Genomic DNA, 144,179 nt, shown 5'->3' with positions numbered 1-144,179 from the left:
AGAGTAGCATAGGAGCAACATGGCGGAGTGCTCCCCAAGCAGATCAAAATGCTCTCTTGCCAACAGCATTATAACGTTATGAGTTTCTTACTTCTTGTTTTTCTTTTGTAGATCCCAGCTTTCGCGTGGAAAGTGACTCACACAAGTTTCAGGTGCTGTTTTGTGCGTACACAAACTTTATAAATGAGACCCCAGAACAGCACGTCTGTTAATCAGAGTGCAAGCTAGCTAACCATATATAGATAATTGTTACTGTTGGTCAGTGAGGAGCAAAACAGCAAGAAGCAATGGCAATACTTCTGCTACATTCATTGTTTTCATTAGTCTTCAGCCAGTTAAAAAAAAAAAATGACATATGTCGGCCCTGTGATGGACCGGAAACACTTCACGAATAAGCGGGTAGAGACAATAAACAGTATGGATGGATGGATGACTGTTTTAGCTGATATGGAATACCTCAGTCACTACTTGTGACTGAGGTATTCAGTCACAAGTAGTGACTGAATACCAGTCACTACTTGTGACTGAAGTATAGTTTAATTCTTTATTATCACTGGCACAATTAATTAACCCTGAATACAACACTCACACAAGGAAATGTGGTGTTGGTTGCAGCATCTATGGATGCTTTTATAAGAACCGGAAAGTTGGTCAAAGTTGATTGGAAGATCGATGGAGCTCAACACAGGGCAGTTCTGGAAGAAAACCTGTTAGAAGCCGAAAAAGACTTAATAGACTGTGGTTTGTGGTTGCAATGTGCCATAATGTGAAAAGTTCATTGAGTATGAATACTTTTTCAAGCCACAGTTAATTTGCATGCAATGCTGGGTCAATAGCTTACCTTAAGGAGAAGTGGTTTCCAATATAACAAAACACTTTAGCTGTTGATCACCAATAGTACACTGAGTGTGTGTTTGTGTCAGTGAGTGGGTGTGCAAATGCCAGATCATACACTATGCTAAGTGTTTTAACACGGTCATGATGTGCGGCGTTTTGTGTTGTCAAGTAGGAGGAATGGCTTTCACGTCTACACAGACACAAACATGATAATGTTTGCTCACACACATAACACACACGCACGTCCTAGTTTCAAAAACTTACTAAGGACAGCGCCATTTTACATCAAAGCTTTCTATGGCCTAACCCTAAACTAATCTTATTTGACACCTTAGTCCTAATCCTAACCCCTAGCCCAAAAAAGTGACCAGAAAAAGCTCCTCACGTTACATCAAAGTCCTCACTTTACTAGTAAAATGTACAATAAATGTTGTCACTAAGCTACAAGCACAGACACACACACACACACACACACACACACACACACACACACACACACACACACACACACACACACACACACACACACACACACACACACACACACACACACAACATAACGGTGCTTGTAACAGGGAGAGTTTTGACACTAAATTTATGAGGACACAGCTGACGCTCTCATGCTCGTACACGTACCAGTTAAGCAGTCACCTCTCGTTCCCGTGTGTTAATCCCCCCCTCCCTCCAGATGTGCAATCATAATTTAAAGGTGTTGTCTGTATAATTTCTATGGATTATGTGATTAGGAAGCTATTGTGGCAGATTAATTTATGATTGAGGTTAACTCGTGATGAAATGGCTTTTGTCAGCCTCTGCCCTTGGCAGCCTATTGTACCGCTGTGTCCTTGTACTTTTGTCTGTCTCCGTGTGTCTGTGGAGGGGGGAGGACAAGGTGGAGGGCCTAAACCCTCAATAATCTTTAAGCTGCCATATTTATTTATAGTCATATGTCATGATTTATTTCATTGATGTGGCTGGTGTTGGTCTGTTTTAAACCTCACCCCACCTAAACCGTCTCCTTTCATCTCTTTTCTTCCAATTTGTTTTGCTGGGAATGGAAACGTTTCTTTGGCTGTGATACATTACACTTTTGTCACATTTAGAGGTCAGTTAAATTACTTAAAGGAGCACCATGTACGTTTTGACCCAAGTATTAGCTTAATTTCAGATATATTAAATAGTTTTTCAGATACATATACAGAACTTTGTTCATATAGATGCTCCATGTTGGGCTGCCCTTCTGAAAAACACACCAAATGTGGGATCAGGGCTGAAGGTTTTTTTTTTATGAACATGCAAAGTCAGGAAGATGGTAAGATAAATTCATTTATTCTTTTTAAAAACTTCCTCCTGCACTAACTTTGTGAGATTTTTTGGATTGATTTTATAACACCATATCTGATATTCCTCTTGGAATAAAACAACTAAACTTAAATCACTAAACACTTTTGTACTTTAAGGCATTCATCTAAGAGAAAGGAGACCAAAAATATGGATTGCCAAAAGCTTGACAATACTTGAAACCTTTTCAGCATTGAAATTTACTTACTGACTCAAAATAAGAAACTTTATATTTTACGTTGGGTGTGTGGTATCTATTCCACCCTGGACTGTTATTGACACCCCTGGTGTGTGTACGAAAACCTTGAAATAAGTTGCTATTTTGAAGAATTAGCAGTTTACTGAGGGTGAGGCTAGGATCTGTTTTGTACATCCTTTAGCATCCCTTCATCAGCAGTGGTGACTAAACTTTGATCTAGACACAGATCCAGTTGTTTTAAACCCTTAATTTGTCTTGTATCGGCACGTTGAGATCAGAAGTTATTTTTATGCAGCCATTTACTGACCGAGGAAGACCAGGACACATCTACCTTACTGGTTTGGATATGTTCTCTTGTCTTGTACCATGTTGAAGAATGTCTGGGAAACCTCTGTTTCACAGTATTCACAATTCCACATATCCTAGTCATACTGATCTATTTATCTATAGGAATAGGATTGTTTATTTTTTAAGAATGTTTAGCGTAATTACTGCAGTGATAATTTTGTGAAAATGAAGCAATTATTTGTGAATTTATCTTAAGGCTTTCTACACATCCTTTCAATTGTTGCAGATTTTTAAGAAAGTCAATATTAAGAATTAAGTATTTAAATAGAATCACGGCAATCAGTTCATATCTTTGAGTTTAATAAAAATTTTATAAAGATTAATTGAAATCCAAAAAACTACTGCACATTTAGTTCTCATTTAAGTAGCATACACCTTAGAAAAAAAATCTGAATCTGTCCAAATCAGAATTGGCCAGGAAAAAACAGATCAGTGCATCTTTTCATGAGCTGGCTTTAGAAGGACGTTCATCTAATTAGGGAATTATAAAACTTACTTTCCATTGTCCCTTACCAGAAACTGAATGTAAAGGTCAATCTTGTTATATCGGCCTGTGGACTCTGTTTTGACTTACAAAGTAAAATGATTGTCCACTAAGAGCAACACATGTCAGTTGAACACAGAAATGACAAAGTATCTGAATTTCACAGATTTTACTGTTGAAATAAAAGTTTTTCTTTTTCCTCTGACCCGAGGCAAACTCTCTGTGTCATGCTATGCAAATAATAAATAAAAGAACTAGCATTAAACTCTTCCACCAAACTTGCACCTTCCTCACTTTTTCCATCAGAGGAAATTTGTTGTAATTTCTGTTCTCTCCGCTTCTCTCCCTCTCTTGTCCACTCTTAACCTAAACACAGCGCGTAGATGCTTGATCACCTTTTGACCGGCAGAAGTAGCAGAGCCTTCTAATGTCAGCATCATATTTATTTATAATCATATGTCATTAATGTGCTTCACCTCACTCGAACTCTCTCTTCATCACTTTTCTCCATCCTTTACCTCTGCTCCCAGTCTCTGTGTTTTTTTTTTATTGTATTTATCTTTTGCTGCCTCCTACATTAACTCTATAGAGAGAAACCGGGTGACACGTACACAGCTGAGAGCGAGCGCTGTTGTTGGATCTGGATGGAGCTCTGAGGAGAGGCACTGCTGTGGCACAGCCCGGAGCCAGCTGTCACAAATAGAACATTTAATAGTGTCTCTCTTTCTCTCAGCCGCTCTGGAGCTGGTCCGCTGTCGGCTCAGGTCATTCCAGATAGGACTCTATCTTGGGATGATCTCACTGACAGCACCCACTTTAGACTAATCACTCCATTTAGACTGGAGTGGCCCCGAGGTGGGAGGGAGAGAGATGGGAAGAGAAATGAAAAGAGATGAGATGACAGAGATGAACAGTTAGTACGCCGCAGGAGGAGAAGGGAAATGAGGAAAGACACACGTTAGGGCCACGGATGCTTAGAGAGACGGGAAGCCGCACAAACCGAAGGAAAACCAAAGGACGAGTTTATTTTTAGGGGCAGTTTATGCTGTGATAAACTTGTTAACTAAAGCTGGGAGGGTTTTGCAGAACTTGAAGTGTTTGTGCGACTATAAAGTATAGATCTGACTCTGTTTATTGTTTTTGTCTCTTAATGTCAGGGCCCCATATTTGGTTTTACAGTGCACATTACTTCTGTTTTTTTCACACTCACAGTGGTAAAGTAAGTATTAAACATGCTAATGTTTTTCTTAGTTTAAATATTTCTAAGGGAGCCATTGCCATACAATTCACATAGGATGTTGTCAACAAATCAAGTAATCAACACATACAATAAAATCTAAGCTTATTACTCCACAACTGAAGTTATGGCTAACATATTAGAGTAACACAGGGAATAAGTATTGAACACTTGACAAAAATGATGTGCAAAAATGCTTAAAAAGCCAATAAATCTGGTGAAGAAAGAAAGCATTCCTGCTGCTATGTGCAAATCAATATCAGCTTGTTTAACCGGTGGCTTATTAAAATGGTTTCTCGTTAAAAATAGACTGCCACGAAACATCTTACTGTTGTGAAAGATACTAATGACGATGGTTACAGCTGTATTCCTAAATCTCTTGTTCTGGAGAGTCATAATCTGGAAGTGGTGAGAACACAATTTCCCCACACACCATCCATGGTCAGGTGGCCCTCATAATATTTCTGACGGATGAGTCAAAAGTAGTCTAGTAGTGCTAGACCTCATACAATTGAAGAAAACATGAATGAAGTAATTTACCGGTACATTTTTTAAAAATAATCTGAAGATGAAACAAGTGTGAATTTCCTAGCAAGATAGTAAAGGAAACTCTAAGTTGGTTCCAAAGGAAGAAAGTAAAATGACCTGTACCCAGCTAGGAATCTGTTGTCATCACCAAAAAAGACTTTCCCCCAAAGTGTTTTTGTAAGCGCGTTCAATACATGGGTCATTTGGCGTTTTTACGCGTAACTTCATTTCTGGATTAATTTTAGCTCAGAGTTTTCAGTATGTGGGCAGTACTTGTGTTGTTAATGCCTTGTGGTTAAAATGTATTTATGCCTGATTAGAAATATATTTTAATATATACTTATTTTATCCTCACTAAATGTTTTAGAACATCAAATTTGAATAGCAGACGCAGATAACATGTTTAAAAGGGTTTTCAGTCCAATTTTCAAATCATTTTAGTTTTTAAGGAGACTAATCTTTTTGAACCAGCCTGGCCCTGTGTCAATAAAGGTATTGCTCCTGTACCTGATAACAAGATAAGTGTTATCAGGTACAGGAATATTGGCCAATCAGTCTACTACATTACCAGGGAGAAATCCAGGCCCACTTTTTGCGGCAAAATTATTTTAATCCAGTCACTTTAAGGTGTTTTCGAGAAGAATAGCCTGGATGCCACAGCATCTTAATTGGATTTAAGTCTAGACTTTGACTTGGCCACTAGTCAAGACTTGCTGGATTAATTCAGATCAGTGCCCTACTGCTTAACCCTAGAGCACCTACCGTATTTTCCAGAACATAAGGTGCACTGGATTATAAGGCGCATTATTATATAAGTGTATAATATCACTCCGCCCCTCCGCATAAACACATACTACCTGAGAGGGAGACTATCTGGCTCTGTCGGGCGGACAGAGTAGTTGGACTACACTGTCCTGTTTCTAACATAAGGCCAAAATAAACCTAACTTTTATATTGAATTAACTTACTAGGTTTATTGTTGTTAGCGTGTACTCTGGGCGCAGGCTGCCTTACATGAATGCACTTCTAGTGTCGACATTACAGTCAGGCAGTCTTGTAGACAACTCAGGGGTCCGATCAGGTAGTGACACAGTGTACCGTAATGCTCCAAATATCCATTGAGCAGAGCAGCTTTGTTGCTAACTAAAGTTGTACTTACACATTTTAACAGATTTTTGAGTGCATTGTACCACATAAAATCGGTCAGTAAGCACAAGTACGATAATCATATATCAGGCGCACCAGATTATAAGGCACACTATACATTTTTGAGAAAATGTAAGGACTTTAAGTGCGCCTTTTAGTCTGAAAAATACGGCAAGCTAAAAGCCATGAACTGATGGCTGGACATTCTCCATCAGGATCTTCAGGCAGAGAGAAGAATTTATGGTCGCCTGGGTCACGGAAATGTTTTTTCCCCCTGACTTTGGCTCTTTTAAAAAAGTGAAAATATCAAAAACTCCTGAAGTTTAAAGAGGTCTGTCTTTTAAAATGTCAAGATTCCAAGAGTGTGCTTTGCTTTTACTCAAAGTGGAAAACAGAAATGCAGAAAAGGTTATTTTTCTTGTCTATGAAAAAGTAAAGACTATTCCCGTAAATATATAGCTCCAAAATGACACAAAGTAGCGTCTGAATACTTGGACATGATGGAGTTATGTGTTCATTGAGGCTCAGTTTGTTTGTACAGGTCCTTTTCTGTATGGCAGTCAATAATATTCAATAGCTCCCTGTCTGTCGAACGCGGCTCCCAGCTTCCCTTTCTGCAGCCAGATAACCTCCACCTGTCACTCTTCGACGTCTGCCTCTCCTCTCCCATTCCTCCAACTCTTTTTCCCATCCATTCATCCCTCGCCGTTCTTATTCATCCAGAGTGATGGAGTTGGTCCGACTCGCCGCTGGCTTTCAGTGTGGGTGAACACACACACTCACATGAACCCATACATACAGACTAGGTGCCTGCCACTCATTTACCTGACTCAATGCCTCTATTCTCTGGCTCCAAATTGACCGTTGGCTGGACAGATGGACAGATGACCCATGGCGTTCCCACTCTCTTCGTTTCCTTTCTCCCCCAGAAACACATTCGGTTACAGGAGCGCACAATAGAGGTGTGACCACACGGCTTGAGGAACACAAATATGTCTGCAGAATGTTTTATTATTTTTTCTTTAAAGCTGCCACAATGTTCGTTTCCTCCACTTTGGCAGATTTCATTTTGTTCGAATAATTGATTAATTTGCACTTCAGTCAGGAGCGATCATTTCAGTAATTTTATTGAGTTTCATTTCTCATGTCTTTTACTGATTAATTATTTGATTGAATACTGACTATAACGCAGTAGTTGGTCCAACAGCCATTAAGATTTTTGTCCTGTTATAATTGACAACCTGTGTGCATTTAGGCTCTCTGCATACCAGCGTAAAACAACACTACAAATCAAATGTATCGTTATCCAGCATACTGCTGTAGGAGCGTTCCCTAAGGATTTTGTTAAGCAGAAAATCGTTGGCGTGGTAGCAGCATTGGCTAATAATCCCTGAGGTTTGTTCAGCGGGCCCTAGCTTGCCTTGGTCATTCGGAGATTTGAAGCAATGGTCAAGCTAGCCTCCTGCGAAAGCTACATCCTGAACTAGCCCAAGCCAGACCGAGATGTTTTGTAACAGCTTTGCTAACACGGTCCCTCAAAGAAGCTCATATAGAACAGTCTACACCCTCCATGTCCCAACCAAAGGGCAAACTAACACAAGAAATGCGCTACGCTCAGGCCTCGTGCACATATAGCTCAGCACGCGCTGTACTACTCATGAAATATCGCATCTGGGAAAAAGTGCAGATACTTCCAAATGGCTCAGTGGAGGCTGAGATAAGTCTGTACATGAAATTTTAAATGAATTGTTTTTATCTTTAATTTTTTCACAAAACAAATACAAAATCCTAAATATCTTTTATAGGGATAACAATGTGAAAAAAGAAAGTGGCAGGTCATAGGATTTATAATAATAACAGAATAGTTGTTGCATGATATATATAATAAATAACCTCAGCCTTCAGATCCCTTTGAGATTAATCAAATGAGCCCATGATAGAAAAAAAATGAAACGGATTTTATGTACACAATTCCTTCTGAATGCAAACTATATATGCAGAGGGCTGCAAGAGGTTAAAATCATTGAGCAAAGCAGCGATGTTGGCAGTGTGCAGTGTGTTCTCATGCTGCTGATTACCTAATGAGAATAGTAACTTTCCAGTTTCAGCCTCCACAGTACGGCTGAAACTGGCTGTCTGGGAGCAGAAAACCTTCCATATGTATAGGGAAACTCTGCAGATTGTCAGGCAACATCCTATTGTAGATGTAAAACGTGTCAATGAAACGTTGTCGTCGTTTCACAGCTAAAATTGTGACTGCGCAAATACATGCTCATGTTGGGAATTAGAATATACCGTCACACATTGGCGCGGCTTCAGAGTGCAACATATCCCGAACGATTGTCAAAAAAGAAGATCTATCTGCCATTTCCTGTACTTCAATGACAGATGGAGCGTCAACGTGGCGTGTGTTTGCTGATCCTCTGTATCACGCATAACTGTGCAACTTGTCAGGAGTCTGCAGGGTAGATCTCTTCCATCTGAGGTTAATCCAACAGAAAGAGAGCGATCCCAAACCGGAATATTACGGCGGCTCAAATCTCCTCTCAGTCAGACGCCACTACTCGCATCTCGCAACTTCACACAGAGGGCTTTGCATGACAAGATAAGTGGAAAAGGTAAAGGGAGACAAACACGATCTGTCCCAGTATGCTGAATGGCGAATGCACACATGCATGCATAGTACATATTTGGATAAAATCATACCCATGCAAAGGGACAACGCACACACACAACATGAACAGACACAGATGCCTGTACCCACACTCAGCTTTAGACACACACTGGCAGTGGAGCTCATCTGTGTGCTATCTGCTCTCTTCTCTCTGCAGTAGGCAGATAGGGTAAGTGCTATATCCTACCAGCAAGGAGGAAACACTGTAGTGGATACGTCTCGTGCCTCCTCTCTGTGTGGCCCACAGCTGCTGTTTGAGCGTTGGTGTTTGTTGCAAAACCTGGTTTTAAATGAGAGAGATTCTTCTTCAACTCCACAACTGAAACCAAATGTTGGATATACACTGAAAAAAAAAACACTTTTTATGTTATCATGTGTTTCTCTAATTTTACACTTTTAGCTTTGGTCACAACCTTATGAAATATTTTGTAAGGTTGCAGCAACCCCTCTCTTTGAAGTCTGCATTTAGGGGCCGTTACCAGTGCAATAAACTAGAATATCTCCTAAAAGTAGATAGGGTCAGAAAGTCATCTTATTAACATTGTGCATTTCTTTCGATTCAGCGCACACAGAGTTATATTTCTATTACGTTTGTTAAATAGGGTTTACTGTTAATGAAAACCAAAAATTCTGTTCCTTGGAAAAGTTTGATGTCACATAAGACTTATTAACAAAAAGTATTTTAAAAGCCGAAATGTTAAACACGGCGTTAAAAGTATGTCCACATATTGTACAAGTACAGACACGGCATGTTCAACGCTTCTTTTGTATGAATCACTGCATAAATGCAGCACGGCATTGAGGCCATCAGTGTGTGGTTCTGTTTTAACAAAACCCAGGTTGCTTTAACAGTTGCCTTCAGCTTTCCTGCCTTGTTGGCTCTGGTTTCTCTATTCTCTGTGGACCGTAACTTGGTCATAACATTTCTCTACTACAAATATATAATATTCAAATTTTATGATAAACCTAATTAGGATTGTCATTGGGCCTCATTTAAGATAAGCTTTATTGATCTCACAGTGGAGAAATTCACTTGTCCCATCGGCTCAATAGTCAAAAGTCAGAAGAAGGTGTCAAAGTAGGTAAGTAGAATCAGTTAGATACAGTTATACAGCTATATACAATATACAATTCTGTACACTCCTATGTATAAATATGTTATTGCACATATGTTATTATACAGTTTATACAGGACTATTGCACAGGCTTATTGCACCGTTTATACAGTTTATACAGGATTATTGCACAGGCTTAATGCACGGATTGTAGCACCTTGTTTAAATAGCTTATTGCACATAAGTTATTACAGTTATTGTTGCAGCTATGGTGCGTGGTTGCAGTCGTTACTCTAATAGTTACACTTATAAAGCTATGATCAGGTAGCAGCAGGAATGAGTGACCTTTATAACATAATAATATAACACCATAATAATAATAATAATAATAATAATAATAATAATAATAATAATAATAATAATAATAAACACAGCACATTATTGCACGTAGTTACTGCAAAACACTTGTTACAGTAATTGTAACTGTTATACAGTTATATGTATAGTCCAGAGATTAAATTTACATGAGTTGCATATTATTGTACATTAGTTATTGCATATTACTAATAACGGTTATGGTCACAGTTACAGTGCAGCATTGTATAATCTGGTTGCAGCAGGGATGAATGACCTACGGTAGCGCTCCTTTTTACAGACAGGGTGTTTTAGTCTGGCACTAAAGGTGCTGCTCAGCTCCTCTACAGTCTGGTGCAGGGGGTGAAAGGTGTTGTCCATGATGGATGTGAACTTGGACAACACCCTCCTCTCAGCCACTTCCTCCACTGAGTCCAGAGTGCAGCCCAGGACAGAAGTGGCCTTCCTCACCAGCTTGTTCAGTCTCTTTCTGTCCCGCTCTGCGCTGCCAGGAGCCCAGCAGACAACAGCGTAGAGGAGGGCTGAGGCCACCACAGAGTCATAAAAAGTTTTTAGCAGAGGCCGGCTCACTCCAAAGGACCTCAGCCTTCTCAGGAGGTGGAGCCGGCTCTGGCCCTTCTTATACAGAGCGTTGGTGTTATGTGTCCAGTCCAGCTTATTGTTGACGTGAACACCCAGGTATTTGAAACTCTCCACAGTTTCTATGTCCTGCCCCTGGATGTTCACAGGTGAGTGAGGTGGGGGTCTTCTCCTGAAGTCGATCACCATCTCCTTGGTCTTACTGGTGTTTAAACACAGATGGTTTTTCTCACACCAGTCCACAAAGTCCATGATGACCGACCGGTACTCCACCTCGTTCCCCTCAGACACACAGCCCACAATGGCCGAGTCGTCAGAGAACTTCTGAAGGTGGCAGCTGTCCGTGTTGTAGGTGAAGTCCGAGGTGTAGAGAGTAAAGAGAAACGGAGATAGAACGGTGCCCTGGGGGGCCCCGGTGCTGCAGAGTGCCACCTCTGACTGACAGCCGTGCAGCCGCACGTACTGAGGGCGGTTTGTGAGGTAGTCCATGGTCCAGTCAGCCAGATGTTTGTCCACCCCAGCGTCCTCCAGCTTCCCCCTCAGTAGCACCGGTCTGATGGTGTTGAAAGCGCTGGAGAAGTCAAAGAACATGACTCTCACAGCGCTCCCGGTGGTCTCCAGGTGGGTGAGCGCCCGCTGCAGCAGGTAGATGATGGCGTCCTCTACTCCGATGTTGGGCCGGTAGGCAAACTGCAGCGGGTCCAGGGTGGGGCTCACCATGGTGCGAAGGTGAGCTAGGATGAGGCGCTCCATGGTCTTCATCAGGTGGGAGGTCAGGGTGACTGGTCTGAAGTCGGCCGGTTCCCTGGCGTGCGGCGTTTTGGGAACCGGTACCACACAGGAGGTCTTCCACAGGGTGGGCACCACCCCCAGGCTGAGGCTCAGGTTGTAGATGTAGCTGAGGACCTCACAGATCTCATCTGCACAGGTCCTCAGCAGCCTGGGGGGGATGCCGTCCGGTCCTGAGGCTTTCCTTTGTTTCAGCCTCGTCAGCTGTCCTCTCACCTGCATTGGTGTGACTGTGAGGGGGGAGGAAGGTAGGGCTGAAGGTGTGGATGGCTCTGGTGTTGGTGATGGTGGCAGCAGGGGGGAGGGTAGGTCTCTGGATGGCTGGTCGTTGGAGTCGTGTGGAGAGTTTAGGGCAGGGAGGGGTCCGGTGTTAGGGGACTCGAAACGGGTGAAGAACCTGTTAAGTTCATCTGCAGACTTGGTGTCACCGTCTGCAGCCCTGCTGGTCTTCTGCCCAAAGCCAGACATGTTCTTCAGGCCTCTCCACACATCTCTGACGTATACTATGCAACCCACTGAGCTATATAATACACTGGAGTGCTAATCACCGTCTGTTTGAACGAGTCGCTTTGAAGCCACTAGCCGCCATATTGGTACTCTCTATTTCCCCCCAGTAACCAGGGAATATGTGCTCTACAGCATCGAATAACGAGGATTTTCTCATGTTCAGGGGGGGCTTAAGACTTTTAAAATGTCAAATGCCATATAGTTTTATGTTATGTTCTAAAAATATCAAGTACTGAGAAAGTCATGTGCTGAAATATTTTGCATTTTATTCATTTAAATATATATGTTTAACATTTATAAATATATAAATAACAATATACAAAAACATATATTTACATATGTGTATAGATATATATACATATATAGATATACACATACTTATATATACATATATATATATTTAATATGAATAACATGTAAAATATTTCAGCACCTAATTTCCTAGTAGTTGATAGTGTTAGTACATCCACTGACTGTAGAATTACCTGTGAAACGTTTTCACACAGCCAGAAAACTGCTTGTTGTTGCAACCAAATCCTGTGGGATTCTGTGAGAGTAGGGAGTAGCAAGATGGCGGCCAGTGACTTCAGTTTTTCGGCAAAATCAGCACTCCAGTGTATTATATAGCTCAGTGATGCAACCGGGGTTGATTTTCCAGCGAGGCTCCCCCCAGAGGGCGAAAGTAAAAGTGCACTGTCATAAAGATGCTCAGCTGTTCTGGTTTCTCCGTCAAGCCAGGCGCGGTTGTTTTGAGCTTAGCAGAGGCCGCCGCCGCCGCCTCGCCAGTTTTATTATTATTATTATTTTTTTTTATGTTGGCGAGACGCTACCGCCACCGCCTCGCCAAGCCCCGGCCGTCGCCTCGCCTCGCCTCGCCAAGCAGCAGCCGCCGCGGCCGCCTCGCCATAAAAAAAAAAAAAAAAAAAAATAATAATAATAATAATAATAAAACTCAATATGCTTGCATGTTTTATTTGACGTTAACACGCGGTTCTTTGTTGTTGCTTTCGCACATGCATATAGTGAATGGCAGGGCAAAAACACATGGAGTTCTCGCCGTAAAGCAAGACTTCTGTGTGTGCGGGCCGTGAACTCTTGCTCTTGCAAGTGCGGTATTTCCCCCACAGACCCCCAGGGCGGCCTAGAAAACCTTTGTTCGACCTGAAATGACTCATTTAATCAAACAATACGGTATGGAACACATTAATTAACTGAAAAATGTTGCATAGTATGTCTTTAAGCCATAATGGTACAAATGAAAAGAAAGTTTAACTTTTTTTAATATAATTAAAGGATTTACTTTTCAATGCTATTCTAATTTACTGAGATGGTTGTACCCTTTTGTCAAAGTTCAACCATAACAAAGGGTCTGACGACGAAGTGATCCTCAGGTTCATGTTGATAGAGAGACAATAAGTGGCGAGGTAACATCAAATTGAGGTTTAATTTGAAGTAAAAGGTAGATATTATTCAAGGGTAGCTTGTGACTGCTCTCTGAATTGCACCTACTGATATCTATTTTAAAAAAATCATCCATCTTGTCTTTTAAACTGTTTCATTTGTCTCTTTCTGAATTACTTCAGCAGTGTTTGGAAATCTGACAAACAGTAGAAGTCAAACCTTTTAATTTGATCTGATGTCTGAATAGCAGAACTTAAGAGCAGCATTATTATTGTATTTCACCTTGAACCATCTGATGTTATTCCACCACCATCTGTGTAAGAAAACACGTTAAGACTCAAATTGCTACTCGGGAGCCGACAATGAGGGCGTCAAGTGGTGTCGTTGTTCTTTGTCGCTCTGCAGTTTTAAGCATTTCAGAATCAATCCCTCAGATGACTTTGTATCCTTGAATCTTTCAAATTTACTGCTGTATCTTATTAAGTTTTTCAAGAATGGGGGTTGTTTTCCATGTATCAATAACCTATTTTTTTTTTTTTTGTAAATTAAATGCTTTTTTTGCAGCTTAATTTTATTAAGTACTCATTTAGCTTCCGTTTGTGATCTACTTTGTTTTGTCCTTCTCTCTGGAAGCCATCTGCCTTTCATTGCGCACCAGACTTGTCATATTTTGCGGAATCATGCGTTTATTGTTTTCATGGGGAAAAACAAAACAACGTTAGAATGCTATCAGCCAATAATGAAATGGATCTTAGTAATAGCCCATAATAGGCTTTAACCACCTCGCTCAGGTTTCACCTCTCTTTAGCCTGTGATCTACATTGCCATTTAGTGGCATAGTTCATTGACCACACTTCTTCCTTTCCTTGTCTCTGTCTCTGTCTCTGCATGCTTTCTTGACCCTGTAGTGCAGTGCTGCTCCCAAGAGCTCCCTTGGTCCATTCACAGACCACCAGACCTGTACCTGTACCCACCCGTGTCACATGGTGTATGTGTGTGTCTGCGTCTCAGGGGTCTTGGTGCGTTTGTATTCTTTCTACCTCCCAGGATAAAAGCCTTTCAGCTGTGACTGTCGCCAGATCAGCCGCTGCCACTGCAGCTCCGCTCCCTCACTAGTTAACCATCAGACTGCCATCATTGGTGACTGGGAGTCGGGGCTGGATGGCTCAGACTGAGGCATAGATGTGGAAGATGAGGGAGTGCTATACTCAAATATTTCAGTACCCTAGATTCAGACGACTTGGAACCAGTGATGGGTTTTGGATCGGTTCCGCTACTTGAAACATGCTAAACCCAACTGTTGCCAGATTTCTGTGTTTGCTTGTTGGGGGATTTCTCTCTGGTAATCGTTTCCGAGTACTGTCAGAGTATCGGGTATCTCCCGTTTTACCTCGAGAACACCTCCTGTTTTAACGCTTCTAGCACCCTAACACGGCAGACTCACACATACTTTACACTTTTTACCTGTCCCCCTTGAACTATGTCCTTCAAATAAATTTGTTTACTTGACGCTTACGCCACTTCTTTTCCCCCGACCAAAGCCTCCACCTTCCCATTTATCACGGTTTGGATGAAAGTCTCTGATAAATGTTTACACTTTGTGTTTTTCCCCCGTTTCCATTAAATACCAGTGAATATTTTTTTTAAACTAAAGGGTATATGTTAACAACCTGAGTTTTAATATAATAATTATAATAAGATGGGAGAAGAATTCTTGTTGCAGCAGCCAGCAGAAGACAAAGCTAGAGGCGAATATAAAGGAAAAATAATCCCTGCCGAATATCATCAAACATTGGGCCTTTTCACATGTTCTGTTAAAATCACAAAAGTCAATGCATTTTATGGGGATTATACATGATGGGAACATGACAGAAGCATTTCTTTCATTGGGTTGTGGAACATCTTTAGCTTTTCCTGCCCTGCTTCTACATGTATATCCAATTATTACTAACATAAAAAGATTAAGGGAATAATTCTTCATATTCAACTTCCTTGTGGCATATAGCTGCATGCCTCATTAAGCAATCCTCATTAAAGTGGTTTGTAACTGATGGTCAGACCTAAACAAATCACACTTACAGTACACTCCTGACCTCTCCTACTAACAAGCTCATAATCCAGACAGCTTGCACGTTGACATTTGTGTATCAGAAACCCTAAGTGGCTTTACACAAGTAATTCCCTTAGCAGATCAGAGAGCTCTTATATATGTCTGCCACCGTGAGCTGCATGTAGGTCTCTGATACAGAGCTACTTGACCTTAGGGGAGGAGGGCAGTGGTAACATTAATACAGCAAATAATGACAAATTTATTTTTGGGTTTACTTTTTCACACTGGAACGCTGAAAACTAATCACTCAGACTGGATCGGGGCGCCATCAGAGTTCTCTTACCATTTTACGACCCCAGGAGGGCCCCTCTGACAAAAAAAAGTGAGATTAATTGTATTTACTTTGACTTATATTTAATGTCAAAGATAAAAACTAATAATAATTGGTTTATTTACCTACATAAAAGATAATGAAGCCGTTTTATAAAGCAATGATAATTCATACATGCGAGTTGAAGGCCATTTTGATGGCCTATTTGACTTAATTAGGCACTTAGGTCTAAATACATGTACGGCATTTTGTTTTGTCATTATTTTTCTGTGTTTGTATGCTGAAACTTTAAAATCCACATGCTTGTTATTGCACACAGTTGATCCGTTGTTTCACTTGTGATTTTGTTAATGATCACCTGTAGCTGTTTGCAATGCAACGAGGGTTCACACGGTGGTCATGGTGTACCAGCAGTTGAAAAGTTCATGAGACCTTTCCTCTGACTCGGCCTCTTTGTAACCCAGATTAGCCTTAGCCGATCAGGGCACGTATATCCTTATTATAGGTTTTTCAAATTTAACCTCTAAAAACGTCACTCTCAACTTAAAGAACCCAGAGTAGTAACATAAACGTGTAAGTCATTATGTTACTTTCTCTGGTTCACTAACCTTACGCTCCATTGAGGTTTCATCCTGGCTGATAGCAGTACAATAACCCAATACATCCTCTACCACACATCCACCGTCCTCCATGGTGGATGTTATAAAAGCTGTTAAGATAACCAGTTTTATTTTCTTTATGGATTAAGTTCAAGTTTAACTCAATACATCTTTTGCTATCCATACTTGTTACTTGTATGCGTTTCTCAAACTTCTGCTGCCGAACTTTGAAGTCAGTTTAATTTTATTTATGTTTTTATTCCCAAATGTTTTTTGGGCATAAATACAGTATTACCTTCCTGCTTGAACTTTCCCCTTGAAATACAAACCTAGTCAGTAATTTAGCTACAAACTGTTTTGGGAAGTTAGGTAAATGTGGGGACTAACTCGTAAACCGTTGAGATTATTTTAAGAAAATAATGTGACAAATGTGACGATCAAAACTTGTGTCTACGATCCTTCTTCCCCATAAATAGCTGGGATGATCAATCAGGTTTCTCTTTAATGTAAGAATTGGTTATTATTTGTTTTTGTAGGCACGTGTCCTTTCCAAACATCAAGAAGTTGCAGCCATCACACAAGCTGTATTGCCTTGCAGACGCATTCTTTAGCTCCCACCTCTGAACATCCGCTCAATCCATAATCTGAAAATGGGAAGAGTATGGCACAGCTACAAACCTATTAAGACATCGCTATCCACCTAAACTCACTGGGTTGGCAAGGAGAGCATTAATGTTTGGAGAAGCCAAGAGAGTAGTTGTAACTTTGGAGGAGCGGCAGAGATCCACAGCTCAGGTAAGATGGTCTTTTGAAAGGAGAATCCTTATTTGTACACATGACAAATCTGGCATTTATTGAAGGATGGCAAGAGGACAGTCATTATTGAAGAATAAGCCAGACAATTTGCAGTTTGGCAAAAAAGCCATGTAGAGACACAGCAAACATGTGGAAGATGTTGCTCAGATCAGATGAGATCAAAATGTAACTTTTTGGCTTACATGCAAAATCTTACTAGGGAGAAAAAAAGAAATGGAAGTTGAACCTGAACTCATCATCACTGCAGTTACACATAGTGGTGGCACCCTCCTACTGTGGGGATGTTTTGGTTAAGCAGCTGGTTAGAGCATATGGAAAGATGTGCAGAGCTTAGTACAAAGATAGAAAGAAAATGTGTTAGAGGCTGCAAAAGCCTCGAGGCCGAGGTGGGGGCTCCCCTTCCAGCAGAAAGCACACAGCCAAAGGAACTGCTTTATGGGATGGTTTAGAACAAAGCACATTCATCTGTTGGAGGGGTCCAGTTAAAGTCCAGGTGGTGGGTTTAAATCCTGGCCTGGGGTGTTTCTGCGTGGAGTTTGCATGTTCTCCCTGTGCATGTCGCATGGGTTGTCTCCGGGTACTCCGGCTTCCTCCCACAGTCCAAAAAACACAACTGTGTATTTGGTCTCTCTAAACTGCCATTAGGTGTGAGTTTGTGGCTGCGTTGTTGCTTGTTCTGTGTATCTCTGTGTTGCCCTGTGATGGCATGGCGACCTGTCCAGGCTTTACCCCACCTCTCATCCAGCGCTGCCCTCCACCAGCCTTCATGGATAAGCAGGTGTAGACGGATGGACGATTCGATGATGGATGGAAGAGCTCCTGAAGATTTGCTCGTGCATCCGCAGTGAAAGGTGGTTCTGGTCAGTGAGGAGAAATCCTTTACGTCTCAACTGACTTCATTGAGCTTATTTAGCCTTTACCCTAAAGCAAATAAATTAGAAACAGAATATTCGTTTTTGTTTGTTTCTTATTAAAAAAGCCGTAGGCGATATTATGTAGCATCCATTTTTTGTCTGGGTTTCCTTTTACACGTAACATATCAGATCTCTGAAACCAAAGCGGAGGAAATGTAGCAATCTATTTTCGTCCATTAGTAAGAGCGCTAATCTATGGCACACCTGTATGTGTTTAGTGAGCTGTGGAGCTGTTAGTTCATCGGGAGGTCAGTGCCTGAAACGGTTGAAAAGTTCAGGCAATGTTTTCTTTCTCTTTGCCTCTTTTTAACCCAGATTAAACCTGGGTGGGGAATGTCATGGTCAACCATCCTGTGGATGGACTCTGCACCCTTTGAAGTATCAGTGAAGATAGTTTCTGAATAGTATGATGCATTGAGAATGCAATCAGAAATGTACATGTGTTTTTTGTTTGCTTTAAGTTTTCACAGGTCATGTCTGAGTTTTTAGTCAAATAGAAAATAATTCTGCCTTGCATACAGAGGTTGAAAAACCAAATATTGCAAGTATGTGTGAATCCCTGCCACCTCAAGCTGACATTCTTTTGCACTATTTTGCTATGAATAAAGGGTATAAGTTGCAAACTGATCAATAATATAAAATAGGCAGTGGGTGTTAAAAAATGGCAATCGATCAAGAAATAAATCAATTAAGTATTTAATATTTATATAGCACCTTTTCTATAGTAGAACGTAACACAACGTGCTTTACAGAGGGTGAAAACAGAAGTACAAGCATACAAAGTTTGACAATAGCGACAGAAAAAGCACAACGTAGTAAATAAAATAATAATCATTTGACAAATAGGTCAAAACTCAGGAGCTGCAGCCATACTTGGAATCAGCAAACTCCAGGAAGCAGCGGTGTGACGATACTTCCAGCTCATGACACGAAACGGCACAAGATATTAGGATGGGTGACCAAACGTCTTCTTTGTCCCGAACATGTCGGCATTTCATCTCCTGTCCAGGATATCTGGGAGGATTTATACTGTAATGAAAATGTCTGAATGCAATAGTTTTTCATTCTTTTACTTAAACCGACTGGTGCGACGCATGGAATAGGACAGCTTATCTTTTATGTGACGTCATCCCCGAGCTGCTGCGCTAAGGGTGGTTCTCCTCCGCACACAGATGCAACAGGGCTGCACTGGTAGCGCTGCTACTGCTGTTTACAAGAAGAAGTGTAGCTTTACAGACGCACCTCAAAAGAAATTTCTCTTATAGTGTCCTAGTTGGGAAATTGGGGGTTTGGGGTGGAGTGCACCGTGTGCAAATCTGGCATACGTGTTTTCATGTATGGCAAATTGTTACACAAAGGCTGTTGTGAAACAGTATTTATGATTAGGCTATGAATAACAATAGGCCCGTCTCCATTAGCCCTCTAAAGCCCATGGCTTTTAAAAAGCCCACCTAGCGTTTTCCACTTGTGGGATTTCACTTTTCCCAGGCTTCACTTTCACAGGAAAAAGACCCTACATGAGGGTCAGGACTTTTTAAAAAAGCCCAGAGCTTTGCTCAGTTGCCGAGGTTGTGTGCTGCAAGTCTAAACAGTCTGCCTTAAGGGGGAGTAAGGAACAGTAAGGAGATGACTAGTTGACAAACCTATCGATTTTATAACCATAGTTTAGCACAAAAAGTAGTTTTAAAATGTTTTTAGGCGAGAAAGTACACCTCCAAACTTGATTTGTGCAGTCAGTTCATCAGTATCATGAACGGGACGGCAGAGACCTGCTGACAGGCTGGTCTCTCCAGGGGGAAACCCCCGTTGCTGCAGCATCACAGACCGTCTGTGATTTCCCGCAGACTGAATCTGTTCGTTACAGCTGATGTTTGTGGGGAATATCTGCTTTTTTCCCTGATATCAAATGGAAAAATCTTTGCCTCGTGTTTTCCGCATGTTAATTATAAACTTTTTTGCCACTGTTCTGTAATTAGACTGATATTTTAGTACTAATGATCAAACGAAGCCCTTTCATTTTTCTTGTGCACAGAAAAAACACATTTCCCTAAGACTGACACTACATGTAAACCAAAATTGGTGGAGTGTGCACTCTTTTACTATTTACAAACCACAGATGGGCGCGCTGCATTTCATTACTAAATCAGATCGGAACAGGCTGGCTCTGTTTCTCTTCCGCAGCAGGTGTAGAGAAATCTTATATGCATATGTCCTATAACGTATAAAGATTATTTAGCTCCAATCAAAAGTCCGCAGCATTGTACTGAACCTTATTATTGAGAAGTTATTTTGAAAATGAAGAGAAACACACTGATAAATCCTTTATCGTTGTTCATTTACACCTGGGGGCACCACATGTCTTTTGTGCTAAGAGCCCCAAATTTCTAGCACCGCCATGATCTTACCCAGGTGTTCCCTGTTGGATGTGCCAATGCCAGCTGAGTCCGTTTTTTTTGTGTAGTGAAGGACTGTTCAGAGTTATCATTCAGCTCTGCTCCAGTCAAAGTCCTCTTTGAGCCATCTTGGAGCCAGGTAAACATCACTGCCGCTGAGGGAGAAAATTCAAGTGCCGGTACTGTGTCCGTACCAGCCCACTTAAAGGTATACTATGCAACCGGGGTTGATTTTTCAGCGAGGCTCCCCCCAGAGGGCGAAAGTAAAAGTGCACTGTCGTAAAGATGCTCAGCTGTTCTGGTTCCTCCGTCAAGCCAGGCGCGGTTGTTTTGAGCTTAGCAGACAGGCGAACGCAACGAATACAAAAGTGACTAACACAGTGAAAGTATGAACATGCACACAGAGAGAGAGAAACCATTCCAATGCAGTGTTTCCCCTAAGAATTTGGATTTGGGACGACCGGCGGAGCGGGGGGAAGACAAACTTTGCACCGCTGACCGGCGGAGCGGAGCGGGGGGGAGACAAACTTTGCACCGCTGACCGGCTGAGCGGAGCGGGGCGGGGCGGAGACAAACTTTGCACCGCTGACCGGCTGAGCGGGGCGGGGCGGAGACAAACTTTGCACCGCTGACCGGCGGAGCGGAGACAAACTTTGCACCGCTGACCGGCTGAGCGGAGCGGGGCGGAGACAAACTTTGCACCGCTGACCGGCGGAGCGGAGACAAACTTTGCACCGCTGACCGGCGGAGCGGGGGGGAGTCAAACTTTGCACCGCTGACCGGCTGAGCGGAGCGGGGCGGAGACAAACTTTGCACCGCTGACCGGCGGAGCGGAGCGGGGGGGAGTCAAACTTTGCACCGCTGACCGGCTGAGCGGAGCGGGGCGGAGACAAACTTTGCACCGCTGACCGGCGGAGCGGAGCGGGGGGGAGTCAAACTTTGCACCGCTGACCGGCGGAGCGGAGCGGGGGGGAGTCAAACTTTGCACCGCTGACCGGCTGAGCGGAGCGGGGCGGAGACAAACTTTGCACCGCTGACCGGCGGAGCGGAGCGGGGGGGAGTCAAACTTTGCACCGCTGACCGGCTGAGCGGAGCGGGGCGGAGACAAACTTTGCACCGCTGACCGGCGGAGCGGAGCGGGGGGGAGTCAAACTTTGCACCGCTGACCGGCGGAGCGGAGCGGGGGGGAGTCAAACTTTGCACCGCTGACCGGCTGAGCGGAGCGGGGCGGAGACAAACTTTGCACCGCTGACCGGCGGAGCGGAGCGGGGGGGAGTCAAACTTTGCACCGCTGACCGGCTGAGCGGAGCGGGGCGGAGACAAACTTTGCACCGCTGACCGGCGGAGCGGAGCGGGGCGGAGACAAACTTTGCACCGCTGACCGGCTGTGCGGAGCGGGGGGGGGAGAGACAAACTTTGCACCGCTGACCGGCTGAGCGGAGCGGCGCGCATATCGAGTTAGTTTTATTTTTTTATTATTATTTTTTTGGAATGTCGGCGAGGCGGTAGCGTGAGGGAAACCCTACAATGTTACTTACAATCGCATCAGCAGAAACGCGAGGTCCGCGTCAGCCTTGCAGCCTTCTATGTTCACCCGTGTACGACTCCTCTCTCTGTCCAGAACCCTTTTCCTCTTTCTTGCCTGCTCCAACATGGGCTTTCGCTGTTTTCTCGCTGGTTCCGCCATGATAACTGCACAAATATCGCCACTGCGCTACCAACGAGCACACCTTTCACTGCGGGCGTGTAGCAGTTCTCGCCGTAAAGCAAGACCGACTCTCGCGATGCACACGAGACTTCTGAGCCTGTGAATGCGGGCCGACTGCTCCTGCAATTGCAAGTGCGGTATTTCCCCCACAGACCACCAGGGCGGCCGAGAAAACCTTAGTTCAACCTGAAATGACTCATTTAATCATCCAAAACGGTATGGAACATATTAATTAACTGAAAAATGTTGCATAGTATGCCTTTAAAGCACTGCTGGTGATGCTATAAAAGCAGCTGAGTTCTGGACCATTTGGAGTTTATGGATGGACTTTGGAGGGAGATCAAAATGAAGAGAGTTCCAAGAATCAACACAGGAGAAGGACGGAGACAAATAATGTCGCGCAGATGATAATATGCAGGCCGGGTGTTGTTAACTGGCGCGGATTCAGGCGGGGGGCGCGCACACCCCCCTTTTGGAGACCAAAAGTATTTTTTTTAGAGACCGAAATTTTAAACATCCTTCAAAGAATTAAGATTAATTCATCACTCTCTGCCGCACCGGTCGTCGCCATCTTGGATTCTTCTTCTTCTTGTTCTTCTTCTCTTTTTTTTATGGTGGTTGGCAAACAACTTTTAGGTGCATTACCGCCGCCTTCCAGATTGGAGTATGGATCAACCTTAATTATATTCTCCCCACACTGGAAAACCACTTCAGAACCTTAAAACTCCTATATTGATCTCAATTTTTTTGAGAACTAATGCCTCATTGTTGTTTTTTTATTTTATTTTATTTATGTGTTTGTTATTTGTCTTTTCTCTTTGCTTTTGTTATTTCTGATTTATTGTTATCTTCTATTATGTCTGCCTTAAGATTGTAAGACCTCATTTCTTTATATTTGTACATGCCATGTGATATTGTACATTTGTTCAAATCTTTAATAAAAAAATAAATAAAAAATATTCTTCCCACAGAAAAAAGGTATGATGATCGCTAGAAGATGTTGATAATGAGAAAACATGGGGTTCTCACAAGTTGTGTAAAGTTGTAAAGTAATGCAATTTTAGGTAAACTATGAAAATTAAATTTTTGTTGCACAGTTTTTGAAAAATAATGAAAAAAGAGTGTAAAATAAAAAAAAAATAGTGGACATTGACATGCATACAATAGTTATTGTGTAGTGTGTATTGTCTGGTCTAAACCTGTTGGTGCCACATGTGTTTTATTGTTAAAACTAAGAATGGTCTCCTTTATGAAAACATACTAGGCTTAAAACTATTGCATCCTGGTGTCCTCTGAAGTGCTAATAAGTTTTTCTACCTCTGTGGTTCTCTTTTCAAGTTCGGTAATTTCTCCTTTGAGTTCTTGTATGGAGGATTCAAGTTTAGTCAGCGACTGCCTTGTCTGCTTGTGTCTTTTCTTCCCAATTCAGCTAGTATTTTAGACTCTTGGTTGCTAGGGCTATCACTTGCTCACTCAAGGTCTGCCTTAAAGTTAGTTGCCTCAAGTTTTTGTTTTTGTCGCCCGAGAGATCCTGTTTTGAGCCTTTGCCTCTCGAAGAACTTGCCATATTGAGTTTGTATACATTTGCTGAGTTTTAAGTAGTTTTGTTAGGAAATTAGCAATTAGCCGGCGGAGCCTTGTTATATGCTACTGTCTGCAGCAGGACGTCACCGGAAGTCCCTTCCCTGAAAATCTAAGGATAACAAATATGAAGTGCTACCCAAACATTTCTATGATTCTTTACCTTCTGTCAGTTTTTTTTCTCTCTACATTGTTTATCTTGTTAAAATATATTCCAAAATCCTTTATCGCTTGAACCATACCAAACTGTTCTTAAGTCCTTGGGTCTTTTTATCTCATTTTCCGTATAAATATAATTTCTGGAAATAAAGAAAATCTTTGTTTGATTATTTGTTGATAAGGCTAATTTTTTTCTTCAAACTACTTTTTAACCTTGTGCATGCTGTAAAAACCAAGAAATTTTGGCTTAAAAATCCTTTTTCAATTACAATAATGTAATCTTGCTAATTCCATTTATTTTCATCCATTAAAGTGATTGTCAATTTAACAAACCCTTAGATGAATATTTAGGGTAGTGTGAAAGAGTAAAGATGGCATTCTTTGGTCATTTAGCCTTACATTGTCTTGACATGACCCTTGCGTGCGCACCCCCTTTTGAAAAATCCTGGATCCGCCCCTGGTTAATGTGAGAGTTGAAAGATATGGATCTATCTGTTTGGGATTATACTAGTGTATTTCCTATAAGAAGAAGCTTAGTTTTATCACTGTTTAATTTTAGAAAGTTTGAAGTGAACCAAGATGTAATTTTAGACAAGCATCTGTCTACAAACAACCACTACAGCACACAAAATTTAGTTGGGGATCTTTTTCCCTGGATTACTGCAACAATGCAGCCTGGCATGGAGTCCATCAGTCTGTGGCACTGCTCAGGTGTCATCAGAGCCCAGGTTGCTCAGATAGTGGCCTTCTGCTCTTCTGCATTGTTAGGTCTGGCGTATTGCATCTTCCTCTTCACAATAGCCCATAGATTTTCTATGGGGTTAAGGTCAGGGCGAGTTTGCTGGCCAATAAAGAACAGGGACACCATGGTCCTTAAACCAGGTACTGGTAGCTTTGGCACTGAGAGCAGGTGCCAAGTCCTGTTGGAAAATGAAACCTGCTTCTCCATAAAGCTGGTCAGCAACAGGGAGCATGAAGTGCACTAAAACTTCCTGGTAGACGGACCACGCAGAGGTCTGCTTTAAATGAAATCCGTACTTATTAAAATGCACCAAACAAGCCTTTTAGTTTTGTGCTAGTAAGAAGCTACAAAGCAGATGCTAACTTTAGCTACATTAGTCACTAACATTAGCCATTTGGAGTTTCTTACAGCAATTGCAACTCATTAGCACCTTGTTTTTCACGCTGTTTCTTTTTTACTACCAAGTATTCAGACCATTGCCACACAAAGGGTTTAAAGGTTTGTATGGAGGCCTTTTTGTTGTTTTTCTAGTTGTATTTTTGGCTTCACAACTTCTGTGTTAACCATACCTCTCAACTTTTGACGATTGTTGAGAGTGAGATTGTTGACGGGGGGGGGGGGGGGGGGGTGTGCTGTTGGTCGACTTACCATTTAATTCGCACACAACACGGACCGTAGAAGTGTTTCTCTTTGGATGAGGGAACCTTGTTTGCGCGGCGCCGGTCCTTGCAGCTGTGTTACCGCTACTACTGGACGTGCGGAAACCATTGCACCGCAAATTGGTTCCGCCATGACGTGAAGCGTCCGTACGCGTGCGTTTCAAGAGTGAGATTTTCATTGTAAGATTGAGATTTTCAAAGTAATGCGTGTGAGCGTGTGCAATTGATGAAATGCGTGTGTCACACGGTCAATGCGTGAGAGTTGAGAGCTATGGTGTTAACCAACTCCGTCAACACAATGTGACAGCTGTAAACAACTACTGCCTTTTATATGTCAAAATAAAAATCTCTAACATAGCATCAACTTTACATAAAGGGCTCAAAATAATCACTAACACATACTTTACCAGGTAAGGTCATGCTGAAAGCAGCGTGATTACATTTTTCAGAAGACAGACTTGATGAGCAACATCATAGTTTTACTATCGCTCTCATAACACCCCTATACCAGAGAAAGGTATAAACAACACAAAAACTACCAAATAATAGACAATATCTCACACAAGGTTTAATCAGAGAGTACTAAAAGCTGTTTTGAATTATGAACAGTAGCTATACATAGTTCCAGGAATTCAATAAAAATTGCAAGAGACCTACATATTAACAATATGGATTTGGAACCGGATAGGCCTTTAAATACCATTTGGGAAAAAATATGTTATTTTTTCATATGTTAAATGCTCAGGTCAATGAGACAGGAACCAGGAGGGAAAAAACATCAAAGGGTAAACAGAAAGGGTAGACAGAAATCTCATTTCTGCAAACAGAAAGATGCATGTGGGTTTATAAATACAAACAGAAAGAGTCAGCTATCCAGCCTGGCAATCAGCTAGTCAATAAGTCAGAAAGGGAGGCAATTGGAGATTTGCTCCTGTTATCTGCCATCAGTCGGGGCTGGGAGAACACTGTTGGCCTCAATCACAGAGCTGAGCAGGATTGTCTTCGGGGTTGTTTATAATGCTTGTGTGTCCATGTGTTTTGATGAGATGCACTTTTTTTTGCTCTTTTTTGCCAAGAAAAGCATCACATCTGAATTTCTTTTAAAGTAATTAGACAAGTAGGATCTTTCTCCCTTCATTGTACCTGCTATTCTGTCTCTGCCCTCCTCTTTTTTGTGAGTTTGTTGAAAGCACAGCAAAGCCCTCTGTTCTGCAGTCAGATACAAGAATAACCTTGGAAGACAATGCTGAGCATCCGTCAGCTAAAGCGATGAGGGCTGACGAAAGTCGACGCATTAATGGAATAGAAAATAAGGGAGATGGGAGGAGCGCTTTTTGACAGCAGGGGTGAAGGGTCAGATGTAATCAGCACCTCTGTAATTCTTCTCAGCAAGTCAATTCTCTGTTTGTTTGTTTTTAATATTCCTCTCCCCCCCCTCCTTTCTGGTTGTGTGTCTGTTGGAGTTGGGAGGGAAGAGGGATAAGGAGATGAGAAGCTGACTATCAGATGGCATATGATTGTGTGGTTAGTCTCTATACGGGTCCTGTTTTTTGGTCTTTGATTATTTTTAGGCTGTACTCTAGGGTAAAAGAAGTCACATTTTTAATCTTTGTGAATTAATTTGGTGGGCAGAGAGGTCAGAATTATGTTCTTAGAAGGAAAAAATGTAAACACTTATTTTCTGTGTCTTTCCAGCCCTATCTAACCTCCTCTGTCCTGTCAATCACTTTTTGCTGCCATGGTGGGGAGGAGAATTGCATTAACATGGAAATAACACATTAGGTATGCTTCAGTTTGTATGGCCGCCATGTGGCATATGTTACGTCTCTAACGTCGGGTACATCGGGTGTTTGCTAATTCTTGGCCATCTTTCTCCCATGTGTGCAGTTTGGGGTGACCCAGATGAGCGGACCCTCTCTGTCAAACATCTGTCATTAAACCAGAACTGATTCCAAGCATGCCATATGACCCTGATGCTCACAAGCATCCCACTGAACACTAACCAGCTTGTTCCCTCATTAAGCACAGCTGGCCTTTGAGGAAACGTGTGTCCGGTGGTTTGAGTCCGCTTGTTGAGTCGTCAAAAAGTGTTGTTGAACACACGGCGTGGTTGGTAATTGGAAATGTCCCTCGAATGTGTCCTTTCCCCTCCCCACAGAGGAGCTATAAACATGGAAATGAGAGCGTTTGCTCCTTTCTCGTCGTCAACCCCCCCCCCCCCTTTCATTCCATCACTCATCACTACAGCCGCGCCGCAATCAGCGTGTGTGGGATAAACGCAACATATTGTCTGCCGGAGTCTGCCGGGGGGATGCTGGCTGAATATGAAGGCAGGGTGCACTGCGCGGTGATTAAGGTGTCTGGCAGGGGGACAGCGGGTGTTTTAAAGGAAGCGGAGTGGACGACTGACTGTTGGAACTCAAACAAACGAGAACCTTTCCTGACATTTTTCTTGTACATAGTTAAAAATGGTTCAATTCTTTCATGCTCAGATATTGTGATTAGTTATCACTCCTGAACCATGTTGTTCAATGATAGAAAAACCTGATGACTGGTTTTGGGTCATGTGATGTGTACGTTCTGCCATTTCTGTGTTGTTTATTTGGTTAATTTTTAATCTAGCGTAATTATTTGACCTATTCGAGGACAGTGAGATCTGTTTAGGAATTGTAAATGGATGAAATGTACATAGCCGTTGTTGTTTGAAGCTGCAGCTAACACCAATGCTAACACCAGTGTTAGCATGTATAATTTTTATAGTCCCTTCTTTCAATCTTATTATTCTGCGAGGAAACAATGCAAAGCAAAGGTCATTCTCAACCCATTCGCCCTTTACCCCCAAAGGAGCACGTTAGAAATACCATCATTGTGCTCAGGTGTAGTGTTCATGAGTCTCACATCTTCTGAAAAGCAAGCTGTGCTTCAGCCTTGTTGTTTTGGCCCTGATGCTGCAGAGTCTCTTCCCTGAGGGGAGAAGCCCGAACAGTCGGTGCGCTCTCCTCCTGCATCGGCTGGTGTAGATGTCCTCTATGGACAGCAGGCTGCAGCGGGTTGTTGTCGGCGCTATTCACACCTACCTCTGCAGAGCCTTTCTAGTCCACAGCCGAGCAGAGTTCCCTTAGTAGGAGGTGATGGAGGGGGTCAGTGTGCTCTTGTTAAGGATTATGTGATCACATAGCCTGAAGCTGGAGAAAGCAGTTAACCGGGAAACAACAGATAACTCACGGACGCCAAGGACTTCACAGATGTGGCCTGCATAAACAAATGGACAGTTATCTCGGGGCAGAATGGACGCGTGGATATCCCTGGAGCCAGGCTAACAGTGACTCGTATCCCAAACACAACATAAGAAGAATCGACCAATCCTGGAGCAGGTCTTTGCTGATCCATATAAGCTGACGTAAGAGAGAGGTTTGCCACTCTCGCTTCCAGATGGTAACCTGTTTGCATGGTTTTATGTATGAGAGTCCAGTACTGAAGCTGTAACATTCCTATTACTTCTTAGAAACTATACTGTAACATATTTAATCTGTCTCAAGAGTCGTTTTGTTACTAAGAGCCTGCAGTGAAGAAGACCACTTTTTTCTGGTTAAAGAACCTGGGGGGACTGAAACAGGGTACGGTAATTCTTAACTCTCTCCACCACACACCTGTAGAAAATCATGAGGAAGGCATCAGTTTTGTTGCTCAGGTGGAGCTTCCTCTGTATGGTTCAGCTGATATTCAGATAGCAGATTAAATTCTCTTTGTTGTGGTACACCTCTGTGCCACCTATCCATCTCAATGCCAGAAACTAAAAAAACATCAAAAAGAGGTGCTTACTGGTGAGATGAGGCTCTTAGCCCAAGGGCACATTGGCATGTGGGAAGCTTGAATCAAATTCACAACCTTGCAGTTACTAGACAACTACTCTTCTGATTGAGCCACCCCAGGTTTTATTGACAACAGACCTTGACGTTTGAATCCCAGTTGGGTTTTCAACGTTTCAGTGAGTTGGCTGGGCTAGTGGTCGTGTAGTAACCCACTCAACTCTCACTTCTTTGGGGGTCATGTTATCTGTCTCCCACTTTATCCTACAGCAGCTGCATGCATGAAGATGTCATCATTAAGACTTCAGCTTAATATAATCAGTTATTCTCTGTTTTTGATCCATCTTTCATACACCTTTGTGGTAAATAAAATGCACAAAGACATTTAGTTGCAGCATAGTTGCACTTTGTTCGGCTTTGTGTGGATGTGGCCTTAAACTCAAAGTAAAAGCATTCTCTAGACTTCTTACCAAAAGTGATGAACCATAAAAAGAAAACAAAGGCCTTGTCAAATGGCTTTCTTCTGACATTTGATATTATTAAAGTCTCTGGAACTTTTTCGGACAAGTATTAGGGAACGGTCACTTCTTCTGAGCTGAATAAAGGTGTGCTGCCCCCTTCAGGTTGGGGGTCAGTATCTGTGAATCTCGGTGTTATGTTCACTAGTGATAGGAAGATGGAGGAGGAGATGGATAGATGGATTGGGGCTTTGTCTACAATAGTGAGCATAAAGGTAAGCATATAGGCTCATATATCTTCCAGCCCTGACCAATGATCATAAGATCATGGATCATAACTGAAACAATGATACAAGTGATTGAATTAAGCTTTTTCTTTAGACAGGTGAGGCACTTCATCATCTCCTCTAATTTAATTGCACTACAATCTATGTTTAAACAAAGACAACATGAAAGTGACTAAAACTGTTCCAGATCTATGATTTGGGGAAAAAAAGGCTTTAGTTTGTCCTGACAGAAGGGTAGAAATTCTTGTAATGCTTTGGATCCAAACATAGTACCTTCTAGCTCAATAACAAAATATTTGGCGAGTCCACTTTCTTTTTTCCATCTCTCTGTTACTTAGCAGTCTTTCATTTAGCCAAGTAGTGTGTCATTCGACGTTTCAGTAAATCTAGACTCATTTATCTTCCTGCTCCTGTATAATAGGCTGTATTAGACTAAGTAGTGTTGTCTTGTGCCGGCAGCGGCGTTGCATTTGCACAGAAAAGCTTCCATCAGTATCCATACAACAGTAGCAATTGGAGCATCTGGGGGGCCACAGCAAAGGTAATTTGAGCAAAAGAAAATGATACCTTGAGAAAAAAGGCAGATCGAACATTGAAAGGGAGAAAGTAAAAAGAAAGAGGAGAAAAATACATGGTGATTTACGCAAAAGTCCAAATGACAGGGAATTGGCTACAGACACCTGACTGTGTTATTATATCACCATCAACAACGGCCTGCTCCTCTGCCAGAGGGAAAGAAAAACCGAAATTGTAAAGAAAAAGAAAAACAACTGAAAATCTCTGCAACACAAACAAAAACCCCGAAACAAGTGTTATTTTTTTTTTTCGTCTTTTGCTGCTTGCAGTGAGTGCAAGGCTATCAATTCATCCTCCCTGTGGGTTTTTTTTTTTTAAATGGCACCATTGCTTGGCTCTCATTGTTGTTGTATTGTTTGTTGGTGTCCAGGCGGGGCCTGGCGGAGGAGTTGGTATCAAGACGAAGAAGGGACAATTTGATGGATGTTTGTTGATATCTAGACCACTATGGCTCTGATTGCCTAACATTAAACCAGCAATAACAGGCCAATCATCCCACTCACACCTCCACACGCCAAGCAGCCGAATTGGATCAAACTGGCTTATTCCCTCTGTCACTTTCTTACCCATCCTCTCTCTGTCTGCGTCTCTCTCTGTCTCCCAGTCGATTTCTTGCTCTTTTCTCCTCTCTCCTGACATGCTTATTAGCTGCTATTGATCCAGGCTGGTCAATTGTCAGCTCCTCTCATCCGCACAGTATTGACGGCATAATCAGTTAGAGAGAGGAATGGAGGTAGAGACAGTGGGAGGGAGGGTGGCTGAGGATGATAGGCAGATGAAATTTTTCTGTCAGTGGGTAAATTATTGGCTGCTAGCTTGTTGACCCACAAAACCGACTCGGACCTCCTGGACAAACACAGATGCACAAAATTACATAGCATAACTTAATTTTTGGGCGCATTTATATGTGTTTGCGTGGACTTTACTCTCGCTGCAAAAATGTCGTCCGCAAAGTTACGCTCCAATATGAGGATGTTTACACTTACCGTTTTTACCTGGCAAATCATTACTCCTTTGATGTAAAAGTGTGTGTCTGTGAGCATAATCAGAGAGTAAAATCTAATTTGATAAGTTGAGTGTCGCATCACATATGCCACTTGCGCTTGTGACTGTGCCATGGCCTGTTGGAGGCTCCCCCGACTCCGCTTGCCTCACTGCCCAGCTTCAGGGCTCCATCTCTTGGGGGAGTAGCAGCTGGCAGTGCCTCTCTGTCGCTGGAGGGCTGGGGTTCATCTCATATTCTCTCAACGCTGTGCACACACACACACACACACACTTGTGTACGGCTTGTTCTGTACATTAAGGTTTAATCAGGCACTTAGCTGGGCATCTGTTACGGCTCTGTCCGCGCGGCGTGTTAAGGACCTGTCGCCGCAGGTTACGAGCCCAACAGATCCAGTGACTGGAGAGGCCGCTGTCCCACTTACTGGATAAAGCCTCAGCCTTCTCTGCTCAGTTTCATGTTGAACTGCCGAGCTGACCGCTATAGAAGAAGGAGTTTTATAAGTTGATGAGTCGAGATTAAAAGAAGGAAGCGAGACGCATCTGTCCCGTTCCATCACAGTGGGGATGACTACTAGAGCTGTTGTAATTTGAGCTCGCAGAAGATGCTGCTGTTTTTTTCCATAGTGAATAAAGGAAGAAGTGGTTAGCACTAGAGCTGCAAAATGTATTCAATCACAATCATCATTGCAATCTCAATTTGTGCAATCACAAATGTCTGCTTTGATGCAATCTAACATCATACGACTTGCATTCATGCTCTGAATGCGATGATATACTTTGAGAGATTTCAGTGCTCTTTATAGGCAAACCTGATACAGTTTAGACCATGTATTAATATAAGATGTCTAAAAAGGTGAACCATTTTTCCCTCTGTCATTTCACTAGACTATTATTTGACTGTTAGGATCACCATTTTTCTAATTTGCTAATTGCCATTTTAGTTTTTCATTTCTGTGTCCTTTAGTCAAAGGTTTATATACACTAAAATTACTGGATCCGCAAACAAACTCGGAACACCCTGATGCTGACGTCACAGTTTTAAAGCTATTATTTAGTAAAATTCACTGCATATGAGTTCATTTGAAGCACACCTATGGATTTTTATATGATACATCAAAACACAATGCCTCCTTGTGACAACCTGGAGGCATTGGGAAAATCCAAAACAAAAAGAAATTCTGCAAGATATTCGGAAGAGTCTGGTTCATACTTGGATACAATTTTGAGATGGCTGAAGGGGAAGAAGCTTTAGTGTTTTTAGTGTGAAGAGTGTGTATCAGCTACAGATAAAATGCAAAATAATTTGGGAAGATGTTGGCGGAAGCTGGTAAGCTGCTCAGAGAGGAAGAAGCTGTTACTCCAAAAGCTACAAAGAAAAAAAGCAAGAAGAAAAAAAGCCAGATTACAATTTCCAAATGCACACAAGCACAAAGACCACAATTTTTGGAAACTTGTGGTCTGATGAAACTAAATTTGGAGAGTTTGTACATAGAACACCATCCAAACTATGAAGGACATGGGCGGCAGCATCATGTTGTCTGTTTGGCTGCAGGAGGGACAGATGCGCTGCACCATAAAGATGACATCATATGCAAAGAGCATTATGTGGAAATACTGAAGCAGCGTCTCAAGACTTCAGGAAGTTAAAGCTTGGGACAAGTGGGTTGTCCAGAAGGGCAATGGCACTAAACACACCAGTCAGTTACAATGTGGCCTAAAGACAAAAAGAGTAAATGTTGAGGGGAATCCATCACAAAGCCTAGTTTTCAATCCTGTTGAAATTGGCAGAGCTTATAAGGCGTGTGTGAGCTAGGAGGCCTATAAATCTGGCTCTGTTCTGTCAAAAGGAATCAGCCATAATCCAAGAAAATAGTTGAGAGACGATTGTGGAAGGATAGCCAAACATTTGACTGAAGCTATGGAGTAAAGGCAATTCTATCAAATACCAGGAAACATATTAAGCTATGGCATTTAAGAATTAACCAAACTTCTCTCTACTATTCTGACATCTATTAAATAGAAATAATTTTGGCAATCCTGCCCGGCCTAAGATTGAAAATTTTCGTCTGAGTAAATGACTTTTATGAGAGTGTATGTAAATATCTGGTTTCAACTGTGCAACTGTGCAACATAATTGCTGAGACGCTAAAACTCATAAAGCGTGATGGGGCTACTGCGTTGACAGAGAATGTAGATTGATTGCCGCCAAAAAAGTTCTGCCAAACTTCATCAGCGTTCTCATTATAATTGCATATTTTCGGTTGAGTTAAACTCCTGGCTTTTGATGCAAAATTTTCACAAGTCCTTGCTTAAAGGGTAGCGGCCACAAAAAACATTGGTAATAACTGGAAGTTGTCAATTATATGACCCTCACAGTTAAAATAAACAAGCTCTGGTTCTTTCCTCATGGCTCCCTATAAGTAGAACTTTGTATCCAATATTTTTAAAATTTGTATTGGTCTATCTGTCTGTCTTTGAGTTTAGCATGGTCTGTATTTAGGCACACCAGTTCAATTGCTTGGTAACATAAACAATGACTCAGCCAATCAGATGGCAGCACTTGCCAATTAGGTTTCTCAATGAGTAAAGACAACTTTGGCCCTGTCCACATTAAGATGAATACAGAAAATCTTCATGAGCTAGTAGGGAAAATTGTGCTTCCAGAGGAGAGGACGCAGCACAGGTATGGCAGGCCCATTGGTGACACTGAAACAGTACCACCAAAACGTGCAAAAACACTGGGCATGCTCAGACAACTCGTGAAGTAAACACAGCATCATGGCTGGAGATCAGACACAAACATTTCCACATGTTCAATGTGATGTTTATGTGGGTTGGCAGGGACACGCCATGTAGAGCAGGCTTGTTAGAAAGGAAGAGTCCGAGGACGCCACTAACAGCCATAAGAAAGCCAATAGTTGCCTTAGCGTGAACACAACACCAGACTGGACCATCTTGGTTGTTATTTATGAGAGTGAAGTGCATGCGGGCTGGGCAGAAAGGCGAGGCTACGATGTCACTGGCTGCTGATCCAGTGGCATTTTCATGCACAATCATCTCACAGCTTTGCAAAGAATGATCCGATAAGTGGAAAAGTTTCAACTTAAGTAGTAGAGTAATGCTTAAGCATCAATGAACACATCAACTTATTTTTTTGCATGAGGACCTCAAGTTTTCTGAGATGGTTTGAAGTCAGTGTTTGCAGTTGCTTCACTTTTATGAAATTGTGGAAGGTACACAAACCTGCATATGAATACTGCAAATTATCAAGTGGTCAATAGGCAGGGTTTCTCATCATTTCCTCTGCTCCATTGTCAAGCGAGCGGCCAGCCTCGGCGGCCCTTGGTCCCGGACTTATCTTGACACCGGAGCAGCAAATCACTGGCCGGGAGATTGAGCGCTGTTTATTTTGCGTCGGTGTGTTCACCGCGACCCTGAGGCCAGGATGCAAACACAAGCACATCCCAGCACACTCTCGGATACATCCATAGCCACGCTCACTCCGTCACAACCCGGCCCTGTTTAAATGAATGGATCCTATCTCGCCTTTCACTATTCACATCTCTTTTGCTCTCTCTCCACAACACGAAGCTTAATCTCAGTGTTGCTCTGTTTTTGTCTGATACAGGGCAACACCAATGCATTATTTATTTTCTATCTTGTATTGCTTTTTTTTTTATTCAGAGCCTGTTTTCATGGTCTCTTTTTTTATTATGAACGTCTGGTTCTATGGGGTTCATGTTTGGCAAATGTAGACTTGAGTTGTCAGACGGTGTGTACAGCTTATTGTATGTCTATGTGCAAACTGGAGTTCGCTCCCTACCTAAAGAGTTAACGGTCTCAGCAACCGAGCAGCGGCATCTGTAAATACTGCTAGGGACTAAACACCAATGACAGGACACGCCCGCTTTGACTGACAGCTGACATTGTCCCTGCCCCTGCTGGGAACAAATTGGTCATGCTGGAGGATGATGGGGTGACTGGTGTGTTGCTTTGCGTGCGTGTGTGTATGTGTATGTGTGTGCGTGTGTGCGTGGGCTCTTCCTCCATCCTGCGCATCCCTCTGACAGTTGGCTATTGTCAGTATGCCTCTGTCAAAGATGTCATTTATCAACACTACACTCAGTCAAACCTTAATCATCACTTTATGGGCGCGAGACAGAAGCAACACAACACCAACAGAAAACTATTTTTTATCCCTTTGTTTGAAGATTTGAAATCTCAAGAGTGTTTGACATTTATGGTGGCCTGTAAGCCTCAAATCTGTTTTTTTTTTCTCCCCTCTTTTGTAGCCAGTTCACATGTATGTTTTATTGTCACTAGCATCTTAAAGATGCAAGATTTCCTTTTATTTCTGATGCCCAATGATCTGCTCTGTGTGGAAGAGCTGACTCAGAACTGACTGCCTGGTAGAAAAATGTGAATAAAAGTGACCAAGACAGACATTGCAGCGTGCTGCTTGGATTAATTAAAGCAGAGCAAACTGTGGTGCTATTGATCAACTGCTGTCACCTGATGAGCTGAATCAGAGAACCACATGCAGCTCACACTGGGCCTCATTTGTATAATGTGTGTACGGGAGAAAAATGGGTGTATGGACGTTTTTGTGCACTTTTATCAGTTTTGAGTTGGACATGAGATACATTTAAATCCCACAACAGGTCTCACGTTGGGCAGGCAACGCTCATGCAAGTTTAGCCTGGTAAAGCAGCGGCAGAAATTACATTTGATCTGATATTAGTGTAAAATTAGATTTAGCAGTACAGAATGATTATTGCAGTTTATATTTGAATTTTGTTATTATTATTATTCATATTATTGTTATTATTAAACCTTTATTTATACAGGGAATCACATTGAGATAAGAGTTCTCATTTACTGGAGAAACCTGATACCACATATGTAAAAACCCACACAATAAAAGTACAAGACTTAGTTAAATACAGTTTCACAATGTTTAAAATAAAATTTTAAGAAGAAATAATAACAAAAGCAATAACTTTTTGACATCTTTTCAATATTTTAAGATTTAAACAAGTTATAAAATAACTTTGACCCAACCGTTTCTGTTGGGGAGGGTTTCAGATTGAAGGTGCAGAGTAAGAGAAAGCCGTTTTTCCTATCTCTGTACGGACTGAAGGAACACAGAGCGTAATGACATACATCATACTGCGAAAATATTCGCAATATGATGTATCTTACCTTCATTGAACTTATTTGGTCATCAGTCACCCCATCCAACCAGTCAAAACCTGGTTTTCCAGTCACTTCCACGATCACAGCTGTATAAAATCCAGACCATGCATGCAGACTGCTTCTACAAACATCTGTGAAAGAATGGGTCGCCTCAGGCGCTCAGTGAACTCCAGTGTGGTTCTGTGATAGGGCGCCACCTGTGCAACAGGTCCAGTCGTGAAATTTCCTTTCACTTATGTGAACGACCAACAACACAAAGGGGTAAACAGTTGTGAAGTGGAAAGAAAATTATACATGATTTGAAAATTTTTTGCAAATATAAAAACTGAAAAGGGTTATGTGCAAAAATATTCAGTCCCCTTTTCTCTGAGTGCAACCAATTGCCTTCGGAAGTTGCCTGATGATGGCTGATTCCTGAATTACCTGTGTGTAGTCTGATCTCGGCATAAATACAGCTGCTCTGTGATGCCTTAGAGGTTTGTTTAGAGAATGTTGGAGAACAAACAGCATCATGATCCATTTTCCGGAAATGGAAAGAGTATAGCCCAACTGTAAACCTACCAAGACAAGGTCGTCCACCTTAACTTACACGCCAAACAAGGAGAGCACTGATCAGAGATGATGCCAAGTGGCCCATGGAGACTCTGGATGAACAGCAGAGATCCACAGCTCAGGTGGGGACCAACTATTTGACATGCACTGCACAAATAAGGTCTTTATGGAAGAGGGGCAAGAAGAAAAGCATTGTTAAAAGAAAACCATAGGAAGCCCTGTTTGCATTTTTCCAGAAGCCATGTTGGTGACACAGCAAACACACGTGGAAGAAGGTGCTTCGGTCAGACGAGACCAAAGTCAAACTTTTTGGCCAAAATGTAAAACTTTATGTGTGACAGAGAGCTATCTCTGAACATCCCTGAACACACCATCCCCACTGTCAGATATGGTGGTGGCAGCATCATGCTCTGGGGGCGCTTCTCTTCAGCAGGGACAGAGAAGCTTGTCAAAGTTGATGGGAAGATGGACGGAGCCAAATACAGGGACATCTTGGAAGAAATCCTGTCGGAGTCTGTAAAAGACATGAGACTGGGGCGGAGGTTCGCCTTCCAGCAGGACAACGACCGTAAGCATAAAGCTGCAGAATCTGTGGCAAGATCTGAAAACTGCTGTTTACAAGCCCTCTCCGTTTAATCTGTTTTGCAAAGAAGAATGGACATGTTGTCTAATCCCTTACAAGGCCTTTGTTGGGCAGTAGTATAAAGCTTGAAACTCCACATTACTCCAGACTTTTTAAATTCACAAAGCTTCCGGGATAGAAAGTGAAACATCTTCAAACTTCGGAAAAAAGTCCAGTTGTTTGTTTTGTACGTTTTTTTACTTTTTTTTGTAATGACCATGACCTGGATGACTGAGAATCTTCACCAGCAAGAATAGACAAAAACTTCAGTCTCTAGATGTGCAAAGCTGGTAGAGACACACCCAAAAGGATTTGCAGCTGTAATTGTAGCAAAAGGTGGTTCCACTCAGGGGGGCTGAATACTTTTGTGTAATGCCCTTTTCAGCTTTTTATTAGTAAAAAAAAAATAATTATTTTCTTCTTGATGATTGTTTGCCACTCTGTGTTTGTCTTTCACATAAAATTCCAATAAAATCTATTTGTTTGTGGCTGTAATGTGACAATATGTGGAAAAATTCAAGAGGCATGAACATTTTTGCAAGCCACTTTGTCATATGTATATTTATTTATTCTTTTAAACCTGTACAGAACTTTGTGACTGAATATTTTGTTCTTTGGTCAAAAACACATAAAAGGTCGAAAAAATGTCCATAGTGGTGAGATTAACACTTTAAGGCTTTACTAGGACTGCCAAAAAGTTAGATGGTCACTGTAAGCCATAAGTCCAAAATGTCCAGTACCAAAAATAATTTGAAAATAGGGAAATGGAAATAACGATATCTTCTTAACAAAAATTGGTATTAAGTTATGAGCTGCTTAGAAAACAGTCTTTAGGTTTACTTTGTATACCAGATTGAAAAAAAAGATGCATCAATTAAAAACACCCAGTGCAGTGTGACATATTTGTCACATGCACCTGATTATCTGTGATGTTTTGTTCCAAAAAGACTTGATGATAGAAGTTATTTTTTCTTCTCCCCTTCCCTCGATTACCTGGCTACTTTGAAAGTGCCGAGTTGAACATTTTGCTTCAAGTAAGCAATTTCAATGACTGGAGACAGTTCTGCCATGGTACAATGGCGGACCAAGGGGCCACATCCATTATGTTCCAGCACGTCTGTGTGAGGGCTCCTTTGTCCCTTTGCACAAAAGACACACTCAAAAGGGTGCACAAGCAACTTTAGGGGTATATTCTGCATCACCTTCTGGAGATATTTTAGTTCTTTTTTCACATCAGTGTTCTGAATAATGATTTTATTCCACTGATTGTGTGTATTTGAGTGTCCGTCATTGTGATTTTTTCTGTATTTGACTTCGTGCTCGCAGAATCCCCAGTTTTAGGGTCAAAGTTAGTGGCTCCCCATCGCCGCAGTAAAGGCCCACCCCACTTGTACGTTTGAAAGGAGGCATTGGGGAAATGAGGAAATGACCTATGCTTATCCACACTACATGCTAGCTGTGCTCAAACAATCAGCATAGCATTAGTAGGGCCGCTGAATAGAGCCATCATGGCTGCCTAACACTGGGGAGCCAGTGATCTGCCTATGGGCTTTATGGAAAGTGGAGTTCCTGCAGAGCTGGCGAGAGCCAAGAGTAGAGGCCAAGAATGGACGCTCTTAGAAAATCGGCACAAATATCTTTGTGGGACGCTTCTTTTCTTTCGGTGTGCTCCTTTCCTTCTTTGCTGCATCTCTAATTCCTGCCCATTCATATATAGCATTCATGAAATATTTAGGTGTTTCTCTTAAAGCTAACCCTGCTTCAATTTACGCCAAGAAGAACATAGCCATTCCATGCTAAGGGAGATCCAGAGAGGGCTAAGCGTTCATCCATTGTCCCCAGGGTGTGCTCCTTTTGGCGTCCATGGGTGCTCTTTGTCCAGGGCTTTCACTGTGATTAGAGCATTTGAGTCAACGATTCACTTAAGACCTTCATTCTTTCTCCTTCCTGCTCTGTTTTTTTACTCACAAGATGCTCTCCTTCTTCCGTCCACTATCCCCTTACTCTCACACACTCTTTCAGGGTATATTACCTGCTCGTGTAATGCAGTTAAGCTCAGCAAGAAGCCTTTCCTTGGAATACCACTTAATTGCCCAAGTGGCAGGTGAGGTAAATGCACGACAGCCAGCGGAGGGCAGCGACCACAGACGGAGGCAGAGGAGGAGGGGGAGACAGAAAGTGAACAAGGAGAGGATGAGGAAGATGAGAGAGCAGGGGTGGGGGAACGTACCACCACCGACACTCCGGCTTGCCAGGGTTTATTCGTCCTCCTAGAGTGATCCTGACTTAGACTGTTGAGGACCATTGTGTCCTTAGTTAAGTGATTCATACAAAATAAGTAATTAATCAAAAGTAAAAAACATAAATTAAAAAAAAGAAGTAAAACATTTATAAGGGTCGGTGTTCTGTTTGAACAAGTTACAACCATCTAGCCTTTGGTTTGAAATAAGGTTTTAGAATCTGGAGCTGCTCCTCCTTTATTTACAATTGGTGTTTGATCTAAACCACTCCTTTGTAGCTCTGGCTGTATGTTTAAGGTCATTGTCCTGAAGATGAACCTCCATCCCGGTTCTAAGTCTGTCTGCCACCTCTTACAGGTTTTCCTCAAGGATTTCTGTGTATTTAGCTAGGTTCATGTTCCTATCAATGCTGACCAGCTTTCTGTTCCTAATGGGCAGGAAAAAAATCTCCACAGCATGATGCTGCCACCACCATGCAGTGTTAGTTTTCCTCTACACATAGAATTTTGCATCTAAAAAAAAATTACAGTGCAAATTGGACTTCTTATGGTTTAATATTTTCTTCCTTTTTCCCTTTCTGATGAGTTAATTCTCTTCTGCTTAAAACTTAACTTTAAATTAGCTTTTTTATTCATATTACTTAATCTAGTGTGTAAGTCGGGTGTAGGCCTGGGTGATGAACAAAAAATGTACTTATACCGAAATTCATGACAATGACCGACGTCATTTTGCCCATGTTGGTATTTTCGGTATTTTAAAAAAATGGAAAGAAAAGTTACTTTTGTCTTTTTGTGGCGGCGTACTGTTAGGCTAAGCTCATGTCCCTTTAAGACGCTGCGCTACGTGTACAGTCTGTAGTCATGTGACTGCTCCCCATCCTATCTGAGAGAAGAAGTGAAAAAGGAAAGCGAGGTTGAAAAAATTGGAGGAACATTCAAATGTTGAAGCGGCGGCAGTGGTAGAGCTGGTCAAGAAGGAAATGGAGCAGCTGTGAACAACGTTTCAGCCACAACTGGGGGCGGGGGCTTGTGTTATCGTACATTTATCGTTACCAACTGCTCAATATATTGTGATATTGATTTTAGGCCATATCGCTCAGCCATACTAGCCATGCTCAGGTAAATCCTGTATATGTGTTTTTGCCACTGTCACAGCCGAATTTCCCCTCTGTTGGACAATAAAGGCACTTCTTTTCTATATTTTTTTCCTTTTTGCTAACTTTTCCCTAATCATTAGGGCCTAATGAATAGATTTTTGGAGTACATGAGTAGTAGTGGTCTTGTTAGTAGATTATCCCACCTGAGCTATGGAGCTCTGTAGCTCCTCCAAAGTTCCCATGGGTCTCTTGGCTGCTTGTTCATAAATGTTCTCCAACAAAAAAAGGGGATTCAGATCAAAGTGGAGTGATTACCATGTCAAACCTATTGGATTTTTATTTGTAATTTTTTCACAACTTTATTTTAATTTATGATTTCATAACTCTGTTCTTCTGCTTTAAAAATTTATATCAAAATGAATTTACTGTTTGTTTTGCAACGTGAGAAAAAGTGAAAAAGGGGCCTGACTATCCCAGCCACTGCAACTTGCAAAGGATGGGGGGGGGGGGGGGGGTACTAAGAAAAGAGGGCAGAGAGGAGGAAAGGCAGAAGAAGGAGTTGACATTGCTCCTGGGTTAGTGCTCCAAAATGGAGTGCTAAAATCATTTCAGCTCAGATAAAGCTCTGGCAACTGCTGGGCTGCCTCAGGACGTCTCCTCTGCTCATCTGCCTCTCCAATGAAACGGCTGCACACGGCAAGCCTCAGGGCAGCCCGTCGCTCGCACGTAAACATGCAAAAGCTCATACGGAAACAGATGCAAATAAACAGACGCTTACTTGAATACAACACAGGCAGTGCTTTGCCACATGTGCAGACATCCACTGGCCTCTCAGAGTGAATTTGTCGCTCTGTAGTTTATTGCAGTTTAAGTGAATAAAGCGAAGCCAGAGGGGAATTCTTCCACTTCTGAACCTTTTGAATTAGCACTCTGCCACCATTACTCCACCTTCTTACCATTACTGCTCACATGCTTTAAGATCATCCATGTCTCGTGCTCAAAACTCACCAAATCCATTTTTTTTCTTCTGGTCTAAACTTTCCTGCTCAAATCTCTTTATAACCCGGGTTCCTCATCTCCAAAGACTAGACTCAAACGTTTTACCCTTGTCGTTTTATGTCTGACTGTAAAAAATATTTTACAGTCAAGGTTATGCATCGGGTTTGACTTTGCCTGTCATTATCACCACAAAATGAAAGGCTTTCTGATTTAGGAGGGGATCGATAAAAAAAAAAGTCAAATCAAACTAAGTAAAAGTATTGATTGGTTTGGAGCCAATGATGTGAATGAAGTGGGAATATAAGGTAAAAATCCTCAAATTTAAATGCAAAGATGTAGGATTTCCAATGTTAAATATTATTTAATTTATCAGAAAAATATTTTATTATTTATTATTGTTAGGGTATTACTACTTGATATAATTATTAAGAAATAATAGCCAAACGACTCTCAGTCTTTTTCATACATTTTTATAAATACCTGCCTGGTGAGGTTTAATATTGTAGAACAACAGATGGAGGGAATGTGCACTCTTTTGTTCTCAAACAGCAACTCTTGCACATATAAAATAATTACAATTTCTCCCCAAAATACAAGAATTTATTAACTGAGTACATCAACTTCAAGTTAAACAGCTTAATTTAACAAACTCTTTAGCTAGACTAGTAACGTTCAACTAAACTACTATGTAAAAATGAAATGACAGAGAAATGAAACACTATTTCAATAACATGTTTCAAAAATGGTTAACTGAATTGGTAATCAATAACATTTTTGAAACTTGATTCCTAATGCTGTGTTACCTAGCCATCACAGTGGGTGGCATTCTAGGGCCGATCGCAGCTCGGATAACGGAGGCACTGTTTAGCACATTTATGAGGACTTTGCTGACTTATTTTATGCAGGCTAATGAGATGAGAGGAAGGGAATTCACCGTTAAAATGGAGCAACCTCTCATTACCGTACGGTCAGTGTTTCAACCACTCATTAAAATAAAGTTTGTTGCAACTTTAAACCACAATGCAAAAGCAAAGGTTGTAGCATTAGGCCCAGTGGTTTGTTAGCACTCAAGCAGCTGGCCCCATAAACAAAGCAAAACACAATAAAATAAACAATATTTAGATGGTTTTACCCTCAACTGGTTTTCTCAGAAGCCGCCTTTTACAGTGAACCATTCAGATGGACAGGAGAGCACGTTGAGTGCAGCAGGTCCGGTGTGGAGGTGCGGTTTCCATGCCGTCTTCTCTCAGCGTAATTATAGACACCGCCTGTTCTTGGGGAATCTGTAATTCTTTTAGATTCTTTCTGCCGGAGCACAGATAGATCATTTCAGGCGGCTAGACTTATTTCCGCCTGGGGTGCAGTCATCGGCTTCTCAAACAGTAAACCTACTTTATTTTGGATCTGAGGTTTTCTTGAAGATCTAGTCTTTTACTTGGTCAGCAATTTGAGGACGTTCCCATGCTGGTCCTCCACAATGCAGCCTGTGGAGAGCTGTGGGCAAAGAGAGAGAGAGAGAGATGCTGTGGCTCCTTCCTGTGCATTCTGGAGTTCTTTATCAGTCTCTTTTGAGACAATTTGACCCAAACCGTCGAAAGAATTTGGTTTGAATGGTCAATACCTAAATTCCTGTCACTTCCCACAGTCAAGCAAGTTTCACATTCTTTTGGACTGAGATGTTGTCGACAAGGAACAAATACCTCTGCTCCACAACCTTCTAGCTTAGCTTGCTTCTCTACTCATAGACAAGCCTTTGGGGAAATATTTGAAAGTGAGGTGAAACAAAGATGGAGCTTTCTGGACTCAGTAAGAACAAATGGAGGCTTTCTAACCTAGGGGAACGCATTACCACCTGTCAAGCAGAGCAGCTTCATGCAATGGAGTTGTTTTACTTTCTGGGGTACAGGTATTGCCTTTTATTCAATTCAATACTATTTGATTTCACATAGTGCTAACTTACAACACATCATCTCAAGGAAGTCAGTTCTATTGAATCATCCACACAGATTGGTTAAATTGTTTTCTATCTGAAGGAAATCCAGCCGACTGCACTGAGTCATTGACTTGCAGCATTCACTCCTCCTGGATGAGCACGTAGCGGCAGTGGAAAGTCGCTTGCATTGTGTCATTTATTTTGGAGCGATCCCTCATACTGAGTATGCATGTAGCGACAGTGGGGAGGAAAACTCTAGCCTGACCAGCCAGACCGACTTATGCAATATCTGTTGTACACAACTTGTCGGTCAGGACAGGCTCAGACTCTCTGGACCAATCACAACGCGGGAGGCCGGAGTTTACGATCCGTCATTCTTTACCCATAATGCAGCAGCGCTTTTCGGTAACCATAACAGTGAAAATGGCAGCCCCAATGGTGTGATGTTTTTATGATTATTGTGTCCTGAAAGAGCTGGATATATCTTTAAAAACTCAACAACCAGCTGCTCTAAGGGCTAAAGCAGAGTGTGTTGCTAGGAGCTTTCTGCATCATATCCATAGTTATCTGATTGGTTCTAACCTGTTTCCGCTGACCCTGTTAGACCCACCTTTGAAATCGGCTTTCCAGACTGATATGCCATGTTTACGGCTTAAGTCAGTCTGGCTGGCCAGGCTCGGAAAAATCCCTTTTAACTTGAAGAAACCTCCAGTAGAACTAAGCTAAATCGAGTAGTAAAGGAGGAGTACAGCTTCTAAATGTTCAACTTTACCTAAATTAATCAGCTAGATGTTTGAAACTTGGACATAATTCAGTGTTTAAACAGAATAAAAACAAGTAAAATTGTGTTAGGTTTTGGTATTTTGAAAGCCCGGGTCTCATCTTTACTGAAGATGTGCAGACTAAACTTAAAAGCCAGGTCTTCAATTCTGTCATGAAGAGAGGTCCGATTTCCTGTCAGAGTTATAGCCGAACCTTGCTGAAGGCTACAAAAATAATCAAATAGTTGTCACTGTGACAAATAGTGTCGAACCAAACCGCAAACTTGTGATCATCAGTTGAGGGAACTATTCAAATAAAGCTTTAAATTCAGGTGCCTTGTTTTCAAGCCTATGGTTGAATCTGTGTAACAGTGTCCTGCTCTTCATTTTCCTATATAATGGGATGCAGAAGAAAAATGCCTCTGGATCATGATACACCCATAAAACCTTCATGGACATATTGCTGTTCACTCTTGTCGGAGCATAGTAAACTCCAATTATTTTAAGTGACCTGTAAGATTTTCTGCCAGAGCAAATTATACGTAAGCTGTCAATAATGTCTGAGTCAAACAACCTGCACAGCTACGGAGGCTAACAACGTTCACAACTGATTAGCAAAGTCTGACTGTAGCTATAATTTTCCTTATTAATCATTCAAAACCATTGGACATGGTGTAATTATTTGTAATAATATAGTTTTAGATGTTTCTTGTAGGTCATTGATGGAAGGCCGCATATGGATGTATGAAATATTGTTCATACATCCGTAAAATGTAAATGTAAACTGTGAGGTTAAACAGTTTAAATAAATCCACACCTGACAGTCCCACCCTCAACACCACTCTTTTCCAACCAAAACAAATCTGCCTCCCTTAAATTCTACTCTTTATTCTTCTCTTTGCTCCCTCTAATCTCTCCTCCTGATTCTTTTCTATTCTCTTTTTTTTTTTTCTGCCAGCATCTCCTCGCTGAGATAGAAAATCTGACTCTCATGTTTAAAGCATCAGTGCAGTCTCTGGGCAGACTTCTGGATTAACCACACTCTCCCTTTCTCACATGGTTCTCTTTGAATCGCCTCGTCTTTACTGTGTATATTTAGCTTTCTGTCGAACTCTGTGAGCTTACCAAAGTCCAGGCTTAAGGTACAAATAATTTTATTCAAATATTATTATTACAAATTATTAGTGAACTTGTACATGTTTTTGAAATAATCTCTTAAAATCCTGTTCTGGCCGTCCAAATCGATGCACCAAAGAAGCCAGCCACTGCTTTTTAAAGATGTGTAACATTTTGAAACAGTTTGATTAAACTATGAAGTGAATAATCACAGGTGTTACTGCTCTTAGAGAGATGCACAGAGAACCTGGTTGGCTGAACCAGATGATCTTCATCTTGACCGGCCGTTTGGATTTATAAATATCAGATCTATTTTTGATCATCGAACTCATGCGTCAGCGTTACCAGGGTGCGCTGAAAACGACGCTCTTCGGTGTGGAAGTTGCTGCTGCAAGAAACTATTTTCAGTGACGTCAGAAATGAAGCCAGACGAAAGCTAAAAGCTATTTAAATGGAATATTAGACAGGGGTGGAAGGTAATTAGTTACATTTACTCAAGTTACTGTAATTAAGTACAGTTTTGATATACTTTGTACTTTTTAAAGTAGTTTACAAAAGCTGAACTTTTATGTGTGCTTGACTATGATTTGATTCAAGTATTTTACTCAGTTACATTTAAAATCACATCGGTTACTATATACTAAATAAAGAAATAAACGATTTAATAAAACAACAACACTGAAAGCAGTGGCAGTGATCCATCAGCTGGGTTTAAGCTCAGAGTCATTAGATCCCAACATAGAGGCACATTTTACTGGCGCTAGCAAAAACACAGCAACAACAGATGAAGTTGACCACCGAAAGAAAGAGGAAAGCCCACGATCACGCTTAAGGGAACAGTTTAATATTAAGTACAAAAAGACAACAGCTTTATAATGCGATGTAGACTCTGTTTTTCTCGGTGCCTAATGAGATTGAGTCTTTGTTTTTAAAATCTCAACATCAAGCCTACGCAGGCATGTGGAGGGTAGTATACATGGTTTTAGAGTTTTGTGAAAAACATTTTCTAATTTCTCTTGGACAGTGGTGCATAACATGCTAATGTTTTTTTTTTCCTTTTTTTTTTATTTACCGGAGTAATCAAAAGCTAAAAATAGCATCATTATCACTAAACAGCATCTAATTGCTACATATAGGACTCAATAGGTGGAGAGTGTCTGGTTTATTTTTAAGAATTCGACCATGTAAACATGCTAAGTTAGCATTGCTAACTAATATTTTTACTTTTTTTTTGTTCAAAGAGTGAATGGGCCTCTCAGGCAGCCACTGTGAACGAGCCATACTTGTTCTTCCTTTTTCCTCTCATGAACCAGAACAGCGGCAAATACTATCTGAGGCCCGTTGCATCTAAACCATAGCAGCGTGTCTTTTGCATTGCACAATCTGACCTGAGAAGGAGTTTGCTGGGATGAACTTCATCAAGGCTTCTTTGTTTGATGCAGCAAATCAGGGCGCCTTATAGGGGACAAAGTTGGGACACCAGGGCCCCTGAATGATAGGGGCCCCAAAAAAGAAAATGTTATATATGTATGAGCTTTCGGGATTATTTAGATTTTTTTGTCACGTGGCCCAAAACTCGTTGCGGCAACCCTGCAGCAAATTGCTCTGTGAATGATACTGTAAAAATGCCAGAGAGGGAATTAGTGGCAGCTGACACATTTTCTCATATTTTTTCATTCTTTCCTTTAAAAGCCAAGAAACAAGAGGAAAAAAGTAAATCACACTCAGATTTTCATTGATATCATCGCATTCTTTCCTCATTTTCAGTCACCCCTTTTTTTTTTTTGCTTGGTTTTCACGTCTGCTTTCATAATTATTTGCATGCATCGTCGTTCATGAAAGCATGTCGCTTCTTTAAGGTGACAGCCTATAATCTGACAAGCTTCCATCGATCCCCAACCATACGGGCCTCAGCCGCTCGCTTTGAGGCAATCAGCGAGTGGAGCTCTGCAAAGCTTCTCGGCCAGCTATTCCCAAACCTGTGTGCTCATGTGTTTATTAGTGATACAATCTTTGCTCCTTGCTTTTGTCTCTTCCCATCTCTTCCCACACCTTCCTCCATCTCTCATTTGATTTTTCCTACTCTCTGTAATTGTGTGCCTGCTGTGTTTTTCTGCCACTTCTCTGGGTCCATACTTCAGGAACCCCTCACTTCCCTGTATTTCCCTTTGCTCAGAAAGCTCACTTTGGGCTGACAACAGTTGCACATCAGATGTAATTTCATCAAGTGTGTACTCTCTACTCTTATTTGTTGTCCGCAAGGACTGCAGGGCTTGATGGGATGGGTGTTAAAGAAAGGCAGTTTAGGATGTGGTGGCCGAGCTCGGTGCATCCGCGTTGGCTGGAGTGCAGTCTGATTTTGGTTTATCCTCACTTCATCCGAACTATGTGTCTTTTTCCGCAACCAGAGTGGGGCTTTAGAAAACAGAACACATTTTTATTGGTGAGCGTCCATTTTATTGGGTTTTGATAACTGTATGTATGTTATGTTAACGTTCACAACAAGATACTTATCCGCCATTTACGTCACTGTCTTGGTTCGTAATACACATCCACACAGACTTCTCCACAACAGTAAGAGTCATTGCTCCACAAAAAAAAAAAAAAACATTGTAAATTACGGTGCCGTTTACGTCTTACCTTTCTTCTTGTTATGATGTGGTCGGCAAAACCGAGACGCCAGTATCCGCATTTTTGTCTGTGCTGTGTAACACTGGCACTTCATGAGGTGGAAGAGACTGGACTTGGTGCTGGGCTTTTGGGTCACGGCATGGCTCAGCGGGACCCTTTCTTTTCCCAAACACTTCCTGCAAAACACTGGATGGCTGTTCTATGGCAATCCACGAGGGACATTTAACCAATATGTATAAAACAGCAATAAGGAAACCAGTTAGCTTCCTCAAATGTTCTTATACATCTTCTCTTTAACAGCTGCAAAGCTAATATATGTTAGCTAACTTTTTGGTTAGCTCTGCCCGCCACTCAGTGACGGTTCTACACCAAATTTAGCAGGGGGACCAGGGTGGGACCAGTGTTTTTTCATGTGGGCACAGAACAAAAGATTGGGGGGGGACTAAACAAGTCAATATTTCATAATTTCATATAATAAATGAGCCAAAGAGCCAGTTGTGGCTCTGGAACTGCAGGTGGTAGACCCCTGATCCTATCTCAGTACGACTGGAGCTCAGCGTGAAACAGTTTAATTTTAAAATTATTGTTAGAGTAAAACCGTAAAGGTAAAAAACACAATTGGTCCAAGTGATCAATCAGTTACGGTATCTTTGTCAGCATATATCGTTCTAAGAAATGTATTAAAAGTCATGTCTTTAGTACAGGGGCCAGGACCAGTTCGACAGGGGCACTGGCCCTTGCTGGCCCCCGTCTAGAACCGCCCCTGCCGCCACTGGTTATGATGATGTTATCTATAACATTTATTTATTGTAACTTTGATTTTATTATTTAAACTAAACAAAATATGAAAAGAAAATTTACAAAATTAAAATTTGATGTTTATTGTGCAGATTATTTAATGTTTTTGTTGTTCTGCTTTATAAAGTAACAGAAGTGCTACAAGCTGATACCAGCTGGTTTTCTTGTCGGGCTATTCGATCTGGCAGTGAGCAGCAACAGGTGGTGGAGGGGCAGCGCTGCTTTACTCTACGCTGATACACATGGTTCTCAAACTGTGGCGCTGGGATCGCTGGTGGTGTTTGAGTTCCCTTTGAAGTACTTTGGAAAAATCGTATCAATTGTTTGCGAGGTAAATATCAACAAACTATAATGCAGCAAAACACAAACTAAACTAAACTATATCCCACATTAAATCTTTGAAACCAATTGGATTTATTGACTTCTGTTAGCAATACAACCTAATAATAATGTTTTTATCTGCAATTTGTATGAATGCTGCTGAAACAAGTTTACGAAAAGTGGTTATTTATAATTGTATGTTGAAGCATTTAAGAAGATTCAAATTGTCAGACGTGTAAATGAAATGTTTTTTTTTTCTTTCCTGCGGCTCACACTGCAGTTTAGATGCAAGGCAGCAATACTGGACTTTTAAAGTTTTGTGCCAGCGGCAAACCTCCGACTTTCCCACAAATGATACCTGTTTCCAGGGAGCTTAAAGTTAACTTTTTATACTTCAAACTTTAAAAATTCAACTTGTGAGTGAAAACTGAACCCCTACTTGCACTACAAACTTCAGCCAATGAAGTGGAGCCAACAATTAAATGAGCTTTAAGTAAGATATTTACTTTAAAATCAACCTAAATCATTCTCATTTGTCACCTGGGATGAATGTAACATTCCCTATAAACAATCGCTCCTCTCCATCAACAATGTTGGAGTCACATTTTTCTCCTTTTTAACCTAAAGGTATGATCCAGAACTACTTCAGTTCAGAGTTTGACCCGTGGCAGCACTTCAGGAAGCTTCTGGAGATGATGTGATGAATCTTTGTAAATTATTCAGAGACTCTGAAACAGATCCTTGATAGGTAGCAGAGACACTCCAATGACCTCTCTCAGTTCCCCTCACTTTCCTCTGCAGGGCTGTCTTTTAACACAGTGATCCAGCACAGAGTGTTAAATCACTGGGTATAAAAAAAAGTCCACAACTAAGATGGCAAAACTTGGGAAAACTGATGTTTTGCATGAAATGAAACGACAATTCTGCACTTTAAGCTCGCCTTGACAGTCGTAACAGCCAGATTAGATTCACGAAGAGAGACGCGCCGACAGACAAGTGAAAACAGATAAAATGAGAACCAGATGTGTATTTTATCTTATTGCTTTTCAAGCTTTATGACAAAACTCAGTAAGACGGGGAGACAGGCGGTCGGAGAAACAAGCAGACAGTTACAGGGGCAGTTAGACAGGCAGTCAGCCCTGGCATTTGTAGCAGATAAGTAAGCTATCAGAGGAGGGGGATAAATAGCAGAGTAAAGATTGGTCCTAGCCCCCTCTGAGAGGTGTGGGGGGCCACGATGCAGGCGTGGTGGGCAGATAGCCCCCTGCTCTCATTATACTCTGCCTAATCCAAAACGATGTTTACTCAGAGAGAGAGAGAGAGAGAGAGGCAGAGACGGGGCCACGCTTATCGAAGCCCTGCACAGTCTTCGGAGCGTGCGCGCGAGTGCCTGTTTGTGGGCGTGTGTGGGTGCGCGGAGGTGAGTGTGCGTTAAAATGAGCCTATTCCAATGGAAAAAAGGATCAGGAATGTCTCCAAGGCGGGCGCTGTTGGCTAGAATGTCGATGCTTATCACACACTGCCGGGCTCTTCTGGTGAAAGGCGAAAAGGCTATCTAAACTGCTTATTCACAGCTTGTGTATTTACCATTTCAGCAAGGCAGAGTCATCAATCTGTAATTGCTATTAATATTAACATGTTGCTGTTAGTAGTTCGGGCTTTTATACAGCCTTGCCTAATCTGATTTGCCAGGGGATAAAGGTCCTTTAAACCTAACAATAGTTTTGACTTTCTGATGTTGAAATGCTAAAATATAACTAATAGTTATTGTTTTTGTTCTTTACCCTGTTGACTTTTAGCTATTTTGCAGCAAAACACTTGACTGCGGTTAGAACCCACTTTATAGACTCCTGGATGTTCTAAAAAAAAAAAAGCTACAGAACCTCTTTCATTTTGGAGGTTTTGCATTGATTGTCTAATACATGTGTAAATACTTCCATTTTCTTACACGACAATCTTTAAACAGTTAGCTTAAAGGCTGTCCAAATTACAAGTACATGTTAGTAGATGTGAAATTTTCGGAAAACTATATTGTAACTCAATTCAAAAAGTCAAACTCATCTACAGCTGAAACAAAATGTTTACAAGCTGCATAAAAGACGAGAAACATTTTTTTCTTCCTGTCTGACATCAATTCAGACCAGACTTTTTATGTTTTAGGTCAGTTGGAATAACCACAATTAATCAATTTTTTTTAATCACTAGAAAAGTGAGAGGAATGAATTTCTTTCTCTCAACTGCATGAGTGGAGCGACATCCTTTGGCTGAAATCTTTGAATGCTAAGGAAATGTTGAAAAAAAAGCTAATAAAAATAATTTTTTGCAGCCCTAATAGGCCTAAAACGGCAAAGGTTTAGTCTGGTTTGATGCCAGATTTTGATGAATGTAAATATATAGTTTCAAATTTAGATTAAATACAGTGATATATTTCAAGTGTTTATTTCAGCTTATTCTAAAAAGCCAAATGTAGCTTTTCTTAAAACTACTGAAGTTCATGTCTATTCCACTGCACAGTACATGCACTTAATTATTGGTTGAGGCTGCCTTTGCATGAACTGCTGCATCAGTGCAGCTTTGTTTTAATAGCAGCTTTCTGCCTCTATTGCAAGAAGGAAATGCATGAAGTATATGAGTCTTTGTGTATTATATCTATATAATGCGTGAATTTCGCTTTGGACCTGGTTCATTAAATAAATCAAAGATATTCATATTTACTGGGAAGTTATTCTAAATCACGAGCAGTCTTTATTTTGCAAATATTCCAAAAGAATCATAATCTTTTTTTTCCTTTGAAAAGACCATTTAAGGGACTTTAAAACGTATTTTAAAAAACATTACTGCAATCAGAAATTCAATCCAGTATGAACCTTGTGATTCTTCTGCAATTCTTTATGTTTGATAAATTTGATTTTTTTTTTCTCTTTAAGTTCAATTTGTTTTGTGATGGCATTCATGATCTGTGATGTTTTCTCTATCTGTCCTTAAAGACGAAAGCCTTTCAGTAAAAATGATTACAAAAATGCTATTTCTGCTCTCTTATAAAACAAATGACTCCCTCTTTAAGAAGCAATTGCTTAGGATTCATAGTATTATCGTGTCCTTGTTGATGTTCAGGTGTTTTAAAGCTCCCACATCTTAAAGTGAACAGTTTTTTTTTCTTTTTTCATTTCACCTGTGCAGAACACACACTTGCAGGCACCGAGGTGGTCTTATGAACTGTGCGTGCACTGTGTCTAGGCTGGCCGGGGTAATCCTGGCCTCCACTAAAGTAGCCGTGTGAGCGAACAGATTGTCAGTTGATCATGGCCAGCAGAGAGCCTTATCCCTTATTGGATCGGCCATGGAGGAGGCTTAGGAATTATCTGAGGCCTCACTTAATGTGGAGACGGATCACCACAAGCGAGCCACAGAGCCTGAAAACCACGCTGAGCCCGAGGGGAGGGAGAGCAGGACCGCCGTGTGCATCACAGGGATGTGTGTTTGCGTGCCACATAGTGGCGTTGGTGTGTGCTCGCAGCAACGCCACGGCCCACTTAACCCCATCTTGACATATCTTGCCCACTTCCCCTCTGTGATATTTGTCTTATATCGTTGCTATCCCATCCTTCTTCCTCCTACCTGCTTCCATTGTGACACCCCCCGCATAGGAAAGGAAGACATAAAAACAGCATTTCAAATATTATTTTCTACCCTTCCTGCTGTGAGCAGTCTTTATTTAGGAGCAGTAACTGTAAAGCACAGTTTTACAAATAACTTAACATAAAGATTAAATTATTACAAAGGTGATCAGCTGTGTGTATTTATGTAGGATTTTAATCCTTACCAAAACTTTAAGGTTTCCAAACTGCTATTTCCAAATCCAACATGTTTTTGAGCCAACAGAGGTTGGAAGCTAAAAATGTTTCCTCCACTCCATTCAGCCTTCCCTCCTATCTGCTTTAAATTGGGTTCTCTCTCACTCTCTTGCAGTCTAAATAAACTACTGAAATGATTTGAAATGTCATAAAAATGGTTTCCTTCAGAAAAAAAAATATTTTTATGTGATATATACACCACTTAATTTTTGAATATCCATCTGATGCTGAAAATAGCAATATTACAGTTATTTATTTAATCACCGTGAAAATGTTCTTGCTGAAGAGTATTGCTGCCTGCAGGACCTGGTTGTGCTTTAGATATGGTGTGTTCAGTGACACCATAAAAGATCAGATTTTTGTCTTTCGAACTGCTAATAAGTCAGGTTCTCTGTGGATCTTTACTCCTATGCCTTCTTTGCATTGTTTTTCTTTTTCCATTTTGTATTTTTTTTTCTGATTTGTTTGACTTTCTCATTTTCTGTCTATTTCTCTGTCAACATCTGCATTATCTATTCCTATGTATAACAATAAAAATCTTTTTTTTTTACCCACCTACATACAGCTATGAGAGTCTCATTCACGGTCCACATTTTTATAGCTTTGTCTCTATTGCCTTTTACGTGTTTTTCCCTTCATTTTCATAGTTGACCAAATGGTGAAAACCAAACTTTTTATCCAAGACAAAGGAGGCAAAGCCAGGTTTCTGTTGTTGAAAACAACTGTTTTTAGGATTTAGTATTTTATTCGTACTAATAAAACGTACTAATAAAATACGTTTTATTAGTAGCAAAAGCAGAACTTGCTCGCACAAAACTAATATCTGACCTTCAGGAGACTTCAAGAAGAGTCCATAGATTTAAAAATAAAAAACTTGAGTTAAACATTATGCTATCTTTTAGATGAAAGTTGTTGGGCTCTTTTTAATTAAGTCATGGTCCAGAGAACAGAGTAACAGCCTAATCTCAATCACTTTTAGCTTAGCTTGGCTTAGCTAGTGAGATAGGGTAATATTGCCCGTCTGGATTCCCGTTCAGGCTCTCAAAATAGCCCTTTAGCTAATTCCTTCCCTGCTTTTAGCTACCTGGCCTTTAAAGGCTTTGGCATTTCCCAGAAAGATCAGGAAGAGGTGCTTCAGATGAAGTAGCTGGGTTTCCATGTTATCTTTTTTTAGTGCATAACCCAAAAGTGGATATGGAGAAGGACAAAACAGAAAGGGTGATGGATAATCTGTCCCGTGCGTCTAATTACTGACAGCTAGAGAAGCCAGATTAGTGTCTCGTTAAGTCAAGGTTGTACAAGAGGCCAGCAGCAGGTCGTTGGGATCAGGAGGGATGACATTAAGGACACTACAACTTAACAGTAGATTTAGTTGACAGGGTCAGTGCCTGCTGTTTTTTAAACACTTTAAAAACAGCAGGCACTGACCAAAGTGCTGAACGAAAAGAATGATTTAAAATAAACAAATAAAACATTAGAATTTAAAGCAAATAAAATCCAAGTAAAGGTTGCAACATGAAAATACAACATAGACATAACTAACAACCCCTGGTGGGTCAAGGGCAAAAGAGAAGAGGAGGGTTTATTTATTTTATTAATTTGAGCAACAGATCTTTTACAGAGTTTGGCAAATAGCCGACAAAACATTGTCCATGATGATGAGGGTTTTAAGAGAAGAATTTTGATAATGACTAGTGATGAGGCATTTCTAATTTGCAGCTGCAAAACATTCCCTAATTTGGGAGCTGCAACGGCAAACGCCCGTCGCCAACCTTCTGCAGAGTCCACCGCTACAAACCTCCAGAACCTCACATGGCCTTCAGGTTAGCTAGAGAACAGTCAGCAACCATCATGGAATGAAGTGCAATGCAAAGCGTCTGATGCATTGGTGTAAAACATGCAGCCACTGGACTCCAGAGCAGCAGAGGTGCGTTCTGTGAAGTGACTAATCTGGTGATCTGACGGACAAGCAGAACAGTACTCGTCTGATTGGACTGGGCCGAGTGTAAGTTTGGTGGAGTGGAGGATTCTGGTGTGGGGCTATCTTTCAGGAGCGGTACTTGGAACCATAGTTCCAGTAAAAGGATCTCTGAATGTTTCAGCAGACCAAGAGATTTTGGACAACTCCTTACTCCCAACTTTGTGGGAACAGTTTGGGGCTAGCCCCTTTCTCTTCCAACATGATTGTGCACCAGAGCACAAACCAGGGTCCAGAAAGATATGATGGATGAGAAGGTTTGGTGTGGCTGACCTTGACTGTTCTGGTAAAAGGTTCCCATAAAAACACTCCAGAACCTTGTGGACAGCCTTCCTGAAGAGTTGAAATCTGTTACAGTTGCAAAGGTTGGACCAACGCCATATTGAACCCTATGGACTAAGAATGGGACGTCACTTAAGTTCATATGTGAGTCAAGGAAGGCTAGTCACTACTTTTAGCTATAAGGTGTACATCTGAATTCACACTTACTTGGCTCCGTTAAAATACAGAGTTCTACTTGGAGATGTTTTCTCTACAGTCTCAAATAGGCACTAATGGGCTGGTTTATCAACTCACTACACAGAGGGAAAAATGAGAAAAGAAAAGAAACTCAAAAGTAAGGAAGTAAACAAGATACATCTTCAAAATGATTAACACAGAAAATCTACTCGTACTCCTTACAAACAAGCATTCTCAAGATTTACTTCTCATGATGATGAGTGTGGTGGCACCATTTGAATGGAAGGGGTGTTATCGCAGTTCTCCGTCTGTAAGGAGGACCATGAGAAATACTGTCAACTTTTTCACATGACAGTAAAGTATTAGACCGACTTAAAGGTTTTAATCCAAACATGCGTTAAAGTAAGTTTACTTTGTGGCGTTACAAAAGTAAAGATTAGCATAAAAATGGTTACCTTTAAGATGTACTGATGGATTAATTCATAACATGTTTATTTCATGGATAACTTTCCAAAAAGTCCTTTTCAATCAACAAAGAACATAACAAAACTCCTGAATGAATGGATGACTTGAAAGGTTTTACACTCAGAGAAAAATAAAATAAATAGAAATGTGACTCACTATACTATATTTCCCAACACAACATTAGTGGTTCCCCTTTTGTGGGAACCACTTATAATTTATACCATATATTTATACACACCACTATATTAAAAAATGACACATAACCACTTTTTTTCCTCACTGTTGGACATTTTGACATATTTGTTTTTCATTTTTGAGGGTCAGTTAGCATTACCAGAGGTATTTATATTTGCTAAACGCCAGAATAATGGTAGAGAATATTTTTTTCAAATTTTCTTGAAATTCTTAAGTTGGCATATACACTTCCTTAATATTTGGTAGTACTGCTCTAGAAACGGTATGACTTGGGTCAATCATTTTGGACGTCCTTTCATAAAATTTTAACAGTAGTTTGCTGAGATTTTTGCATTTCCTCCTTTGAGATTAAGGCTTTTCTTTACGGCCACTTTTAAACATTTACTTTTTTTATGGTATGATTAGCCTCGTTAACAGTTTAGCAGACCCAACCCAAGCTTTAACCTCCTGAATGAGGAATTAGGATGTTGCTTCCATATTTCCCTACATAATGTTCTTTCCCCAGGATCCTGTCAATTCCCCATTTCTTTGTATGTTGTGGTTTAACATCTTCTTCCTCCCTGAACAGCCTTTCAGCCCATGCTGAAAGTTTTACGGTGGATAACGCTGCTCTCTGACACCCAGTCGCCGTCTTTGCAAGGGGTTTTGCTTTTGTTCTGAGGTTGATATGCACATTGCACAACAAAACACGTTCATTACCGTCGTAACAGATTACCCTGTTGACAAGGGGTGGTTCCTGAGACCAATAACTGTATTGACCAGAGACTCGCACACATAACACTGAAACGCAAAACTATTTCCTCTCCCTCATCAGGTAATTGAAGGTGAGAAATAATTTCATTATCCTCAGGAAGAGTAATCTGTTCTCTGTTCCTGATCCCTTCATTTCCTACAGTGCTTCTTGACCTGGGACGCTCTCTCTTTCTCACTCACACACAAACACACACATACACACACACTCACTCACAAACACCCATGGACCGCATACTTATCCCACATGCAGCCCCACACTCGTGCACACAGCACACACAGTTTTTTTTTTTTTATCACCCTAGGCTATTAATGTTATTGGAGATGTGGATTAACCACCAGGTTCACATATGCTTTACAAAGCCCCATTACTTTGAGTTGTCTTGCTCTCTCACACATACGTGTGGGTTCGCACACTTTCTTACAATCTCACACCAACACACACAGATTTCAGACAAGACAAAGCAATCTGAGAGTATTGCTTTGCTTTTGGAGAGCAGACGCAGGCCTTTAGAAGATTATCAGGGTCCAATGCGACTGCTTTTTTTTCATCTTCTTCACACCCCAACCCCAGCTGGTCTCTCTGTTTCACATGAGCAGATGTAGAAATGCCCTGACGGATCCCTCAGATAACTCTACAATAATGTCTTCAGCAAAATTAGAACCTTAAGAGAAAAAAAAAAACTTTCATATTGGCCCCTGCCTCTGAGTGGTGCATTACACCCAGTTTAATGTTACATTACCACCCTCTACTGTTCAGCTGCCCTAGATGTTTGGGGGGGGGGGGGGGGGGTCCCCCTCATGTCAAGCGTCATGTGCTGACTTGCAGAGGAGGAGCTGAACTGTCATTTCATAGGCCAAAGATGTCTGTTCACATGCAATTATGTTACATGTGAGCACATAATCAGGAGAAAAGGGGTCAAAGTTCAAATCAGATGACACTGAGGGGGTTCAACACACATACCAGCACGGCTTATTTTAAGCGTCAAACAATATTGATGAATTTCTTCAGTTTGTGAGCACCGGATATCTTATACAGCCACAATGTGTGCCATATATATATATATATATATATATATATATATATATATATATATATATATATATGTATATGTATATATGTATATATATATATGTATATGTATATATGTATATGTATGTATATATATATGTGTGTATATATATATGTGTGTGTATATATATATGTGTGTATATATGCAATATTCAATAAGATTTTATTTATATAGTGCCAATTCACAACACGTCATCTCAAGGAACTTCATCATACACACAATATTTCCCATGTAATAGAAGATTGAAGAGTCACCCACACTGATAAGATATTAAAGAGACATTCATACTATTTTTTGTTCTCCTTCTAAAACCCCCAAAATATTTGGTTTGTGATTGAGGCATAAACCACAAATCTGTTCTAAGAGACAGCAGGGTCAACCTTTTCTCTTACAGCCCTTGCTAAGATGTGTAAGTTTCACTGGTTGACTATTGTGCAAATAAAAAAAAATATTGCTTTTTAAATAATCCCCAAAGATAACTGCATCCATTAAAGACATTATTTTGCTTTTGAATATTTTTATTTTTACACCTTGACTCTGTTGATTTGTGTAAAACTCTAACTGCAGGCATTTCAGACTAGTTTATACAGTTTCAGAGCAACAATCTTTCATGCTATTTAAAATGCCGAAATCGTAATAAAGTTTTCAAATACTTTTTCAGCAGTCAGGTGGAAACCTCTGGAAGACCCATGCTAAGACATCATTGGCAACGAATCCATCAGTGTTAAAAAGCTCAGCGTGATAACAAGCAGGACTTCAGTGGGGTACGCCCTGGACTGGATAGAAACCTGAAGTCTTTGGTCTAATGAAAAAACTGTCTGAACCACAAGTCTTAAGATGGATCCTAGCATGTATTGAATTGGTTTATGCATTCATATTACAACCCATTTGAACATACAATATCTCCTTCCTTTTTGTGCTTTGTGGGGTCTTTTCCAAACACAAATCACCCAGAACCAGGACTTGGAGATGATAAAAAAAATTAAGGGGTGCTGAAATATTTTTGGAACCATTCATGGAAGCACACATTTTCTATGTTTTCCCATTTTGTCGCATATGTGGCCTTTATTTTACAGTAGGCTGACAGGAAATGGGGTTGTGAGAGAGAGGGGAAGACGTGCTACAGAGGCCCACAGGCCGGGACGGCCGTGTCGAGGACTGAGGCCTCCGTACACGGGTTGTATTCCTTACTGCTGCAGCGCCCCTGCATGCTGAGCACATAGTTTCTACCTGATTACAAAGAGAAGAGGATGTTTGTCTTCATGTGTGTAATTGCAACTCAGTTTGAGGGTGTGGGACTGTTGAGTGAAAAAATATTTCCCCGCTTACAGATTTGTTCTATTTTTGCTTTTTTTTCTATCGCACCGGAAAGGTTTCAGATAATCAGGTTTTAATATCAGACAGAGATATCTTGATTAAATACAAAATCAGGTTTCAAGTGGCGATCTCATTTCTTGAGGGAAAAGAAAAAAAACAAAGTAAAAAACAACAAAGTAACTGGACTTGTTTTCCGAAGTTTGAAGACGTTTCGCTTCCTATCCAGGAAGCTTTCTCAATTCAAAAAGTCTGGAGTAATGTGGAGTATCAAGCTTTATACTACTGCCCAACAAAGGCCTTGTAATGGCTTAGATAACATGCAAATTCAACAGAAACTGGTCTAAGCCATCACAAGGCCTTTGTTGGGCTTGTAATGGCTTTGTTGTTTTTTTTACTTTTTTTGGAATGACCATGACCTGGATGACTGAGAATCTTCACCAGCAAAAGAAAAAACACAATCCAATCCTGGCTGGCCCTATATGAAAATGTAAACACGTGCTTAACCTGATAGGTGGTTGTTGTGCCAACCTGTCACTAAGCGTTTATGATAACAAAGAATTAATTTGTGGGAGAATATGGGTTCTCCTTTCTTTGCAGAAATGATTTTAATTCAGCCACATTGGACATTTTTGAGCTTGCATCTTTCAACCTAATACAACCAGTAATGGCCTAGTCAAAGTCCCATGCCAATTCCTAAATACAGATTTCTTTTTTCTTTTAAAAGTCATGCAGAAGTGGATCATTGCCCTGCTACATAAACCAAGTGTGCTTGAGCTTAAGGTCACAGATTGATTGATGTCATTTTCCTTCAGGACGTCCTGGTAGAAATCAGAGTTCTTGCTGTCAGTTGCAGTGATTTAACCAGGTCCTGAAGAAGCAAAATAGCCCAATAACCATCAAACCACTACCACCACGTTTCGCTCTAGGTATAATGCTAATTTCTGAAATGCTGGGTTAGTTTTCCTAAATGAAACAGGATGTAAACTTTAAACTTTCAACTCATCGGTCTAAAGAATATTTTACTTAAAATCTTGTGGATCAGCAAGATGTTTTATATTTTTTTATACTAAATGGGAGACATGGGCCTTTGTGTTAATTTTGATCAGTAGTGGTTTCTACCTTTGAACTTTCCCATAGATGTCCTTTTTCCCCCAGTCTCTTTTTGTTAATGAATCATGAACACTGAGCTCAACTGAGGCAGGTGAGGTTTGCAGAGCTTCAGATGTTGTCCCATTGGTGGATAATGGTTTTTCCCAGGGTTTTCTGGAACCACGAAGCCATAGAAATGGCTTTGCAACTGTTTCTAGACTGTCAGTGACATTGTTTCCCATGTGGTCATGAACCTTTTTCAGTTTTTCTGGGCTCAATGTACTGCTTTGTGAACTCTTTCTGCCTACTTCACGTTGTCAGATAGGTTCTCTTTGAGTATTTGTTTCTAACCTTCAGGTCTCACAGTAATCAGGTTGGGATATAGAATGGGCCTAATCACAGTTAATTCATCATTTAACATAGAGCCAGGTTGGTTTGGTATCTACTCAGGACGTCTGTTTTTGACGATCTGAAGCATTTAAGTATGACAAAAAGGTGAAGAAATATTTTAGGGGCAAATACCTCTTAATAGAAATGCAGGACTTAAGAAGCGTTACTCATAATCTGCAATTGTGGGCTTGGAGACACAGATGGTGTAGGAAATCCTCGAAATATAAACAGACACAGTTACGCTGGGAAAAAAATGCTGCAGAAAAATGAACATTTTCAGTGTATTTACAGCGTATAGCGAAAGTTGTGATTAGCTCTGCTCTCCGTGAACTATACAGCTGCTAAACTGGCTCGTGCAACACTTGACATTGTGAGTTTTTCCGCGCTGCGTGACAAGCTCCTGGCTGAGTACAAATGAGAAGATGAAATATAAAATGTCACCGTGGTTCATGTCTTGATGCTATTTACCACTTTACTACTACTGTGTGTGTGTATGTGTGTGTGTGTGTGTGCTGTCACACCACACTTGAAAGAGTTTTTTTTTTTTTCTAATGGGGAAAAGGAATATTTGGACATTTTATCAATAGGCATTATTAAATCCTGCTTGCTTGAGCTAATCTTGGTGGACCGGAGCGAGGGTAGCGGGAGAGTTAGAGAAATGGTGAATAGGGGAGAAGGAGAGAGCAGGGATGTCTGCCCCATGAGGTGATGAGAGACCGCCTGTAAGCCGCTTATTATATCGACTACCACCTTTTCTTTCTCCTCCACCAGCTCCTCTTAGTCGTTTCTCCAACTTATTCTATATCCTCCCAGTCTTTCTCCTTTTCAGAAACTTTGCCGCGCAAACACACGCGGAGCCGCGGACGCACACACACACACACACACACACTTCTACACACAGGCAGCGCCAAGGCGAACCTTCTTGTTCAAAGCCAGAAGCTGAAGTTTTATTCAAATGAATGTTTACTTCTTTCGCTGCCAAGATGTGCATATTTGTCTCTGGTTGTGTTTGTGTGTGCAATAAAAAGCAGGGAGGAAATAGTTCGGAGGGAGTGTGTGTGCGTGCGCGCCCGTGCCTTAGTGTGTGTTACATGCACGGCAGAAGGAGAAGGGCTGACTGTAGGTGATAAGCCAGGCAGGCCTGCACACTGTGATTATCACACACCGGACGCCCTGTCTCACACACGCTCGCTCCTACACACTTGCATACACAATGGCCAACGAGGGAGTGTGTTGCAGGGATTTAGGATAGACGGACGGAGAGACAGACGTGCAGACAGAGAAGCCTTGGATCACAGGCAAGGTGGAAGCCACAACAGAAGCAAATGAACACAGACTGGAAAACACAATGCCTCCCTTTATGTTCGACGGAACTGCCATTGTGTTTATTTGGGTGTTATATCAATGGTGATGTGCTGTGATGTGGAGACACAGCGATCCAAGTCTGTTTCCACACCAGAGATGCTTCGTTCGTGTCGCTGGGACATGACATCTGTCTGGCATTTCGATTTGCTGATTTCCTTTTTTGCTCTCTTTGCTTCAGGTGTGTGGCCCTCTGAGGAGGTGATGGCACATTACTGTCTGCAGAAACGACACATTTTCAAGTGAGTTTTTCCTTTTCCCTCCAAGTCTCTTTTCTAAATCCTCAGTCAGTCAAATTATTAACAGGTGTAGTAGGTGTGCGTCGGAACCAAGGTTTGCTCAGGTTTAAAAAAAAAATGCACAGTTTCAAAACTGCTGACGTTTTCAGGTTCAGCAGTTTAAAGTGGTTTCAATGAGATGCAGGGAAAAGTAACCAGTTTCTCTGGCTGTATAGACCCATTTACAGCACAGCACCGGCGAAATGGCGGCTAGCCTGGTGTCATCAAGGTACAATGAGTACGTTATTCGTGAATGATCGTGAAGCTTACTGTAAAAATAAACTAACTTTAACAAATAGAAACCAGCATTCAGATCCGTGGACAGTTACTGACTTGGAGAAGTGGCCTGATATTTACACAGACATGTCCAGGAAGTGACATACCATGATTTTGACTCTGGGTTTTGTGTGCCAACGTCTTTTCTACTGAGAAGTATGTCAAAGCCAGCACTAAAGCATATTACATATCATGGCAATGGAAGAGGCGATAAATTTAAAAACAATAAGCGAGACCAAAGCTACTTTTCCATCTTTGCCTCAGGTCTCTGGCTTTGTTAAGTGTACACAAACACAGAAGCTACGTGAGCAGGACTCTGCCAGTCGAGCGACGTCTCCCCCGTTAATAATGCATACACAAAGGCGTTTATTCATTAGCCATGAGCTAATGCTACGTATCCAGATTTAACTGCACGAAACTGTGTATTTATGCATTGCAAACAGTGGTTTACAAAAACCAGGGTTTCTAGTGAAATCAAAGAGGAGACTGATAACCTTAGCTGATGTGAAATAATTTTTTAATAGTGTCCTTGGTCCAATCCAACTGCTAGCTCAGTGGAAGCCAAAGCCAGCTTCAGCAGCTCTCAAATGATCGATCACCCCTTGGATAAGCGGTAAAACTTAAGTCCTTCCCCAGAATATTGCACCATGCAACCATAAACACAACAATCTGACATATTGATGCAGTGGTAATAATTGTTTGGTGTTTGATTTAGTCCCTCTTCCTCCTATGTTGGATACATAATGGGTATCCACTGCCTTAAGGCTAGTCCTACAGGCGCACAACTTCCTGATGACGTAGGCTCTAACTGGGTCTTAGCAGCACAGAGTTATAAAGAATTAACCATTCCCCACCCGTTGCCAGTGGGGGAGGCCAGTGAGAAACAAAAAGCAAAAAAAAAAATATTCTAAACTTTGTCCTTGCTTGTAAGAAAGACACATTTAGCTGTTTGGAAGTATTTGCAGTTGTGAAATACCAAATAATCTTGCAGTCTAAGAAAAGTAAACCCTTTAACTGCTTATCAGCTGATATCTCACCTAACTTGGTGATAAATTATGTATGTTTGCAACATTTAAACATTTTTTTATAATTCTGTTGTGTCAATCCATAGATGTCAGTGCTGCGTTTGAACAGTTGATCATAACATCCTGAAAGATTGGAAGAGTGGGCAGGATTGTCTGGTACTGTGGTAAAGTGGTTCAGGTTTTATGTGACAGACCAGGACTACTTTGTGTCATTTGGTAAACACAAACCCATGTGGTTCCTCAAGGTTCAGTTGTCAGGCCACTTTTATTTAACATCTCCCAATAGCTCAGATTGACAATTCCTACAATGTCTCTCACAATAACTACGCCGATAACAAACACTTTGCATTTCCGAGTCACTGCTTGTCCAAAATCCACTGCAGTCACTGAATCAGGCAGTCCAGAGCATCTATGAATGGATTTCACAGAATTTCCCCCAGCTTAATGAAGAAATATCCTGAAGCCAATGTTTTGGTCCTAACAATGCGAGTTTGGAGATAAGATCTGGTTTCATTATAGACCTAACCTTTATTTTCCACTACCAAATAACATTTATTAATAAATTGCCTATTCTTCCATCTTAAAAAACATTGCCAGAATAAAGAGTTTTCTATCAAAATTAGAGCCATAAACTGTTCAGTCATTATAATGCAAGGACGAGGAAAAGTTGGTCATATATCCCATCAGTCTCCTAAGTCCCTGGTTGTTAAAGAATATAATGTATTATCGTTTTGACAGTCTGTAGCAGAGTTGTCAAAGTGGGGGTCAGGACTCCCCGGTGATCACGAGAGGATTTGATGCTGATATGCTAAAAATATTCTGTGTTCTTTTATTTGTAAAACCTGTACCAAAGTATAACTTTAGAAGGTGCTCAACATTCCTCATTTTGACACACGGGGAAGACCCTGGTCTATAGAGCAGTGAATAGTTTTGGGCCTAAATACATTTCAGGTTTTCTGGTCAGCTATAAGCGATGTGGAGCCCTCAGGTCTTCAGCGGTTCCAGGACCAGAAGTAAACTGGGATAGGCATCATTTAGTTTCTGTGCTCTTCAGCTCTAGAACCGGCTATTGTTGTTTTCTTTAAATCAGGACCAAACACATCACCGTTTACTGAAGCTTAATCCACAGAGGTCAAAGATGACCTCATCACTTTATTTCAGGCAGGTCTAAGCTTTTTATTTGTTTAAATTAGAATCTTCAGTTTTTCTTCTTGATATGATGTGTAAATCTTTTTACTAATGTTTCGGTGTGTTTGCGGTTTTTAATGCGTTCCTCTGTTTTCCTGTAAAGCACTTTGAATCCCACTTTATGTGGAAGGGGAGATGCAAATTTAATTGCATTGCTTTTAGCTGTAGGAATAATTGTCGCTTTCCTTTTTTAAAACAAAAACAATGAAATTATGTTTTCCATTTTTCTGCAAATGCCACAAAACCATGATATTTTTACACAAGGTTATCACACTGTGAGAATCTGACACAGGCCTACTCAGGAGATGTTTGCTCTGTATATTCTCTATATATCGTGGGAAATCAGCTTTTATTTCACGTAAACATTTAGCACTCTGACACGGGAGCATTTTCTGCGCCTCCTGCTCTTTTTCCCGTCGCGTTGTCTGCCGAGCATCGGGCTGCCCTGTGGCACACGGCTAAAAAGCGCCCAGGCACTTTTTGATTTCCACTCAAGGTGGAACGTCACCCTTTGATTTCCTGTTTTAACATTCAAGAGGCGGGAGGCGAGGAAGAGAGGGTTATTGATCAGAGCAGCGCAGTGAAGGTCAGCAGGAAAGGGAGGGAGGCGGGGAGGGGGATGAAAGAGGACAGGGGCAGGAGATGGAGGGGCTGGGGAGATGAAAGGAGGAAGAGGATGAGGAGAGGGGTTGAATGAGCATACAAGCTGCACGACTCTGTGTGTGTGTCGCTACTCAGATATCCTGCTGATTGAGCTTGTGCTTCTCAGTGTTCAGCATTCAGCTTTCAAGTTGATGGTTGAATTGATATTTCTCACCCCGCTGTGTTTACTGTTTGTGTATCTGCCTGTGCTCGTAGGGCAGTATGCCGGGGCGTCTCTCTGTATCTGCGCAGATCTACTGTACAGCACGTGTGCGTTAGTACTAAACCGCTGTTTTTTTTTTGTTTTTTTTTTGCCTCGCTGAAGTGAATCTCGCCCCAACTCGCCTCTCTTTTTCCTCTTCTCTGTTTCCCAGGGGTGCAGTGTGTGAGTTAGGAGGAGGTATGACTTGTCTTGGTGGGCTCATGGTAAGTAACCCCCACACAAACGAGCCGACTTCTGCAAGCAAAAGCGTCTTGGTCTTTCCTAATACAGCTAATCATCAGCAATCATAATACACACACTATGGGGACGCAGGGACCTTATCTATTCAGACAGCATCATTCACGTCCTCCTTGCAGGAATGCTTATTTAGATTTGCCAACCTTCAGGAGAATTTGTATGCAAATGCTTCACTCACATCAGTTTAATAAAGCTACTCACTTGTGTTCAGGGTTTACCGTTAGATTCACAGAGTACCAGATCATGACTGAGTTAAGCTCCATATTGGCTGAATTTTCCCCCGGATTCTGCATGTAGTGTATGATGGTAAATTTTTTAACATTAAATGATTTAAAAGAGAAAGAAAATAGTATTTTTTGGAATGGTTTGTGGTGAAAAAAAGCCACAAACCATAGACCCCTCACACACACCTTCCTAAAGTAGCACACCAAAAGTGTGTAAGAAAAACATTCATTATAAATGCAACACATTTTAGTAGCAAGGTGTCTTCCTGTGAAATGTTTAGTTTCAGTACCATGAATGCAGTTCCCAGTGGTATTGAAAAATTAGGACAGTCCATTTATTTCAGTTATTTATTCAGAAACGTTTAGATATGGCTGTCTAATTATTTAGTTATCTCTGAAAAAGTTACTAAATAATATATCAGTTAAAACTTGCTTTCATTGTTAAACAAAAGATATAAATGAGAACATCTTCCAAATGAGGAACAGGTTAAGACATCCTACCACCTAATAGCTATTGTTACCCACCATGGCTGACATAAACCTATTGTAGAACATCTATCTGTCCGTGCCATCATTGTGAGGAAGGTTTGCCCCACTCCTCACTTCAGCTCTGAATTGAGGAGTTTATTGCTTCGTCAGCTGTTTTAAATCCCCCCGCAGCAACATATAGAGATCAAGATCCTGGATATGTCCTGTTGCTGCGTCCAGTTTGGCTTTAACTTGAAGCTTTATACAGGTTGTCTGAAATTGCCTTTAAAGGGGACATATCATGCTTTTCGGTTCTTCCTTTCCACACTGAAATCGTTCTGCAATGTTTTGGTCTAAATTCCTCGTTAATCTATCCCCAGTTTCCCTATTTTTACCCCTGTTCTGAGGTGCGTCTCAGAGCAACTCCTTTTGGTACGACCTCTTTAAGTATAGAGGAAGCACTTCACAAACCACCCCCCTCCAGTTCGCAGACTGATCCACTCCACCCCTTTCGGCCATTTCTGGAGTATGCTGGGGAACCGTGTAATAGACAACCAAACATTTTGACGTATTCCCTTGCAGCTTCTGCATCCTTCGGCTTGGACTACAAAATCGCTCCATGAAATAAATAAGTTGGATTGGCAAAATTGGTAAGCTTGAAGTCCATGACCTTGTTCAGCAGCTCCACAGAAACATTGTGAAGTAATTGTTAAAAACAATCTAATAGAGAACAGAGAAAACTGAATGGGTCGAAAAAGGTGTCCCGAAAAGAGTATAAAGATATCTACGCAGCTCCTGGACAGACTACATTAGAGTTTTATGCACTCCTAGAGACTCCAAGCACACAACAAAATATATTTAAGTTTGCATGATATGTCCTCTTTAAGTACAGTAAAACACTATATTATTTATGATGCTTGTTGCTGTAAAGCATCCCCAAACCATGACACTTCCACCCCCATGCTTCACAGTTAGTATTTGGTTTATGCCAAAAGCACGTCCTCTGTTCTGGTGTTCATATAATTTAGTTTTAGACTCATCTGTATAAGAAGAACATGGTTCCAATAGTCCTGGTTGTTGTTATGTTCTCCCTGGCAAACTTTAATTTGCCCTTCTCCTTAAAGAGCAAATGTTTCTTCCTTGCTCATCTTCCATTGAAGATAAAGGTGTGCGGTCTCGTCCTGGTTGCACAGGCCTGCACTTTTATATATGAGCATGAAAGAACCGGCTGTAGGGCTTGCAATGACATTTTAGCGTTTTTGGAAACCTCTCTCAGCATCTTGCGGTCTGATTTCTAGATGAACTTGCTTGGACAGTGAGACCGGAGGTTGTTAGAAATTTTACTGTTTTTCTCTTGTAAAGTATTATCTATACATTAAAATGGCTGATTTCAAGTTCTTTAAAGACTTGCATACATCTCTTGTGATTTACTTCTCACCAGCAATGTTGTTTTCATTTATTTTACAGAAAAGTTTAAAAAAGAATTTTCTGCCATTTTTATTGTTTATTTATACCACTTTAATTTTTCAGAACTTTTAAAATTTGAATTAGATATCTCTGTGTATGTACGCTGGGGAAAAACATACAGACGGTTTTAGGTTGTCCTAGAACCGTCTGTATGTTTATGTCTTGCCAAAGTTTATCGTGACGGCTAAAATTATTCATAGAATTTGAGATATGCACATGAACAACTGTCTTTTCTCCAAAGCAGTGAATCTTAAATAAACACACCTGCTATCTTAAAAGCTGTCAACGATGCGGTTGCCTAACGCACTCTTCCACACACATGTGGAGACACCCTGCAGTCTGTCAGCTATAGGGTTTATTAGTCAGAGTCTTAAGGGGCCCTCCACATAGCAGGCTCCGCTGTCCCATCGATCTGTTAGATGCCAATGAGTGTGTGTGTGTAAAACGGCGAGGTTTATCTCTTAGCGGTCAATACACCATGTTTTGACATTGGTGGTCTGAGATGGAATCCTTCCTTCACACCTCTTCCTCCCCTCTTCCCTCCTTCATCCGTCACTGACACCACTTTCCCCACATTTCTTGGTTTTTCTTAAAGTTTAGTGCCAAATATCATCAAGTGTTTGGCTGCTAATTCTCAGGGTTATTGTAGAAGTAAAAATCAGTATAAAGATGTGATGATATTATCTTTTTCGGAAACACAAACCTTTGCTTTCATTATAGACTAACACCTCAGCGCCCTAATAGGTTCTTGTCCACCAATGAAACTTGTAATCCAATAAAACATCTTTTGGGCAGTTTTTGATTCTGTATTACCTTTTTAACACTTTCCTAGTAGAAAGGCAGAGAGAAAACACTTCTCACCTCTGAAAGAAAGTAAATGAGTCCATATAAAAGGAATAGTTCTCTTGGCTTTTTTTTTAAAGATAGTGGTAGTCAGTATCTTTTCTGCAGTAGACTGCTGTTAGAATGATCTCGATCTAGAAAGTAAGGGACAGTAGCCTGTTTCAAAATGGATTTTTTATTAATATAAAACAACTCCAATAGTTGAGTTGGGTGTAGTAACTAATTTTTCTGATTTCAAGAAGTCGGACATGTTCTTTGAATTGATTTACCTAATCTAACTGTTCTTCTAATTCAGTCTGAAATGGAAACCTATCTCTGAAACCGTAGCTACATTTCCATGGACAAAAGTAATTGGGATAAAGGGCTGATCAGAATAAAAATACGTCATGTAGTAAACAAGCCAATTGTAATATGCCGACCGACATGCATGTAAACGCTTGTCAGGACCAAGTTATTCTGAATGTGGCATGTGCATGTGCACCAGACATAAACGTGACGTATTTCCGTGCTGAGTGGTGGAAATATGTCAGGAAGCAATACTGTCTGTGCTCACGATCCAACATTTCTATTGAAAACATTAAATGTGTTCAAAGTTATTGTTTATTTAGTAACCTTTCAACCATAATTAGAATCTGGTGCAAGTCCAGCCTGGGAGCTCAGAAGACAAACTGTTTATTATTTTTTGTTGCTCAGCAAAGACGGAAGTTCTTCTTCTTCTGTGTTTTTTAGGGAAATCTGATAACTGCGCATGTCGGAGTTGTTCTGTTCTGAATAAAGCCAGGAGCATATAAATGTAATATAAATCAAATTGTGAACTTTGTCCATGTAAACATAGCTCTCGACATCTAAAACTGGACTATTTTTAACGTGATTCAAACATTAAGATAATTTCAAAGATTGATTAAGTTGATGCTTGGAGAAGTATTAGACACAATCTATGTCTCATTAGCTATGTTTACATGCACAACATTTCACGATCGGATTGAAATGTATTCAGCTATGAAACAGAAAGTTATACAGTTTATATGGGCACACAATCAATTAATACGATCATAATGTGCGTGTATGTGCACTTGGTTTTATTAGAATAGACCCACTGTGACGTGCAAAGTTATCAAATTTCCCTCTAAAACTACAGAAGTATTTCCGTCTTTGCTGAGCAACTCCAGTATTGCAACTCCAGGCTGGACTTGCACCAGGTTCTAATTATGGTTGAAGCATGACTGAATACGTGATGTTGACGTGGGATGCACATGCACACTCAGGTCAGTTTGCCACATCCAGAATAATTTGATCCTTACAAGCGTTTACATGGATGCCGATCGCATTGTCAATCAGAATAAACCACCTGTCTCATTTGGATTACAATTTCGATCTGATTGACCTTAATCCGACCACAATATTCTGATTGGTGTGTTTGCATGACACATTTTTATTTCGATCGGCCCTTTATTCAAATTACATTTGTTCATGTAAACATAACTAATGAAGCAAAGGTTCGTAAACTCGTCTCGCTGTTACTTCACAATATCAGATTGGCAGATTTTGTTAGGTTAGTAAAAGATTTATATGGCTTTGCCATCTAACATTGGTTATTCTCACAGATTTCTGACCTCTGACGATGAAATTAGCTGAGCTCAGATTGCTGCTCATGCATTGACCAGCTGGACTCCTGCTCTCTCAGCTGTGTGCCCTGGTTCTGCCTGAAGGTGTCATCCTTTATTTTAGCAGATGGTGGGACGTCCGGCACCTCTCTCTGTGACCCCCCCCCTCAAACACCCTTCAGGGTTTCAACATGCGTATCTGTGCATATATTTCTGTGGACAAATGCATGTGTGCGTTATGCTGGTTTCAGAAGAGGTTGTGCTCTTTTGTTTATACTATTTAAGCCTAACCGGAAGTGGAGACATTTGTTGGCTCCTCTGCTAAGCATGTGTTGCAGTGGCATAATCCCACCTTTGATTTCAGCACATTTATTCAACGAGGCGGAAGAAGATAATGTTTTATAACAAAATCATGGGTGACACAGTTGTTTTTATTGCTTACAATCAAGAAATGTAATTAAAGCCATTTTTACTTTACCATTGTAAATTGATCACATTTCTCATTTTCCATTTATTCTATTATATTCCACCGAGCTGTTAGTAGTATGAGGCCTGTGATGGCATGGATACGTACTATGCAGCACTTTCTCCTTACTTGTGGTTGGAAAACCTAATTTGAGAATGATTTTGTGCGCTAGGCCTTTAGTCATAATACTTTGAATTTTCTAAGATTCTTAATAACTTATTGTTTGGAGAAGAATGTAGTTAAATACAGTGACATGCATTTGGTCACTAGATAATTAAGCGAGACGTGCTAGGATTCAGGAAAAGAACAGTGGTCGTGTGACTTACATGTGTTATACAATTATTGGCTAGATCTTATTATGTTACTGGCTTATACAGTTTTTTATATTATCTGCAGGTTAATATGTCATTGGCTTTATTATATTTAAAATGGCCAAAATTACTGCATCATCGGATGCTCCACTGTGAAAGTAGAGTAGTTGAAGATCCCTCTTTCTGGAGAAATTCTGGATTTATTTTCCTATGGCTAATAATAATATAGTACTGGCAGTAAGGACAGTGATAATTGGACCACTGATGATTTTATTAAATAACAATTATTTCTTAAGGAGGAGGAACGGTATTTCTGTATTTTCAAGTGTTAGATTATGTTACTGTAATACAAGAGGAATTTCCTATAAGTCATTTTGCACGTCTTTACAACAAATTTGACCTACCGTGAGACGCAGACGCACTCTTTAACAAAAGCCAGCAGCCTGACATACACTTGCCGATATAAAAAAAAAAAAGAAGGCATTTGTATAGAGGGAAATGTCAAAAGCTGAGTTTATACCAGAGCACACATCCCTCCCTATCTACATCTCCCTCACACACATCGAAACGCTGGAGCTCTCCATTCTCTCAACTCCCTCCGTCTCTTTCGCCTCGTCTTTTTGCAGTCTGCTCTGCAAAGTTATATGAAGGGCATCAGGCAGGCCTGGCGAGCCGAGTGCAGAGTGACAGCGGCGAACGGAGTGATGGCTCGGCCTGATAAACACCCAGCGTCAAATGAAAAGGCTCTGCGCTTGCCATCATCCCCTGTCACAATGCAATTACCGAACAGAGTGATAGCAAGATAGCAGGCCCCCACCGCTAGCCACAATGATAAAAGTATTGACTGATTTGATTGAATGATTAAAATAATGCAGACATAAAAATGGGGTGAAGATAGAGAGGAAAATGGCAGGGAGAAATGGAGAGACGGAGGGTGGCGTGGGCCGGGCTGCCAGGAGTGAAGCTTTGTAGATATGGTTATGTCATTATTGTGTGCGTGCGTTCAGATGTTTGCTTCATCTAAGAGTGCTTTTTGGTTTTGTTCTTTTGTTCCGTGTTGTTTAATTTCTCCGTCTCTTTCCTGTCTCCCTGGCTCTCAGGTTGCCATTTCTGCTGACGTGAAGGAAGTTCTGCTATCAGATGGGAATGAGAAGTCCATTCAGAGTATCCTTTTATCGTCCTCTCTCCTCTCTCTCTGTCGCTCCGTCTCCGCTTTGCTCCATTAGCTCACATTTATTCACGTCTGATCATACAAGTTTGTTTCTGCAAAAGCCCTTGCTTTTCTTTTGTCCTTCAGTGAGATAGTTTAGCGTTTGATTATGTGGCCTTTAGATACTAATCGAATAAGTCTATTATGTGCAGGAATGTTTTTTCTTCTGTCATTAAAATGCACAAATTCTAAAGGGGAAAATATTTTTTTATTCTTGTCTACATGAAAAATATCATAGCAAACAAAGTTCCAGTTAAATATTTACTGTCCTTCCTATCAGTATAAAAAACTTATTGCAGCTGATCTCATCTCACGGGTTTTATTGATCTGTGGTCCCCACCGACCACGAGAGGCTTTGCAGCCAAAACAATAAACTATCCAATCCAAGGTCCTGCATCTTTGGTAGGAACGGTGGCTTTTCCGTTTCTGGGTCTGGATGGTGTGTTGCCTTCGCCGGTGTTTGTCAAATATTATAGGAGCACAATGGAGCAGGTGATTATCAGCCAGATCAGTGGAATATTTTTGCTGCCTTTGATTAATTGTAACTAAGAATGCAATTGGGAAAGGAATGTTTTTTTTCACTGCCTGATGTTATTCAGATGAAAACTTTTTATCCTTTTGGTCAGCTAGAATGACTAAAATTATTTCTATTAGCTGAGGGTCAAAATAAACAGACTTTTTTATTTATAACTTTTGTCAAATTTAGAAGTTTGCTTACATGTCCTTAGTGTCCTTTAAACGCTATGACTTAAATATAGCATTTGAATTTTCTTTAATAGGTTTCTCACAATAGGTCACTGTAGTTAAATTTTTTTGGGGAGGAGGAGTGGAATGAAAGATTTTGGGCAGTCTGGTTTTCTGCATTTGAAGCTGCAGAACCTCTTGTCAGAAGGCAGCAGGCTGGACAGTCCATGATGGGGATGGGAGGGCTCTTTTCTGGTTGTCTGAGCCCTGGTCATGCAGTGTCTGCCAGCGGTGTCATGGATGGAGGGAAGAGCTGTCCAGATGATTCTCTCCGCTGTCCTCACCACTCTCTCTACACATTTCCAGTCTGAGGCATCGCGGGTCCCAAATCAGACAGTGATGCAGTGATTACTTGCGCCCATTTTAGCGACTCCATCGGCCTGTAAAGGCCTGGAAAACAAGGAGACGCATCCGAGGTGTTGCTTTAGTATTGCTGCAGGTTCCCAGGGCAAATGCTCCTTCTTCAGGCTGTTTTCAGTGATAGAGTTAAAGCAAGGAGAACACGTTGATAGCTTTAAAGATTTTAACCGCAGTCATATTTTTACAGCTTTGATTGCATGCTTACTAACGGCTTCGAGCATCTCTGTCAGTGGAGGGAGGGTGAGGCTTGATCGTGTTTGAGCTCTTTTGCACTGCCACCTCTGTGAAGGCACCTCGCTTATGATTTATTTGTCATCAATACTAATCCAGTTATTTTATGAAAGTCCATTTGCATTAAACCTAAAGCAATGGATAAGCAGAAAAATAACAACACAATTAGTACTATGAATTGCCCGTTTTATCTTACTCACCAATGACAGTGCAGGCTCTGCAGTCTGCCTTTTCTCAACAGAAACTAATATTTTGTCACAACGCAAGTTTCTGCAGGATACTTTTGCTTCTACATATATCTAACCTCACAAATACAGCCAAAGTCTTCAATTAGCTCACCACTTGCTCCTCAAGTTGTTTTTATCTTGGACATTTTGCAGAATCGCAATACCTACGCTATGCCTTTGTTTTGATTATTTGGCTCAGAAAGTTTTGTATTGCAGTGCCTAACAATTATGCTCTGGCAAAATTTAAAGAAAAAGCTATTTTTTGGCTGCATAAACTTGGTTCCTTGGATTTGAATGTTATAAACAGTCTAATTTGTTTTTCAGCTGACACCCCCCCCCCCCCCCCCCCATGCTGATAGCTCTCTGAACAGTGACTTACTCTGCACAGTGTGCAGAGTAAGTCACAAGACACAGACGTACTGGGAGCTGTAGCATAGCCTAGCAATTACATACACTTTTTCAAGGAAGACTCAGATTCATTAGATTCATTAGATCATTAAAATAATGTGGTCGGAAAGTCTATGACACAATTTTACAAACCACACACATGAAAATCTGCCGTGGTTTTCAAATAGTGTGCAGCTGATATACAGTGGCGTGCAAAAGTGACCATGCCTCTTGAACCTTTCCACATATTGTCACATTACAGCCACAAACATGAACATAGTTTTATTTTTTACTACTAAAAAACTCAATTGCATTGTGCAATAGTATTCAGCCCCCCTGAGTCAATACTTTGTGGAACCACCCTTTGCTGCAATTACAGCTGCAGGTCTTTTAGGGTGTCTCTCCATCAGCTTTGCACATCTAGTGACTGAAGTTCTTTGCAAAACGGCTCAAGCTCAGTCAGATTAAGTGGAGAGGGTTTGTAAACAGCAGTTTTTACATATAGCCACAGATTCTGGATTGGGTTCAGGTCTGGACTTTGACTGGGCCATTCTAACACATGGGTGTGTGTGTTTTTTTTTAAACCATCCCATTATAGCCCTGGCTTTATGCTTAAGGTCGATTGTCCTGCTGGAAGGCGAACCTCCGCCCCAGTCTCATGTCTTTTACAGACTCCAACAGGATTTCTTCCAAGATGTCTCTGTGTTTGGCTCCGTCCATCTTCCCATCAACTCTGACAAGCTTCCCTGTCCCTGCTGAAGAGAAGTGCCCCCAGAGCATGATGCTGCCACCACCATATCTGACAGTGGGGATGGTGTGTTTAGTGATGTGCAGAGATAGCTCTCCGCCACACATAAAGTTTTACATTTTGGCCAAAAAGTTTGACTTTGGTCTCGTCTGACCGAATCACCTTCTTCCACGTGTGTTTGCTGTGTCACCAACATTGTCTTGGTAGGGTTACAACTGGGCCATACTCTTTCCATTTACAGATGATGGATTGAATAGTGCTCCGTGAGATGTTGAATGCTTGGGAAATCTTTTTATCACCTAAGCCTGCTTTAAACTTCTCCACACCTTTATCCCTTCCTTGGACTTCATGATGCCGTTTGCTCCCCAATATTCGCTTAACCGACCTCTGAGGCCGTCACAGAGCAGCTGTATTTGTACTGAGATTCGCATGGATTTTTAAATCAAGCACGTTCTGTGATCGAAAGAGACTGAAAGCTCAGAATAATAAAACAGATGTACTCAATTTAGCTTTATTTTTATCTGCTGAATATGTTTTTCTCCCTAAGTCTGAATGAATAATTCTCCACACCTAAGAGGGCTGTTTTAACAGTAACCAAAGGTATGGAGCATTCACTGATCGGCAAACGGTAGGATTTTTCTCTTTCCTGTCTTCTGGTTATTAGTCAGGGCCGATCAAGCCAAAATTGGCCAATGTCCTCTGCCTTAATAATCCTTACTCATCGTTGTCATATAGAAATTGAGAAATAATGCATCCCGGTAGGATGTCCACAGTCTGTCTTATTAACACGTTTTTTTCCTGAGTGAGAGATTTTGTTTTTCACCAAACTTCCAGTCCGTGACAGACTTAAACGTTTCGGCCCTGCAGTCAGAGCTTGTGTTGAAGTGCAGAAGCATAGCAGGGCCACCTCTTTCATCTTGGGGTAGAATCAGAGGAGGGGGCACCTACCAATCCGGGCTGCCACACAGCCAAGTTAAGAGCAAAGTAATTGCCATGCTGTCAGATTTAGTTTGAGAGTTTATCTAATGCCGAGGTTAGGGCGAGAGCTTGATGCGTTCTTTACAAGTGCGAACAATCAAGGTTTGTTTAAAATACTGTTCTTCTTGTACTTCAAGTTTGGACCTATAATTATGTTTTTAGGAGAAATTTTTAGGGGAGATTTTCGACAACATCTATTCTTCAAGCAGGGTATTGATAATTTTTTTTCTGCTTGATAAAAAAAAAAAAACATGCTTCTCTTTTTATCCACAGTTCATATTTAAAATCCTCTGTTTTTTCATCCCTCATTTCATTTCATTTCAATTTCTTTTTTTTCCCCGCAATCCGTTTAGATCTTGCATTAATCAATGGGCAGCTCCACAGACAAGAAAAAGAAGCCTGTTACAGTCGGTCGACAAACGAAGGAAATCTAAATACACATTTCTTCCCCATCGACCGATGCGGCTCTTCCAAATTTAGCCCCGCTAACAATATCTCTATCCCAGCCGGCTACAATGCGACTTGACTGATCACAATAAGGCCCAACAATAACATTATGGAGACTGTAAAACACACACTTGGACACACAAACAATACGCCATTGACCGGCTGCTTTGTTTCCTAGAACAAACACTGAGAGAGAATTGTAAGTGAATTCAGAGCGAAAATGGACCGAATACACAGAGAGCAGGGGAGGGGGAGTGCTGAGAAAGACTCAGGATTTGTCCCAGACTCTGCCAAATTGGTCCATTCACACACTTTGTGGTATTTCCTCTTGTTGAGGTCTGAGCCGTGTCCTAATGACCTCTGTTTATCTCACATGGCTTTATTTTGCGCCTGGCGTTAGAATAGAAAGTGATTTGGGGTCGTGATAGGGTTCAGATTTATACAGTGAAATAGATGAGAAGATATGAAAGAAAGAACTTGTGAACAGATGACTTTTTGTGACTCATGACGTCCTGGGAGAATAGATTTCCCCCTTTTCTTAGAAGTTGTTGACCTCAGTTGTTGTTGAACCCCCCCCCCCCCCCCCCCCCCCCCCCCCCCCCCCCCCCCCCCCCCCCCCCCCCCATAAACACACAGCGAAGACGGCAGGAACTGCTGCCGCTCTGACCTTGAATACTCATGCTGGAAATCAATTGAAATGTTCCATTAAGAATGATTGATGCATGTCATTGGTTTGCTGCTGCTGGGCCTCAAGTGATTGAAAAACATGTTTTTCCCCACTTTTATGCTCAATAATACTTAAATCTTTATTTGATTTTTGACTTTTTTTTATTTTTTTTACCACGGTGAATGTTTTTTTTCAGCAGGGGACAAGTGTGTGCATGTGTATAAACTTTCCCTAAAGGTGGAAACATGACAAAGTTACTGACAGCCCTGCCCTCTGTCCTTTCATCATAATGCGCAGCACACACCTGCACAGGTGTTCGGATTGTGTGCAAACAACGTGCATTTCTGCATCTTGAAAGCTCTTTACGCATGCATGACCTGTGGATTATTTGTGTTTTTCTGTGTGAGAGGCCTCTGAGATCTGTAACAGATTCACAGCTATCAATTCACCCATCACTTTTATCACTTGTTCCAGCCCCCTTCATCTATCTGTCTTGTTCTTTTCCCCTGCCTTTGTCAATTGGATTTGTCTCAGCCCTTTGCTGGCTTTAAAGACAAGGAAATCCTAATTGAATTGCTTTGCAACTCCACTAGTCGCTGTATTAATAGACAACTTGACATCAATCACCCTGCCTTTGTGTGTCTTCATTTCGTTTGTGTGTGTGTGTACGTGTATTAGACGTACACACACACATTTACACACACACAAATGGGGTGCAGGGGGGGGGATATGTGTTTCCCTATCTTTGGTTAAAAGCCTTTCCATTGATCCAGCAAGAAGCAGCTGGGATGTAGCGCTCTATCCCCGTAGATCAGTTCTGCTCACTCATGCCTTCCTCCATGTGGGTGTCAACCATGTTGTTTGTTTCCCGTATTTATTCCGTTTTTACGTCTTTTGATGCTCTCTTCAGCAATTGGACACCCACATTTACAATGAGCCTGCCGTTAAAGTTAAACTATGCAACCCCCTTTTAAGGAGCCGATTAGTAAACCTATTTTGTGCCGTAGTAGTTTGACAATTGTGTGTCCTTTATGTCTACTGGGTGGGAAATGAATAAAATTGTGCAAAAACAACATTGTGTTCTGCATTTTGTCAAAGGTGTTAATCTAATTGGCTCTAGTATGCAAAATGTCCGTCCGTCCATCCAAAAAACTAAACTAACAAAACAGAACCTGGAAGTCCTTATGGTCCATTTTTCTGGCTCCTGTCAACAAAAACAGAACATTTAACGAGAGCACCTTCACCTTGAACTTGACCATATCAGAATGCAGCACGTTAGAGCCCCGTGAATATTAGACTGACCCGTAATAATGTGACTGTGGCCAGGTGCAGTTGATATGCTGGTAAACACATCGCCTTTTAATGCTTGTGACTGCAGATGTAACACTAATGAAGTTGTGTTGCATTGTCACTTGCAACAGTTCCTATTTATTTACTTTTGCATCATTTATTGTACCATGCTTCATTGCCATGTTTTTAGGAAAGCTGTCTTACTTTGTTGTTATCTGGCTGTATTCCTACGGGGCTTTGTCTTGTTTTTCTTGCTGTATTGCAATGTATCGCATGTCTATGTAGTTTTGAGGTATCCCTGCCCACAACGAATTACAACAATAAAGTATATTTTGTCTTATCTGGCATGCCACTTTCTGAATAAATGTGAATAGTAATGTTTTAGTTTGTAGTAAACCATAATGAATAATCTTTATTGTCATTGCAGCATACATTCCAATGAAATGTGTCCTGTGCATTTAACCCATTCCTTGGGGAGCAGCGAGCTGCCACTATTCGGGGCCCAGGAAGTATTCTGGGGCTAAGGGTTTTGCTCAGGGACCCAAGAGTGGCAGTCTGTGGGAGTTGAATCAGGAACCTTGCAGCCTCTCCAGGATGCAAGCGCCCTGCTCACTACTCCAGCCCTGCCCCCGAACTAAATATGGTTATGTCATAAATGTGTAGATTCTGACTTTTTCAGTGTTGAACTATGAGTATGAATCTACTCAGTTTTATCCTTTGTGATGTGGACTTGGAACGAGTTCACATCACGAAAGCACATATGCATCATCCCTGACTGAGATGGATCCTTGACCGTGGGACTTCAGATGTTCGGGGAGTGGTAGAGAGAAACAGGCAGGCTGGAAAGTTTGGGTCGACACACGTTTCTTCAAGGTGAGTTTTTTTTTTGTCAGATTTTCATAATGGGCTTCTTATAGCCTCCACCACAGTAATCTTTAGTTTGATTTTCCAAATGTTACCACATCTATTTTCAACATCTCATACACGTTGGTGATATCTCTATCCCTTTAGACATGTTACAACCGTCAGTTTCATCACACTTTATTATGGTTTTGCATGAGAAATCAACACAGAATAGTGCAGAATTATAAAGTGAAAGATAAAGGAGACAATTAATAGAAAAATCTGGGTGTTGCTTGCATTTGATTACAGCTCCCTTTAATGTAACACCAAAGAATAAAATGCAGCACAACCAAATGCTTTCAGAAATCTCCAACTCAGTAAATAGAGAGAAACTCTGTGCAATTTATTTCCAGTCTAAATCAAGAAGTTCTCTGGGGAGTTTTTCTACAGTAGGAAATAAACAGCATCATAAAGACCCTGGAACAAGTAGAGGGGTCAGGGTCAAAGTTGTGGAGAAGTTTAAAGGAGGAATAAATAATTATGACACCTAGTGTTTAAAATCGCAAAAACACACAAAACAGATAGTGTCCAAATACACTTCCCACCAACCCCACTGAATATTTACTTACACAGGATATGTATATGATGTATTCTGTTCTGTTTCTGGTCCGCTTCTCTTACTGGCTTGCATGTTCGCAGGCTGCTGCTCTTTTGCCAAATTAAAATACCAGATGCTGCGCTCTGTTCAGGGAATCCTGGGAACTCTGATATGTTTGGTCAGGAACCAGGAAGTAAACACGGGCTGCACTCTGCACCGAAGTAGTTCCGGACCGTACCTCCAAGTTTGAAAGAAGGAAATCTTTACTAAGACATTGTTGATGAAGAGTACCATTTGTTTAAAGGGAATGTTACTTCCATCCCGGGCAACAAATGAGAATGATTTTGGTTGATTTTACTGTAATTTTCCTACCTATTGCTCCTTTAAAGCTGAATAAAAGCTGAAACACAGCAAACCGTCCAATTCAACAGAAAATGATGTCGTACCAATTAGAGCTGAAGTGAACGGGGTCAGGCAGACCGGCTTGCGGTTTTCTGCAGCGTTATTGTGTAGCTCCTACCAAGACCCCATGTTGTATTTTGGTTTGAGTTACACAGCATTTTTAAGCGCAATGCATGAGTCAGACGGGAAGAGAGACACTTTAGCAAAATATAACATATCCGCTTTGGGGAAAAATACAAAATGAAAACCCCAAACTGACTAATTTCAGGTTATAAAAATATCCCAGGCGTTGAAAATTTAATGAAGTACCATTCAATCCATCTTCTTAAAATGGAAAGAGTATTGCAGAACTGCAAACCCACCAAGACGTCCAGCTGTCCATCTGACTTTTGTGGAAGTTCAGTAAGAAAAAAAGTTATTGCTGAATTAAAGCTGCCTGAAGTCAAATTTGCAGTTTGCCAAAAGCCATTTATTTTTCGCAGCAATCATTTGAGGCAAAGTACTGCAGTAAGATGACTCTAAAAGTGAACTTTTAGCTTACACGTATAACATATTTGGTGGAATATTAACGCTGCTCCTCATCCTAACATGGATGAATTATGGTGATGGTGGCATCATGCTGTGGAGATGCTTTTCTTCCAATGACAAATTGGTCAGAGTTGATGGGCAGGTGGATGGAGCCAAACACAGGACAATACTGGAAGAAAACCTTTTAGAGTTTGTAAATGTCGAGACTGGAGCAGAGGTTCTCCTTCCAGCAGGACAACAACCCGAATACATGCAGCAAAAGCTACGGTGTAATGGTTTAGTGAAAGTCCTGAACTAAAGCCGCCTGACAATGTGTAGTAAAACTGTACATTTTCAATTCAGAAATCACTTTCCATACAATCTGATTAGATTTGTACTATTTAGCAATGAATGTCCAACACCTTCAGTCTCTTTATGTGAAAAGCAGGAAGAAATATTCACCCGAAAGAATAGCAAATATAATTGTAGCAAATGACTCGGGGACAGTGAAACACAAACTCTTGTTTTGCAAAAAAATGTTTTCCCATGCGTTGTTTTGTTTGCTTCCAGTTTACAATTATGCCCATAGTGTTAGTCTATCCCATAAAACCCCAATGAAATAAGGCATGAATGGCTTTTTAAGGCACTGTGAGATTTGCAAATATTTTTCAACCTTAAAGTACGGTGCTAAAGGGAAGAGCTGGACAGAAGCCGCAGACCGATACAGTAACATGTTTATCTGCCTTGTTGTAGCTGCTCTATTGTTTAAAAGCTTTCTTGTTATCACAAGTTTAACCTTTTAAGATTGCCAGTCTCCTGACATATGCTCCTGAAAACTGTTTAGCATAGTCATTGGCTGACATTTGCAGACGATAAACTGTGGAGTAGTTTTAAGTAAATTCATCCGATTTCATAATGTACGCTGTGATTTAAATGTGAGGTGGTCTTCGTATTGTTGCAGTATCTGAATCTCCTATATGAATTATATGTAGATGCTGTGCTGTGTTACTTTAGACTTTCAGCTGGAGTTGGTAGGCTCTGTTTTAAACAATCTTCTGTGACATGCATGCCGCAAACTAATTATTCAGCTTTGAAGTCTAAGCATGTGCATGGGATCATCAAAGAAAAGTGACCCTCTTTGACGAGAATCAATGGTCCAGAAAACATGCACACACTCCTCATATGCAAGGACAGGCTAAAATGAACCTAATTGTTGTCCCTGTCTCAAAAAAGCATTTTCCAATGACTGACTGTTTTGCTCCCCTACCTCTTTCTCCCTCTCTCTCCGTCTCTCCGTTCCTCGCTCCTGAGCATATTTACATGAGTGGTAGATGGAGTGAAAAAGTAAACGTATAATTAGGCTACATTACTTTGATTGTTTTCTTTTCAGATTATGCCTGCTGTCATCTCGGCGCCGCGAGAGAGGGCGAAGGGCAGGATGCGATTGTACAAGGGGATGGAGAGGGAGGGGCATGTCGCGCGATGTCGTTTGCACACTCATGCATATGCGCGAGCGTGTGTGTGTTGGGGCCTCCCACTGTGAATTGAGATTGTATTTCTAGCGGGGCCTAATGTTTTGTTTACTGAGTGTTAAGGGGAAGGAAAAAAAAAAGCCTAATTAATAATCCCCCAATCTGTCTGACAGTGTGAAAGAGAGAAAGGCAAAGTGGTGAGGAAAAAAAGAGGGGAAGAGGGAAAGCCGAGCTCCTATAGGAGGGCAAAACAGCTGCGGCGTTTAAAGGCGGGCGTCAGCAGGAAAGAACACTGCAGCGGCGAGTCCGGTTCATGGAGTCTGCCTTTAAAAGTGATATTATTAAGAAAGCAAGCCTACTGTCAGTTTTTTAAAAGCGATTGTGTGTAAAGATTAGCTTTGTTGCAGCTGATGATCTCACCTGCTGGTTTGGGAGTAAACTCACATGGAAGTTTTCTGTTAACCAAGGAACCAAGAGCCGGATATTAGCGGCTATCTAAATGTTCAATGTTTTCGGTATACGGTGTCTCTTGTCAATCGTAATTACTTTCTACGATGCAGACGACAACCGTAGTCTCTGTATGTTGTCATGGATGCACGGACACCCAAACAGATCAGTTTGTTTGTGAGCTTGTAGAAATCATACAGAAAATGAGTGAAGTACAATTCGTATGAAGCAGCCAAAAAGCGACGGACTCAGGAGGCTCAGGTAGCAGATTGGCCAATTTCTAACTCAAAAGGTTTGTGGCTCCGTTACCAGCCTCTTCACATGTTGAAGTGAACTTAGCCTGGAAGCTGAATCCTACAAATGCCCTGACGAAGATATCAGATTGTATTTTTTTATTTCAAGAAGGTATACTTATAGGAAATCCTGGTAAGTCAAAAATTACTTTATACTCCCGCCAGGTTTAGCTCATCATGATCAACAGAAATAATAACATCAGTCTGTGTGTAATTAAGCTATATAATGTCCACTGAAATGAACACGTCCCCAATTTCCTACTACTGGTATTCCAGATATATGGAGAAACATGTATTGTTTAGTAGTGTGGACGTTCTGAATCGTTACATTCGAACTGTGGCCCCGGAGCTCATTTTCGGCAATGTTCTCAAAACCCAGAAAAATAAAGAAATAGAAACACCGGGGGGGTTGAAAGGTAACCTGTAAGAAGGTGGGCTTTTCTCGGCATGTCTGTGTTCACAAGGTATAAATGTCAAGTGTCATGTCAGGAGCTCCCTGGCTTTATCCCGCAGACGACATGTCTTCCTCTCCGATGCTTTCTCCCGGTCTCTACTGAGGCAGAAAAACAGTGGGGGTCACACAGAGCGAGGTGTCAGACAGCAAGAAGCTCCGTGCTGAAGAGGAAAAGAGCAGCGGCGGTGGAGGAGGAGAAGACGAACACAAAGAGCTCCCCCCCTCTTCCATGTTGTGTTTTATGAGGGCTGGTTGTCTTCGTTCACCAAATACTTTAGTCTCTGTTTCATGTGTGCGTTACAGGGTGCTTAGGTGGGACTGTGAGGTGGACATTTCAGCGCTGGAAGGTCACTTTGATACCATCATGTGTGCAGACTGGTACGTTTACTCACACATACACACAGTACACGTCCCTCTCTGTATGTGTCTGCTCCTCATGTTCACTTTCACTTTTGCATGACAGTCCCTGGGTGACCCCCCCACCCCCCCACCCCCTCCCTCCACCCCACCCCCACCTGTGCCTGGACCTTCCCCTTATTCGGCCACACGCTCTCGCTCACACATGCATACATATGCTCCAATGCCCGCATGCATCCATTTTACACCAAATTGCCTCGTTTTCATGCTTAGTGTCCCAGCAAATGGATGACTTAGGCAAATTGCAAATAATTGCGCCTTGACAAGAAAGGAGACTCTGTAAGATAAAGGAAGCGTCCAGGGAGGAGTGGAAACGGAGATTGAAATGGAGAGATGGCGCAACATAACCACAACAATTAGTCCATCAGAGATCATAATGCAGACGCCCGCGGCCATCCAGAAACCAAATCCTTCCGTCTTTTAGCGAAAATGCATACCATAATGGTGGCATAAATCGAAAGGCACGTGCACAGATTAATCCATGGGGCATTTTGATGAAATAGATTTTTAGCAGAGTTTATATTTCAAAAGTACAGGATTTATGTATGTTGCAGTGTGAAGTGTAGTGTATCTGCCTAATTTGTTCGTTGCCTCTCTTGTTTTTCTGTTTACACTGTTTAAATGTTTTGCTTGACTGAACTGTGGGGCACTTTTGCCAACTTCTGTTGTTTTTTTAATGTGCTGTACAAACACTGTAAATTTGCATCGAGATGCAGGGTTAAAGTTTAAAACAATGGTGTTCCTGTGTCTACGTAAGCTTTGGGGTTTTTAGATGAGGACAGAACAAACTGTTTTATTACAAGTCCAATGGTCAAAAACTCACAGCTCCGGGTCAATTTAACAATCCATACTCAGGTTTTGCAGACACACTTTGCCATTTCTATTCGTCCTATTTCCATTTTTTCCCCATAAACAAGACATTTTTGTGTAAAACTGTCTGAACCATTGTGTATCAGATCAATTTTCTTTTGGTCGTTATACAATTTTAACAAATTCCAAAAAATATCACTTCCAACTCTAACACATATAATCGGGTTTATTTGTATGTTATTTTAAAGCAGCAAAGTAATAAAAACTCTAGTTCTGATCGCTGTAAGTCGACAGTTTTTCTTTTATTTCATGGCCAGATGTGAGATTTCCATACGGACACTATGTTTAAGGGCAACTTCATCAATGAGTGTTTTTATGCCCCATAGTGGCAACACTTAATGATCAGTTTTGCAATTGTATCTTCAGATCTTAGATTAGGTTAGGTTTGTCTTGGATGGACCTGGGTGAAGAGGCGGGTGGAGCTGTGAACTTTTCATCACATGGAAGTGAGTCTGTTTCAATGGGAGGCTCAGAGAACCCCAAATAAGTGATCAGAGTGCGTTGTGAATGTCTGACAGAGGAGCATGTTTGGGAGATATCTCTGCATTGGTTTTTCTCATCCTCCAAGGGAGGATAGAGACCGGGTCTGTTCCAACTTTCAAGGGCTCACACGTAATTTAGGAAGAGTTGCACCGATTGGAACCGCGGATTAGATATTTAGCTTCATGAAGTCCGTGAGAAGCTTCTGGTAGTTTAGTTGTCTAAACCATGTGCCGTATTTGTGAATGTGAAGAGGACATAGAAGTAGCGCTTTAGGTCGGTACCGGCACTTTTACATTTTTTCACTCAGCATCGGACTTACCCTTCCTTTGTTTTTAAAGCTCTTTTGTTTTTCACCTTTGTTTTTTCAGTGTTTTTTTTTCTTGTCTATGTTAACAGCAGAAGGCTTGAAGGTAATAAAAATGGCTTCATGGTGCCTCGAATATGTCCAATAAGGAATTGATTTAGAACTGGCTTTGTTATTTTGTTCTTTTGGATTTCTGTACAATAAATCTATTGCTCTATAGATTGATGGATAGCTCTATATAAAACAACATTACCCATGTTTCTGTCCCATATTTTTATGATATTAAGGGGAATACAGCCCTTTTCCCCCCACCTAAAGCACTGCTTATCACCTTGACCATGAGTGTTGTGGGGTATAGGATGCACCAAGAATGCGTTGTATCCTCTTTTCAAGACAAAGCTGAGCATGAGCCCAGTGTGACTAAGACTCTTCCACAGCTACCTCTTGTCACAATCCTGTTTGATAGATTAAGATAAATTAAATCGAGCAATAATTGTTTTAAGTGGACTCTCAGTGGTCTGGGAGCTCGTCTTTGCTTTTTCTTGCAGATGACTAGGTTCTGTTGTCATCTTCGAGATATTAAATTTAGCGTTCACTTAAGCTGCCAAGTGTGAAGCAACAAGCATGAGAGTCATTGCGCCTCAAGAGCGAAAGGAGATGCTCTCAATGTACCGGTTCAAACACATTTGGACCTCGGTCCGGAGATATGGATCATGACTGTGGGAATGAGTTCCTGGTTACAACCCGCTGCAGTGAGACTCCTCCAAGGAGTCGCTGAGCTAAGCCCCAATAACAGGGTGAGGAGGTCCACCGTCTGGGTCAAACCTGGCGTAGAGCCGCTCCTCGTGGAGTGCTTTGAGGTGGTTTGGACATCTGATCATGATGCCTCCCGGGTACCTCCCTGTAAAGGTTCTCCTGGCAGGCCCCACTGAGAGGAGACCCCAAGGGCAGACCCAGAACTCACTGGAGAGATTATCCATCTTATCTTTTGAAGTGGAGGATTTTAAAGTGTGGCTGTGCTCTTCTTTCAGTCTTCGGTTGGTCAAGCTAATACAGTCCAAGTAAGTCCTGATGTGGGAGGTTGTGTTAAAACTCTTAGGGAGATACGCATTTTTCCAACTAAAGAAACAATGAAGAAATTCAGGTTGCATAAGGGTGTGCATCTTTCTGCATAAGTGTGTGCAATGTGTGCTAAGTGCTGCATTAGCAAATGGCATTATCATTATTTTAATGTCATGGTCATTACAGGTAATAGTCAGGTACAACACCATAGGGAGAGGGAATGCAAGCAGCTAAAAGAGGATATTTTACAGCGGACCGGTGCTTTTGCATGACAGACAGAAGCAGAATGTCTGACACCACAGTAAATTGTATGTGAGGTTTTGATATTACAGGTTCTTTTCCCATTTATCACAGCAGAAATCCACACTGAAGCCATGCGTGCGCGAGAGCTGGAAGTTGTTTTTTTTTTTTTTTTCTGTGTGGCGCGGCGATCTTTCCCGCATGTAAATGCAAGCGAGCGATTGTGATGATTGCGGTGGCAGCAGTTTAAGAGTGATGGGCGCCGAATTAACGCGCGAGTCATTGTGACGATCACCTTCGAAAAGGTCATCAGCGGCGAATTCCACTCCAATTAATTACAGCTCCAACCGGTCACAGTGGATCCACTGCTGGGCAGAGAGGAGGGAACGTTTGGGAACGTTTGGTTCCCAGCCGTTAGTGTTGGGGCCATTTCTCGCCGTTGTCTTTCCATCTTAGTGGTGAAGGTGTTGTGAGAAAGTTGAATCGGGAGAGAGAGCTACAGATTTAGGATGATATTTATAAATTGTGCATGTCATATATAATTGTTCTCTAAGTTTATTATTTTACCATATAGTAGGTTAAATCATATTTATTTGTAATAAAGGTGCCTAAAGTTTTAATTGCTTGACAGTCTAAAGCTTGTCAGGCTTTGGTGTTTTAGGTCAATGTGTATACATTTAGGTGAAGCACTCTGTTTTTCATTAAGATAAATAAACACGTCAGCATTTCAACCTGCAGCAGGATACAATACGGACAACATGGCAATCTGTTCACAGAGAATAAGCATGAGGAAACACACAGTTCGCCGGAGTGTTGTGTGTCTCCTCACATTTACGGTTGTGTCTCTCTGGCAGACACAGAGAGACCTGGAGAGAGGGGATTCCCACATTGGACATGTGGATGGCAAGGAATCTTTGGCTGGGATGTTTGGAATGCCGGCTCTCTCCAGAATCGGCCCATGTGCGGGCATTGAGATAAAGCTGTGTTTGTGTGTCTGCATCGTTGTAAAATAGGTAATGTGTGCGTGCATTTTTGTTAGTGACAAATGTCCACCTTTGCATTGTTTTACTTTCGAGCAAGCTGTCTTGGTTGGGTTCAGTTAGGAGCTATGGAAACATTACCGGCATACAGAAGTCTGTGTGATCACTTGTTTCAACTGTGTCGCACAGACGGCTAATAAAATGGATCAACTGCATGCATTATTGTCTCAGTGTAATCAGATTTCCTCCCATTGTCCAATATTAGGCTTGTTAGGGTGTTAGGTCACTCCAAACTGGCCTCAGGTGTGAGTTTGTGCATGCAGGGTTGTTTGTTCTGTGTAGCCATGTGATAGACTGGTGACCTGCCACTAGAGATAGGTACCATCCACACAACTCAGCAAGGAGGAGCTGGTATCTGGGTGGATGGAAGGAAGACTGTAGAACTGCAAGTCCCCTCAATCTCTTCAGCAGATGGGCACGAGGGGGATTGAGCGCGCGGCCAAGTGCTCCTGTGTTTATTGCACAGGCAGACGCTATTTACAGCAAAGTCCCCTCTCTACAGTGTATTCTGCTAATATTCACAATCATCAGACATATCCTAAAGGGTGAAGAAAAGAAAAAAGGTCAACCTTTTAGCGCATGTCATTAACTTTGAAATGAGTTATCTCACACTTATGGTGAAACACAGCTGTCTTCAAGTGTGTTGCACAATATCAGGCTCTGACATTAATGCCGCTCACCCTTCAATAATGATTACACATCAAAAATGAGAAATAAAAGATTGTTGGAACAAAACAATGATGCTTACATGGATAAACCTACTGCAACAGTTTAATCATGAAAATAATGCACTGTGATGAAGAACCTATTTTCCCCACAAAGATGTTGGTAAAAATATGACCTTTTTTTTTTCTGTTTTTTTTCCTTTTTCTTTTTATTATCTAATAACTGTTTCATGGTAAAACTGTTCCTCTCCAAAAATTATTTAATGCAGCAAGACTGTCATTTTTCTACCTGAGGAATTTAAATATATAAGCTGTTTTTCTTTTTTGAAACATTATTATTTCCTTTTCCCACTATTGTGTCACTATCTGCCTTGTGTTTCCATGCTGCACACCCTTCATCCCAATATATGTACACTAAACCAAGCAGGGATCAATCATTAGGCTTCAGAAATGACTTTTTCAACTTCTGCTTTCCCCGCAGTGCACAGAAACAGTTTGATGCCATAAATATCTGTTGATTACTTCTCATTCGTGTTTTATGTAAAACACGTGATCCAAAGTTGATAAAAATGACAGTTTTTAAGGTATGTTGAGGCACTTTGATAATGGCTATTGTATGTTAAAAGTATTAATTTCACCCAACATCGTAACTAACCTGCAGGTCAGCAGAAAAGGTATAGAATTGTTTTCAGTGCTATATCTTTCTTCACAATTATCCTGACTTTTCCTGGATCCTTGCTGGATTTACACACTCAAAAGGTTTAAATACAGTGTGCCTCTTGCCATAGCGAGGAGCATGGTATATGCAGCTTGTATGGACACTTTCAGGCTTTATCTCACATGTCCCAGGTTTGACTCCCCGCTCAGACATTTACTGCACAACCTCTACCCCTTTGGTGTGTTGCTGTCAACTAAGTGCCACTAGTGGTAAAAACATATTTTTAAAGGAGCTACGCCGGTGTTCAAATTTGACATTCAAGTAATTTATTAAGTGAGAACTTCCACTTTTAAACATTTCCTTAAATAAAACGATCACTGTAATTTATCTAGACAGTTACAGCTTAAGCCCTACCATGAAACTCTACTGATGATCTCATTCATTTCCACAGTCTCACCCTCACATCCTTGAAAATATGTAGACATATGTGTAAGCAGACAAATATAGAAGCAATACTCACACACCCGCTTTGACCTTTGACCTCCAGTCAGGTTGCACGGGAGTTCACTGGGCTGTCCTGAGTGGGTAGGGTCACGGTGAGACAATGGGTTCTCTGACTATCTGGGTACATCAGGGGTGACCTTAAACCCTCTTAAAGGGGAAGACCACTAAATATGAGAGCATGACCCTGACATTCAAAATGTATTTTATTGATAGTTAAATCTTGTTTTCTGTGATCAAAAAATCTTGTTACAAAAAAAGAAATTATTCAAAAATGGCTTATTGGAAGCATTTTAGGGCAGAAATAAAAAAAAGTTACATTTCGTGAAACTTTCTGTGTTAGGGAACGATCTCTATTCCTACAATAGTTGAACTTCTCATCCCAGCATCAGCGATTGTTTGTCGTGACAGCAGCTCTTTCATTCTTTGGGTAAACCGTTGCCCCCTGAATGACGCTGTGTCCTCTCCTTGGCCCTCTGTGTTTGTGTGTGTTTCTCAGCTGTTGCCTCCACCCAACGAGCTCGCTTCCTTGTTTTCCCTGCCACTCACTTTTCCTGTGAATTGATATCTGGGGCAAAATAAACCAAAAAGACACCTCTCACCTTTCAAGTCAAATAAACTTCAGTCCTCTGTCTGTCCTTGAAAGAACAATAAACTTTCCACATGTACACTCACATCCTGCTTTCTTTTTGTTTTGTTTTTGTTCTTATATGGATCGTGACACATAAATGACTCTGTAAAGCTGCATTAACAACAGGTAGATTTTTGACAGATTAAAGCACCTGATAAACACATCCCTGTGTGAAGCCGAGGTAGAACAGGGAGATTCTGGTCAGGTTTCGTCCCTGACTGGGATCAGAGGATTTTATAAGTGGAAAGGTGGAGACCATAATGGGAGGGGCGGAGTCCAGATTGCCATGCCACTATCCAGGTGGACGGATGTGTGGGATTATGTCAAATCTGCACCATATTGTTGCATTTTAGTGAAATTACTCCCTTCTTATCTGTGATAAGAGCTACACACAGACACACAGACTTCATTTCAGTTACATAATGGCTTAAATTTGACCTTGTGGTTAAATAGACAGGTGTTACGCTGTTTATAACGACTGTAATTCTGGGATCTGTGAATGTTTTCATTATGCTGCATCTGGCCTTAAGGGCCCAAATCTGTGTTAGTGCTGTGGGGATTCTTATTCATATTTTAAAAAAATCTCTATGTAAAATAAAAACAAATGCATTGCTACTGAGCATTTTGAAAGAGGTTGGCCCTGTTTAAACCTCATATATTTAGTTGCTTGTGACCATGACTGTTGAAGGGAGAGTGAACATCATGGGGAGATCAGTGCACCTCAGAAGGGAAATTGTAGTCGGTGAAGTTATTTCAGGATAAAAAGGGTTAATGCTAGCAATTGGGAATATAATTTCCAAACTTTCTAGCCTCAGTTGGAAAATACAAATTTCTGTTGAGGGATTGAGTAAAACAATTGAATATTTGGTGTTTACCCAGTATTGAATTACTTAATTTTCCATTAATAGTTTTTTAAAGTTAGAACTCAAAATGTGAACATGTCTTTATAAAGAGCCCAATGTTTGCTGGATCATCCTAATTTATTTTACATGACTGTATGTCTATATTAAGATGCAACTTTTCCAGCTAATAAAGCCGAAGGCTGGAATGAGATTCTCACCGTGAGCAAAACCGGCATGATTTCCACACACAAATGTGAAAATAAAATGAATAACATTTCTAATCTGTGGCTGATATAGTTTAAAACAGAAATGCAACATATATTTCTCCTGCTTCTATTGTAGGAAAAGCTGCTGCGTTTGTCTGACTTCTTGTTACATAATAGACATACATTTTATCCTTTATTCAATGTCATTTTGAGTCTGACATAGAAATAAATTCAATTTAATGTAATTTTTAAGCACTTATTGGACATATTACTACATATTTTTGTTGTTCTGCTCTTTAAAGGCTAACATATGTTGCTAATAATACGGCTTATGTGCTCTCTATAGTTTTAAAAGGGGACATATCATGCAAAATCCACTTTTTTGGCCCTTAAATACATTTTGTTGTGTACTTTGAGTCTCTAGGAGTGCAGAAAAGTTGAGTGGCTGTCCAGGTCCTTTCAGTTTTCTCTCTTGTGTTTATGTCACAGTATTTGCTGCAGGGCTCCTAAGGAAGGTCATGGACTTCTGGCATACCAGTTTTGCAAATCTGTCATTTTGTTTTCTGCTGCGACTTTGTACTTCTAGTTGAAGGACCCTGAAGCTACAAGTGGATCAGAGAAAATGTTCGGTTGATGGGTGAATTAACCTATACAATTCATTACACCGTTCCCCAGCATACTACAAAAATGGCTGAACAGGGTGGAGTGGAGTTGACCTCAAAGGGGCGGGGTCAGAAGTGCCTTTTTTGCATTTAAAGAGACAGCACCAAAATGAGCTGCTCTCAGAGGCACCTCAGAACAGGGACAAAAGAGGGACTTGGGGCAACAATAATGAGGAATTCAGTCCAAAGCATTGCAGTTTTACTTTATTTAGGCCACAACTGAATGATTAACATGTGAAAAGAAAGGCATTAAAAAGCATGATATGTCCCCTTTAAAACAAGAATGATGGATAGAGCTTCCTATACCTCCACATTATGACTATATTTCCTTTTTGTAACTTGGAAACTTTCAATTCACACAGTTTGTCTTGTAAGCTTTCCTTTAGCCAACTCACTGGCAGTGCACAGAAACATGTGGGGGAGGGGTACGGCGGCATCACTCTATGCTTCTTACAGCCGGAGAAAACTCTTGTCTTTCTTCTCTGTAAAAGGATTTTAAATTGTGGTAACAATGTGATGGAAACTGTTAGGTTTTATCAAGCCGTTTCTTTTTAAAACCTTTGTGTCCCTTAAAACCGACATCCAGCCCCTGTCTCACTCTGACTTAATTACGTCAATATTATTTTGATTGTACAGCTGAAAGTTCAGACCAGAAAGCAGATTTAGAACAATAAAGACGCATTGAAATGCTGATGTTTCTGATGTTTATTCTCTACTCTTGCATTTATACTAACTTCCATTTTTTTTTGTTTCCAGCAGAACACATCTATAAATGTTTGCTCTTTCTCACCGCTGTTATTGTTCGTCGCTGAAATTTCTTCCTTTGAAATTTTACCGTGATGGTTTAATCCTTGCCTCTTAATGTCGGGCTCGGAGTGCTTACTGCTGTCATATCTGTCATGGTGCTGTTGTAGGGCTTTGATGTGTAAAACCGTGCCTCTCAGCATGCGCACATCTTGTGTTTGTTCACTGCCGAAGATATTATTGGCGCGTGTTGGATGTCTTTCTTTCTTTCTTTCTTTTTTTTTTTTTTTTGCACGTTCTTTATTCCTCTCAGCGCCTCCACACCAGGCTGAGGTGGCCGCTCGCGGAAAATCAACAGAAACAGGCCGAGGGAGAGCATCTTACTCATGCAAATTGTTTTTCTCCTCTTCCTCTTGGTGAATTTATTTGTAAACAAAAGAAAATAAATGGCCTGCAGCTTTATCCGCCCTACCATCTGCAGAACTCATTCTAACCTGAGCCTCCATCTCTCTTTCAGTTTGTTTCTCGACCAGTACAGAGCCTGCCTGGTTGATGCCATAAGGAGATTACTGCGACCCGACGTAAGTGTGTGTGTGTGTGTGTGTGTGTGTGTGTGTGTGTGTGTGTGTGTACTGTATATATCTGCTTATCCCCTTCCTCTAGTTCACCTCCCTTTCCCCTCAATCATAATTAGGCTCCCCCCCCCCCCCCCCAAACCCTACACACATTAATAGTCTGACAGGGTTAATATCATGTAATACTTTAATGCTTATTATAGGCAACTTGAATGCATCGCTCTGATCTCGGTCTTCCTCTTCCGTCCCCGTTCCCTTAATCATAAATCCAAGGAAACTTCTCCCTTTTGGCCGCGCGATAAGACCCCATGCTGTGACAGTCAAAGCAAATATGAAGGGGGGTGGGGGGGGGGGGGGTCTGGAAGAGAGAGGCTTGAGGTTCAATTCATCTGAGGGTAGACGGGTGCGTTCAAGTACAGAGGCCAAACTGCTATAGGGGAGATCAGTTTAGGGTAAATGCTGCTCACAGGAAGGAGATGTTTGAGAGGGTAATACTGGATAAAAGAAATGAAATGACTGCTGTAGTGCCAGTACTTGTTAAGGACATAATTATTTTTTTTACATTTTTTTTTGTGCAACTGTAAATGAAAACAGAAATTTAGTTTTTCAAAAAAATCTTGCCTCTTATACATGTTTTTAATGATCTTTTAAGATTTGCTCAGAGACAAAGTTTTTGTTTAAATGACAAATAATTTCCCATCTAAACCTGCCGGGGGTGTGAATACTTTGGGGCTTAACTTAGCGTTCACAAAGACAAGCACTAAGCGCATAAAAGCAAAACCGTGTGTCTGACTAGATGTCATTCCCCATGGCCGTTACATGGCTGTAGGACGCACTACACTAAACTCTACTTTTAACTAATTTGCCAAATGGGCTAATTTAAAAAAAAAAAAAAAGGTTTTAAAAAACTTATTAATATAGTTTATCCAGTTCCAGAGAGCTGCTTTGGATTGTTTTGCAGGCTTCAGCGTTCTTCAAAAAAAAAAAATAAAAAAAAAAATCCTGAAGAGTTTCTATATAAATTTTGATCACCATAACAAGGCCTAAAGCATTGATCCAGTTCTGGGTCAATCCATTTGTAACCCCATTTTTTACAGTACCTGTCATTTAATCCCTTCCTACTTTCATTTTGTACCAGCAAACCAATCATTTTCTGCTCCAGTCCTGATAGCATGCTGTTTGAATTCATTCTACATGCTACAATAAACAATTGGAGGTTTATAGGGATGCACTTTAAATCATCACTTGTCAAAGCGGGTATAAAAACGTCCGTGGTCGGGAAACAACGGCCTGTGTTAGAGGGCAGCTTTTCGTACCCAGAAATAGTTCAATAAAAACGACAAAGAAAGGAAATGGTGAGCGGGTGAACTAACCAGTTCCCCTTTGATGCTTCTCGAGACACTAAACAAAACAGTTTCATCATTCTTCTTCTTTCTTGTAATCAGCTTTATTCAAGACCAGAAAAGGTCTGAATACAACCACAGCATCCCTGCTTGGTCTAAAATTACATTCTTTAATGTCTTAAATTGTCTGCTCCTTCATCTGCTACTTCTTCCACTGACTTTTTTTTTTTTTTTTTTTTTTGAGTAATGCGCTGGTGGCAGTTGTTTTATGATTTGTAGTTCAGCTGGTGTTACACTGTGAGAAGACTACAAACCCCAAATAACCCAGGAAAGCTTTAAACGCTGTGCTGAGGGATATATCCCCAGACACACAGTCCTTCCCACAAACTTTTAAAACCATTCTGCTCCTAAAATGTGTTAGCTGAGTGTTAAGGGGAATTAAATCAAAATTTTCTTGTTACACATTCCTTCATCACATTAGAAAGCATATATTTAATTAGGCTGGAAGTTTATATATAGCTTTTATAGTAAGGTTATGTAACTCAGATGCACTGCTACACATACCAAAGCTGAAAAATTGAATGTTATATGTTATATATTTAAAGTTATATTGAACTTGCTCAGGCCATTGGTTATTTTTAATAGAAGGCATTAAAGTAAGATTTTCGTCATTAGGTTATTTTTAATTGTTGTTGTAGGTCTTAAATTTAAATGTCAACGCTTTTTAAAAGGTCTTAAATTCAACTTAATGCAATGAGCAGAAAAGCCCGTAGACAGATATATATAATGATAGCGAGTTTATTTTAGATGCAAATGGTGCATCTGCTGCCTGAATAAGTGAGCTGCTGTGGTTTTAATGCGAAAAGCTGTCAAATGACGGGCGTGACATCTGGCCGCTGTCGTACAGCTGTGCGTTAAGGCTCTTCGTGTCTCTGTCTTTAATCCGCCGGAGATAATTCGGGGGGCTAATATGATTTGAGTGTGGGCCATCAGACTGTTGCTGCCACAACAAGCTTTGGCAAATATTTAATAATTTGCTAAGCTGATTAAACAATTAACAAAGCAATTACTTCTCCTTTCTAATGGCACTAATTTGTTGTTTCTGACAAAGGTGGTCCATCCGTCGGGCTGGATCCTCTTATTCAGCTGATTAGAGTTAGAAGGAATTTGGTCTGTTTGTTTGCTTTTGTTGCTTTTAGACAAACAGAGAACAGGAAAAAAAAAAGAATCCAACTGGATATACAGATGAATTATCATCTGTCAAAGAGAGAGATCCTGCTGTTTTCATTGCCTTTGTGTGCTTTTAACCTGTGATGTGTCGGTGTGCATTTCTTTGTGTGTTTGTTGAATGTTTGGGGTTGTGTCAGCATCCCTCTTTGCTTAATTTAATTAAGAAAAAAAGAAAAATCAACATGAAATAAAACTGAAAGCTGAAGGATTACAAAGACACTTTGAACCTGTTACTAAGCCTCTTAGTATTTGCAGGATTTCTGTGATGCATGTGTTCACGTATACGGCTTTCATTTTACTTTCTTTCTTTCTTTCTTTCTTTCTTTCTTTCTTTCTTTCTTTCTTTCTTTCTTTCTTTCTTTCTTTCTTTCTTTCTTTCTTTCTTTCTTTCTTTCTTTCTTTCTTTCTTTCTTTCTTTCTTTCTCGTTTATATTATGCGACATGTATACTTTTAGGTAGAGAATGCTGAACAAGGTGTAATAAATTGTATAAATTACTCCCAATTTGTTTTATTCAGCACTTTGTTCTAAATTCAGAATAAAAATATTCATCTTCCAAAAAACATCCTGTCTTTTGTTTTTTGTTTTTCAAACACAGGGCATGGCTTTGGTGTTTGCTCCTGAAAGAGGTGAAACTCTAACACTGTTTTGTCAGCTGGCCCAGCAGGCCGGACTCTGTGTCTCTCAACACCAGCAGTACGATGCTCAGGTCTGGGATGTTCACTTAAAGGTAAGAACCCGTTACTAGAATAAAAAAAAGACACTTCAGCAGGACTCTGAAGAAAGATGATGCACGGCCTCCGTGTTTAAAGGAGTGCTCAGTTTGCAGGGTTCCTGTATGGTCTAGAAATGTCTGGAATTTGGTTAAAGTGTTTTCCTGGTAAGCATGAAAAACACCCTCTTTCCAGACTCCTTCCTTCCTTCCTTCCTTATATATATATATATATATATATATATATATATATATATATATATATATATATATATATATATATATATATATATATATATATATATATACACACACACTACCATTCAGAAAGTATGTACTCATCATTATCATTCAATGACTTTTCCTTATTTTTGTATAGAGAAGACATCAAAACTATAACTCAAAAGTATATAGAACAATGTATCAAACACAACTTTTGAAACAACTCAAAATATCTTGTATATTTTAGCTTTTTCTAACCACCCCTCCCCCCATTTTGATTGCTGCTTTCACCTTCCAACTGTTGTGAAGGAGTTCCCAGAGGTAGTAATAAAAATAAAGAAAAAACATTCCCCGAGAAGGTGGGTCCAAACTTTTTACTGGTACTGTAGTTTAGAAAAGATGTTGGTTTTAAAATTGCTGTCTGTTGTGCATACATTGAATCAAGTCCTAAATTAACACTGCATGTACAATAAAGATTTAACATTATGCAATATGATAGCAAAGCTCTGATCTGAAGATGTTGACTTCAGATATTGATTAAAGTTGGCTTTATTGTAACAGCAACTTATAATGGAAGTGAAGGAATACTGTTCTTATACTTGTTTTTGTAACTAAATGCACCATCTACAGCTCCTGTTCCTCTACAAAGAACAACACAAGCAGAAAGCAGCGAGAATACTTTTGGTTAATTTTCCCTTTAAACCCGACCTTAATAGTAAAGGAACAGGGAGACCAGCAATAGTGCAGGCTGGGTAAGGTGCACCTTTTTGTGATGTTTAGTCTGGAGGAAAATCAAGCTGCCTTAACTGGTCACTGTGAGAATCGAAGAGGGAAGCGAAGAAAAGAGAGCAACAAGGATAAAGCGGCGACAGAAAGCCCAAGAGTAGACTGAGTTAAAAGAAGTGGTGTCCAGCTGTTAACTCCATTACACACACTGCTACAGAAGAACAGGACAGCGAGGAGTGGACTAAATTGGTGCACACGTTCACCTACACTGGTGCGAGAATTGGACAGACCGGCCATTAAAGTGGCTGTTAAAGTGGCTCAAACCTCAGTGAGGAAAATCTTTCCCTTTCTCCCCTCTCTTTACTGATTTTTTTTTTTTTTTTTTACCTCAACAAGTTTAGATGTTCTGGAAACCCCTTACACGTTTTAAAGTCCACTAAGTTCACTTTCAATGGACCTTCCTACTGTCTAGACACAATCCATATATCAGAGAAAAGTCATAGGTAATATTCTATATTCATATTTAATATTCATATTTTCAGTAAATTGATGTAAAAGGAACATTAAAGAAAGGTCTCGCAAATTCACATGTACGTAAAGGTAAGTGACACAGGGCTTATGTCAGTTTTATTAGGTGGCCATCATTACCTAAAATGGAGGACAACATTTCCTGGTTTACTAAACCATTATTTCATAGTGTTTCTGGACACAGACGTGTTCTGGATGCTTCCAGACCAATTAAGAATCAAATTACCTGATGAATGGCGTATGTCTTAGCTGTGGCCAGACAGTGTGTTAATTTTTCCACCCACACTCATTTGCCATTACTAGACACAACTAAAAACTTTTAGTAAGATTTAATCATTTCCTTTTACCATTAATCCTTTTTGATGAAACTACCAATGGATCGGTCATACTTGACTAACAGGTTTAATTCCTGTGTTTATAAGTGATAGCACCCGACTCTTGAATGTCTGGCGGGAGATTATAACTTTTGTTGCTTTTGCAATATTTCTTGATTTGTTTGATTGGTAGAAGGGTCTCATACTTCTAAAGAGATCCCGCACATGACTTAATTTCTGTTACCCAAACCCCTAAATGAAATCATTTAAAGGAAATTATCACCTTCAACTCGCCAAACACGAAAACATCCATAGATGTATTTTTAGGGGCAGTTCAGTTCGTTTTTTAGCCCCCTGAAAATACATTTAAAGCCTCGTAGTCCATATGAACGATCCAATATAAAAGTAAACAGAAGCATTTGAAGTCAGGCTCAACCGCTTTTCAACCACATTTAGAAATGAATGTTAAAAGCATTTCACATCTTTCTCTGCACCTTTTTTTATATAGATTCTACATCTTTACAATGAAATTTGGCTTGAGGGAAGAAAAAAACTGGTTTAATCAAAGCTAAACATTTCATTTTTAGTTCTACATTGAACATTAAAGCCTTTTTAAATCAGCTCTTTTTTTTTATAACATCTACATTTTAACTGCAACAACTAAAAAAGTGTTGGATTAACGCAGTTGGGTGAAATCAAATAAATAAATAAATAAAATAAACAAATGAATAAATCAAACAATAAGATGTTCAGGGACTTGCTGAAAAAACTGATGTCGCTGCTGCTTTTTATCATGGAGAGAATTGATAGGTCCTCAGTGCTGCCGAGCATGGCTGCAATCAGTATATTAACCTTCCACAAAAGGTGCCCCTCAAACCAATTTTGAATAAGGAGTTGGTTGAGAATAATGTGTGCTTACAGGAAATAGTGAAATTGGGTTGAAAGATACGAGTTGGTGGAAAAGAAGCGGCTGCCTTAAGTGATTTATGATTTAATATTTTCAATATAGCGTGTCAAACCAAGCTGTACGGTTAGACCATCTTGGTTAATTTTGTAATTTAATAACGTTGCATTTATTTCTGAGTGATAAACAGTTGCACTTACACAAAGTGCTGTGTGGGTATCAGGGTATGTTGAATTGGCTCCTCTCACATCTAAAGACGATTAAGCCTCCTATCTTCTGATGAACACCCTGAAGAACCGCACTGTGTGTGTGTGTGTGTGTGTGTGTGTGTGTGTGTGTGTGTGTGTGTGTGTGTGTGTGTAAAAAGGTGCCTGACTGACCATTCAAGACACCAAACCTCACACAAGCACACACACTGTGAGCACAACTAAGACTAAAGCTGTATCACGACTCTACACAGACCAGACATCCCTCAGACAGCATGTTGGCTTGACATTATACACAAACACACACCGCATGATGATATCACAGGGAAACATACACCACGTCTGTGCACACACTCACGCGTGCACGTCCCATTGAGCAGCTGCTGCTCATTTGCACAGCAGATTATCTCCTCTTCTTTTCTGTCGTAATTTTTCTTTTTCAGGGGGAGAAATCAAAACAGCAGAAAAATGCATATCAGGGCTTGACGGCAAACGAAACGCTGCGGATTTCCTTTTCCAGTGACGTGAAACATTCAAGAGAGTCTCCCATAGCAGAATTTCTGCATTTCAATATTAAGTTATTTTAGGGAGTATTTGTTTTGCTTTAGTCTTGAGTTTTTCACCTGTTTAGTTTCAGGAAGGTTTTTATGAATCAAAATACAAAATCGGGTTAAGGATTAAAAGGAAAAAACTTGTTAAAGTTCCAAAAATAGGGATCACTGTGGTTTGCACATCACAAATATTTTTTCATATACAAAATTAAAACTGACAGCCTAAAAAATACAGATGGTTTGGGATACACGGTTTGCATTAAACTACTGTGTTTGCTTAAAATAAGCTTATTATACTTGCAACCAAAATGTTTACTTTGGTGAAATGTCTAGATATCATTTTTATTTGTTTTCCCAAATTAATAAAAGCAATATGGTAAATTTCTGATGTGCTGTATTTTTGAAAAAATTATCAATTTGGTTTTTTCAGACTCTTTCTCTAATTAATACAAATAAAGTATTTTGAGTAATAAAGTAGATTTTGATTTTATTTCTGAATACAATTGGATTCTCTTAGAACATTAGAGGTTAGATAATGATGTTGTTTAACTGTGTGGTTCTTGTCCCTAAAGTATCTTCTCAAGAACTCTCACATTTTTTTTGCTAAAATAAAATATTTGAGCGATCTCTTCAGCCTGTCTCCAAGTTTGGCAGGAACCTGTTAATGACTCATTTAAATCATGTATGTTAGAGAGGAACATGAGGCCTTATGGACTAGAATGGCCCACACTGAAATCAAAACTACAGACACGACTGAAACACGTATTCTACGAGTTCAGCGATTGCGTTTCATTGCCACCTGCAGGCCGTGCATACTTAATAATGTGTGTTCGGAATTTTTTTAGTGATCAAAATGTGTCTTACCGTAATGCTACACTTGTTGAAGGGTTATTGTCTTGTTTTACTGAAAAATGGTTTGCAGTGCACATAGAAAAAAATTATATTATTTCCTGTGTGCTTTACGAATAAAATGTACATGTTTTATTCAGAAAAAGGCAAATATTCCAGAGTATGTCGTGCAATCGGAAGCCTTAATGATGTTATATGTATAATTTTGCTGAATATTGCTCAGAGATTTTTTTTCATTTTGTTACATTTGAGGGAGTGCGGTGTAAAATCAGCAAACCTCAGTGGTGTACCAGAATGGTCAGATTGCTGCATGTAAGATGTTCTGTTTTTACTCTTTTTACTTAAATTGTTAAATATTCTTTCAATGGCATTTAAAGTGCTAGACAGACATTGTATTCTAAAGCAGATAACGTTAGCCACTGCTTTGAGAACATACCTGGCTGGAAACCCATTGAACACATAAGTGATCTAAACTTATCTTCATGTGACAAAAAGAGGAAAAAATAATGATATCTAATAAATTACAAGCATGCCTTGCTTGAGTCTGATTATGAAATGAAGAGGAATTTGGAAAACTTAAAGTCCTGTGACATCCATTGCAATATGAGCATCTTTCTGGCTATTGCAAATATATTTTGGGTCAAGGCTGTGAAATCCACAGTGTTTCTCTGTAAATTATTGCTTATGTCAATATTTCTGACGTGAAAGGATACATTTTTAACTATCTGAAGTTCAGTGCTCTGACTGCCCCCACGTGTCCAGATAATTAATCCAACAGCAGGTGAAGCCATAGATTTCGCTTTAAGCTTCAAGCCTTCAGCATGCTGAAGTGAGGAAAGCGTCTACATACCATAGCACAAGATTTTGTAACAATATTTTTAGGTCGTTGGTGCAATATTTGCATCGCAGTTGCATCTTGAAGTTGTTCCACCAGACACAGATTGGGCACAAACTTGTAGTTACAGGAGCTGTGAATTTTCTGCCAGATGATTTGAACGCTTGGCTAGCCTAAAAAGTCATATTGCTTGCATTCATGTTAGGAGTTGTGTGCATGTGTGTGTGTGTGTGTGTGTGTGTGTGTGTGTGTATTAGCCAGTCTTGTCATACCGTTTTAACTCGCCGCTTTTCACCCATTTTCACCCTGCCACACAAACTCTCTTTGGACTTCCTACAGCAGGCATGCAGGTGGGCCGATGGGCCGAGGGAGTGTGTCCGAAGGTCTGTGTGTGCTTTTTGTGCGCGTCTGTCTGTGTGTGTGTGTGTGTGTGTGTGTGTGTGTGTGTGTGTGTTTGTTGGATTGTGAGTGTGAGGCATGCGGTGGGACGGGCAGACAGGGCCGGCACGTTATCCTCTTATCCCCACTGTTGTGGAATAGAGAGGCAAGCAGCTGGAGGGACTGCAAGCAGCCTGATAATGCCAGCACTATTTTCTAACCCGCCATCTTAATCTTGTTACTCAAATGGTTGTGAAGAGAGTCATGAATTTTAATTTTTCTCAGACTGACACACACACACACACACACACACATGAATAAGTAGTGTCCCCACTGTGTCTGTGTGCTCTGTCTTCCTTTTCTCTGCATCCATGTTTTTCTCTCCCCCTCAGCTGCCCAAAGACCCCCTTCCTCATCGCCCATTTCGCCAACACGTCCTCCCTCACCCGCTTCCTTCACCTTTCTCCTCTCTCCCTCCCTCAGCTCCTCCCTATCTTCCCATTCCCTACATCCCGACCCACTTCTCGGTTTATCCAAGCCTGTCCTTCTATCCGTTCCTCTACCCATCTCTCCATCCACCCAATCCCTTATTCTCCGTTTCCTAATCCTGCTGAGAGAGACCCCAGACACCCAGTTTATCCACCCCTCTCTTGTCTCCACCCCTCCTCCTCCTCCTCCTCCTCCTCCTCCTTCATCTTTTTCCACCTTGTTCACTTTTTTTTTCTTTTAGTCCACACAAGGAGTACAAAGAAGAAAAAAGAGAGAAGAAGCAGGGAAATGGAGAGGCAGAATGAGAGGAGGCTGAGGTGAAAGTGGCAATAAAATAAATGGCTTGCACCTTGGAAGGGAGGGGGGAGAGAAAAGATTGTGGGGAGGAGGGGGCGACGAGGTGGTGGTGAGGTGGCAGGTCGGGTAGAGAGCCGATTTAGCCAGCCACCCATGAAGCTGATTAGGTAGCCCGCGATCAGGAGGAACAGCTTTGCTTGTTAAACTTTTCACCTCTGCGAGCTCTCAGCCCTCACCGTGTAAGCGCCCCCTCCCTGCTTCTTTTTTATCCCTCCATCCCTCCTTCTATCACTTCCTTCCTCGCTGCGTCTGCTTTGGCAGGCTTCACATGTGAATGCTGGCTATGGACCCAGCAAAGGGGACAGGCAGCTGGTTTTACCCCCCCCCCCCTCCCCCTTCCTTCCAATTCTGGAGGTCAGAGGTTCAACCACCGGCCGTTGCCTGGAGGGAAGGCAACATGAAGATAACATACTTAAAGAGTAGCTGTTAAGAGGGGAAGGCTCGAGCTGCGGGTTCACATTTATCTAAAGGATGAGAAATTAGTGAAAAGAGGAGAAAGGGTGAGGTGGTGTTGGAGCGACGATTTCACACGTTCACAGCACAAGGTGTTGGTGTTGCAATATGTGTGACAGGTACTGAGAGAGCGTCAAGGGACAACTTCAAGCGCTACCTCAGGTTTTCGTTTTACTCCCAAATAGAGTCTTGTTTCTGTTTGTCCGTGACATTCTTTAAGAAACGTCCACGTCAAATGTATTTCTGTTCCACGTTTAAAACAAACAAACAAAAGCTGACCCGCTTTACAGTTAGGTCAAACAAATAATAAAGAGTTACACAATTAAAGACTAAGATGTCCAAAATAATCATAAAACGTAGTAACAGTCTTAAAAATAATGAAAGGTGACTTAATATAAAAAATGTGGTTTTGTCCATTCACTGTCTGTTACATACCACAGACATACTACTGGTTCCACATTTTCTTGATCCAATGATCATTTACACTGTCTCCCACATTTTAAAGGCATACTATGCAACGTTTTTCAGTTAATTAATGTGTTCCATACCGTTTTGGATGATTAAATGAGTCATTTCAGGTCAAACAAAGGTTTTCTCGGCCGCCCTGGTGGTCTGTGGGGGAAATACCGTACTTGCCTCGGCCCGCACACACAGGCTCAGAACTCTCGCGCAACACCGCGAGAGTCGGTCTTGCTATACGGCGAGAACTCCATGTGTTTTTGCCCTGCCATTCACTATATGCACGCGCAAAAGCAACAACAAAGAACCGCGTGTTAACGTCAAATAAACATGCAAGCATATCAAATTTTTTTATTATTATTATTATTATTTTTTTTTTTTGTATTTTTTTTTCTGAATGTTGGCGAGGCGGAAGCGTGAGTTTGGCGAGGCGCCTCACCAAGATAGCACTGCGGGAAACCCTGATGTTCATACTTTCACTGTGTTAGTCATTGTTTGTACTGCCGTTTTTTCGACTTTTCGTTGCGTGCGCCTGTCTGCTAAGCTCAGAACAACCGCGCCTAGTTTGACGGAGAAACCAGAACAGCTGAACATCTTTACGACAGTGCACTTTTACTTTCGCCCTCTGGGCGGAGCCTCGCTGGAAAATCAACCCCGGTTGCATAGTATACCTTTAATGTCTATTTGCACACTATAGTTTGTCAGGGAATGTCTGTTTGGACATCCATGCAAACTGCACAGTTCTGTCACTTGAACATCTATATTCATTGCACAGTATTTTACTTTGTGCATGAGTGTATCAAATGACGGCGCGCTACAGCTGCACAGTAATCAGCATCGTCTGACTACTGACTTTTTTCACTCGGAAATGAGTCTCATTAGATGGTAAGGACTGTTTGCATGCTTCAGGCTTCTCAGGAAGTGTTGTTGGTCAGTGTGATCAACTGATTTCAAGGTGAAAGAAATTAGTGTCAGAACATTTTGTCTTGTTTTGAATGTATGTAACGTGTAAGCCGTGTGCATTCTGAGCCGGCGTCTGTCTCGTCAAAATTTGTCTATCTCGTCAAAATTTTACCTATGGAAGCACATAACGGCTATGTTTACATGCACAATATTTCATGATCGGTTTGAAATATGTTCTGATTAAAAACCAAAAAAATAATCGGATTGTGTCATTTATATGCGCACACAATCAATTAATCCGATCATAATGTGCGTTTATATGCACCTGGCTTCGTGCAGAATAGAACCACTCCGACGTGCGCAGGAATTACATTTCCCTTAAAAAACACAGAACTTCCATCTTTGCTGAACACCAAAATATGGTAAACGAAGCAGTATTGTACGAGTTAGTTTGTCTTCGGAGCGCCATGGCTGGACTTCTTTCTTACCAAAGTGAGGTCTGACATAACCTGGCCAGCTGTTCTTCATTCAAAGATGAAATCATGGATTCTTAGAAAACAGATGTGACAGCAGGAGCCACACGTGCGTCCTCCTGCGCCGCCAGGTTTATGTTGCTTCGGCTGTGGGCTCAACCGCTCTTGTTTTTATCACACCGATATGTCCTGTCTTAGACCACAGCATGGCAACGTGATTGGACCGTTTGTGGTTCGTACACAAACGGTTGAAACCGGAGCGGTACAAGATGGATTCTTGCGTGTTTGTGAAGACACAAATACCTCGAGAATTCCTTTTTGCATTCTTGCGGTGGTAGGGAGGGCCTGAGCCCCGTGTGGCAGCTGTTCACATGCAAGTTCATGCACACGTGGATGCCTTTAGTCCTTCACGTAACTATTTTATTTAGCTCTTTCTATCTAAAATAATGAATTATTGCTAATTGGTCCTTTAAGTTCTTGTTTTTAGGTCATATTTCATGAACTTCTTATTTCTGAATCAAATGTTTTAGTTATTTGTATTGTGACTGGCTTTTTTATTCACTGTTTTTTAAAAAATGTATTTACTGTTTATTTTTTTCTCGTAAATGAGACCTTGGATCTCAATGAAACAACCCGTATAAATAAAGGTTAACTAAAAAATGTATTAAATTGAGTTGGTGTAAATACAACATTTCAAAGAGCTCTTGATAAATTACATGATGGTAATTTTTCCCTTAGTTGAGGGGTTACAGAGAAAATGTAGATTTTGTGTAAAAGCAGCTGTTCTACTAATTTGACGTGCATGTGAACAAGGCTCAGGCTACAGCTGAACCCAATGCCAAATAAATACATTGTTTGTATTTGTGAGACTTCACCACTTCTGAAGGAAACTGTGATGAAAAAGTTAAAAACGGTTATGGTGTTACATCTTCAGAAAATCAGCTATTAATCTAAAGAATGAAGATCTAGCATCCTTTTCCTGAAAGGCCTTCAAACATTAAATGCAAACAGTTTTGTATTGTATTGAACTCCGTGTTAGTACAGAAAAAGCATAAAACACAATAAACTGATATTCTGTTAGTCTACTAAACGGCACAATTTGTTACAACCTGGGTGCGGACAGTAGGTTATTTGTGCAGCACGAACGCGAGTGGATTGGAAATTAATCTCAGTCTCTGTTGTGAGGAGCAGCTCTACATGGATCTTACTCAGACAAGCAAAGGTCCTAACAGGGAAATTCACTTGTAACTCACTTCCTCAGGCTTCACTTGGCAGGATTTTAAGTGAGCTGATTAGCTGCTTTTTTCCCAAAATGCCCAAGTTTGCTTAAAAGGGCCTTAAGAAGGGCGTCACATGGACACCCAACCTGCAGAGCTGTAGTGAGGCGGTGTGCTGGATAGACTCCCTTCACAGCTCAAGAAATTATTTCTAAAAACTAATAATTATGATGGATCAATAATTAGGATGATTGAACTGAACAAGGATCTCCCTTACAGTAAATTGTTATTCTATGCAAATATTGATGTATTATAGCATAGTTCAGGACACCTGATGTGAGGTTCTCTTAAAAGGTAAAAAAACGGCTAATGTTTTACCTGCAGTAGATAATAGAAATTATCATATTATAAATTAGCATAAATATAGATTAGCTGGTCCCGGGGGCTAAAGGCAACGGGTAGGAGAAAGCGGTGCCAGAACCAAAATGGAGTTCTACTGTTTTCAAACGCTGTGGTTTATGCAAACACTGTAAATCAGAAAATGATGTTGTCACGACTACATAATAGGATTATTTACATGGAAGCTGATGCCTTTTTACACATGAAACTGGAGGATTAATGATAATGATAATAAATTAACAAGTACAATAATAAATAATGAAATAAACAGTAAAAAATAATAATAAAAATCTCAATTTAATTCAAACAAATATACAAAATAATTTATTATGTGAAAAAATAAGTCATTTTAGTAAATACAGTTATCCTTCATAAACTCAAACTGAAGTTGCAATTAAAGGGCAATTTAGACGAAATGAGAACTAAATAAATACAATTGCCACTGCTCTCAGGAATGTTGGCTGTGATGTTACACTGGCAACATAATGACTTTACTAAAGATTAAAAGCTTCAGATCAAATTAAATTCTCTTCAGGAGGCAGTGGTGGTGCAGGGGTAGAGCACACTGCCAAAGCTCGGAGGCCTCAGTCAGTGATGCAGCCGTCTCAGGTTCAAGTTCCGACACGTGGACTGCGTTTCCTGTCAGCATACTGCCAAATAAATAGTGCCGCAAAAAAGAAAAAAGAAAAAAAAATCTGTTATGTTCTGAAATCAGAACACAAACACATCTTTGTCTTCTTAATGAATTTGCTCAAAATAATACCAACAAGTTTAAACAAACAAGCTCCTAAAATCAATCCAAACTTCTCCCCCTTTTTGCTGTAAACAACCCAGAGAAGATATACAGCATTAGAGGCCAGGGCCAATATTTTGCTTCTAAAGGAGCCTCCTGATTATTGTAAAACAATAGTGGTAAAAAAAAAAAAAAAAAAAAATCTGGCTTCTTTCCTTTCCAGTTTGCTTCAACTTTGAGTTTTAACTGAAAAATGCCAATTTGGACACAATGTTTCTTGATGAACGTTGAACTGAAACTCAAAATTGTCACGTGAAAATATTTGCATTCCTCGTGACATGCATCTTCAACATGATTCTCGTAGTCACGCCACTGGCACAATTGCCCTGGTGACTAAAACCGAGGCTTGTTCTTAGCTCCGAACCTTCTGATTTACACGTCTGAGATGTTTCATTTAAGCTGTTTCCGCTCACTCCAAGTTTCACTAATAATGTTTTTCCTGCATGTGCAGCGTGGCGTTCACATTCCTGCTGGGTGGTTTTTAAGTCACTGCTTTACCTGTTTCAGATGCGGAGAGAGGGAAAGCAAGCGTACGACGAGAACATCCACTATCCTCTCCTTGTCACCCTGACCAAAGGACCTCAACCGTCAATCAAGCTCATTAAAATGAACTAAGTTAGCTCTTTGCTATACATGATACTCCATTTTACTGTTTGCTTTGTTTTATTGCGATACGGTATGATTTAACCATCAGCCATATGCTGAACAACTCCTTTCAGTCCAGAAACCGGTCACTCAGCTACGTCGGCTCTGACCCGTTGATGTGCTAGTTAAGAAGTTTAATAGTCTGTTATTGGTTACCTGACATTACAAGGCTCTATGACTCCTGCTAATACATTTGAAACTACATCCGTTCAGTCAGTTTTGCTCTTCATCAGGTCCTCCTTACAGTAGATTACATGACAGTTTTTTTTTTTTTTTTTACACGTCAGGTATTCATTTGTGTTTTTTTCACCCCCCCCAGTTGAAACCAGTCACTGTTACCCCACGCTGCTCACTGTGTTTCTGGGCTCAGCGTGGAGGACGGCTTTAACCCACCGTCCGTCACAGTGTGGAGCAATTTACAGCTTCCTCCATTTCCACCTTTAATTTCTCTGAAAACGTCTCATTCATCCCAGTCAGGGGTCAGTACAAAGAACTTAATTTGTGCATTTCTTACGGCAGCGCAGTGCATTAACACAATTAAGGCACATTGAGATGAAAAGAGCATCTGTTGCTGCAGGAGACAGATTTAGTTTAGTTCCTCTAGTTTGACTGCAATTAAGACACGTAATCCCCAGTATGCACACTATGAATACACATCCTTATTATATTATGTTTAACTTGATAAATCTCTGTTGGCATTTTGATGAAAGGCAAGAGCTGATTTTAATTATTTTACCATCATCTGTAATTTCCCTCTTCAGTTCCAGTTTGACTTGCTGAAACGCAGTCAATGAATCTTTACACCCGATTTATTGTTTCAAAAAGTTGTTATTTTTAAGAGGACTGTGCCTAGAGAATATTCATTGAACTCTGTTGTACTTGCATTTATTGACCCAATACTGTGGAAAAGAAAATGATGTATTTTTGTGTACGTGTATATGGCGTAGATGTCGTTTTAGAGCTTTTTCTAAATGCGGAGGACGACAAAAAGCTTCTTTTGGCCTGGTTTTGGTGGGAGCCACATTTATTGCCGCTCATGGTAAAGATGAATTTAAAAAAAAAACGTACAAATTAATTATTATTGTGGTAGTGTAATCTCACACTGGAAAAGGTTTTGTTTCTGGTGTTACTCCAGAAATTAGTAAAGTATTACTTTAAATAGCAGCTCCAGTTACATTTCTTTCACAAGGATTTCAAGGGATGCTAATATTTGCCGACCAATGACTTTGTCAGTATTCTTTAGTATAGGAATCTTCCTCCTTTGAATTAATGTAATCAAAATAAAAGTTGGGTTTTTAAAAATTTTAGTGCAAGATCAGGTGAATTAAATATAAGGGGAATTTATTTCAAGGCCTTTTGCCCATCTTTACCAAGTAGCAATAAATGTTGCTGGCATGTTTGCGAGGAGGCAGAAGCTCCTTTGTAAAAAATAAAAAGAAAAAAAAAAGAATAATAACACATCAAATCACTCACCAGAGAACAAAGTTTGCAAAAAGTAAAATCCATCAGATTCATCCGTTATCTGCCTGTGACCGTGGGGACTTCCACGACCTGCAGCTGCTTTCGCAGAATGTCTGCATGTTCAGGGTTTCCAGAGAACGTGGAAACTTTCAGTTGCTGGAGAACAATCATCAGGAGTATGAAACTGGTAATCCCGTGTTCCTCCTGGGTTCGAACGTGAACGGTTTTGTACCTTTTATTCCTTAAATCACTCATAACCTTACAAATGTTTGCTTCTTCAGTTTATCCAGTCAAACGTGTCGCGTTTTTTTTATCAACTAACTGTTCTCAGGTCTTTTTCTCATACACCATCCGGCTTCCTGTTTCGTGTATGGTGAAGAATACAGCAGGCGTGAAGGTGTCAGTTGCAGCTAGCGACGCGTTTCCATATTACACTGTGATCCACTGGTGTACACAACAGCCAAGAAGCTATGCAGTACCTCCCAGCGGTTGCTGTTTACATTTCTCATGAGATAATCAGCCGCAGAAACTAAAGGTAAAATAGAGGGAAGTTGTAAAAGTGTTTCTCACTGTTTTGATGATTAAAAATGAACTGCAAAAAAAAAAAAAAAGGTTGGAAAGGTTAAAGTGTTTAATCACACTTTTTTTGTATTTGTAGTGTGATTTGCTGCTCTTTTGTTTGTTGTTGTGCTTAGAGTAAAACATGAATATTCTACTTCCACTGTGACTGTACTCAGATACACCGTCGCTTTTTAACACAGCAACAACAGTTTGAATGCTGGCAAAAACTGACAACACTTTAGCATGCGATACGTTTCAGGTTGCGACATCGCCTGTCTCTCTTAATGTGTTAACAAACCATTATAAAAATTAGCTTCTTAAGTATTGTTCTCTGCTAAAAAGACTAATATGGTGTGGTTACCATTATTTGAATAGTATTATTAATAGAGTTGGCGTGAAAAAATGAATACATGCTTAGTATTAAACACACAGGAGAATGACAGTCAGTCATTCCTCTTTCAACATAGGAATGTTCACTCACAGTGGCTTTTCTTTGCTCAGATTCACATCAGTTTTAAGCTTTCTAATTTAAATCTACCTTAAAACATAGAGGTACAAGAAAAAAAATACAGAATTTCAGTAAAAATCAGTCTGTACAAGAAAGGCATGGACTGGTTTCTGGTTATAAAATATTCCAAGATTTTAACAATTCCAGTTTAATGTTGTGTACACAATCTAAAAGTGGTAGATTGATTTTTAGCTAAATGAATCGAAAGACAAGGCAAAGTTCCCTACCGTTTCAGCCACTTCGAGCATCCGGTATGCCGAGCTGAGTGAATCTTCATCAGCGCAGACAGACAGAATATCTGCATGAGATATCATTAGATTAAATATCTTTTATCATGCAGTTATTGCTATGTTATTAGCAGAGGGGAAACCTGGGGGCCCTCTTTAGGGGTCGAACACATTTTTAAAGTATTTTTCAAATTTACCTAATAATAATCAAATACAACTATCCAGTGTCCTTTGATTACAGCCAGTTTTATCAGATCTGCTCTGTTACTGGGCACATGAAGGACTGGATCAGCTCAGTGAATGGGAACACCTCTAGATGTTTACAGTAGTTATTGCAATACTAACCCTATGGAAGATCTGTCATGAATGATTGGAAAATTAACCATTTGTATCATTCCTCTAAGCAGGTGGGTTTTGTAATCGGAACATTTATGACCCACTATAAGGACCGCCAATCAGTCATCCACGCTGAGGCTGGATGTTTTTGCGGTATCTGAGGGGCTGCTAGCTGCTGTGTTCAGAACCGTTTGCTACAGTTTGTACAATGTAGCAGTGGCGGTTTACATCGTGCCTGTGAGTTACTACGCTCATGCACCTGAATTTTTGGACATATCCCTAGAAATTCTCAGGAGCCTGGCTTAGCCTAATGTCTGCAACATTAGCAGATATACGTAAAGAAGCAATGCTGGGATGAAATCCAATTAAATTAGAATATCTTTAAATGCCATAGAAAGGGAAGGGAAATATACAATAGTTTCACAGAGACGGAAGATTTCAACCTTGATCCTCAGACTATAGATCTTATCGATTTGAATTTTTAAGCCGAATTACTGTCGACAAACTGAGCTGTGTTTTCTTGCCTATGTGCATCAAAATCAATACAAAAGTATTCATGTTGTTTTAGCTATAAAAAAATAATACTTGATATAAACTTAGCAGCAGTAGAAATACAACTGGTATATCTTGTTTATTTGTTTGTTATTGTTATTATTGAATGATGTACCAGCACATACCTGATACATGATCATTAGACATCTGAAACTGATCTGAAATGTCCGTTCTATCTGAGCAAAAAATGCTGAATAAAATGTGCTGTTTATTGTTGCGTAGAATTTTTTGGCCTCATTGATACAGTGAAAAAAGACAGAAACGTGGGCATTTAAACCAAACACTGATATATCCATTGTCAGTTTGTTCACAGAGGCACATGAAGAGTGTTTGCTTTGCTGTAACACAAGTTTTTTTTTTGGATGTTCATATTGTTTTTGAATAAATAAAATATTTTTTCTTCACTACATCCGAGCCCATTTTTTTTATTTTTATTTTACTGTATGTTTCTTTTTCATTTCCCTTACTGAGTTATTAGATCAGAGGGTTAGGAAACGCTTGTCACTTCCAAAACAAATCTGCAAAGAATTTCTGTAATTAGCGTCACTTTTTTTTTTTCTTCCCCTAGATAAATGTTTGACGTTTTTTTATGGAGAAGGAAAAAATAAAGTTTTCCTCAGGCCCAAACTATCTGCAGCAGGGTTTTCAAACACAATAGCATCCTGCTTGCTAAGCTTGTTCCGGACAATGGCACACACACATGCGCCTATATGCATACCCAGATATCAAGCCCTGTGAACGCACGCACCCCCCCACACCCCACAGCAAAAAAATACAAAAAAATGGAGAGAGAAAGGAGGGAGGGGAGGCAGTACACAGCAGCTAATCCTGCAGGCTCACTCTTCTGTTTATCTGTCAGAAGAAGGGAGGGAGAATTCATAGAGGGACGAGGGGGAACCAGTGGGGCCTCCTGATCTGTCTTTTGATATTTTAAAGAGGTCTGTTCTCTCCTCCCCAACATTGTCCTGAAGAGGCAGAGAGAAGAGATAGAAAAAGCTACAGACGGAGGCAAAGAGAGGAAGACAAAGGCTGAAAAAGACGAGAGGGTAGAGGAGGGAGAGGTGGAAAAAATAAAAAAAGATGCTACAAGACGGCGCAGAGTGACTGGGAGGGAAGGCAGAGCACGAGACAGCTGGAAATGAGGGCAAACTGGATCGAAACAGCGGGGAAAAGCTTCAGACGTGAAATAAAAAAAGTAGTTGACTGAGAGGCAAGAGATTGACTGGCAGAGAGAATGATCGAACGGAGAAAAAAAGAGAGACAGAGTGCTCCCAGCTCGTCACAAGGGCCCCATTAACTTGACCACTTGCCCTTTGCACACAAAGGCAGGGCCGGCCCACTGCCCCTCCCACCCAATTATCCACGATTAGGCTCAGTGCACTGTGTCAAGATGGAGAGGGAAGGGAAAGAGGAGAGGGGAGAGAGGCGAGCGCACGGAGGAGAAAGAAAGGGACGGAGGGAGTAAGAGAGCAAAGAGTGGACTCTGGGCACTGAGTGGTGGGATGATGAGGATTATGCAATTAAGTTAAAGTTGCAGGTATTCTAATAGAACAACCTTTATGCTAGAGTCCTCTGAGAGGTGGCGGCATAGTTCGGGGATCAATAGAAAGTGTCCTCGGATAAAACTGAGCAGCGTTTCCTTAGGAAAGAGCCAAGATGGTCCAGCAGAGCTCATCCTTGTTTTTTTTTTTTCTATGAGAAAAATAACTGTGTTTTTTAATTTTGTTACAGTAATTCGCAAATACAGGTTTGAGAGTGAGGACAAAATGTTTAGATAAGCTCAGCAGACGTAAGAGGCCACGGGGGCACATACAGGTGAAATGTCCTTTCCTCCTGCCCAAACTCCTCCATGATGCTCCCAGGACCCCAACATGCTCCTACTATTTAAATGAACCGTCACAAGCTGACTAAAAAAAAAAAGCTTTATTTGTTGCCAAAACAGTTGGGGGAACTCTCCCTTTTTATCATATGTCATTGGTAAAGACACTGTGAGGATCACGCAGGTGCCAGAAGGTTTGTAACGTCACAGCGCTTTCTTAATCTAGTGTTAAAAAGGAGCTTCGCCATGCAGGTCCCAATCTTTTCAGCCGTTCATTGCGTCTGCGGGGAGTTTTCTGACGTTTACGAGTTGGTAAACCTCTTCAGCCCACAGCTCTGGCGCTGACTCTGCGTGTCCGGAGTAAACCATATGGATCCTGGCTTATGTCATGAAAATAAAAGCTCTTTTGTGCGCTCCATGTTTGGGATGCATTGTATATGTTGTGGTTGCAGAATTTCTCAATCATTGCACATCACAGCTCTGCCCTTTCTACCCCCCAAGCTGGTCCACTTCCCGGTAAAGATACAGCCCGGCTGCGTCTCCAGCTCAACGCGCTGCTGACCCTGCGTGTCCCTGAAACACCAAATGGACACTTGTTTATCGTATAAAAGTAAAACATCTTTTACTGAAGCCTGTGTTTAGGACATACTGTATATACTCTGGGTGAATTATGCATATCAAAGCTTCGTGTCACTGTTATTTTTACCTCCCAAGATGCTGTACATATTTTCTTTTTTTTTTGGGAGGATCCTGTAGGTGAAAAGCACCAAATCACAGGGAGGGTTTTAAAAACATATGGGGGAGTTAAATGCTTCCATGTTCGCAATGTCTTAAATAATGGTTGTTGTTGATCGTCTTTTCAACCTGGTTGCTCAAATCAACATCCATAGAAAACATAGGAAAACTGAATAATGTTCCTGCCACCCCCCACCCCATCCCAGATCCAGAAGTAACATAAATAGATCCTGACAACAATGACAGCATTTCACAAAAAGAAGATCATAACCACAGCTTAAACAGTGGTGGTAATGTGAACCTGGACGTGTTTCCCTGATTTCCATGAATTCCTTCAACTGAAAAAACTTGCAAGTTAAACATTCGGCCGTCAGCTTGTGACTTTCAGCTCAAGCGCATGCAGGTTGTTCAGCAGACCAGGGATCCAAAGCACACTGGCATTTCCACCTCTGGATAGATAAAAAAACAATAATATAAAGGTTTTGGACTGACCTTAGCCAGGTCATTAATGCTCTAAAATCCTGCAATGTGGCCTAATTTGAGTTAATAAGATTAAGACACCAAAGTTCCTCCACAGTGATGTAAAATAATCACTGCATTGATGTTTTCGCTTGATAAAATGTGATGTTTACTAGTCACACAACCGGTGACCATTTCGATGTCTTTTATGATGCTTTTATGTTTTCATGACTCAGACAGTATGGATACTGGACTTTACTCTCCATCTCTTTCAGTTTTTTAATCGAAAAAAAGTCTGGCTTGCCAGACTATTTCAATGATGGCGGACACTGTACAATAAATCTATGTGAAAGTGTCAGAAAGGCAAATGACTCCAACACATCTCTGGCTGCAACAGCCTTCTGATTAGAAAAAAATATATATTCATGTTCTCTCAAGAATTCAATATTATAAGTCAATATTCTTTTCTTGATGAGTCATAATAATCTAGATAGACTATGTCTAATTAGTTTGGTAGCTTCTAACAACAACCTGTCAGCTTTATTCTGCTCTAAAACAACAACCCACACCAGTGGCTGAATGGTGATGCTTCCACAGTTTAAGGAAGCTGGTTGGAAAACCTTGTTCCTTCCCTGGTGGGCTCTGATGCTATATGGTTTTATTAACTGATGATAAGCTGTAAAATAATAGAAGCAGGCGTTGCTCTTTCACACCAGACTATGTCAGGTAGCAGAAGATACATAAAAATCTGATCTGATTTCATTTTGAACCTTTGAAAAGCAGAGAAGGCCACAGGCGGCCGCACAGGGGTGTGCACACATGTAGGCTGGTGCGTAAAACAAACAATCGACAAAAAAAGTGCAGGCTCTAGCGTCCACACACAGTTAAATGCGCAGCTTTTCTTAGTCTGACTGTGGGCTCAGCTGCAGGCCAGCTGCTCCGTCGTGTTGTGCTTGTCGATGCTCTGCAGCCGGCCCTACTGCAGAGGACTGCTGCCACTTTAACTGTTTTTGCTCCCACTTCCTCAAGTTTGCTTTTGCTTACTTCTAAAAAGCTCTCCATAAAGCTTTTTACATGCAACATCAAAATGAGACGGTCGTCCTACGGTCTGCATGACCGAGCCAGCCGCCGTTTCAGTTGTCATTCAGTCGTTTACGTATTAAACACGTGTAAGCGTGAACGTTTCGGTTTGGACCTTTTACTTACAGAAACTCTTTGCTCTTCCGCCCACCTCAGCTAATGAGATTGGTTTAGTGTTTGAGCCAAAACAAAGCATCTTTCTGACAATAATGGAGTGTTTTTCATTCCAGTGCTGTTGTGGTGTCGTTCTACATGAGAACCAGCTGCAGCGGCTCTGATAGGAGACAGGAGGGTGGACCATCTTATTTTCTTTTTTTTTACTAGAACTGTTCAGAAGTCATTGTAAGGCTCAATGCTAAAATGCTCATGTCAAAACCTTGAATGCGAAGCTACTTTTGTTCATTAGAACGGTTATGTGTTGAAAGTATTTCAAAGAGCAAACCAATGCTTAGACCATATGTTGTAGTTAAGATGAAAAGCTTTGGGTAAAATCCCACAGACTGGACGCTCTCCTGCGTAAAGGAGAGCAAAACTCTTGTTGATTGGATAACTTTAAACTGCCTTTAGATGATTGGCTCAATCATTTAACATTGACCTCCACTTCTGATTGGTTGAACAGGCCCAGTTCAACTAGTCAGGCCGGATTGCAAGTTCTGGCTAAGGCGCGGTCATGAATCTGCTCTTGCAGAAAGCCTTTATCCATCAAGGAAGCCTAACTCAACTGAGTCAGAACCAGGGTTGATATCATAGCCGACAGTGGTTATGTTCAGGGCTGGACGATAATTCAATAACAATATATATTAATTGATCGAGGTATATTGAGAAAAAAAAGGGTCAGTAAAAAGTTCAACAGAATAACAGTTTTCCTTCCTTCTGCATTCTAGCATATCATGAAGGTTAATACTACGGTCATCACCTCCTCCCAACCAATCACAAACACAGACCCAAGAATGACCCTGCCACCTTCAAAGAGTTCAGAGAGCACATGTTCATTTTTTTCTTTTTTTAAAAACTTGCAGTTTTGGTAAAAAGTTGATTGAATAATGGGTTGAGTTTTAAATTCAGTGTTTGTTTGTTCTTTGTCTAAAAATAGGTCGCTAAGGAACAGAATAAAATTGTCAGGGCTGTATTTAAATGCATTGAATTTGTTGATGATTAACAATAATGATCAATATGATTTCTATTTTATCAATATGCTTTTTTTTCCTATATTGTCCAGCCCTAGTTGTGTTAAATATTTGTTTCCCATGTATGCTACATTGTACGTTTATTTATTTTGAGTAAAGTTCGGGAAAACAACAGTTAAGCTCGCTGTGCTTCATTCAGTATGTTTTGGAGCGCGCGTCTTGTATTAACAACCCGGTTCCAAGTCCCAAAGGAAGAACTTCCAGACATCCTCTAGGAAAGGAAAATAACCTAAACAACAATGTGTGTTAGATCCAAATAAATTTGCACAAATGTTGACATTTTTATTTGTTAAACAGTTTTTTTAAAAAACGTGGAGAATTTTCTGTCCTCTCGACAATTGTGCGCCTTTTGTCTGTGTGTTGCCTTTTGTTTTTATATTTTAATTTTTACTTCTATTTTCATTTGATTTCTTTTTTTCATTTAAGTATTTTATCTCTGCTGGTTGAGATGATCCAAAATGATGGTAAGGGCCAAGCAAAGAGGACTTAAACCTATCCGCGTCTTTCTGGGAACAGAGCTTGCGTGTCCTTCCCTCCGCCACCAGAACCACTCCAGCCATCGCTCAGAATCTCTGAAAACCTTTCAAGCCTTTTCCCCTCTTCTCTCTAACCTCAAGGCAATTTAGGGATGGCTTTTTAAATGATCCGCTCATTATCGGTAGTGGAGTCTCTTTTTCCAGCCCCGTCTGCTGGCTCTCCTGCTTCCTGTCCCCACTCTCTCCTCTTTACTCTGTTTTTAAGGGGGGGCTTTTTTTCTGCTTACGACCCTTCCCCACCTCCCACTCCTCCCTCCAGAATGGCTTTTTGATCCGTTTGTTTGTGCTCATCGAGTGGAATGTAGCAAAGTCCCTGAGAGGATTTTTTCTCTCTTTTTTTCTTTTTTTTTTTTTTTTTTTTACTTTTTTTTTTTATTTAGAAAGCCATTGAGTTTAAGTTGATGTGGATGAGTGGGAGCTACCGCCTCCTCCCACCCGTGCGGGCAAACACACACTGACGCGCACTCACCTGATGCTGGCCTTGATGACTATAATGCGTTTCATTACAGAAGAAGGAATGGAGTAATGCAAGGAGGTGGAAATTCTGCTGGAATCGCATCCCGCATGTAGAGCAAACGGTAAAAGATTCACGTTTTATGTGTTTATTGCAGTTATCCAGGAAAGAGAGGAGCCCGTGTAAAGCCACATGCGGAGCTGTGCAACTCTGATTCTTCCTCTGGCAGGCTCGGCCGGCTCTGTTGGCAGCTTTAAGTCATCCTCCTCTATCTGTTCAGCCTCTCCACCTGTAATACCCATTAAAGCTCTCCATCTGGATATGCGGCAGGCTGAGTTCAGCCGCTGACTTATTAGCTGAGTAACTGGAGGGAGCCGAGGTCAGTCTGGAGGCTGGCAGCACGCATGCACGCACATGCAATTTCACAGCAATGCTTACACATGAGCTTATAGCGATGCGCCGCTAATTGAAGGGGTCTGCTCTGTTGACGAAAGCACTCAACTTGTCGCTGATTAGGTCAGGCCGGGTGGAACCGGGAGGCGAACAGAGACGGAGGAAAACAGGATTGGGACGTATAAGACGACACAAGTGGTTTGTGTTGGTTGAGAGTCCTTCCGATAAAAACGCTGGCAGTCTCTTGTGGCAGTGTTTACCCTTCCTATAATTGGAGAAGAGCCCACATTAGCCACTGTAGGAGCTGCACTGATTTAACACCTGCCTCTCTGTATAAGCACATCCCTTTCTGTGCTATTGTCCGCACATGACTTTGCCACTTTGGTAAATTGGTGAGTTGACCAGTCTGTGAAATGAAGAGGATGCGTGTGAGCCAAAAATAAAAGTGTAAAAATACTTTGTTCTATATTGTTCTTTTTTTTGTATTTTAATTCCTGGGATTTAGGGATAGAATGCTGATTTCCTTTATGGATTAACAAAATTTGCCAGAAAGGATCAAAACACTTGCACGGGAAACTCAAAAGCCAAACAAGGATTAAAAAACACAACAGCTCCATAATGTAAAGCAGAACGTGATGCAGCTAAGAGATTAAACCTCTAACGTGCAAACAACAGGGCCAAACCAGCGAGTTTCTTTTGGGGGGGAAAAGAGTGTTTTTAGACTAATGCATCTGGCTGATTGCAGCTCTTTTCTGCCAAAAAAAACCAAAAAAAAAAGCTACACCTAATACGTTTGGAAATCCCTCTATTCCTTATCCCCTGAAGAATTAAAGAGAAGGTAATATGCAGTACTTAGCATTACAATAGCATTATTCACACTTTTGATGCTAATTAGCGACACTAGTTAGTGGTTTCATTATTAAGAACTGAACTCACACCAACAGGCTTCCTGTTTCTTATAGGGCTGATGGTATCAGTTTTATCTCATCTGCAGGATCTTCTATATTAACATACTGATTCTAAGGAAAGAAGTGGAAAATAATTTGTGTCACAAAGTAGATGTGACTGTTCCTTTGCAGATGCCTTTTTTCGATATAAGTCATTATTTACTTCTCAGTGCTGGAGCTGTGGGAACTTGGAAAGTGCTATTAAGGAGCCCACCAATAGGATGAGGATTGGGGAAAAGAAATGCCAGTGTTCTGTTGCGAGTACTGACACAAGATGTAGCTGTTTTAGACTGATAAACGTCAGCCGCTGGCGCTTAAATATGATAATGGTTTTGCCTTCATCTATTCTGCATCTCGACAATATGCAGCTTTCCAGGATTCTCGAGCTTAAGCATCCCATGTCACGCTTCTTCTGGTTTTCTCACCAGAGAAACAAAACCTAAACAACATCAAAGAAACTCAGATTACTCAACAGGAAATGCAACAAAACTCATATAAATTAAACCATGTGATTTTTCTTTTTTGCTTTTTTTATTGCGAGCTGAAAAATAAACAACCAGCAGCATAGTTTAACTTTCTCCACACACGGTGGACCTACCTCACTGCCTTCTCACCTTTTTGTTTCCATCTTTCCATTACCTCCCCCCCCCCCCCCCACAACCAATCTTGTGCTCCTAATCACCCCACTCTGGCCTATGTGGCGGTGGTCGCCAGGGAAACAGCTCTAGCTTGACGACCCATGTTCCGGTGGGGCCAGGGGGCCATTAGGGGCCAGTCAACGAGCCTCTCTTTCTGCCACAAGTGGTGCTGGCTGGATGGAGTGGGCCCTCGTCTCTGCTTTTGAAGGTCAATGAGGCCGCAGCCCGGCACTCTGCCACTGACTCTTGGCCCCCCAGAAAAGCACCGCAAAAAATTTGGCTTTTAAATGAAAGTTTAATCCAGCCACATGCAGACCTGATCATGGTCATAAGTTTCCCGCTTAGGTTCATCATCCTGGATGAATAAGTATTGCTAACTAGGCAAACTTACTGAGATCGCTTTTCTCCAAAGATGGCATTTATTTAGTTAATTTAACATTTTGTTAGGTTGTATACCTACATACATTCGGTTGCATTTCATTGGTATTTGAACAGAATCAGCCTTTATTTGAAGGAATTTCACTTTGGTTACCCCGCCCACAGCTTACAAACATTAGGTATGAATAATTTTAGGAACCATATGCTTGTTGTTGTTGTTTTTGTAATGTTTTAGGAAAGAAAAAAACTTGAATGAATTGCTTCTATTGGTAACAAGTACTTGAATTAAGCTGATCCACCTTAACTTATTTACGATGGTTTGACTTGACAACTTATAAAATAACTAACAGTACCTTTAAGTTGGAGCTGTATTCTAATTTGTGAGTGTATTTTGTTTGACCACACAGGCTGTAAGGCGGTCATCAGTGAGACAGGGCGGGAAGAAAGTGTCTCTGCGGCAGCTGGTTTCGCAAACAGCTCCAACCTGAAGGTAAAAGTAGTTTCTGCACAGGATGGGAGCGGTCTGCAGAGATGCTGCCCTTTTCCTGACCCTCTAGACCTGTACAAGTCCTGGATGGAGGGAGGGGCAGCGCTGCAGTTCCTCTCCGCAGACCTAATTGTTTGTTGCAGTCTTGACCTGTCCTGTTTTGTGGACGAGCCAAACCTCATGATGTGACAGACCAACACAAAATAGTACCTAATTGTGACGTGGAAGAAAAGGGATACACTTGGCTATACTCTGTGACAAAAAATAAATAAATAAAAAAATGTGGCTTGCATTTGAATTCAGTTCAGAATTTACTTTGAGACCCCAAAATAAAATCCAGTGAAACATTCACCTTCAGAAGTCAAATAATGGTAAAGTCTCACTGTAACCACAGCCTTCTGTGAAGGCATTAGACATCTGTTTGTTAGAGAACATCAGTGATCAAACAGCATCATAGAGAACAAGAAAAAAAAAGATCTATCACATGATCAACCATGAGAGGATTTAATAAAGGTGCAAGTGAAGTGAATACTTCTGATAGCCAATCACGCAGGCTATAATTATATTTAAGTCTAAAATATCACAATATAAGAGTATGTGAGGAAACCACTGCTGTCGCGTATATGCCTTCATTGGCTGCGTTTGTGCTTCTTTTTGTCCAGTGGTCAAACAAACACAACTAAACAAGAATGATTTGGACCAAACCATTGAATGTGAAAAAGCAGTGAAATTGTGAATCACCCACTCCTTTTTTTTTTCTTTTGCTGCCTTCTTCTGTGTCACCCCACAGGGTGGCATGCACCTGTTCCAAACAATTTTCTGTCTTTTTTTTTTTTTTTGCTTCAGGGGCGGGAGCAAATACTCCAGCAGCCACTTGTGTGCCTCCTCGGGGGGAAATGTACATAGATTATGTCCTCGCTAATCCTTCTGCGACAAAAAGGCATTTTGCTTCAATACAGCAGTTGTGTAAAGGTTTCAGCAAATACGCTCACTGTTACAAACGCAGCTACGCACACACACACACACACACACACACACACACACATATCCAGTCCATATGCGCACAAGGACATCGGTGCAATTAACCTTTTGCTGATTCAGTCCTATTGCTCAGTTTGATTGAATAGAACTGGAGTGTTCCCCGAGCTATACCCAAAACCTCCTGTGAGTGATAGAGTGTATGTATAATAGAGTGAGAGAGTGATCAGCCCATTTCGTAAAACTCAGAGCTGAGTTTTCAAGTAGAGGCCGAGCTCTTAGCTATCTTGTAAATCCCTATTTCTCTACGCGGATCTTTTCAAATGTGTATGTTTGCGTCCCCAATTCACCAGTAAGTGCAGCAACGCTTCCGGCTAACGAGTTTAGACTCTGAGCTTCAGCGGCAGAGCCTGGGTTTGTCCTGCAGAGAGATGCCGTGCTTCAGCTCCAGTCCAGCCTCTGGCGCTGGCACACGGTAATCTGTCAAGAGTCCGCTCGCCTCGAGTCCTCTCTTTGTCGTCGGCTTCGACGGTCTGAGCCGAGTACGTGCTAAAAACATTTTGGAACCCCTCCGGAAAAATTGGCCGGGACCAGAAGAGTCCGCTTCTCGTCGTGCCCTGCATGTGTAAAACGCACATGTGCTGCGGCGAGCGATTACCTGCGCAACTCTTCGCTTTAAGCCCAGCCTGAACTGGAGCCTAGCCACGGCTAACCGGTGAGCCATTTGTCTGAAGTACATTTTGTGGCCTTCTGTGCCAGTTGATTCAAACAAGTGCCCAGCTGTCGTGACTAAAACCGAGCACTTTACTTGTTGCGTTGGCTGGCCCGGGTCCCTGCGGCTTAGCTGTGCCAGAAAGCCTTGATGGGAACAAAGAGTGCCGACTGTTGACCCCGACGTGCACAGAGAACAATTCAAACACGTCCCATTTGTGTCAGCTGGGTCTATAAAAGCTCTTCATGTACCTGTAAACTACACTACTACCTTCAACACACGATGGGGCAATATATGGGCTGTTTGAGCACTGACTGCCTGGCCTCATTTCATTTTTTTGTCACTGTGTTGAGAAGGAGTATATTTAATAAATACAGTGCCTTGCAAAAGTAGTTGTTCTGTTTAAACTGCTTTAAATTTTGTTGTCGTACAGCATGCCTGGGGTATTTTGTTGGGATTTGCCGTGTTTGACCAACAAAAAGAAAACAAAGTGACTTGGAAGAAAAAAAAAAAGACCCGTTGTATCAACCTTTTGCACAAATGAAGTCTGAAAAGTGTGGCATGCATTTGTGTTCAGCGTCCGTTGTCGTCAGAAGGCACCTAATTATTGATTTTGAGTCCATTTATGTGTGATTTAATTTCAGTATAAATCCAGCTGTTCTGTGAAGGCTTCAGAGGTGTGTTAGATAACATTGGTGAAATTAAAAAAAAAAAACGGCATGATGATGACCGAGGAACGTAGCAGACTGATCAGGGAGAAAGACGTTGAGAAATTTTTAAGCTGAGCTAGTTTATAGAAAATATCTGTCCCTTTATATATATCACGAGCCACTGTTCAGACCATCATTGAAAATGGAAAAAATTCAGCAAGACTGCACACCTGCCAAAGATGTATCTGTCCATCGAAGCTGACATGGCTGGGTAAGGTGAACCTTTATCATAGAAACAACCAAGAGGTCCATGGAGAGTCTGGAGGAGCTGCGCAGACCCACACAGCTCAGGTGGAGTCATCTGTTAACAGGAAAACTGACAACAGTAAACTCCAAAAATCGAGCTATCATGGAGGAGCGGTGAGAAGAATGTAAAAGAAGTTTGCAGTTTGTCACAAACCCCATATGTACTCTACTGCTCAAAAGCATCCATCAAGGCAAGCATATAGGTTTGAACTCCTCACAGCTTGAGCGCTCCCTCTCTGTGAGATGTACTTACCTATCTGTGTAAGCCCTCGTTCACAATTAGTGTCTATTGACCATCCTTACAACCTGCTCCGACATCAGCGGCATGGATGTCCATCATACAATTACACTTGTTTGTAATTCATACATTTTGTGTTCTCCTGTTCAGCGATAATCGGGTTGTTAATAAAAAAGGAAACACACCTTTGGTTATTCACTTTCAAGCGACACAATACTGGGTAACCACCGGGCACCACTCTCAAACTTTACTGTCTTGTCCAAATCAGTTTAAAACTATTGTTCAAAATCTGTTGCAATGATGAATTATGAAGCTTGAGTTTTAAGGCCCTTCTTCTTAAAGCAGCTGGCATCTTTTTGAGGACCAGGATTGCCCCTCATATTCAGCGAGCTTCAGTTGGGGACTGATTCAGGTCCCCCCTATATCCAAACCTTTTGTATACATGTATGCTAGTTTTCTCGTTACTTGCCATTTGTTCTAAACAGATTGTAATTGCCTTTGTAAATATGCACCAAGTGTTACAATGTATTGTCGTGCACATGCATGTTTAGGTGGATGTGTGCACATGACTCTGCCATTGTAGAGTCCTGCGTCTCCTGCTGCCTTCTCATGCTACAACATGGCTGCGCTAGTTTAGAGTCATGCCGCTTTCTGTTGTGCACTACGAACTCACACAGCTCTATTAATTAGCTGTTTGATGCTGTTAATTGGGCTCCCACTGCTGCACTAATTGATAACGCCATTGCCATTGACGACATGAAACACAAACACAGACGAGTCTCTCGCAGACAACCTATTCAAGCTCCGCAGAGTGAGAGTGGGCTGGGTGAAAGGCAGGAGGAAGTGATGGATGAGGCCCGGAAAGGCGAGGAAACCAGAGACAAAGGGGGACGAGATTGGAAGGAGCAAGATGTCAGAGTTTTCATGTTTCACAATACAATCTCCCAGATTTATTCCCCATGTTGATTCCTGTTTTGATATTCAGGTTTTGTGGCTAACTCTCGCAAACAAACAGTGTGTGTTTAGGTTTCCATTGGATGAAAATGTAAATGCAATCTCATGTGTCAACACCTAGTAATAGCAATATCATCTTCCTGTTGCTCTGTGATCTGCATAACGCCACACCCCTCACCTCTCTAATAACACTGTTCAGCTATTCATTGAAATGTCTGTTATCAGATATAGCATGTGTTTTTACCTGTCACCAGCCGAGATCCTGTCACTGCCAAGCCTCGGAAATCAAAAACAATATTCTGTGAGAAAGACATTTTAATTCCTGTTGCAAAATGGGAACGGTTATAAGTGTCATCAATTACTGTTTGACCTCTTTGGTACTGCAACGGGTTGTGATTGTCTCTTTTTTTTCTTCTCACAAAGAAAGGTCCTGTTCTTCAAGAACTTTACTTTTTACTCGAGTTGTGGAAACATATCTGGAAAAACATTTTTTAAACTGTTTTTAACATCAACTTGTTGGCAAAAGTAATTGTTTTTGCGTAGATGTCTGGATGCCTTTTATAGAACAATGGCCTTAATCTGAATGGAATAAATCTAAGTGGGATTCAGATTTCTAGATAGAAATGTCCCTCTGTCCATAGAAGTATGTGGGAATGTTGTGTCTTTTAAAACTGGTTTTAAAACTGACTTTGTTAACAAACAGAAATGGCTCCAGGTCAAATTGTAATCCCATCTCCTCAAAATTTCCTACCCTATTTCCATTCCACATCCACATCCTTAACCATTGTTTATCAGTGTATTTCTCCTGGTACTGAAATACTTTAGTGGTCCATGCAGATAGAAAAAACATCCCAACAATATGAGAGATTTTGAGCACTGTTCATTATGAATTAATGCATGATATGATATGAAATATATTATGACAGAAGCAACCCCCCCTCCCTCCTTCACTGGAATACTCCTTTATTTATTTGACTCTAAAGAAGGCTGTGATTTCAAAACTTAAAAGCATGAAGCTCTTTAATCCAGTGATTAAAAGTAAACAGCTTTTCCCCAGTTTTAGGAAACATAAAATGTAATGCAGTGAGGAAAGGAAAAGGCATGATAGTAAAAACGGTTAAGGATAGCGTTAGGAAACATGGTGTATAAATATGATCAACACGGTTTGAAACCTCACTTTTTTAGCTTACTTTGGGAAAAAGCACATAATTGTCCCTCTGTAAACACCCATGGGCATTACTGAATGGCTGCTTGGTTTTCATGTCGTTTATCACACCACTCACTAACCTGTAGGGATCAAAATGAACACGTTTTCATTTTGATTTTGTGACTTTTGAAATGAAGAGAGTTGCTCATGACCATACGCTTCAGAGTAAGAATGCTATTTTGGGGGCCATAAGTCAGCTTTTCAAAGACTACTTCACAATCAGTGAGTGTTTTCTTACAACCGCTCCTCATGGCTGCCGTAAACGTTGCTTTGGGGGTACTTTTACAGTGGCCTAAATGTTCAGACCCAGAGGCTACGATCACATTTCATGTCCAACAAAATAGCCCCCTTTTTGAGCTGTAGACTCACTACTTCTTCCCCTTTTGTACTTGTTTTCTTTCCTGCCTCCATACAAGTGTGAGTGTACTTGTGCACATATTGAAGCACTTGCATCTACCGGTGAGAAGAGCAGTACCTTTAATGGTAGCAGTAGTGGCAAATTACAGACCAAGGCACACTATTACAATTATCCACATCTTTCAGGACAGGTGGACACACACCTGTTACCCACCTCATGGTAGTCAGCACCAAGACTCCCATTGGTGCACAGACATATGCGCATGCACATGCCCACACACACGTACACACAATCCGCGAGCGAGCTCTTTCCGACCATTTTCTGAAGAAAGTACTCTCACTCTTAAGCTGGTATATGGCCTTCCTACTCTCTTGCTATTATATGTCTTTCCATTAGAGGCAATTACCACTCAGACTCCAGCGCTACGTCCAACATTCTCACACAGTTCCATCACTTATGGTCAAAGCGCTGCCTTGCTCATGTCAAGTATGCACTGTACACAGAGGAAAAACAAGTTACATGATACATCTGCCAGAAAGAGATTACAAATTGTCTTATTTTATCACACCTTTTTCATCCTATAGCCTATTTTTTTTTAAACCTTTGTGAGTTTTTAATTATTTTCAAAGATATTCAAGCAACTCCCTGTTTAAATGAAATCTAACTTACACCTCCTGAGAGACTCATAAACTAGCCGTGACCTGACAAAATGGCGTCCGAAAACATGAAAGACAACTTCCTGTATTTGGCCCCGCTGGCCAATTTTGACCCGCTGCCATACATCAAACAGAGCTCAATAGGAAATGTCCCTGTAGAGACAATAACAGCCTCGACGACTTTGATGTACCCAGAGACCCAACGGCACAAACTCTGCACGCAAGGCTGTGTGCTGAGGCCAGAAGGTGTCCGAAAAACGGCCAGATCCGGATGGAGACTTTTATTATGAACTTCAGTCGCTGGCCAAACTTCCTGCCAGGGAATATGTTTCCCTTTTCAGCGGGCCTGTGTGTTTACCTCCATATGTGATGCATTATCAGTGGCTTTATTTAGCATTAGATTAGGCTTGTCCGTGTTGATTGTTGTCACAACTCTTTTCGTGAAAACCAGTCCAATCATTTTGAGGTGATTTTTTTTTTCTCTCCAATTATCCAAGGTATTAAAAACCTTTGATCACACTGCTGTCAGTGCAAGATAATCTGACGGCAGGCATTCCTGTAAACACCACCCAGCCCTCCCCTTTTCATGTGGAGGCACAGAGATGTTTAAAAAGGATGAGTGAATGAAACATAGAGGGAAACAGGAGTGAGACTTATCTCAGATAATGTTAAGATAAGGATCTGTTGTTCTAATTCTCTTATTAAAGTTCATATTAACTTTTGGATTTTATACATTAGGTTTAATATTCTCTACCATTCGAGTACTCTGCTGTAGAATTTCTTGATAATTGTATGCACAGGTGAATCGAAATATTAACTTGAAACAAGAAGTCCTGGGTTTGAACCCGGCCTGGGTTCTTTCTGCATGGAGTTAGCATGTTCTCCCTGTGCATGCATTGGACTCTCTCTGGGTACTCCAGCTTCTCCCCACAGAAAACATGACTGTTATGTTAATTGGTCTTTCTAAATTGTCCTCATGAGCAAGTGTGTGTGAATGGTTATTTGTCCTGTGTTGCCCTGTGATGGATGCACTGACCAGGGTGTGGCCCGTCTCTTGTCCGGACCACCGGAGATGGGGATCAGCTCCCCTCGAGACCCTGTATGGGGTGTGGATAATGGATGGACCGATGGCTAAATCTGACAAATATTTCCTATTTCAGGTCCATTAGGATGACCAAATTTACTTTCACTTGCAAAAAAAGAGAATTCATTTAATTAGCATATTTTTTTCTTTAGATTCAGAAGTTTCTATAAATGTCCTTATTTAGTAGGTTTAGTAGGGTCAGTGGTAGTATTTACTAGAGTTGTTTTTTCAAACTGAATGACGCGGGTCAAACGTTCTGGGTCTCCAGCTTCCAGTAGTTTGCTAGACTTTCACTCCATTCCTCCTGACAGAACCGGTGAATCTGAGTCTGGATCATAGGCCTCTTTGTCAGCTCTTTTTAAACTGGACTGAAAGGAGAAAAAAAGGGAAAAAAAGGAAAAAAAAAGGGAAAAAAAATAAAAATAAAAAAATAAACTGGACTGAAATTTTGGTTTTATGACGGCCACTTGAAGGTATTGCCTTTGTTGCAACTATTTTGCAACTCATTTTGTTAGTGTTCATTTGGAGGATTACTTTGTGCCAGTAGTTCACTTCCTGGTTGATGTATTTAGATGTTGCTTCAGTAAAACTCGACTTGATTACGGTAATGCTTACCTTGGTTTTCCTGGACTGCGAACAGAGGGTTTTTTTTGTGAATAGGTCCAGCTTCCCACACATGCCACCAGGTTCCATCAGATTGGTAACTGGTGTGTGGTGTGTTTTTTTTTTATTAACTTTTAACTAACATTTTAAAATAATATCATTTAAAGCTTACTAGTTAGCTTATCTTGAATGCGAGGTGTTCATGGTTTATATTTGCATTTTATATCACCAATTCACAACCAATTTTACCTGAAGGGTCTTTAAAGGAAAAACAGGTCTGAATCTATATTACGTATATTATCAACCCAATTTATAGCAATATGTTCTAGTCACAAAGATCTATCATCGAAAAGGTAAACTATTGTAAGGAACCCCATCCAATTCCATTGAGTCACTGACATTCAGTATAATACATAAATACATTATGAACATATAACATGTTCTGAAATTAGAATACTTATCAATTTAAAAATGGATCTTTGCACTAAAGCTTATAAAGAAGGCTGGCTCTCTTATGGAAAGTCCATTCTTCATAAAATGGAGAACATTACAGACAACCTTGAACATCGTCTTCATCAGACAACAAGAGCGTCTTCAGTCAGACGCTGTAAGACAGAAGGTCCTTCCTTTCCACTGCCATCAGCATCAACTCTTTGAAGAAACGTACATAATATGAATTACAAACGTTTAATTTCCCTTTGCGAGTAATAACGTATTTTTTTCAATTGAATTTAACATTTCCAAAGAAAATAGTGCCCATATTTGTTCAGCTCAACCTTTCACTGAATCAAGACAATATTGTTGTTTTCTCCCTATTTACATCACTTCTGATTAACCTTATTCTTTTTTATTTTGGCCTAAATTGTGATATAAACGTACAGGGTTAGAACTCTAATTACTTTGCCCCAACGTACAGCTAACGATTTCCTTTCTGGTTTGCGTTTTCCTCCTAAAAACCCAAAAGCAGAGTGCCTTCTGCAGTGCAGGGAACATATTTGCATATCTACCATGCCTCCCAACAGGCAGAGAAGTGCTATCCTGACAGGCCTAATGAACTAGCCATTTAAGTGGTCAAATTATACACTCATCCCTTTTCATCGTCTGATATTCCTGCTTTGTACAGGTGATGGAAAGGCAACTTTCCCCATTCACTTCTCTTTAGAAACACCAACCTCGCCTAATCCCTGCTACCCTCTCATTCTGCCCCTCGTCTCTCCAGCGCCTCTTCCATGACATTGGCAAAAAGTGTGAGCATTCATCGAATCGAAGCGAGCGAGAGAGCGAGAGAGAGAGAGAGCGAGGCAGAAGGGAAAAGGCAGTGCTCCGAGGCCCTTTGTGGAAAGAAATCATGTCGGAATACAGAGCGGGGGCAAGAGAGAGGGAGAGAGGGAGGCTGTCACAGACCTCAATGGCAGCATTATGTAAATGGCTGACATCCCCTGATGTAAAGCTGAATAGAGACACATTAATGTCTTGTGTATATTTAAAAAGCCTGGGCCCAACTCCTCAGGATTGCGAGCGGCAGATCCCGTAATCATGTTGACGAAGTAATGGCAGAGAATTAGTTGTCCATTAAAAGTGTATTATGCACCACGCTGGCACATGAAATTACTCTCAAATAGTGGAATGGCTGAGGGGGAGTGACGAGAGCGAGCAAGATAGAAGTGGAGGGGAGTGGGAGGAGGACGTTGATGGATGGTCCGTGCGCGTCCGCGTGCCCGTCCAGGCGAGCCCGCCTGTATGAATTCTTCTGGTCTGACTCGATGGAGGCAGGTGATTGACATCTTTAGACTTCCAGAAATCAAAGCAGTGTGAGAGTGTGTGGATGGGTGCACAGCAGGACCTGAAAGATTCTAATGAGGTTATAGAGGGCTGGGTGTCAAATACACACGAGCTCCCACTTGCATTTACATATGCACGTCGGGCGCTGCTCAAAAATATAAGATGTGTGACAAGTTAAAAATACGAGAGAAGAGCTGAAAAAAAAGGATAATGAGATAAAAGGAAGCTAATTAGGGAATAGATTAAGGCTCATTGTTTACCTGCTCGGCTTTTGTTGCTCTCATGAACCAGAACTGACATTAATGAAGTGATAAGAAGATGCAGATCTGGAGGCCCACAGAAATCGGCATGACACGCAGTAGGGGTGTAACGATCCATCCCGCTCACAAGCTGACGCAACATACCGTGTTGGGTTCACCAGAACAAGATGAGAGGAGGTTTTTAGTAATATTTCAGAAAAAAAGGAATCCCTACGTTTCGTTTTTACAGATACCTTAAAGGTTTCATTGAACACAAGCTGTCAGAACTCAGTGTACAATGTTTCAGTCCAAGTTTGACCAGTCCAGTGTTTGGGTTTGTATGCTTGTCCAATTCCAAGGTGGTTCCATTGCCCAAGTAACATTGAAAATATATTTTTTGTGTGTGTTTTCACAAAGACAATTTCACAGAAATCATAAACCTCAAACTAAAAAAAGACCTAATAAGCCTAAAGGACCTATAAATTTAAAACCTTTGGATGATTAATCACTCTCCAGACAAACTTCTGTGAAAATACCCTTCAGTTGTAGGCAATGCAAGAATTATTTTAATATGTCAGGTGCTCCAGGATAGATCAATTCAGACTTGTTTAAATTTAAAAAAATTATAATACAAAAATTGCAAACATTAAACAATAAAGTGTACCCAGACCCAGTGTAAAAGATTTCAAGTAAGTCAGACTGTTTGTGTAAATCAGATTGTTTTGTAAAGTCAGCTGTAATAGGGAAACAACACACTATCAAAGTTCAGGAAATTTAAAACCTACTGCATAATCATATCCAACTATGGAAACTATAATAGACAAAATGTTAACTTTGTCTCTAAAAGGGAATATTGTTGAAGAAAAATATCTTGTTGTACCTCTCATGTACTGTCTAGGTTTCTGTATACTTGGAGAACATTAATAAAAAAAGGCATGTTTACTAGAGTAAATGTGTTTTAAGATTTTAAGATTGTTAAAAAATATTATGGTTTTAATCCAAAACCGATGGGAAACCAACTTCACCATCGTTGCCCAGTCACAGTATTCTCATGGAGAATTAATACTTGACGATTCTGGTTTTACGATTACTATATTATATATATTATATTGCATCAAAAACAAAGAGACAGAGCCATGCAGGATGAGGAGTAGATGAGCAATTTGCTTCCTGTTAATTCTTCTTCTGCTTCCTGTTGTGGAATACAGCTGCTGCTAGGTCTACTATTTAAGGTGAGACCCACGGTGAGGGGAACGGGCCTGAAGCGGCGTTATAAAAGACAACATGTTGATGCCACAGCTGGCTTGAGTAAGGAGCAAGGCAACACCTAACCTTCGCCCAGTTTAGCAACCGTTCCCAGCTGGTGCGTCAATCTGTTGCTGTTTCTTTTTTCCACTTAACAGCTGTCACACAGACAATTTAAAAGTGTCACGGACTTCTTCTACTTCTGCCGTGTGTCTAAAGCCAATTAGCATTCTTTATTCAATGACTGTCAATACAGCAGCGCAGCTCAAGAACTACTTCCTTTCTTGCTACAAAATAAAGGTTTCAGACATGAACTAAATGGTTCTAAGCTTTTATGCACACTTTCACATTGGGTGAACTTGATAACAGTATACCTACGTCACCAGATGAAGTCGCGCTGACAATACCATGATAGCTCTTCCAGTTTGACAGGAAATGCTGTGGTGTCTTTATACCGTGGAGATATTCGTCGCTACACACCCCTACCACGCAGAAAACCCAGAGAGAAAAGCCCTGCAGTACACGTACAGGTAGTGTCGGTTATCTCTGCTGTCATCTTTGAGCCGCAGTCTTCAAAGTCGCCTGTCATCTCTGTCAGACTGCAGCGTCTCTTTTGTCAGGCCTCATGTGTGGTATCTGCAGACCGCAGTGCGAGGAACTCTTATTTATTTATTTACTTTTTTTTTTTTTTTTTTTTACAAGTTGGAGGTTCTTCCAACCCAGATTTCTCTACGTTTGTTGAACTTGTCAAACAACATGAATATCACTTCTCTATTAGTTCTTCCTTGGGGCTTTATTCAGAAGCTCATGTCACAGACACAGAGGTTTTAGTTTTTTAGACGCCAACCAAATGCAGTGAAGTTAAAATAAACATCTAAGTGATGGTTTGGCGGCCCGCCTCCGTATCTCCTCCCATCTTTCTTTTCTCCTCCATTCTTCTCTCGTGTCTGAGGCGATAGAAATGTAATTCAGATGTCAAAACGCCCCATCTCGCCCTCTTCCCCCATCTCTCTGTCTTACTCTGTCCTTTTCTAGTCCGTCGTTCCCATTGTTCTCGTGGCTGCTCCTTTATCGAGCGAGACATCGCAGAGAGGGGGGAAGAAAAGGAAAAGATGACATGCTTTCTCAGCCCGTAGCGGCGCGTCCCCGGCTAGAGTGGCTTTTCATTTGAGCGATACAGGAATGACAGCTTCCACTGTAGAGGGAACACCCCTGCGCCATAATGAGACTGACTGGGCTGCCAAAGACGTGTCTGTCTGCCTGTCAGTCAAGGCTGTCCATCAGCTCCCTCTGACACAAACCTGTCTTTCTGTGTGCACTGCACCTCTGTCTGGCCTTTTGTCTGTCTTGCTCCCGGCCCATAGCAACACAATATGTTGCTTTCATTCTGTTTTAAGGCTACATAATACACTGTAAATGTTGCAAATAAAATCTATGAGGGGATCTTTGCACTTTTATCTAAAGTCCTTCCACTTGCATTTTAAGGTTTTCTTTTTTATGACGTTATCGCTACTTTCCCCCACTATTAAAATATACTGTACCTAATCTTAAGGATAGGTGATTGATACAGCATTTGGATTTGTAAATTCACTATTATCTGAATGTAAGTAACGTGTGACCTTTAACGTTAAACTAAGAAGAACAGACGGATGTCTGCGGATCTGGAGAAGGCTCACGACCACGTACCTCACTGTATTTTACAGGTGAGCTGCAGGAATATTGAGTGCCAGGGTTTCTTCAAATGGATATTCGAAGCTGGAGGGAGATAGATGGACTGGAGCCTTGTCTGCAGTGATGCTCGTGTTGTTCTGGTCTGTTGTGGTGAAGAAAAAGATGAGCCACAAACCAATGCTCTCGATCTACTGGTCTGTCTACTTTTCAACCCTCACCTTTTTGTCATGGCATGTGGATCATGACCAAAAGGATCCAAGATATAAGCAGTTGCAATGAGCTTTTTCCATCATGTGGCCATGCTTAGCTGAGGTTAGTAGGCTCCATTTCTTTGGTGTCTTCCAAACACTTCCCTCTGGAAGAATACCTGCAGTAGATTAGAAACGCACTGGAAAAACTTTACATACATTGTGGAAATACCTTGGGATTACCTGGAGAGAGTTGCTGGAAAGAGGAATCTCTGGTTTCCCTTTGAAACCTGTTACCCCTCCAACCCTAAGTCGAAAAAAAGAAGATGATGGATAGATGGACGAATAGATGAACACAAATGCTGTCTTAGAAAAACCCTTAGTTACCTAGTTTTTCTGTTTTGTATGACTCACTCAAGAAGGAACTGTAAATAATAATAAGTCTAAATGATAGGTTTGGACTTGCAGCCTCTCCGGGGTGTACCCCTGCCCCTCGTCCAATGACCACTTGAGACAGGCACCAGACCCTGTGACCCTGCATGGACAAGTGGGTATGGACAATGGACGGATGGATGGATGGATGATAGCTTTGTAATGACTGAACTGATCCAATACAATCCATAATAAGCATGCATAAAGCAACAGTGGAAAGGAAAACTCTCCTTTAACAGGGAGGAAAACCTCCAGCAGAACCAGAACCAGGCTCAGTGTGAACGGTAATCTGCCTCGACTCACTCGGGGTTAGAGAAGACAGAGCAAAGACACAAAAAGCATAGAAGCACGCATTGATCCAGGAATCCTTTCTATGTTATATGGTAATGTCAGATGATATGTCTCCCTGGATGATGTCACAGCTAAGAGAACGCCAGACCAGGTGTACCTACTGTGAAAAGGAAAACGACAGCGAGAATATAAAGTTTCAAGTTGAAATTATAACAAATAACGCAAACTGGAGAACAGTAGGAAAACTCAGCACAGTGAGAGATATAGGCCCTGATGTCCTCCAGCAGCCTAAGCCTATAGCAGCATAACTTTAGAGGTAGCTCAGGGTAACATAATTGACTCTAAGTTTTTTACTCTATTTAAGACCATGTAAACATTTCAGGAATAACTTCAAACCAGCAATACAAATAAATGATTTTTTAAACAACTGAGATTTTATAAAGTGTATTTCTTGGCTTACCTATTAAAAAAACTGAATTGTAGATGCTTTAACATTTTACAACACATTGATCTATTGATGTATTTTACTATATAAACAATACTCTATTACCATGAAAGTCAGAGAGATTTTATTTTTAAGGTTTAAAACATGAAAGGTAGGTTACAAGTACCAGTCTGGTATTAACTGTAAGCCTTTAGGGGAGGCCATAGGCGTAGAAAAGCATAACGGAAAAGAAAGGTAACATTTGAGAAGTCAGTCCACTCTCAGTTATTACCTCCCTCTGGCCCTGCCTCTTCCCCCCAGGATGACTTCTTTAAAAATAAGAAATAACTTGTGCAACAGGTAGGCCTCTCCTAGATCTCCTCTAACCAGTCCAGGTCCACATTTTCCTCATTTTCTATGCATTTCAGTCCTACTTATGAGTTTCTGTCTGTCCATCATCTTTCCACGTGTGCATTCTTTAAAAAAGGGGTTTAGACACACAAAACCAAACTTAGTTGCCCTGATCCATGCAAAAGCAGAATCTGCACAGGCATTCATGGAAAATTGTTTAACGGTACTGAGCTGCGAAAAAAGACAGGACCTCTACTGTATTTGTAAGAGTTTTTGGTTGGCCAAGCACAAGAGGATAGAGGTCAGAAAAAGGAAAAGAGCTTTCTTTTTGTGTGTGTGTGTGTGTGTGTGTGTTTTGAATCTTCTTTGATTTGTTCTGAGGAAGAGCACAACAAAAAGAGGGGAACCCAAACTTTTTGTCTGCTCTTCCCTCCTTCCGTCTCCCACCACTACTCGCTCTTGTCCCCTCACTTACTTATAGAATCTTGTTAAATGGGCAACAAACTGCAGCCAGAGCGAAGAGACAGAGGGGCCACAGTGTGTGGATGTTCACCCAACAGAGAGGGACAAAGAAACGAGGAGTTAGGACCACCTGAGCGCCACCACCGCCCCCAGCTTGTCTCTCCTCCTTTCCCCTTCCTCCCTGCCTTTTTGGCAAGAGGTCACCGGTGCGGTGACAAAGATGTCAGTTTACGGCGGTGGAGAAAAGAAGCCAGTGTCTCAGCAGCGGTGTGGCTGTATGAAAGGTGCAGAGATCACCAAATTACTGGAGCAAAACAACCATTCGCATCAGAGTACAGTCATATCCAGTAAATTAAAATATGCATTCTTAAGAGGCTCTTCTGTCAGATCAACAGATTTAACAGCAGAAGTACTTTTCATTTATCCCACAGTTCTGTTTTTAAAATGTGTTTTTTTTTTTTTTTGTCTGATGGAGAATTCTAATGTTAAATGCGTTCTCATCATCTGCAAATGGACAATCATCAACAGAAATAAAGGCTTTAAAGCATCAGTCTGTTTAATTAATCTATGCATATGGTGTGTTTTATTTTGGGGTTGATTTGCTGAAATAAATTACCTTTTCCACAATATTCTAATATATTGAATAAGATTTTATTACTATGGTAAAATTAAAATGTTAAGTAAGAAAGAGACAGAGCTGAATCACAGAAAAACCAACCTTGTTCTTTCTCAGACATTAGTTGCGATTAAGTGTCTTCAGTTAATTGTCTGTCCTCAGAAATAAGATGAACAGTGTGAATATCCCTTTTGAAACTCTTTTTGTGTTTGTTTGTTTGTTCTGGAAACTTTATATCTGTTAGTTGAGAAAATGATAAGGCCGACATGTTTATAAGGGTTATATATATGTTATAACCCTGTTATATAAGGTATTATGAATAAAAAAGTTAGGAACTGTCAAGAGTCTTGCTTTTTCTTTTGTAAATGCAGGCAAAGCAAGTAAATGGTGCATCTTAGGTGTGTCTGTTGGCAAAGGTTTTACATCACAACTTGTGAGAACAGATTTGAAGATGTTTATTCATGTTTCAGTGATGTTTTTATGCCTCAGTGACAGCACTGATTATAAAGCAACACTCGCTCCCAAGCTGAACTGCATAACCCGAGGGCTCTTATTGGTAATGAAGTTCTTGAGAGGTTTTAGTAAGTTTATTATCGCAGCAAAGTAAAAAAACTGTTTTTCCTGCCCTAACCCTTTCTATATTGGCAGGACAAGCCCTAAGAGCAAACCGAGCCTTAGAATATAACATATGAAGTTGAGTACTTTTTCAAAGAAAATGTTGTAATTTAACTCTTATATCTGAATGTTACGGCTTTTAAACCTTTTTCTTATTAAATATTGATAAACATCTACCTATATAAAATATAAGCACCTTGTTTTACAAGTTGTTTCTACAGTCATTTTTTTAATATTTTTTTTTTATTCATGACTGAAATAAAATGGGTGTTTCTATATATTTGAAGCCTCTTGACTTCTCCCTGCTCGGCTGGAATTTTGTCACATAAAAGTAATGATTTTTATTTCTTTTTGACGAGTTGATGATTTTAATGATTATTTTTTTATTGTGCTTGATGCAGAGAAAACCTAGTCAGTATGTGCTGGTAACACTCCCAGCATTGTTGCTCACCCTAACCCAAACAAACCAGCTTGCAGCCAAAGCCTGTTAGAATCAATAAATGTCACACTGATGCAGAACGCTGCAAATGAGACATGACACTTTTACTTGTTAAGAGTTATCAATGTTTAATATATATATATATATATATATATATATATATATATATATACATATATATATATATATATATATATATATATATATATATATATGATGAAATAACATGCAAATTGTTTGCTGGGAATATATTTTATCAATAAACAAATATTTTAGAAATACCCTTCCTCAGCTCAGTAAGTAATTTTACAGTTGTTGGAGGGACCAGAGAAATAACTTAAGCCAGTTTGGATCACTTACGACAATTTTTAGACAATGAAAGTACTTGTTTAGAGTTATGAGAAAAAATATTTATTTATTTATTTGTGTTTTTGTTATGGTTTCCAAACCATGCCAAATTCAATTTAAAATGCAACGACCCCAAAAGCTACATTTACATTTAATTGGAGTTTCAACTATCTCTCTGTTGACTGCTTAATCCTGCTAAGTGTCACCAGGGGCTGGAGTCTGTCTCCAGTAATCAAAAGCAGGGCTAAGTTTTAAACCTATTTTCAATTGTTATGTACCGGGGGCCTGTATCTTTCACTTAAAATTATACCATAATGTTTTCTTTTATTGTTTCAAGTTAAGGGTTTAGGCTTACCAAACATATTTTAACACAAGCTCTCTGGAAAGATTTGCTTTTCGATCTCATGTAATTACAGTTTTCAGTAAAAGCAAAACTCCACAACTGAGTTTTTGAAGTTTTTTTTTTTTTTGGGGTTTTGATTTTATTGCCTGGATCCCAGCCGTATTTCGTGGTTGTCCAGCAAGCAGTGTGACAATAACTATAAAGCAAATCAAACCAGATCTGCTAGTTTTACCCCCCCACCTCCCTCCTCAACTGATAGTCATTTTGGTCCTTTTTCTGTCTCTTGTTTCCGTTCTTGGAGGCTTGTTGTCATTCTCCGTTTCTCAGAACAAGTCTGGGTTTGGCCACACGGAGCGTTACGTGTACACTAGAGAGAAAGAGAGGGAGACGGAGAGGGAAGGAAGGGCCTGTGTCCCATTAATCTGCCACATATGGTGGATCTGCAAATGACAGATCCCTAATGGTAAACATTGACGGATAGCGTTTGCTTGTTTCTATTGGCGAGCTGGATGGGTACACTTGTGATAAGTGCTCCATTGCCGAGGAGAGAGATGGTGTAAATGGGACAGGAGAATACCACTAATAAAGCCCCACACCCACCCACCTCTGCTCCTCAAGCCAGACCTTTTGTCCCACCTGCTATTCTGCCCCTGTGAAATTAGGTTGCACCCCCCTCCCTTCTCTCATTCCTCCTTTCTTTATCCACCTCTTTTTCTTTTGGGTGAACGGCCATGTGAAGAGGTTCATTACCGCCGTGGCTGGATGCACTCAGGTATGGCTGGGTCTGTTCCCACTATAGACCCAGAGCTCTCTCTGTGTCTGGCCCCTCTGGCTCCCTGGAAAAGGGAAACATGGCACACAAAGGTCCTGTTAGCACTTCCTATGAAATCAGCAGTTTTCTCTCGAGGTACAACGCTCCAATTACCTAACACTTGGAGGATGCTGCTCCGCCACACACAACACAGGCCCCTGTGCTTCAACGTGTGTGTGTGAGTGTCTTAGTGCTCCCCATCATAGCATTCTTAGAGGCTAGATGGCTAATTAGCAGTGAAGACACTCTCCTCCTCCTTTTTCTTCTTCCTATCCTTGTCCTTTTCTGCTCCTCCTCTTCTTGCTTCGAATAAGTGCATTTTATTTACCATTCTTTCACCACTACTATGAACTCAGCTTCCTCTTATGCTCTGCTTTCACACTACACACTATACCAGTGGCCCTTCCAGGACAGAGATGGTCAGAGGGGACCTGAGAAGGGCCCTTTAAGGATGGAGGATGCTATGTGGAGATCAGGGGTGCTGTATCCCAGGGTGAATGGCAGCCCTCCATCATCCCACATGCTTGTTAAATAGCCTCACTGAGCATATGTAGACTCTTGAAAGTAGGGTATTCCGCCTACAATGTCAGCGACTTAAAATTAATTTTATGAGGTTTTAAGATGCGGTTACGATAACTTTTATAAAACGCTCCAATCGAAACAGGCAAAGGTTAAAGTTTTCAAATAAAAGATAGCAAGTATTAAACTTTCGTAAACTGCGATTTAACGTTAAATTTTAAGATCACCAGCATGCAGCGCCTTGCAACAGTGTTGAAACTCCTGGAACGTTTCACCTTTATGTCATGTTGCAATCACATGCTTTAATGTATTTTATTGGGATCGTATTGAAAAGACAGTAACTGTGAAGTGGGGAGAGAATGGTGCAAGGTTTTCTAATTTTTTTTGGAAATAGCCTCATATTTGCACTAGGGTTGAATTTGCATTCGACCCTATGGTGAATACTTTGTAGAGCAATCTTTCACCACAATTACAGATGCAAGTATGAAGGTGGGGGTGGGGGTGGGGGGGGGGGGGGGATCTGCCCATTTTTTTTTTCAAGCTAAGTAAGATTGGAACAATTACATTTTTTTTTAGGTTTTACCACATGTTGTAAAGTGAATTTAGGTGTGGACTTTGACTGGGCCATTCTCACACCTGACCTTTGGTCTGACCTGTTCCATTTTAGCTCTGGCTGCATGTTTACAGACTGAAAAGTGAACCTCTGTCCCAGCTTTGAGTCTTATGCAGCCTCAGACAGCCTTCCCTCCACAATTGTCACATATTTAGCTTTAGACCACTTCCCATCAACTCTGGTCAGCTTCCCTGTCGCTTCTGGAGAAAAGCGCCTCCACAAAATAATACTGGCACCACCATGCTTCACCGTGTGGATGGGTTTTTCAGGGTAACATGCAGCATTCCTCCACACTTCCAGTTTTTGCTTGGCCAAAAAGTATCATCTGAACAGAGCATCGTCTAACACATGATAGCTTTGTCCTCTACGTGGAAGTAGTACTTTCAGATTAGGTTTAATTCAATATCAGCAAACATGGCTGTATAATATCCATCTTAGTTTATTTAAAACATTAAATAAATAAATAATCCAGCAATTTAAATGAGATTCTGTTAAAGAAAATGGAATTAAAAACCAGGACAGTTGGAGACTGTGCCTAATAAAACCATTGTTCCCTACATGGCTTGCACCAAACCCTAACATCTGATATCTTACTTTCTACAATGACTCCCTTCTTGCCACTGTTAGAGAAAGGTTTATGGGGTTCTTGACTAAACTGTTCTGGCAACAGATTCTCTCACCTGGGGTGTGAATCTCTGTTGCTCCTCCAGAGTCACCGTGGACCTCTTGGCTGCTGCTCCCATTAATGCTGCCCACCCTGTCAGTTCAGCTGGATGTGTAGCTGTGTAATACTCTTTCCATTGTCAGATGATAGATTAAAGAACCCTTCATAACTTGATAAAAGTTTAGAGATATTATTTCATAACCAATCCCTGGTCTAAACTTCTTCACAACTTTATTCCTCGCCTGCCAGCGTTGGGTCTCGGTCTTGGTGATGCTGTTTGTTTTCTAACAAACCTCTGAGGCCTTCACATTGCAGCTGTATTTATACTGAGATTATATTGCAAAAGTTGCCTTTTTTAAATAATTAAATTACTTTTAAAGGCAGTTGTTTGACCTTGAGTGTATTTATGGAGTGTCAGAGTAAAGAAGGATAAATACAAATATGCCTTTTCAGATTTTTGTTGTAAAAAACAAAACAAAAAAAAAAGGCAACCATCTCGCATTTTTCTTCTAATTGACAGTTTTCACTGTTTTGCGTTAGTCTATCATAATTACAATTAAAGTAATTTGTAATTATGACGTAACAATGTATGCATGAACTCTGAGAGCATACATTTTATTTCTCACTGCTGTCTCGTTTCTCAGTGGAAATATTTAGCCAGATATAACTAGGAGGCCCATACAGTGGGAACCTGGGTGGTCTTAAAGATCACCATAAGAGTTAAGTGCAGTGAAAGCAAAGCATAAGTGAATCAGGAAGACGGGATAAGAGCTTCCCCTCAGTACAATAAGACAGGTGTGGAGAGGAGGGGGTCAGCAGAGCTGGAGGAAGGGCAGAAGAAAAGAGGAAGAAAAGAGGGAGTAAAAAGATGGGTAATAAGAGTTTTAATGTTATTTAAGGTCTTGGTTGTTTAGCAAACAGTTCAGTTGAATTTAATTATATACACCCTGAGGTACAAATTCAGGGGGCAGTATAAAAGAACAAAACAAACTTACATCTTGCTTGGAGTATTTTCAAACCAGGTTCAATTTTACAGCAAATTTGCTTATGTTGATTTAAAACTGACTTGCTCTCAGCTACCATAAACTGTTTAGTTTTCCTAAACTCTACTCACTAAAGTTTAAGCAAATAATCTCCTAAATTGTTTGAGCTCTAACAACTTATATTACTTTAGTTAGAATAAATTCAAGGTTTCCTCAGGTTTCTTCTTTGAGTCTCTTTCTCAGTGTGTTGAATACGCACAGTGTGAAAATACGTTAAACAAATTTAATGCTGACCTGTTGTTGAGGGAAGACAAAAAAAAGAGGGTTGTTTAAAACCGGCACATTTTAAAATTAGATTTAGAAAACTGGTTGACACACAAAAGATACATTTTATGGTGAAAATCCTCTTTAGTTCAAGCTTTACTCATTAATGTTCCTAAATACTATTTAGAGTGCATTAGAATGTTTTTTTTTTTTTTAAAAAGTGTGATTTTTTCTGTTATCTAGCATTTAAGCTAAATCACCCTTTTTAAATGTTTACTTTAGGTTAAGAACTTTAAAATAAATAAATAAATATAATCACCAAAATATTCTTATATCGTAATAAATAATTAGTTAGAAAATTGTATCTTTTTAAAATAGGAATGCAAAACAGATCCAAAGTGAACAATAAACTAAAAATAGTTTACTTCAACTATATAAATATAAATAACATAAAACTAGCTGAAACTATAAAAAGCTATCCATGCAATGTATATGTTGGAAATGGTGCAGGTTGAAATAAAACAACATGTGCTCCACGACCATTACAACATACTATTAATTATACAGTTTTTTTAAATATGTGACCCCTAAAATCCCTGCACACTGTAAAATAATATTTCGTATTAATTATTCATCTAAATTATGCTTTGAAGGTCTTTTTTTTACTTTTCCACAATTTGACACTAGAAATGGGGGTAGAAAATTTTTCAAAATCCTCAAAACCCCGTGCTGTTTTAGTGTCCCTTAAATATACAATAGTCCAATAGTCTCTACCACAGACTACTGGCAGAGGTTTGAATGGATTCTGTCTGTTCTTCCTTAATTCATACATAGCCAGTGCTCTTTCAAGTTCAACAAGAATGTCTAAAATTGTCAAAAGAATTTCAAAGATTCAAACGTAACACAGGGCATTGGTGTGTTCACAAGATTAGGGAGCTATGTATAATTCCCATTATTCTTTTTTTGTTTTTGCAAGAAATACAGCATGTTTCAGTGGATTTCTATTTCCCCAGATCTCCACACATTAGCTTAAATGTGGTAATGTCAAAGAACAGTAAGGAATGAAGAAAGATTCCTGATTAATCACTTGCTTAGCCCGAATGCCCTGAATGCTGTTAGTATGAGATATCCAGACACTTTTGTAATCCA

The 144,179-nt window shown here is 40.7% G+C and overlaps 1 protein-coding gene across 1 annotated transcript; it reads left to right on the top strand.

Moving 5' to 3' along the window:
- The first annotated feature begins 37,800 nt into the window (after positions 1–37,800).
- LOC105927942 (calmodulin-lysine N-methyltransferase) lies at positions 37,801–113,278 on the top strand. Its single transcript, XM_036126074.1, has 11 exons — positions 37,801–37,903; positions 50,654–50,700; positions 51,113–51,272; positions 62,966–63,026; positions 66,568–66,619; positions 73,137–73,200; positions 80,132–80,198; positions 84,645–84,719; positions 94,184–94,247; positions 97,412–97,543; positions 109,089–113,278. The coding sequence occupies exons 1-11, from the start codon at positions 37,801–37,803 to the stop codon at positions 109,194–109,196; spliced, it is 933 nt and encodes a 310-aa protein (XP_035981967.1). The 3' UTR covers positions 109,197–113,278.
- The last annotated feature ends 30,901 nt before the right edge of the window (positions 113,279–144,179 follow it).

This window comes from Fundulus heteroclitus, chromosome 22, assembly GCF_011125445.2.
Source record: "Fundulus heteroclitus isolate FHET01 chromosome 22, MU-UCD_Fhet_4.1, whole genome shotgun sequence".
NCBI lineage: Eukaryota > Metazoa > Chordata > Actinopteri > Cyprinodontiformes > Fundulidae > Fundulus > Fundulus heteroclitus.
Note: the sequence above shows the minus strand (reverse complement) of the source record. Positions and strands in the feature narration are given on the sequence as shown.

Coding starts and splice junctions, on each gene's coding strand:
- LOC105927942 (XM_036126074.1), top strand. CDS start 37,801: ATGGACGGAGCCAAATACAGGGACATCTTGGAAGAAATCCTGTCGGAG. Junction 84,720..94,183: donor ACCATCATGTGTGCAGACTG/GTACGTTTACTC, acceptor TCTCTCTTTCAG/TTTGTTTCTCGACCAGTACA. Junction 97,544..109,088: donor TCTGGGATGTTCACTTAAAG/GTAAGAACCCGT, acceptor TACCTGTTTCAG/ATGCGGAGAGAGGGAAAGCA.